The following is a 144,179-nucleotide window of genomic DNA, read 5'->3' on the forward strand; positions in this document are numbered from 1 at the left end:
GCCTCTCCCCAGTGTGACTGCATCAATGAATTTCCAGCTGGGATGGGTAATTGAATTCCCTCCCACAGTCCCCACAGTTCCATGGTCTCTCCATGGTGCAGGTGTCCTTGTGTCTCTCCAGGTTGGACAATGAGTTGCGGCCTCGTCCACACACAGAACAAATCCACCCCTTCTAATATTCTGTAAAACGAGTTTACAAAAGTCATCACTGTCAGTACAGAATAGAAATTCAGAACAGATAATTCAAGTTTCTACGGCACATTCTTTCCCCTCGTTCCCCCAAAGCTGTAAATCCCTTTCCCACACTCTTCCTCCTCCTTGGGCTGAAATCCAAACCCATCGCACCATCTCCAACATTTCTTTCCGCACTGCCAGTTTTCTCCCTATGCCTCTGGCTCTGTTCAGTTCTATATTTGCAGGTTCCTGTCCAGGCAAGATGAGGTCAGTGAGTCTGGGAAATGATAGTTTGATGTTCAGTCATGGGATTGTGGGCCAAGGAAGGCAGAAAGACTTTGCTCGTCCTTTAATTTCTCTACTTTCTCCCATCATGCCTCCTTTTGTCTTTTGCTATAATAACTTGTCATTTACCAACCTCCTGCTCTCCACACAACCACTCAATCTTTCCCTTTCCTGGTGTATGTTATCTGTATCTCTCCCTCTTTTGCTCTTGATTCCCTCAATCTATCCCTCTCTCTAAGCTGTTCATCTCTAGCATCTCCTAGTTCTGATGACAGCCTCCACCGGACACTTCATGCTCCCTAACTAGTCCACACTTCTCCCTTTACTGGCTCTCCTTAACCAGTCTCAATTTAACCTCCATTTACAGAATCTCCCTGACCAGTCTCAATTTCTCCTCTATTTACACAAACGTGACTCCAGGATAGTATGTTACCTCCCTGGTGCTCAGGTCAAGGATGTCACGGAGCAGCTGCAGAACATTCTGAAGGGGGAGGGTGAACAGTCAGAGGTCGTGGTTCACATTGGGACCGACACAGGTAGAAAGAGGGATGAGGTCCTGCGACAAGGATTTAGGGAGCTAGGCAGCAGATTAAACAGCAGGACCTCAAAGGTTGTAATCTCTGGATTACTCCCAGTGCTACTTGCTAGTGAGTATAGGAATAGAAGGATAGAGCAGATGAATGTGTGGCTGAAGAGATAGTGCAGGAGGGGGGGCTTTAGTTTCCTGGATTACTGGGTCTGTTTCTGGCAAAGGTGGGACCTGTACAAGTTGGACGGGTTGCATCTGAACTGAATCGGGACCAACATCCTTGCTAGGAGGTTTGCTAGTGCTGTTGGGGGGTGGGGTTAAACTAATTTGGCAGGGGGATGGGATACAGAGTGGAGGTACAGTAGGGGGTGATGCACAGTCAAATATAGAAGAGAAACTGAGTCAGTCTGGAAGGCAGAGCAAATATAGACCTGTTAAGGCACAAACAAACATTGTAAGGCTGAATTGCATCTATTTTAACCCAAGGCAGATGAATTGAGGGCATTGATTAGCACATGGGATTATGATATTATTGCTATCACAGAGTCATGGTTGAGGGAAGGGCAGGACTGGCAACTCAATATTCCAGGGTATAGAATCTTCAGGCATGACGGAGAGGGGGTAAAAGAAGAGGTGGCATTGCACTGTTGATCAAGGAGTCAATTACTGCAGTAAGGAGGGATGATATCTTGGAAGGTTCCTCAAATGAGGCCATATGGGTAGAACTTAAAAACAAAAAGGGGCAATCACTTGGCTGCGAGTGTACTACAGGCCTCCAAACAGTCAGGGAGAGACAGAGGAACAGATATGTAGGCAAATCTCAGAGAGATGTAAAAATAATAGGGTAATAATAGTAGGGGATTTCAACTTCCCCAATATGAACTGGATTAGTCTTAGTGCAAAAGGCTTAAAGGGGGCGGAATTCTTAAAGTGCATACAGGAGAGCTTTTTGAGCAAGCACATAGAAAGTCCTACAAGAGAAGGAGCAGTACTGGACCTAATCCTAGGGACTGAAGCCGGACAAGTGGTAAAAGGGTCAGTGGGGGAGCATTTTGGGGATAGTGACCATAACTCTAAGATTTAAGGTAGTTATGGAAAAGGACAAAGATGGACCGGAAATAAAGGTATTGAATTGGGGGAAGGTCGATTTCAATTTGATAAAACAGGATCTGGCCAAAGTGGACTGGGAGCAGCTACTTGTAGGAAAGTCTACAGCAGACCAGTGAAAGTCATTCAAAAAAGAGTGTGTGTTCAGGGCCAACAAGTTCCCGTAAAAGGTGAAGATTAGGACCAACAAGTCCAGGGAACCCTGGATGTCATGGGATTTAGAGGAATGGATAAGGAAAAAAAAAGGAGGCTTATGGCAGATTCAAAGCGCTGAACACAGCGGAGGCCCTAGAGAAGTATAGAAAGTGCAGGGGGGTACTTAAAAAAGTAATTAGGAGAGCAAAGAGGGGATATGAAAAAGCAGAGGCGGGCAAGATAAAGGAAAATCCCAAGGTGTTTTATAAGTATATTAAGGGCAAGAGGATAACCAAGGAAAGAGTAGGGTCCATTAGGGACCAAAGTGGCAATCTGTGTGTGGAGCCGGAGGACATAGGTAAGGGTTTAAATGATTACTTTTCATCTATGTTCACTATGGAGAAGGACGATGTAGGTGTACAGATCAGGGAGGGGGATTGTGATATACTTGAACAAATTAGCATTGAAACGGAGGAAGTATTAGCTGTTTTAGCGGGCTTAAAAGTGGATAAATCCCCAGACCCAGATGAGATGTATCCCAGGATGTTATGTGAGGCAAGGGAGGGGATAGCAGGGGCTCTGACACAAATTTTCAGATCCTCTCTGGCCACAAGAGAGGTACCAGAGAACTGGAGGACAGCGAATGTGGTACCATTATTTAAGAAGGGTAGCCAGGATAAACCAGGTAATTACAGGCCATTGAGTCTAACAACAGTGGTCGGGAAACTATTGGAAAAGATTCTGAGGGACAGGATTAATCTCCACTTGGAGAGGCAGGGATTAATCAAGGATAGTCAGCATGGCTTTGTCAGGGGGAGATCATGTCCAAGAGATTTGATTGAATTTTTCGAGGCAGTGACGAGATGTGGAGATGAGGGTAAAGCAGTTGATGTAGTCTACATGGACTTTAGTAGGGCTTTTGATAAGGTCCCGCATAGGAGATTGGTTAAGAAGGTAAGAGCCCATGGGATCCAGGGTAATTTGGCAAATTGGATCCAAAATTAACTGACTGGCAGGAGGCAGAGGGTGATGGTTGAGGGTTGTTTTTGCGAGTGGAAGCCTGTGACCAATGGTGTACCGCAGGGATTGGTGCTGGGACCCTTGCTGTTTGTAGTGTACATTAATGATTTAGACATGAATATAGGAGGTATGATCAGTAAGTTTGCAGATGACACAAAAATTGGTGGTGTTGTAAATAGTGAGGAGGAAAGCCTTCGATTACAGGACGATACAGATGGGCTGGTAAGACAGGCGGAGCAGTGACAAATGGAATTTAATCCTGAGAAGTGTGAGGTGATGCATTTTTGGAGGACTAACAAGGCAAGGGAACATACAATGGATAGTAGGACCCTAGGAAGTACAGAGGGTCAGAGGGACTTTGGGGTGCTTGTCCATAGATCACTGAAGGCAGCAGCACAGGTAGATAAGGTGGTTAGGAAGGCATCTGGGATACTTGCCTTTAAAGAACATAGAACATAGAACAGTACAGTACAGGCCCTTCGGCCCACGATGTTGTGCCGAACCTTTACCCCTACTCTGAGATCAAACTAACTACCTACCCTTCATTCTACTATCATCTATGTACCTATCCAAGAGTCGCTTAAATGCCCCTAATGAATCTGCTTCTACTACCACTGCTGGCAGCGCATTCCACGCACCCACCACTCTCTGTGTAAAGAACCTACCTGTGACATCTCCCTGAAATCTTCCTCCAATCACCTTAAAATTATGCCCCCTGGTGATAGCCCTTTCCACCCTGGGAAAAAGTCTCTGGCTATCCACTTTATTTATGCCTCTCATCATCTTGTACCCCTCTATCAAGTCACCTCTCATCCTTCTTCGCTCCAATGAGAAAAGCCCTAGCTCCCTCAATCTTCCTTCGTAGGACATGCCCTCCAGTCCAGGCAGCATCCTGGTAAATCTCCTCTGCACCCTCTCTAAAGCTTCCACATCCTTCCTATAATGAGGTGACCAGAACTGAACACAATATTCCAAGTGTGGTCGAACCAGGGCCTTACAGAGCTGCAGCATAACCTCGCGGCTCTTAAACTCAATCCCCCTGTTAATGAAAGCCAACACACCATACGCCTTCTTAACAACCCTATCAACTTGGGTGGCAACTTTGAGCGATCTATGGACGTGGACCCAGATCCCTCTGTTCCTCCACACTACCAAGAATCCTGTTTTTAAGCCTGTATTCTGCATTCAAATTCGACCTTCCAAAATGAATCACTTCACACTTTTCCAGGTTGAACTCCATCTGCCACTTCTCAGCCCAGCTCTGCATCCTGTCAATGTCCCGTTGCAACCTACAACAGCCTTCCACACTATCCACAACTCCAGCAACCTTTGTGTCATCGGCAAACTTGCTAACCCAGCCTTCCACTTCCTCATCCAAGTCATATATAAAAATCACAAAGAGCAGAGGTCCCAGAACAGATCCTTGTGGAAATATACTGGTCACCGAGCTCCATGCTGAATACTTTCCATCTACTACCACCCTCTGACTTCTATGGGCCAGCCAATTTTGTATCCAGACAGGCAACTTTCCCTGAATCCCATGCCTCCTTACTTTCTGAATGAGCCTACCATGGGGAACCTTATCAAACGCCTTGCTAAAATCCATATACACCACATCCACTGCTCTTCCTTCATCAATGTGTTTTGTCACATCTTCAAAGAATTCAATAAGGCTTGTGAGGCATGACCTGCTCCTTACAAAGCTATGCTGACTGTCTCTAATCAAACCAAGCTTTTCCAAATAATCATAAATCCTGTCTCTCAGAATCCTCTCCAATAATTTGCCCACTACCGACGTAAGACTGACTGGTCTATAATTCCCAGGGTTATCCCTATTCCCTTTCTTGAACAAGGGAACAACATTTGCCACCCTCCAATCATCCGGCACTACTCCAGTGGACAGTGAAGACGCAAAGATCATCGCCAAAAACGCAGCAATCTCTTCCCTTGCTTCCCATAATATCCTTGGGTATATCCCGTCTGGCCCCGGGGACTTATCTGTCCTCATATCATTCAAAATTTCCAGCATATCCTCCCTCTTAACCTTAACCTGTTCAAGCATATCAGCCTGTTCCAAGCTGTCCTCACAAACGACCAGGTCCCTCTCACTAGTGAATACTGAAGCAAAGTATTCATTTAGGACCTCCCCTACCTCCTCCGACTCCAGGCACAAGTTCCCTCCACTATCTCTGATCGGCCCTACCCTCACTCTGGCCATCCTCTTGTTCCTCACATAAGTGTAGAACGCCTTGGGATTTTCCTTAATCCTCCCCGCCAAGACTTTTTCATGTCCCCTTCTAGCTCCACTAAGTCCATTCTTCAGTTCCTTCCTGGCTACCTTGTAACCCTCTAGAGCCCTGTCTGATCCTTGCTTCCTCAACCTTAAGTAAGCTTCCTTCTTCCTCTTGACTAGCTGTTCCACATCTCTTGCCACAGCCATCTATTAAGCCAGACCCAAAAATACCAATACCTGCTTTTGACAAACCGTTTAGTAGGGCTCTTGTGGATTGTGTGGGACCCTTATCCACAACCAAGTCAGGTCACAAGTTTCTCCTATCATGGATTTGTCCACTCAGTTTCCAGAGGCAATACCCTTGAAAAAGATCACAGCGAAATTATCTTTATTAGTCAAGGCATAGAATATAAGAGCAGGGAGGTTATGAGGAGCTGTATAAAATGCTAGTTATGCCACAGCTGGAGTACTATGTACAGTTCTGGGCACCACACTATGGGAAGGATGTGATTGCACTGGAGAGGATGCAGGGGAAATTCAGCAGGATGTTGCCTGGGCTGGAGCATTTCAGCTATGAAGAGAGACTGGATAGGCGAGGGTTGTTTTCCTTAAGCAGAGAAGGCTGAGGGGGGGACCTCATTGAGGTGTACAAAATTATGAGGGGCATAGATCGGAAACTTTTCCCCTTATCGGAGGTGTCAATAACCAGGGGTCATAGATTTAAGGTAAGGGGCAGAACGTTTCAAGGGGATTTGAGGAAAAAGTTTTTCACCCAAAGGGTGGTTGGAATCTGGAACGCAATGCCTGAAGAGGTGGTAGAGGCAGGAACCCTCACAACATTTAAGAAGTATTTAGATGAGCACTTGAAACACCATAGCATACAAGGCTATGGGCCAAGTGTTGGAAAATGGGTGCTTGATGGCTGACACTGACACAATGGGCCAAAGGGCTTGTTTCTGTGCTGTGTAACTCTATGACTCCCCATTTCTCCTCCATTTACAGACTCTCCCTAAGAATTCCCAGCTCTTGCTGTTTTCCCCAGAGTTTCCCGATTACATTGCATTTCCGGCCAGGGTGAACCCAGGAAATGCTCCCAGTTTATATCTCCAGTAACTTTAAAATAGAGAGCGTGGAGAACTGTGAAGAGGAATGTAAGTGACTCAATGTGAATATACAGGGTGGTAAATGGGGCAGGTAGATACCTATCACATCGAAATGTGAAACAATAGATATTGGGAAGAAAAATGGAGGCAATACGATAGCGACATTTAAGAGACATCTTGACAAATACATGAATAGGTAGGGAATAGAGGGATATGGGCCCCGGAAGTGCAGAAGGTGTTAGTCTAGGCAGGCATCGTAATCGGCGCAGGCTTGGAAGGCCGAATGGCCTGTTCCTGTGCTGTACTGTCATTAAATAGCTAAAGTTTAAAAGGAGTAGAGGAGAACAGTAAAGATTCTAGGTAACAGCTTATCAAATTAATCTGCAGCTTTGAAATATCATTCACAGCAACTTTAATTCCTTATTAAGCTGTGCAGGTTCTCTGTCCTCTACCGTATCTTATATTGATCCAATCAAAGTAAATATGCAATTCCCCCCGTCCAGGCACTTACACGAGGTCAGCCCGCTGGATGGAATGTCGGGTGCCCTGACCTTGATCTGTGTCTCCAGTCCCGACTGCCCCCTTCCATCAGTATCCCCTCACTTTTATACCCTGTAGTGATCCAGCTCTGGCTCCTGACTCTGTTTTCTCTGCTGGGTTTTGGCAGGAAGTGAGGAAAAGACAGCTGGAACTTCTCTAATCTGTGATTTACAAGGCTACCCACTGAGCCACAGCTGTCAACAGCACTGAGTACACATCAAAAGAATTTCATTAGCTGTAAAACACTAGAAGATATCCTGAAGTCACGAAAGGCGCTATACAAATACAAGTCATCCATTAACAAAGGAGAAAAGATGCAAAAATGAAAAAAAAATGAAACAATCAGTAACAGGATATCAGTCTCCTCTTGTGTTAGGGAAATCAAGGACTCGAACACTGTGTTTGATGCAAAGCTAATTTATTTCACATATATCCAGAATATTAAACTCCAGTCCAGTTACAGGGATTATCAACTGAAATAAACCACAACTGTCAGAATGAACTTGGTTCAGTCCTGGATGTGATTAACAGCAGCAGAATCCAACCCCTGTAGTCACTTGTGAACTCGCTGGTGTGTCAGCAGGTCAGATGACTGAGCGAATCCCTTCCCACACACTGAGCAAGTGAACGGCCTCTCCCCAGTGTGAGTGCGCTGGTGTCTCACCAGGTCAGATGACTGAGCGAATCCCTTCCCACACTCACAGCAGGTGAACGGTCTCTCCCCAGTGTGAATGCACTGGTGTGTCAGCAGGTTGGATGACTGAACGAACCCCTTGCCACACATGAAACAGGTGAACGGTCTCTCCCCAGTGTGAATACGCTGGTGTGTCAGCAGGTTGGATGACTGAGTGAATCTTTTCCCACACACAGAGCAGGTGAACGGCCTCTCCCCTGTGTGAAATCGCTGGTGCGTCAGCAGGACTGATGACTGAGTGAATCCCTTCCCACACTCACAGCAGGTGAACGGTCTCTCCCCAGTGTGAATGCGCTGGTGTGTCAGCAGGTTGGATGACCGAGTGAATCCCTTCCCACACACAGAGCAGATGTGTGGTCTCTCCCCAGTGTGAGTGCGCTGGTGTGTTAGCAGGTTGGTTGACTGAGCGAATCCCTTCCCACACACAGAGCAGATGTACGGTCTCTCCCCAGTGTGAGTGCGCTGGTGTGTTAGCAGATCAGCTTTTCTTTTAAAGCTCTTCTCACATACAGAACATACAAAACATCTCTCATCAGAGTGAATAAGTTGGTGTCTCAGGAGACGGGATGACCGAGTGAACCCCTTCCCACACACAGAGCAGGTGAATGGCCTCTCCCCAGTGTGACTGCGCCGATGAGTTTCCAGCAGGGATGGGTAATTGAATCCCTTCCCACAGTCCCCACATTTCCATGGTTTTTCCATGGTGCAGGTGTCCTTGTGTCTCTCCAGATTGGATGATCAGTGAAGTCTTGTCCACACACAGAACACATGAATGGTGCAATGTCTTTACAATCTGTCTAACTGGTTAAAGCTGTTCCCACAGTCAATGCACTGGAACACTCTCACTCGGATGTGTGTGTCTCGGTGCTTTTCCAGTCACACTGATGTTTGAAAACTTTTCCCACAAACAGAACAGGCAAACATTTCATCTTCCACATTCAAAGGATATTGATATTCAGGTCCTGATGAATCGAGTCAGATCTTGGTGTGATGTTTGGTTTGATTTCCTGTCTGCAAATCCTTCCCTTCTAATACCCTGTAAAAGGAGTTTACAAAAGTCATCACTGTCAGTACAGGATAGAAATTCAGAACAGATCATTCTAATTTCTATAGAACATTCTTTCCTCTCTTCTTCACCCAAACATTTGGTCCATTCAAACTAAAAGAATTCAAAATCAGCAACAGAAATCCAACAGAAGGGAAGGGAACTTCCCAAATAAACTAGAATGTTGTTACCATGTTATAATCCCCATGGAGATCAAGAAACCAAAAGAACCGAATTTACTGAACGACCCCAATAAACAGGATTTCACTTTTATAACATTTACTTTAACAATCAAACCAAAATCAACAGAAATTAAACATGAATTACCAGTATATCACAGTCAGGATATTAAAAATTACACATGCACCATCAGATACAACAAAGATGGACCTCATGGATTTACTGGGAAGTCCATTCAGCACGCATGTCACCAATTAGTCACACAGTTCATCAAAACCCTGAAATTCCTCAGATAGTCTCCAGTTCCTGCCTTCCAAGATGCAACCACAAATCCTAACTGACAGCAGTTTCACTTTAACCCCGAACTCTACAAGTACAGTCTTTACCAAATGAAAAATGGCCTACTTCTCCAGAACCTTCTCAGTTTTCCTCAAAACAGGCTTGATGGCGTGAACTCCCAGTGTTACCTCTATCCGTGTCCTTCAGTGATAACCTTGTACACTGTATGGCCGGGTCTGGTTAATCAGTTCCTCTAAATAACAGAAACTGCTTTGAGATTCATTCCTCACTTTCTTCAACCTGCCAGTAAAAAAAAGTCTTCCAGCCATCTGAGCTTGAAAGGAGCACTGTCTCCCTATCACTATCATAACTCACAGAGACCTCCTTCTCTCTTGCACACCTTCTTTAAACTTTGGACAGAGCATCAGCAATGATGTTGTTTGTTTCCTGCAAAATGCATAATTTTTAGTGTAAACGCAAATTCCAACATATCAGCCGGAGGTTCTTTGTTCTTGACTTTTCTAGAAATACAAGTGGGTTATGGTCTGTATAAACTAGTACTTCCCCCTGACTATTGGTTACAAAATGGGCGGCATAGTGGTTAGCACCGCAGCCTCACAGCTCCAGGGACCCGGGTTCAATTCTGGGTACTGCCTGTGCGGAGTTTGCAAGTTCTCCCTGTGTCTGTGTGGATTTTCTGCCGGGTGCTCCGGTTTCCTCCCACATCCAAAAGACTTGCAGGTGATAGGTAAATTGGCCGTTGTAAATTGCCCCTAGTGTAGGGAGGTGATAGGGAATATGGGATTACTGTAGGGTTAGTATAAATGGGTGGTTGTTGGTCGGCACAGACTCGGTGGGCCGAAGGGCCTGTTTCAGTGCTATATCTCTAAAATAAAAAAAAAATAAAAAATATACCTCAAACTGTTGAAGAGCCAGTATGAGACTCAAAAGGTTCTTTCTTGATGGGCGAGTACTTTCTTTGATGCTTATTAAGCTTCTTAGAGAAGTAGCTAACAGGCTGTTCCATACAATCATCATCATCTTGGAGCAGCACTGCTTCTACCCCTACATCACTGGCACCAACAGCCACCGTGAATGGCTTATTAAAATCTGGGGCTGCGAGAACTGGCTCCTTTATCAAAATGGCCTTGAACTTCTCAAATGCTATTTGGCACGACTCTGATCACACAAACTTCACATTTTTTCTTCAACAAGTTTCTCAATGAGGTGACTACTGTGCTGAAATTAAGGACAAATTTCCTGTAGAACCAACACATACCCAGAAATTGTAACACTTCGTTCTTTGTTTCAGGTCTCTGACCTTTCATCAGAACTGCAGAAAGGTCACAAAGGTGAAACATTAACTCTGTTTCTCTCTCCACAGATGCTGCCTGACCTGCTGAGTACTTCCAGCACTGTTTTTATTTCAGATTTCCAGCATTTACAGTATTTTGCTTTTATTTCTTTCTTTGTCTTGGACACAGGAAAATCTATTATCTATGAACCTTGCTCTCTCACGGTAACACTTGGCCTTGTCTCACCATATGTATTAAGTAACTTTGGCCTTGGCATAACTCATTCTTTGCCAGGTTTATCATAAGGTTAACTTTGACCAGCCTGTCCAACAGAGATCTCAAATGTGTTCCGACCAAGGTAGGAATAATGCAGTGTTAATTCAATCCCACTACTCCACAGGTCACAGCATATTCGTAAAATATACCACCTACCGGAAAATTAGCCAAATTAAACAAGTATTTATTCTCCAGAATAAAGCACACCAAATCAGATTTCTTCAAACAACAAATTAATATTTATTAATATACCCATTTTAAACGAAAATTAGATAAACCTATTCTTCTGAACAGATTTTATAACTTCGTATTCTTCCTAACCATCATGCATGCACATACATTCCAAACCCAACGGTTAACCAGTTTTACAATAATGTTTTAAATTAGAACTATTTCTTCGGAATAAAATAACTGGGTTGTACATCCTGGTAGGTTATTTCTGGTTCAGTGAGGTGTCCCAGAGTCAAATAGTCAGGTGCCACTCAAAGTCTCCAGCTCAAATTAATGAACAGTCTGTGGTCGATAGGCGTTCAAGGCAATTCGTCTGCAGCAGGTGTCACACAAATCTCCCAGCAAAAGGTTGCTGCAACAGGTCTACTTGGATTTCTAAGTTGCAGTCCAACTGCAGAAATTTTCCTGAGGTTTCAGGATCTTTCAAACACACAAAAAAGGCAACAGGAGTCATTTTTGAGGCAGAGAGTTTCCAGAGACTAGAGACAACAGGAATCTTTCAATCCTTAATAATGCAAGGCTTCCTATCAGCAAAGGAGCCTTTTTCCAAAATAGTAATTCTCATTCTCTGGGTCTTCTCCCCTCTCCAGGTAGGTCAAACCATACCTTAAATGTAAAATTCCCTTTTGTTTTTACACAAAAGAGACAAGCATTCCAGTCAGGGTCAGTTATTTTCCTGGTCCGCAAACCCCAGGTTTCCAGCAGCAACTGATCTTTTACTTTCTTTCTCTGGTTTCTAAAAACAGGTTCCAGCCCAAACTGTTTTTTTCTTGCAAAAGAGAAACTAAAAACTCCCCAACAGCCAGTCATGTGACAGTCATTTCTCTCTGCTGAGTGGCTTGGAAAAACAGATTGCCTTGCAATTGCCCCGCCTAGTTCAGTAGTCACTGTTCAAAGAAATCTGTTTTCTCAGTCTTAAAGGCACACAGACAACGCTTATGACAAATGTCTGACGTGATCAATGGAACTGCCGCTGTACACCGAAAGGTCATCGATGTAAAAAACACAATTACTCAACCTGGCAATCACTTGATTGGTTAATGTGTGTCAGGCAAACCCCCCACCTGCCAAGACTGAGGCACACATTATTTCGCCACATAAACAAAAACTTAAAATTGCAAGCCCTGAACAGAAGGACATTTGCACAATACCAGACAATGTTGAAACCATGGGAACCCAGTTGTTGCTTCCCCAATACACAGAAGTGGTCAGACCAGTTTTAGTCACATGACTAACTGGCAGTTGCAGAGTTTTCAACTGAGAGTTTTAAAATTGGATTTGAACGGAGACAAAGCCGCGTGCTCATGGAGTAAAGATCTCTGAGGTTGGCATGAGAGCATGCCATTTCAACACTCCCCCCTGCTCTCATCTCTGTCCTGGGATTGCTGCAGTGTTCCAGTGAACATCAACGCAAGCTCGAGGAACAGCATCTCATCTACCGATTAGGCACACTTCAGCCTGCCGGACTGAACATTGAGTTCAATAATTTCAGAGCATGACAGCCCCCCATTTTACTTTCATTTTTAGTTATTTTTTCTTTTTTACATTTTTTACAATCTTTTTTTTTTGCATTTATTTCATTTCATCTTAGTTTGTTCAGTTTGCTTACCCACTGTTTTTTTTTTCAGGTTTGCACTTGCTGCTGTTCAATATTCAGTCTGTTAACACCTAATCTGTACTAATGCTTTGTCTTTCAACACACCATTAACATATTGTTTGCCTTTGCTCCATGACCTTTTGGTCAGCTATGTGGCCTTGTCCAATCTACACCTTCTCCTTTGTTATCTCTTGCCCCACCCCCACCTCACTTGCTTATAACCTGTGACTTTTCTAATATTTGTCAGCTCCGAAGAAGGGTCATTAACCCGAAACGTTAACTCTGCTTCTCTTTTCACAGATGCTGCCAGACCTGCTGAGTGGTTCCAGCATTTCTTGTATTTGTATCTGTCCCAATCTGCATGTGTGTATCACGTGTGCATGCTAGCGTGGGCATGTTGTATATCCATTGGCGTTAACCATATCAGAGTTTAAGGTTTAATAAATTTCATCTATCTTCTTTAAATCAAAGAAAGCCTGTTTGTGCTCCGTTCTTTGCCTTATAATTGGGAAGTTGTGAACAAGGATTCACAAAGGGGGAGCTCAAAACACTGTGTTTAAAAAATTAAAGCCTGTTACAATAAGACCAGGTGAAGATAGTAACAGACCCCTCGACACCTTTCTCACCTGGTCATACCATGTGAAATGTAGCTGGTGCATTTTTCACACCAAATAGCCTGACTTTACACTGGAACAGACCATCTAGTGTCACAAAGCAGAAATTTCTTTGGCTTGATCAGTCAAGCGGAGTAGTTAATGTCCCTCAAGTAAAACCAATCTTGCGAACAAAGGCTGAGCTCCCAACACTATCAATACAATCCTTTAGCCTTAGAATCTAATGCCATAATAGTTATGGCATTAACCTTTCGGTAATCTATGCAAAAACAGTGATGACAGTCAGGTTTGGTACCAACTACTTTGATTGTGTTTACTATTTGACATGCATTCAATCCCCTCCCTGACTTTGACCATTTTATTGGGATTGAGTCCATAGGGATTTTGTTTAATGTGTTTAGCTCCCGCTACATCAATCTCATGAATGGCCAGAGAAATACAATCGGGCTTATCTTATTGAAATATATAAAATCCTGAGAGGGCTTTGACAGGGTGGATGCCAAGAGGATCTACGTCTTTCCTTTGTTGTTCAGGTACATGGTGTAGCATCTCATCCAGACCCTCTAACACCTCTGTGTTCACCAACTTCACTGCAGGAAGCTCAATCTGAGCCTCAAATTCAAGATCTGGTTCATGACGTGCACCAGTATCACCATCGACATTCTCTACCACCTGTGCTACACCTACTTGCTGACTATACTCACGGTCATAGTCCTGTTTCAGTATATGCATGACACACCCTTTAACTCATTCATCGGTCTGGGGTACTAACTACACCGTTCACATCACTGATACGGTACGGTCTGCTAAACCGAGCTTTCACTGGTTCCCCAGACCAAGGCAACAAAACTCACACCTTATCCCTGGTTGAAAACTACGAGCTTTAGCTGTTTTATCTGCTTGTGCTTTCATCACCTGCTGAGAAGCCTCAAGATGTTCCCAGGCACTGCACAAGCTTTCAAGAGTGTTTCTTAGACATTTGAAATAATCTAGGAGGATAATTTCCTCCTCCTGCACCAACAATTTCTCCTTAATGAGTTTAAGGGGGCCCCTAACCTCATGCAGAGAGAAAGGACTGAAGGGACTGAAACCAGTAAACCCATTTGGTGTACCCTGATCGCGAATAACAAAAATGATATCCCTGGATCCCAATCCTGGGGATACTCAAAACAATAAACCCGAATCATACTCTCTAGAGTTTGGTGATACTTCTCCAAAGTACCTTGTGACTGTGGATGATAAGCAGATGATTTGAGCTGTTTCACTCCCAAATTATACATGACCTCCTGAAATACACCTGCCATGAAATTTGACCCCTGGTCAGACTGAATTTGTTTTGGAAACCCAAACCTAGTGAAAATCACAACTCTCACGGTGATCTTCAATGGTGCTGCCACTGGAAATCAAGTGGACAAATCCATGATGGTCAGGAGATACCTATGACCTGACTTAGTGCTAGGCAAGGATCCAACACAATCCACAAGGACCCTGCTAACTGGTTCATCAAATGCAAGTATCAGTATTAATGAGGCTGGTTTCATTGAAGGCTGTGGTTTCCCAACCATCTGACATGTGTGACATGTTTTACAGATGTCAGCCACATCCTTAGACAGCTTCGGCCAATAAAAATGTATCATTACCATAGCCTGAGTCTTCCAAATATCCAAATGACCTGCAACTGGAATCTCATGGGAAATGCTCAAAATTTCACTGTGGTGGAACGGAGGGAGAACAATGTGATGAACTACAGCACAATCCTCATCAGTGGGCCTCTGGGGAGGTCTCCACTTCCTCATTCAGGGACCTTTTCAGCTTCTGCCTCAGAACAAACCGTCTGAGACAAGATCCTCAGATCAGGGTCTCCCCGTTGTGCCTCAACCAAGGAAGATCTGCTCAACAATTCCCCATTGTTAGCCTTGGAGCCTTTAACTTAATCAACATCCCCATCCAAATACTTGAAAAAGGTTTCAGCCAACCAAACATCCGAACATTCCTCCACAACAACTGAATCCATCTCCTCTTGTTTAACCCTATGAACCTGGGACTCAGTCACAACACAATCCGGGAATAGACTGGGAAATACTTCCTGCAAACCCTCAGTTTCAGCAGCTTCAGCTGGCTTCTCTAAAACCACTCATCCCCAGCCAAGTCATTTCCTAGCAAAAAATCCACCCCTTCAATGAGCAAACCAGGAACAACACCAACAGTAACAGGACAAGTGACCAAGTCACATTGTAAATCAACCCTGTATAAGGGAATGGGTAAATAATTTCCATCAAGAGCCTGAATTTACACCTTCACATTCAGCAAATGACTCGGGGGGGTGAAATTCATGTCATCAGCCAATATCAGTGACTGTGCTGTCCCTGTATCTCTGAGGATAACAATTGACTTGCCTGCCTTACCAGATGAAAGTGGGATACTTCATCCTTAAACTCAAAACCTCTATACTTTTCTGCATCCTGATTCACTCCATCAGTGAATGGGGAAGAAATGACCTGCTTGTTCTGAATGTTACCTGCTGGGACAGTATTTCCCAAGGGAACCCTATCTGACTGTACAAATGCAATGGGTTGTGTTTCAATTTCTAACACTCAGCCTTCACATGCTTTTTTATTAAATTACAAAACAAGCATATCAGTTCCCTTGAACCAAACTTGTCCTCTGGACTTTTCCTTTTATGAACCCGAGTGTCTGTGTCTTTACCTTTCTATCTTTCTCAATAGAACCAGATCTCTTTTCATTATCAGACTTCGTATCTCTCCAATTTCTCTGAAAGATTCCAAACTTAGACCCATGACTACTGCTTTTGTGAATCAATTCGTAATCATCTGCCCTTACCACAGCATCCCTTATTTTACCAACTTTATCTTCTTCCAGGTGGGACCGTATTCCCAAAGGGACATTATGTTTGAATTCTTCCATCAGAATGACATCCCCAAGGCTCTCAAAGTCTTGTGAAACCTTCATCAATCTATACTACCCATGAAACATCATTTCGTTCTCCCGAGCAAATTTCACATAGATCTGACCCTGTTTCTTTTTCTAAATTTCAGTCTGTAGGTCTCTGATACCAACTCATAGACATTGAGAAAGCAGCCTGTACTTAGTCATAGTCTTGTGAGTGATCATCTGGAAGAGATGAATACACCTCCAATACTTTCCCTATGAAAACACTCTGCAGGAACATTGTCCTGGATTCATTTAGACCAATCCAGATTCATGATAATTTACTTGAATGACAAAGTACATTTTTTACTTCCTCTTCACTAAGTTTATGTACCAAATATATTCTTTGCTAAATCAAAACTACGAGGAGTTTGCTCTGAGTCACCCTCATCTTTCATCTCCAATTCACATTCACCGATTATGAGTCTTTCCCTTTTCAATTCCAGGTCTATTTCAAGTTTTGCATTTCTTGTTCTCCTCCTTTGTCTCTTTTTCCCCTTTCTAATTTCATCTTCTCTATTTCAAATTGTCTTTCTGTTTCACTTTCTCTATTTCTCACTCAATTTTGGCTCGTTCTACTTGAACACGAGCAAAAACATCCTTTTCTTGCTCAAGCTTCATGTGAGGAGCCAATTCCGCAATGATCTCTGCCTTCCCAGCTCCTGATTTGAAACTGACCCCGAGGTTCCCTGCTACAGATTTCAAATTATTTGTTGTCAACTGTTTCAAGGCACTAAGAGACAAATCCTCTTCCTCCACAAAGGCCTGAGCATCTAAGGTACTCATGTTGATTTCCCACTGAATACAGTAAAAGGAAAATGTGAAATCTCATTGTTGAAACTCTGGAAAATTCCAGTGAACCCATTTCACAGCCTAATTTAAATCAGATCCTGGATAAGCCACCAGCGTTTTTATGATCCCCATGGAAACCAAAACAAAACATTTAATTAATGACCCCAATAACAAAAAAGAACCCAATGAACAAGATGTCACTTTTATAACTTTCACTTTATCAAACCAAAATCAACAAACAATTACCAGTATATCACGGTCAGGATGTTACAAATTACACATTCACCATCAGATACAACAAAGAGGGATCTTATGGATTGACTGGGAAGTCCATTCAGCATGTATGTCACCAAATTACGTCACAGTTCTTCAAAACCCTGAAACTCCTCAGATAGTCTCCAGATCCCGTCTTCCAAGATGCAACCAGAAATCCTGACTGACAGCAGTTTCACTTTAATCCCAAACTCTACAGGTACAGTCTTTACTAAATGAAAAATGGCCTACTTCTCCAGAACCTTCTCAGTTCTCCTTACAACAGACTTGATGGCGTGTTACCACTATCCATGCCTTGACAACCTTGTACACTGTATGGCCGGGTCTGGTTAATCAGTTCCTCTAAATAACAGAAACTGCTCCGAGATGCAATCTTCACTTTCTTTAACCTGCCTGTGAAAAAATTCTTCCGGCTATCTGAGCTTGAACAGCACTGTCTGCCTCTTTTATCGGGTTCCAACCAGTTATAGTTAACACAGCAACCTGAAATATTTTGTTTTCAATTTCCGTTAGGACATTCTGTTCCAAAGAAACAATCTTTGCAACCAGAGTCAGTGCACCTGCAACAGCATTCCACAAGCCATCTCTTCAGATAACTGTTCACGTGTTTCCCCATGGATTCTGCAGACCACACAAACCATCACAGGACCCTGGGTGGATTAATGTTCAAGTTTACAAGACAGAAAGATGGATTAATGTTCTGGTGTACTGGACCAGGAGTGGCTTAATGTTTACCTATAAAAGGACCCATGGGTGGATTTATGTTTAGGTTTACAGCACCTGGGGTGGATTAATGCTCAGCTTTAACAGGGCCTGGGGTGGATTAATGCTCAGGTTTACAAGACACAGAGCTGGATTAATGCTCTGGTGTACTGGACCAAGAGTGGATTACTGCTCGAGTTTATAGGACCCAGGGGTGGTTTAATGCTCAGGTTGACTGGAACGATGGGTGGAGTAATGCTCAATAGCAACAGACTAAAGCAAAGAGTAAAAATATACAAGCGTAGATTGGGGCTGTGAGAATTTTCTTCAGTGAGACTGTTTAAAGATTAAGACTGGAATGTTGGTGTTTATTGCAAGAGGGCTGGAGTACAAGAGTAAGGACATCTTACTACAATTGGACGTGGGCTTTGGTAAGATCAAGCCTGGCGTACTGGGTACAGTTTTAGTCTCCGTACCTAAGAAAGGATGTTCTTGCCTTAGAGTGGGTACAACAAAGGTTCACTAGATTGATTCCTGGGATTAGAGAATTGTCCTTTGAGGAGAGATTGAGTAGAATGGGCCTATAACTCTTTGGAGTTTTAAAGAATGGAAGGTGATCTCACTGAAACATTTAAGATTCTAAGCGGGTTTGACAGGTTCGGTGGTGAGTCTTGAGCTCAGGGGCAGAGTCTCAGGATAGAAGGACGATCATTTTGGTCTGAGATGAGGAGATATTTCTTCACTCAGACAGCTGTGAATCTTTGGAATTCTCCACCCCAGAGGGCTGTGGATATTCATTCATCAATATAATACAATATACTATAAAATGTATTGCATTTATAGTAGACAAGAGAGAATACCAATGCAATTTAGTGAAAAGTAAGTGTAGAATAGGTAGATTCACTGACAAGGTGATAAAGATTTTCCATCTATTCCACTGAAGAGGAAGGGCACTGCCTAAGATCACCACCTTTAAACTACATGTGGGCAGAAACTGGAGTTGGCCTTGAATTCTTTACCCGAGAAATCGAACCAGGTTTTCACCATTGAACTGTGACTGTGATATAACAATTCTCCTCTGGCACCATCCAAATCCAAGGAAGACCGGAAGATTATGGCCAGTGCCTCCACAATTTCCACACTCACTTCCCTCACTTCCTTGGATACATCTCATCTAGTCCTAGTGCCTTTTCAGCTTTAAGTACAGATAGCATATCCACTACCTCCTCCTTGTCAATTTTAAACCCCTCAAGTATCTGAATTACCTCTTATTTCACTGTGACCTGCACAGCATTTTCCTCTTTGGTCAAGACAGATGCAAATATTCATTTAATATACCTCAGCTATGTCCTCACCTCCATGTGTAAATCCCCTTTCTGGTCTCCAATCAGCCTCATTTTACCACACTTTTACTATTTATATGGCAACAGAGGACATCTGGATTTCTTTTTAGTGAACTGCCAATCTCTTTTCATACTCTCTCTTTGCTTCTCTTATTTGCTCTTTCATTTCCCCTCTGAATCTTCTATACTCAGCCTGGTTCTCGGTTGTATTATCCACTTGACATCGGCCATAAGCATACATTTTCTTCTTCATCTTAATCTCTATCTCTTTCCTCATCTAGGGGACTCTAGATTTGTTTTCCTTACCTTTCTGGATAATAATCTCTGGATTATTACCCAAGCCATGTGCAAATTGGAGTAGGCAATAAGATTAGAGAATCAAAGATGTATGAATCAAAGACTGGTGTCTTTGACATTTCCCTTCCTCGACTTCTCTGTCTCCATCTCTGGGGATAGGTTGTCTACTAATATCCATTATAAGCCCACCGACTCCCACAGCTACCTCGACTACACTTCTTCACACCCTACCTCCTGTAAGGACTCCATTCCATTCTCCCAGTTTCTCCGTCTCCGACGCATCTGCTCTGATGATGCTACCTTCCATGACGGTGCTTCTGATATGACCTCCGTTTTCCTCAACCGAGGATTTCCCCCCACTGTGGTTGACAGGGCCCTCAACCGTGTCCGACCCATTCCCCGCACCTCTACCCTCACCCCTTCCCCTCCCTCCCAGAACCGTGACAGGGTTCCCCTTGTCCTCACTTTTCACCCCATCAGCCTCCATATCCAAAGGATCATCCTCCACCATTTCCGCCACCTCCAGCGTGATGCCACTACCAGTCGCATCTTCCCCTCCCTTCCCCTGTAAGAATTCCGAAGGGATCGTTCCCTCCGCGACATCCTGGTCCACTCCTCCATTACCCCCACCACCTCGTCCCCGTCCCATGGCACCTTCCCCTGCAATTACAGGAGGTGTAATACCTGCCCATTTACCTCCTCTCTCCTCACTATCCCAGGCCCCAAACACTCCTTTCAGGTGAAACAGCGATTTACTTGTACCTCTTTCAATGTAGTATACTGTATTCGCTGCTCACAGTGTGGTCTCCTCTACATTGGGGAGACCAAGCGCAGACTGGGTGACCGCTTTGCGGAACATCTCCGCTCAGTCCGCAAGCAGGACCCTGAGCTTCTGGTTGCTTGCCATTTCAACACTCCCCCCTGGTGAAGCAGATTAAGGGATAGGTCAATAGAGATGCAGTGGCAGATATTGAAGGGGACATTTCAGAATACACAGAATAGATACATTCCAATGAGAAAGAAAAATTCCAAGGAGAGGACTGACCATCAGTGGTTAATTAAAAAAGTTAAAGATAGTAGCAAACCTAAAGAAAAAGCATATCATTGCACAAAATGGGAGGCAGGTCAGAAGATTGGCCAGAATATAAAAAAGCAGTAAAGAATGACTTAAAGATTAATAAGGACAGAAAAATTAGAGTATGAGAGAAAGCTGGCTAGAAAAATCAAAACAGATAGTCAGTGTCTATAGATATTTAAAAAAGAAAAGAGTTAACAAAGTGAGTGTTGGTCCTATAGAAAGTGAGTCTGGGAATTAATAAGGGAAAACAAGAAGATGGCAGATGAATTGAACAGGTATTTTACATCGGTCTTCACCATAGAGGATCCAAGTAACATGCCAGAAATGGCTGCAAATCAGGAGATGGAAGGGAGGGAGGAACTCAAGAAAATTACAATCAGGGAAGTGGTACTGAGCAAATTGTTGGAGCTGCAGGCTGACCAGTTCCCACATCCTGATGGACTTCATCCTAGGGTTTTAAAATAAGAGGCTAATGAGATAGCTGATGCGTCGGTTTTAACTTTCCAAAATTCCCTGGATTCAGGGAAGGTTCCATTAGATTGGAAAATAGCCAATGTAACTCCTTTATTCAAAGGGGAGACAGAAAGCAGGAAACTACAAGCCAATTAGCTTAACATATGTCATAGGGAAAATGTTAGAAGCTATTAAAGATGTTATAGCAGGGCACTTAGAAAAAAATCAAGGTAATCAGGCAGAATCAACATGGTTTTCTGAAAGGGAAATCATGTTTAACCAATTTATTGGAGTTCTTTGAAGTAGTAACGTGTGCTGTGGATAAAGGGGAACTGGTGGATGTACTGTACTTAGATTTCCAGAAGGTATTTGATAAGGTGCCACATATTGCAGAAAATAAAAGCTCATGGTGCAGGGGGAGATATTTTGGCATGGATAGAAGATTGGCTCGCTAACAGGAAACAGAGAGTAGGCGTAAATGGGTCATTTTCTGGTTGGCAAGACGTAATGAGTGAGGCGCCACAAGGATCAGTGCTGTGGTGTCAACTTTTTACAATTTTATATAAATGATTTCAATGAAGGAACTGAAGGTACGGTTGCTAAATTTGATGATGACATAAAGATAGGTAGGAACATAAATTGTGAAGAGGACAGAAGGAGGCTAAAAAGAGATATGGAAAGGTTAAGTGAGTGGGCAAAGATCTGGCAAATCGAGAATTATGTGGGAAAATGTGAAATTGTCCATTTTGGCAGGAAGAATAAAAAAGCACATTATCTAAATGGTGAGAGATTGCAGTCCTTTGAGATTCAAAGGGATCTGTGTGCCCTACTGCATGAATCACAAAAGGTTAGTAATGCAGATACAGCAAGTAATTAGGAAAGCTAATAGAATGTTACCATTTATTGAATACAAAAGTAGGCAGGTTATGCTTCAGTTATACAGGGGAGACCACATCTGGAATACAGTGTACAGTACTGGTCTCCTTATTTAAGGAAAGATATAAATGTGTTGGAAGCAGTTCAGAGAAGGTTGACTAGACTAATACCTGGAATGGGCGGGCTGTTTTATGAGGAAACTTGGACTGGCTGGGCTTGTATCTGCTGGAGTTTAGAAAAATAGGAGGCGACTTGATTGAAACAGACAAGACCCTGAGGGGGCTTGACAGGGTGGATGTGGAAAGGATGTTTCCTCTTGTGGGAGAATCTAGAACTTGGAGTCACTGTTTAAAAATTGGAGTGCCCATTTAAGACATAGATGAGGAGAATTTTTTTCTCTCAGAGGGTTGTGACTCTTTGCAATTCTCTTCCTCAAAAGGCGGTAGAAGCACAGTGTTTGAATATTTTTAAGGCAGAGATAGATAGATTCTTGATAAGCAAGGGAATGAAAGATTATTGGGGGGAGACAGGAATGTGGAGTTGAGGTTACAATCAGATCAGCCATGATCTTATTGAATGGCAGAGCAGGCTCGAGGGGCCGAATGGCCTACTCCTGCTCCTAATTCATATGTTCATATTGAATGTCATGGGGAGATGGTTAGATTATCTCGTTTGAGATAGTCATTGCCTGGCATTTGTGTGGCATGAATGTTACTTGCCATTTGTCAGCCCAAGCCTAGATATTGTCCAGATCTTGCTGCATTTCTACATGGACTGCTTCAGTATCTGAGAAGTCACGAATGGTGCTGAACATTGTGCAATCGTCAGTGAACATCCCCACTTATGACTGAATGTACGTCATTGATGAAGCAGCTGAAGATGGTTGCGCCTAGCACACTACCCTGAGGAACTCCTGCAGTGATGTTCTGGAGTGGAGATGACTGACCTCCAACAACCACAACTATCTTCCTTTGCACCAGCTACGACTCCAACCAGCGGAGTGTTTTCTGATTCCCATTGACTCTAGTTTTCCTATACTCTTTCAAATGCTGCCTTGATGTTCAGGGCACTCTCACCTCACGAGTTCAACCCTTTTGTCCATGTTTGAATCAAGGCTGCAACAAAGTCATGAGCTGAGTGGCCCTGGCAGAACCCAAACAGCATCATGGAGTAGGTTATTGCTAAACAAGTGCCACTTGATAGTGCTGTTGACGACACCTTCCATCACTTTACTGATGATCAAGAGTAGACTGATGGGGTGGTAATTGGCTGGGTTGGACTTGTCCTGCTTTTTGTGTACAGGACACCTCTGGGCAATTTTCCACATTGCTGGGTAGATGCCAGTGTTACAGCTGTACTGGAACAGTTTGACTAGGGGCGTGGCAAGTTCTGGAGCACAGGTCTTCAGTACTATTGCCGGAATGTTGTCAGGACCCATGGTCTTTGCAGTATCCAGTGCCTTCAGCTGCTTCTTGATATCACTTGGAGTGAATCGAATTGGCTGAAGTCTGGCATCTGTGATGCTGGGGACTTCAGGAGTCAGCCAAGGTGAATTATCCACTCAGTACTTCTGGCTGAAGATTGTTACAAATGCTTCAGCCTTATCTTTTGCACTGATGTTCTGGGCTCCCCCATCATTGAGGATGGGGATATTTGTGGAGCCACCTCCTCCAGTTAGTTGTTTAATTGCCCACAACCATTCATGACTGGATATGGCAGGACTGCAGAGCTCAGATCTGATCCATTGGTTATGGGATCGCTTAGCTCTGTCTATCGCATGCTGTTTACGCTGTTTGGCATGCAAGTAGTCTTGTGTTGTAGCTTCATTGGATTGACACCTCATTTTGAGGTGTGCCTGGTGCTGCTCCTGGCATGCCCTCCCGTGCTCTTCATTGAACCAGGGTTGATCTCCCAGCTTGATGGTAATGGTAAAGTGGTGTATATGCCAGGCCATAAGGTTACAGATTGTTGTTGAGTACAATTCTGATGTTGTTGATGGTCCACAGCACCTCATGGATAGCCAGTTTTGTGTTATCCCATTTAGCACAGTGGTAGTACCACACAACACGATGGAGAATATATTCAATGTGAAGACAGGACTTTGTCTCCACAAGGACTGTGCGGTGGTCACTCTGACCAATACTGTCATGGACAGATACATCTGTTTTTCCCTCTTGTTGGTTCCCTTCGCACGTGGCATAGAACGTGTACTCTAGAGGCCACAACAACTCTGCCATTCCTCCATCCATTAGATAATATAACTTGGTATTACAAATAAACTTACTAATACTAATAAAGCTCACTACTTAAAAATAAAACGGAAGACACACCAGCTACTCAATCCCCTTCTGTTGGCCTCACTTAAATATGGGGAAAGGACCCCTTATTCTGACGAAAACTGGAATGTTTAATTTCCAGCTCCTTGGACTAACTTCCTAACTCTGGAGAAAGGAAAACAAAGCTACAATACTTACCAGCCAATCAACTCACAGCTTCCTGACTCGGTAGGAACGGGGAATCGGCGGCTCGGATGTGGAAGGCGCTGCATCATCGCTTTATTGGTGCCCTCGCCGCACGTCCCCCAGGCCCGGCGGCTCTAATTCAGGGCCTCAGAGACTCGATGTTACTGAGGCCGCGCTCAGTTTCCTGGAGCCGCACCGCGCATGCTCCACGCAGATGGACGGAGCCTTCCCGCGCCTGCGCATTGGACCGTCTGACATCGGACATATTCACCCATGCGGAGCATTCTGGGTAGGATCGTCCACCATTTTTGGGTTAAAAACTGGAGAAAAAGTTCATGTATTACAATCATACAAAAATGGAATGGTATGTAAAATTAAAACGCATGGAATTGGGGGTAGTGTATTGCAATGGATAGAAAATTGGTCGGCGGACAGGAAACAAAGAGTAGGGTCTTTTTCTGAATAGCAGGCAGTGACTAGTGGGGTACCGCAGGGATCGGTGCTCGGACCCCAGCTATTCACAACATACATTAATGATTTAGATGAGGGAACTAAATGTAATATCTCCAAATTAGCTGATGACACAAAACTGGGTGGGAGGGTGAGTTGTGAGGAGGATGCAGAGAGGCTTCAGGGTGATTTGGACAAGTTGAGTGAGTGGGCTAATGCTTGGCAGATGTAGTATAATGTGGATAAATGTGAGGTTGTCCACTTTGGTAGCAAAAACAGGAAGGCAGATTATCTGAATGGCTATAAACTGAGAGAGGGGAATATGCAGCGAGACCTGGGTGTTCTCGTACACAAGTCGCTGAAGGTAAGCATGCAGGTGCAACAGGCGGTAAAAAAGGCAAATGGTATGTTGGCCTTCATAGCAAGAGGATTTGAGTACAGGGGCAGGAATGTCTTGCTGCAATTATACAGGGCCTTGGTGAGGCCACACCTGGAATATGGCGTGCAGTTTTGGTCTCCTTATCTGAGGAAGGAAGTTCTTGCTGTGGAGGCAGTGCAGCGAAGGTTTACCTGGGATGGTGGTGTGAGAAACGTAGCCCACTTAATAATAATTTACACCAAGTCAAACTCTGAAGAAGTAAGTTTATTTAACGTTCTTGCAAGATCGGGTGTCCTACAAGCAGGCACACCCATCAACATATTCAGTTCATGTTTATACAATACAAATCCATTTGTCCACGCCTTTATTTTACATTATTGGTTATAACGTATTATGACACTAACCTATCCTATGGTTGCTACAGTCTCCTCCTCTGTTTACTTCTCCCCCTACTCTAACTTTCTCGCCCCTGACTCTTGTTTTTGTTTTACCTTATTTGGCTCTCCATTCTTTTGCAAGCCTCCTGTGTGTGTGTTAACTTGCAGCTGTCAGCCTTTATCTTAGTGGGGCAGTTTCTCATTCACTACATCCTTTGTTCTAACTCTTGCTGTTTTTCTTTTCTCTGCATAAGCACAATTTTTAACTGCCGTACTGTCTCAAGGTCTTTACTCACATACCCTTATCAGTTCCCTTGTTCAGTGATTTCATTATGTTGTGTAGAAATGACTTCTTGGTAATTTTCCACAAGCTGTAGAAACAACATTTCAATAATTCTTATTCTCACAATTCCCCCTTTTCTTTTACTTAATCCTTGTTGTTTTCTACATACTGAGGAGGGATCTCATATGTCCTCTCAAATCCTCTGAGCATTATTTCAGCCGCCTTCTCAATGTCTGTACTCCCGTTGATACTATCCATTCTGTCATTTGGTTTCGGGCCTTGAATTTATCAGGTACCCCTCTTGGGACCCCTATGGAATCCAAGTACACCTGGTCGTCAAAAGGGTTCGCTATCGCTTCCCTTTTACCCCTTTCCCTCGTTATTATCTTTTGTTTCTCAAATGCCAAAGTGAATGGTATTGCCAATTGAACAATTGCGCACGTCCCCTTCCACTGGGAGGGTAGGGTCTGTCTCAGGATTTTTCCTCCGCAATACCACCATAAATCCACTCTGGGGACATTCAATGATGAGTAGTTCCCTCCCCTGACTCTTCCAGTTACGCCCTCAGTCTCGATGCATGACTTCAACTCTCCCATATTTCTGGTTAGCTCCGCACCGTGTCGACTTACGCATGATGTGTGATTCACACTGGTGGCTAAAAATGAAGGGGGAGTCCTTGAATCTTTTTTCTCTAGGGGAGGGAACATTAATGACAAGGATATGCAAGTTTGAATACCCCAAGCCGTCTTATCCTGATATAGGGCTAACATGCATTCCATGCCTTTTCGGTCACGCTCCCACCCCAGCTGGAAAGGTAATACTTGAGCTATCGGTCTACCAGATGCACAAGCATAGCAATTGTTTTTGTTCAAACTTTTTACAGTATATTTTATCCATTCTACCCAGGCATTTGTGTCCCCGTAACCGGTTTCTATCTCAATTGTCTTTCTCAAGTCTTTTACCTCTATTATTTTTACTATGTTAGGATCGTTATGAGAGGTCCCTTTTAGTTTGTTAGATGGTTTACCAGTCTTATCTTTTGTTACCTGAAAACAACATTTTAATTCACCTTTCTTTTTCCCTTCTCTAACTGTTACTCCAAACACCTTGTTGTCTAATTGGAAGTGGGTATTTTTGACTTGTCGTTCTTCTGTTATTGAGCCATTCAGATGGCGTTGGATGGATATTCCACCAGTCGTTTCTGTCCACTCGGTTCTTTTTATTGTCAAATATATATAGGGTTGCATTCCTTATCTGGACAACCTGGGCCTGGTTTTATGGGGCTCTGGTGAATGGATATAATCGGTGGGAGTGGGTCTCCTGTTAGTAGTCCATCCCCATAATAATGGAGGGACTCCACATGATAATTTCTTTGGTTATGTATGCCCCCACATGGGATTAGGAAACATAAGTCTACTTCTACCACCTGAGGGTCCTGGCTCTTGGGGATTTCTGTGTACCGTTGTCCCCGTCAGTTCCGTCCCACATTGTTATTTTTCCCATTACTGGGATGACTACTACTGCATACAAAAACATCCAACCCATTTTAATCTGGTTCTGATTTCCTGGCTACTTTTGAAAAGAAAGAAAGAGAGAGAGAGAGAAAGAGAAAAGACACACAATACTACACGCAGTATTTGCACTCTCGCGCCGCTATATAAAAAGAGTTTGTTACTCAAAGTCTTTTTAGCTTTAGTTTCAATGGTTCTTCTGTTAATTCGGTTGTCCAAGTTCCTTCCTCGGCCGGGGGGTTGTACCGGCCCCTTGATTCTTGTGTAGTGGGTCCAACCTCTTTCTGCCGTTCTTATGGCTGTTTCAGTGGTCAGGAGAGTCTGGTATGGTCTTTCCCAGTTCGGTTGTAGTTTAGTCTCTTTCCACGATTTCACCAGAACCCAATCTCCTGGTTGGATCTTGTGTACTGCAAATTCGAGAGGTGGGGTCTGTGCTAACAGGCCTTGCTTCCTGAAGAATGACAATGAGGAAGACAACGCCAGTATATAGTTCTTTAGAAACGAATCTTTAGTTTCTAAGGTTGGCATCTCGCCCCTGGTTCCCATATAGGGTAATCCGAATAGCATTTCATAGGGGGACAGTCCCACATCTTTTCTAGGGGCTGTCCGAATTCTGAGTATCGCTATAGGTAAACATTTTGTCCAGGGTAACCTTGTTTCAAGTACCAGTTTGGACAGGTGTTTCTTTAAGGTCTGATTCATTCTTTCCACCCGCCCCGAAGAGGGAGGGTGCCAAGGGGTATGGAAGTCCCATTGGATTCCCAATCCCCTAACTATTTCTTGTAATAGCTTCGAGGTAAAATGACTTCCTTGGTCTGAATCTATGTTTTCTACAATTCCGTATCGGGGAATTATTTGTTCCAATATTACTTTAGAAGCTCCTCCGGATGTAGCTGCAGTCATGGGATAAGCTTCCACCCACCCTGTCAAATGGTCTACTAAAACTAGAATGTATTTCAGTTTCCCTACTGGGGTTAATTCGGTAAAATCTACCTGTATACTTTGGAATGGTCTCAGACTCGGTTGTCTCCCTCCCAACACTCTTTTTCTCAAAGACTGTTTGTTTATCTTTTTGCAAATTAAACATCCTTCGCAAACCTGTTTGGCAATAGTATAAATCCCTTTACATCCATATTTTCTTAAAACCAAATCGCACATTGCTTGGGTTCCCCAATGACTTCCTTGGTGCAGATTAGTCATTATTTCCCTCATGATGGGTTTATTCACTACTTCCCTACCATCAGGTAGGATCCATTTCCCGCTAGGTATCTCGTTGACCCCCCACTTCACTAATTCCTCTTTCTGAGCTTCTGTAAAAATAGGGTTTACTGAGGGTCCGATTAAAGCTGGGGTTAGGATGTTTATTGGTATTGGCTGAGGGTTCAAAGCCGCTTCCTTTGCTATTTCATCTGCCAATCGGTTCCCTTTTGCTTCAAATGTTTCATTTTTCTGGTGCCCATTTATATGGACCACTGCAATTTCTTTTGGCAATAATAAGTTACTCAAGACTTGTTCTACCAGCTCCTCATGGGCCAATTCTTTTCCTCTACTGTTTATCAGACCCCTTTCCTGCCAGATTTTTCCAAACGTATGTACCACTCCAAACGCATATTTGGAATCAGTATATATCGTTCCTTCTCTCCTTTCCAGATTTTTAAGAGCCTGATTTAGAGCATATAGTTCACAAGTTTGGGCAGACCAGGTATTGGGCAATCTGTCTGCTTCAATTACGCTATTTTCTTTCCCGTCGATTATAGCGTACCCATTATGTTTCTGTCCGTGTATTACTCGGGAGGATCTGTCTATGAACAAACGATATCCTGCATGGAGGGGAATGTCTCTCAAGTCCTCTCTAACCTTTGTCTGGTATTCTATAATATCTAAACATTGATGCTCAATGTCTTGGCATCCCCCTTCTTCTCTCCATAAGAAGGTGGCTGGATTTAGACAGGAGTCTGTTACAATTGTCAAGTCATCTTTTTCCAACAGGATTGCCTCGTATTTTAGGATCCTTGAGTCGGTCAGCCAACGTCCCGCTTTCTGACTCAGTATCGTTCTCACCTGGTGAGGAGTACTCACTACCAGGGCTCCTCCAAAGGTCAATTTTCTACTTTCTTCGACCAACAGTGCTGTGGCTGCCACAGCTTGCACACACTCTGGCCATCCCTTTTAACTATTTCATTGTGGTTTCTGCCACTTAAAATCAAAGCTCAGCAAAGCTACTATTCCTAACTTGGCTATATTTCCCATTAAGCATAGTGCCATGCCTTTCTGCTCACTTCCACATTCCCCCCTTTTATCATTCTATGATAACCTTCTCTCTACTGATCAACTTATATATGATTATATATATTCGCTAGGATTATGTGGATCTATTTACCCAAATAACATTTAAACAGTATAATATAAAAGCAAATATAAAAAACTCAGCAACTGCTGAATCAGAAGGGTAGGCTGAGCCACCCTCTAACAAGGGGGCGTGTATTAGCCTGGTCGGTATGTTTTTCATTCTAACTTTTCCCTAGGATTGTCATGTCTGGGTGATAAGAAGAGTGCTGTTGAAGTACAATGTCTCTCTCTCTCTCTCTCTCTCGCTGTACCAGCTGCAAGGCCAAGTTGCCTCTGCAGCCCTGAAGTTATGAAGTCATTTCTGATAAGCTGTCCCTCCCTACAGCACTGAAGCTAGCTTGTTAGCAATACATGACTGAATAATTGTTTCATCTTAAATGTTCCCATGTAATTCTGTTTTTAAAAATTCTAAAATCTAAATTCTGTTCTCACAGTCCCCCCTTTGATTCTTCAAAACATTTTAAAAAATCAATCCCTTGATCCCACCTAGGTGCCTTTAATGGTCTCTATTTGTCTAGAAACAGCCTTCAACACCCAGACGGGTCGCACTCAATACATCGCCTGCTTGTGCCATAAGAGGGGCCTGCGGTAACTCTGTAAAGGCATAAGTTTTGCAGGGGCTTCAACTACTTGTTTACAACTTGTTTACACTTGTACAATTACCATCTCATTTAAGCTTCACTGTTTTTCTCTGGCTTCATCTCTATTAACGAAAACTTTCTGCGCTTCTCTGAGCAGTTCGTCCAATTGTTTTTCACTCCATCCATCTATCTTTTGAATTTTCTTTTGGATGTCTGGCCATGATTTTGTTACAAAATGGACTCGAAGGAGACCTTGGGCAACCGGGTCTTCTGGATCCAAACCTGAATATTTCCTCATTGTGTCCCGTAATCTCTGTAAGAAATTTGAGGGAGTCTCATCCTTTTCCTGTCTTACTTCGAAGGCCTTATTCAAATTTTGTGATTTCGGGACAGATTCCCTAATGCCTTTTACTATCAGATTTCTAAAGTCTTTCATCTGGCCCCTATGGCCGACGTTATTGTTCTGCCACTGCGGGTTTTGATTAGGGTATTTTTGTTCGGCTGGTTCGTTTCCCTCTACCCCGGGAGGGTTTTCTCTTTCCCAAATTTTCATTGCAGACCGTCTAATCATTCCCCTTTCTTCACTCGTAAATAATATGTTCATAATAGACATTAATTCCGTCCAAGTATATATACTTGGACCGAGAAATTGATCTACTTGGTCTGCCAATCCTAAGGGGTCTTCTACGAGGACTTTCATTTCCTTTTTAAACACTCTTACCTCTCCTGACGTTAATGGTGCACTAACAAATCCAATTTCATTATTTCCTATTGGTACCTCTCTCAAGGGCATCATTGTCTTAGGAGACTCTCTGTCTCTATCGTCGTCATTATCGTCGGGTTTAGGGGTGGTCCTTCTTGCTGTCCTTAGATCATATTTGGGTCTTTTTCTCCTTGGTTTTTGACTCTAAATCCCAATACTCCAACATCCGTCCCAATGGACTTTCTGGAGGGATGTTGCCGGCAGACTTTCCTTGTCTCCCATCATCTTCCTTTTTAGACGATTTATTTCCCATGGTTAACTGAAGGGTCTTGTACCCTACGGTATTCACCTCCTAGCTGAAGGGTCTTATACCTTACGGTACTCACCTCCTAGTTGAAGGGTCTTATACCCCACAGTATTCACCTCCTAGCTGAAGGGTCTTATACCTTACGGTACTCACCTCCTAGTTGAAGGGTCTTATACCCCACAGTATTCACCTCCTAACTGAAGGGTCTTATACCTTACGGTACTCACCTCCTAGTTGAAGGGTCTTATACCCCACAGTATTCACCTCCTAACTGAAGGGTCTTATACCTTACGGTACTCACCTCCTAGTTGAAGGGTCTTATACCCCACAGTATTCACCTCCTAACTGAAGGGTCTTATACCTTACGGTACTCACCTCCTAACTGAAGGGTCTTATACCATACAGTACTCACCTCCTAGCTGAAGGGTCTTATACTGCAGGACTGTAAAATTCACTCCTCAAGGACTTTACAATTAGTACTTAGAAGGTCTTATCCTACAGTTAACCATAAGTCACCAAGATAATACTTAAAAGTCGTTTTTCTTACCTTGGTCCGTGCACGGAGTTGCCTGACTTCACGTGTGTACCTGCTGCACTAAATACTCATTCAGAGTGACTTCCCTAGGATCGTTTTCAGTCGATTACTCTGGTCCGCGACCGACGAGAGAAACGAGACCGTTTTTAAATTAACGGGACGCGTCTTCTCGTCTGTCGTCGGCCGCGGTCCCGGCAATGATGAAGAGATCCCGGACGAGCCCCCAATTGTGAGAAACGTAGCCCACTTAATAATAATTTACACCAAGTCAAACTCTGAAGAAGTAAGTTTATTTAACGTTCTTGCAAGATCGGGTGTCCTACAAGCAGGCACACCCATCAACATATTCAGTTCATGTTTATACAATACAAATCCATTTGTCCACGCCTTTATTTTACATTATTGGTTATAACGTATTATGACACTAACCTATCCTATGGTTGCTACAGTCTCCTCCTCTGTTTACTTCTCCCCCTACTCTAACTTTCTCGCCCCTGACTCTTGTTTTTGTTTTACCTTATTTGGCTCTCCATTCTTTTGCAAGCCTCCTGTGTGTGTGTTAACTTGCAGCTGTCAGCCTTTATCTTAGTGGGGCAGTTTCTCATTCACTACATCCTTTGTTCTAACTCTTGCTGTTTTTCTTTTCTCTGCATAAGCACAATTTTTAACTGCCGTACTGTCTCAAGGTCTTTACTCACATACCCTTATCAGTTCCCTTGTTCAGTGATTTCATTATGTTGTGTAGAAATGACTTCTTGGTAATTTTCCACAAGCTGTAGAAACAACATTTCAGTATTTTTTATTCTCACAGTGGGACTGATGTATGAGGAGGGATTGAGTCAGTTAGGATTATATTCGCTGGAGTTCAGAAGAGTGAGGGGGGAATCTCATAGAAACCTATAAAATTCTAACAGGACTTGACAAGGTAGATGCAGGAAGGATGTTCCCGATGGTGGGGGAGTCCAGAACCAGGGGTAAACCTTTCAGGACTGAGATGAGGAGAACTTTCTTCACCCAGAAAGTGGTGAGCCTGTGGAATTTGCTACCACAGAAAGCAGTTGAGCTCAAAACATTGTATGTTTTTAAGAAGGAGTTAGATATAGCTCTTGGGTCTAAAGGGATCAAAGAGTACTGGGCGAAAGCGGGAACAGGCTAATGAGTTGGATGATCAGCCATGGTCATAATGAATGGCGGAGCAGGCTCGAAGGTCTGAATGGCCTACTCCTGTTCCTATTTTCTATGTTTCTATGTATACAAGAGTGAAATTTATCCATTCCAACTCCCTTCCAGGGTCGCACAAAATGATTATATTAATTGCAACAGGTCATTTGACTTGATTTCCAATACTTTCATTTATAACTTGAATCATGTTGTCTAATTGTCTTTCATGACTCACATTAGTGGCCTCATTGTTTTCTTTCTCTGAGCCCTGACTTCATCTGGCAGTGAAATGTTGGTGAGTGGTGATTGATCATCCTGGGAACCAACAGGAAGAGAGCTCAGAGGCCAGACGACGAAGGCGACAGCGTGTTCTACAACCAGTCGAGGTACTTGAGTGGTGGAACCCGAGTTGGCCAGTCAATTGAGCAAGTATGAACCCCCTTTAACAATTTATCTATTAACACTTAAATTGATATTACTTTTATCAACTGTTATGAAAGTGCTTCTATATTTTTATTAAGTACATATTTTGAGGGCTTATACTAAAATTGTGGAGATAGATTCATTAAAAGGCTAACGATTTCATAGAAGCTGGACTTTGCTTTGTTGTTGACCGTTCATGAAAAGAACATTTTTTAAAAAACAATCTTGCTGGAGGTCATGTGCTTTAAGCAATAAACAACAGAAACCTTGGCAACCTGGGAAAGATTTTTCCAGAAGAGTGACAGGTCAAGATTTATAGGGGTCAGAAGGCTTGATATTGTTTTTGGTTTCGCTTTGGACCGTGTGTTGGGGCATGAACTGTTTTGAAGACAGTTGGAGAAAACCAGCCATGAGAGCAACCAACATCAGCTCACCCTCTTCCATCCTTTTGAGAACTTCCTGAGAATCAAGTGTAAGAAATAGAGAAACTGATGCTGCATTTCTCCTGAAAAATCTGTCAAACTGACCCAGAAAGATCCCAGTGACAGCCGTCTATGCGTATTTGGGACACCAGACCAAAAAGGGACAACTGACATCTTTCCATATCTTTATTTCTTCAAGAATTTGCAAGTATTTGGCCAAAGTACTTTTTGTCTTTTTTTTTGTAACAGACCTCTGCAGAAAGAATATCTGTATTGTTTTCAGTGTGTGTGAGAGTTGGTGTGTGGAACTTAAAAAGGGGAACTTTCATATTTCAATCTTTCTGTTACTGCTTTGCTTTGTTACTGGCTAAGTCTCGTTTTATAATAAACTGATAATTTTGTTGTTTATTAAAGAATTATGAAATAATTCAATGGAGAGAAGTGTGAGGTAATGCACTTAGGGAGGGCAAATAAAGCGAGGGAATACACAGTACACGGGAGGATATTGAGAGGGGTAGAAGAAGTGAGAGATCTTGGAGTGCATGTCCACAGGTCCCTAAAGGTGGCAGGACAGGTAGATAAAGTGGTGAATAAGGCATATGGCCCTTATTGGCCGAGGTATAGAATACAAAAGCAGGGATGTAATGCTGGAATGGTACAAAACGCCAGTTAGGCCACAGCTGGAGTATTGCTTGCAGTTCTGGTCACCACATTACAGAAAGGACATAATTGCTCTGGAGAGAGTACAGAGGAGATTTACAAGAATGTTGCCAGGGCTTGAAAGCTGCAGCTATGAGGAAAGCTTGGGTAGGCTAGCGTTGTTTTCCTTAGAACAGAGGAGGCTGAGAGGTGACTTGATTGAGGTGTACAAAATTATGAGGAGCCTAGATAGAGTAGACAGGAAGGACCTGTTTCCCGGAGCGGAGAGGTCAATTACTAGGGGGCACAGATTTAAGGTGATTGGTAGAAGGATTAGAGGGGACATGAGGAAAAACTTTTTCACCCAGAGGGTGGTGGGTGTCTGGAATTCACTGCCAGGAATGGTGGTGGAGGCAGAAACCCTCAATTCTTTGAAAAGGTACCTGGACATGCACCTGAAGTGCTGTAAACAGCAAGGCTATGGACCAGGTAATGGATGGTGGAATTAGATTGGGCGGCTAGTTTTTTCAGCCAACACGGACATGATAGGCTGAATGGCCCCCTTCTGTGCTGTAATTTTAATATGGTTCTAAACCTGTTTGGTGTATTTTATTCTGGGATAAAGGGTAGAGTATATGATTGACTGCTTCGGTAACTGGGTATACATTCAGAAAAATATATGTTGTGACCTGTGGAGAAGTGGAACTAGAAAAGACAGTGCACTCCCCCTGCTTCAGTCGTAATACAACAAAACTGTTTAACGTTTGTCAGTATTTTGTTCTCCTGGAGTTCCTTTTCTGAGTTTCAGTCACTTCAGTGTGAAGTTGATCAGGTCATTCATTTCGCTATATCCATGGTGCTGTTAGTTAAAGATACAGAGATTGTTTGCCCCCTCATTATGTATCACCTTTCTACATATTTATCAGTGAGAAAAACATTGTTTCTGTTAGTAGTGAGTTGCATTCTGTACTGGGGAAGATGTCTGGTGGCATCAGCCTTTAAAATATTGGTCCTATTGTTTCAATTTCCTCCATCTCCCTATCTCTGTGATCTCTCCCAGGCAGACAGCCCTCTTGCTAAAGAGAAACTATTTCCAGTGTTAGAAGGGTCGGGAAGCAGACGGCGCAGATTTAGATTAATTGGCAAAAGAACCTGGGCGACATGGGGAAAGACATTATGCAGTGAGTTGTTCTGATCTGGAACACACTGCCTGAAAGGGTGGCGGAAGCAGATTCAATAGTAAGTTTCAAAAGGATGAACACTTGAATTGAAAAATTTGTAGGACTACAGGTAAACGGTAGGAGAGTGGGGCTAAGTTGCACAGCACTTTCAAAGGGCTGGTGCGGGCACAAGGGGCTGAATGGCCTCCCACTGTGCTGTGTCTTTCTATGATTTTATGAACTCTGTGTTCTTCCAATTCTGGCCTCTGACTCACCAACACACTTTTCACCACTGCTCAGTTTGGGTTCTACCAGCATACTTGGTTGCAGATCTCATTACAGCCATAGGTCAAACATGGACAAAAGATCTGAATTCCAGAGGGGAAGTAAGAATAGGAACATAAGAAATAGGAGCAGGAGTAGGTCATCCAGCTCCAGCTCAAGTCTGCTCCGCCATTTAACCATATCATGGCTGATCTTCTATTTCAACGCCATTTTCCCGTGCTATCCCCATATCCCTTGATATCTTTAATATCTAGAAATCTCTATTTTGAACATACTCAATGACTGAGTCTCCACAGTCCTCTGGGGTCTGATCAAGGTAACCATTGTGAAGGGAGGTGTGCAGTAGACCGTGGTAGAGAACCCCTTACACATATTAATGGGCTCCATCCTCCACTCACCTTTGAAATGGAGCAGTCAAATGAGCTCCCTTTCCTTTACATACTAATTGAGAAATCTGCTAAGGGGTTCTCTACCAAAGTTTGCCACAAACGTATCTTCACTGGTCAGTACACGCGTTGGGATTCTTACAGTTCCACACGCTGTAAGATTGGCCTTATCGGCAACTCGTAAATAGGGCCCAAGCCACTTGCTCACCATGCGAGCTTGATGCTGAAGTAGGGTGAATCAAAGGCATCCTGCGTTATGATGGTTACCTTGATCAGATCATTCCTCGCTGTATATCGCGCAAACTTATGAATAAGCCGAAGGCCATCTTTTTTGGCCCTGAAAAGTGCCCAGTCTACCTCAAATTACCATGGAAAGGTAATGTATCCCAAAAATTTGACCGACAGGTAAAGCTAGCGGTTTCACGCTGCTACTATGCAGTAGCAACACGTGTAGTGTTCACCACTAACAGGATGCTGCCGTCAAGCCAAAAAGACGTTCTGCTTATCACACAAATGAGTAATGTGATATATGAATTTCAATGCCAGTGTGATGCTAGGTATATAGGCCGTACGTCCCAGTGACTGGCGGATCGTATCAAACAATATGTCCCTTCTGCTGTTCGCAACGGGCAAGGTACAGGCCGTACTCAACCATCCCGTGCTTGCAAAACTCAAAACACATTGTCCAACATTAGATGTGATTACTCAATCAGAAAACAGTTACTAAATAATCTTCAGTGTGCTAAGCATTACGCTGACAACCAATTTAAGATTGTCAGTGGGGCTTCACAGTGAGGCGCATTTGTGCGTACTGGAAGCTACATATATTAATACACAGAGCCCTGTTCTTTGCAGACAGAAAGAATATGTACAAACATTGCACCTGTTTCAGCTGAACAAAATAAGTGACAGCTGGTTTATTCCTCAGGGCAATGCCTTGACCTATCAGAGTCAAGCTGCCTGGTTTAAATTTAAAACAAAGCTTGACAGTTAACTGTCAGTTACCGTAAACTGGTGCATTCACCATGGCAATGCCTCATCCAATCAGAGGTCACTTGCCAACCAATCAGCACTCTCTTCTCATGCAACATAAGTTGTTGTTTTCCTTTACATTGGTTATTCTTGCGGATTGTCCTGATGAGAGCAAGATGAAAAGCTTTGGCACCATGTCTGTTTTTTCAGCAATACTCTCCACTTGCCTGGATGAGTGCCACACCAACAACACTCATCAGGAAGGTTGACTCCATCTAAGACAAAGAAGACTACTTGATTGGCACCTCATCCATCACCTTAAACATTTTCTACCTCCACCACTAATACACAGTGACAGCAGTCTGTACCATCTACAAGATACACTGCAGCACCTCACCACGCCTCCTTCGAAAGCATCTTCCAAACCTGTGATCTCTTCCACCGAGAGGAACAAGTGCAGGAAGTGCATGTGCTCATCACCATCTGCAAGTTCCCAACCACACTGACTTGGAAATATAGGAGCATACGAATTAGGAGCAGGAGGAGTCCACTCGGCCCCTTGAGCCTGCTCCGTCATTCAACAAGATAATGGCTGATCTGATTGTAACCTCAACTCCACATTCCCGCCTACCACAACAACCTTTCACCCTCTTGCTTATCAAGACTCTATCTACCTCTGCCTTAAAAATATTTAAAGACTGCTTCCACTGCCTTTTGAGGAAGAGAGTTCCAAAGACGCACGACCCTTGGAGAGATATAATTTCTCCTCATCTCTGTCTTAAATGGGTGACCCCTTATTTTTAAACAGTGACCCCTAGTTCTAGATTCTCCAACAAGGGGAAGCATCCTTTCCACATCCACCCTGTCAAAACCCCTCAGAATCTTACCTGGAATGGGTGCGTTGATTTTTAGATTAGATTAGATTAGATTAGAGATACAGCACTGAAACAGGCCCTTCGGCCCACCGAGTCTGTGCCGACCATCAACCACCCATTTCTACTAATCCTACACTAATCCCATATTCCTACCAAACATCCCCACCTGTCTCTATATTTCCCTACCACCTACCTATACTAGTGACAATTTATAATGGCCAATTTACCTACCAAACTGCAAGTCTTTTGGCTTGTGGGAGGAAACCGGAGCACCCGGAGAAAACCCACGCAGACACAGGGAGAACTTGCAAACTCCACACAGGCAGTACCCAGAATCGAACCCGGGTCCCTGCAGCTGTGAGGCTGCAGTGCTAACCACTGCGCCGCCCTTGAAACATGTATTTGTCTAGTACTGAACTGCTTCCAGTGCATTGATATCCTTCCTTAAATAAGGAGACTAGTACTGTACACAGTACTCCAGATGTGGTCTCACCAATGCCCTATATAACTGTATAACTGCATATATATCACCACTGTTCCTTCACTGTCACTGGAGCAAAATTCTGGAACTCCGTTGCTAACAGCACTGTGGTTGTGCATGCACCAGAGAGACTGCAGTAGATCAAGAAGGCAGCTCACCAGCACCTTCTCGAGCAATTAGGAATTGGCAACAAATGCTGGCTTAGCCAATGATGCTCACATCCCATGAAAGAATTTTTAAAAAACAGCAACTTGCTCACACTGGTAAGAGATCTTTTAAATATTCTGACTGTGAGAAGAGCTTTAAGAGCAGAAGTGATCTGATGAAACACCAACACACTCACTCTGGGGAGAGGCCATTCACCTGCTCTGTGTATGGGAAGGGATTCATCCAGTCATTCAATCTGTTGAGACACCAGCAAGTTCACAAGTGACTGCAGGAGTTTGTCCTATATCTATCACCCCTCAACTTAAAGCTATGTCCCCTCGTGTTTGCCATCACCATCCGAGGAAAAAGACTCTCACTATCCACCCTATCTAACCCTCTGATTATCTTATATGTCTCTATTAAGTCACCTCTCCTCCTCCTTCTCTCCCACAAAAACAACCTGAAGACCCTCAGCCTTTCCCCGTAAGACCTTCCCTCCATACCAGGCAACATCCTAGTAAATCTCCTCTGCACCCTTTCCAAAGCTTCCACATCCTTCCTATAATGTGGTGACCAGAACTGCACGCAATACTCCAGGTGCGGTCTCACCAGAGTTTTGTACAGCTGCAGCATGACCTCGTGGCTCCGAAACTCGATCCCCCTACTAATAAAAGCTAACACACCATATGCCTTCTTAACAGTCCTATTAACCTGGGTAGCAACTTTCAGGGATTTATGTACCTGGACACCAAGATCTCTCTGTTCATCTACACTACCAAGAATCTTCCCATGAGCCCAGTACTCTGCATTCCTGTTACTCCTTCCAAAGTGAATCACCTCGCACTTTTCCGCATTAAACTCCATTTGCCATCTCTCAGCCCAGCTCTGCAGCCTATCTATGTCCCTCTCTACCCTACAACATCCTTCGGCACTATCCACAACTCCACCGACCTTCGTGTCATCCGCAAATTTACGAACCCACCCTTCTACACCCTCTTCCAGGTCATTTATAAAAATGACAAACAGCAGTGGCCCCAAAACAGATCCTTGTGGTACACCACTAGTAACTAAACTCCAGGATGAACATTTGCCATCAACCACCACCCTCTGTCTTCTTTCAGCTTGCCAATTTCTGATCCAAAGCTCTAAATCACCTTCAACCCCATACTTCCGTATTTTCTGCAATAGCCTACCGTGGGGAACCTTATCAAACGCCTTACTGAAATCCATATACACCACATCCACTGCTTTACCCTCATCCACCTGTTTGGTCACCTTCTCGAAAAACTCAATAAGGTTTGTGAGGCACGACCTACCCTTCACAAAACCGTGCTGACTATCGCTAATGAACTTATTCTTTTCAAGATGATTATAAATCCTATCTCTTAAAACATTTTCCAACATTTTACCCACAACTGAAGTAAGGCTCACAGGTCTATAATTACCAGGGCTGTCTCCACTCCCTTTCTTGAACAAGGGGACAACATTTGCTATCCTCCAGTCTTCTGGCACTATTCCTGTCGACAATGACGACATAAAGATCAAGGACAAAGGCTCTGCAATCTCCTCCCTGGCTTCCCAGAGAATCCTAGGTTAAATCCCATCTGGCCCAGGGGACTTATCTATTTTCACACTTTCCAAAATTGCTAACACCTCGCCCTTGTGAACCTCAATCCCATCTAGCCTAGTAGTCTGAATCTCAGTATTCTCCTCGACAACCTTTTCTTTCTCTACTGTAAATACTGACGCAAAATATTCATTTAACGCTTCCCCGATCTCCTCTGATTCCACACACAACTTCCCACTACTATCCTTTATTGGCCCTAATCTAACTCTAGTCATTCTTTTATTCCTGATTTCCCTATAGAAAGCCTTAGGGTTTTCCCTGATCCTATCCGCCAATGACTTCTCGTGTCCTCTCCTTGCTCTTCTTAGCTCTCCCTTTAGATCCTTCCTGGCTAGCTTGTAACTCTCAAGCGCCTTAACTGAGCCTTCACGTCTCATCCTAACATAAGCCTTCTTCTTCCTCTTGACAAGCGCTTCAACTTCTTTAGTAAACCACGGCTCCCTCGCTCGACAACTTCCTCCCTGCCTGACAGGTACATACTTATCAAGGACACGCAGTAGCTGCTCCTTGAATAAGCTCCACATCTCGATTGTTCCCATCCCCTGCAGTTTCCTTCCCCATCCTACGCATCCTAAATCTTGCCTAATCACATCATAATTTCCTTTCCCCCAGCTATAATTCTTGCCCTGCGGTATATACCTGTCCCTGCCCATCGCTAAGGTAAACCTAACCGAATTGTGATCACTATCACCAAAGTGCTCACCTACATCTAAATCTAACACCTGGCCGGGTTCATTACCCAGTACCAAATCCAATGTGGCATCGCCCCTGGTTGGCCTGTCTACATACTGTGTCAGAAAACCCTCCTGCACACACTGGACAAAAACAGACCCATCTAAAGTACTCGAACTATAGTATTTCCAGTCAATATTTGGAAAGTTAAAGTCCCCCATAACAACTACCCTGTTACTCTCGCCCCTGTCGAGAATCATCTTCACTATCCTTTCCTCCACATCTCTGGAACTATTCGGAGGTCTATAAAAGACTCCCAACAGGGTGACCTCACCTCTCCTGTTTCTAACTTCGGCCCATACTACCTCAGTAGACGAGTCCTCAAACGTCCTTTCTGTCGCCGTAATACTCTCCTTGATTAACAATGCCACCCCACGCCCCCCCCCCCCCTCCCCTCTTTTACCATCTTCTCTGTTCTTACTGAAACATCTAAATACCGGAACCTGCAACATCCATTCCTGTCCCTGCTCTACCCATGTCTCCGAAATGGCCACAACATCGAGATCCCAGGTACCAACCCATGCTGCAAGCTCACCCACCTTATTCCGGATGCTCTTGGCGTTGAAGTAGACACACTTTAAACCAGGTTCTTGCTTGCCAGTGCCCTCTTGCGTCCTTGTAACCTTATCCCTGACCTCACTACTCTCAACATCCTGTACACTGGAACTACAATTTAGGTTCCCATCCCCCTGCTGAATTAGTTTAAAACCCCCCCGAAGAACACTAGCAAATCTCCCCCCCAGGATATTGGTACCCCTCTGGTTCAAGTGAAGATCATCCTGTTTGTAGAGGTCCCACCTACCCCAGAAACAGCCCCAATTATCCAGGAAACCAAAACCCTCCCTCCTGCACCATCCCTGCAGCCACGTGTTCAACTCCTCTCTCTCCCTATTCCTCGCTTCGCTAGCACATGGCACGGGCAACAACCCAGAGATAACAACTCTGTTTGTTCTCGCTCTAAGCTTCCACCCTAGCTCCCTGAATTTCTGCCTTAAATCCCCATCTTTCTTCCTACCTATGTCGTTGGTGCCTATGTGGACCACGACTTGGGGCTGCTCCCCCTCCCCCTTAAGGATCCCAAAAACACTATCCGAGACATCACGAACCCTGGCACCTGGGAGGCAACACACCAACCGTGAGTCTCTCTCGTTCCCACAGAACCTCCTATCTGTTCCCCTAACTATGGAGTCCCCAATGACTAATGCTCTGCTCCTCTTCCCCCTTCCCTTCTGAGCAACAGGGACAGACTCTGTGCCAGAGACCTGTACCCCATTGCTTACCCCTGGTAAGTCGTCCCCCCCAACAGTATCCAAAACGGCATACCTGTTGTTGAGGGAAATGGTCACAGGGGATCCCTGCACTGCCTGCTGGTTCCCTCTCCTTCCCCTGACGGTAACCCATCTACCTACTTCTTTTACCTGAGGTGTTACTACCTCCCTATAACTCCTCTCAATAACCCCCTCCGCCTCCCGAATGATCCGAAGTTCATCCAGCTCCCTCACGCGGTTCTCGAGGAGCTGGAGTTGGGTGCACTTCCCGCAGATGCAGTCAGCAGGGACACTCTTGGCGACCCTTACCTCCCACATTCTGCAGGAGGAACATTCAACTGCCTTAACCTCCATTCCCAACAAATCTACTGAAAAGGAATCTTCTGTTCCGTGCCCAGGAGCTCTGAACCATGGAAGAGAGCGGCTGGGATACATTTCTTACAGGCCTCCGGATTAACCCACACAGGGACTTTGCTGTCGGTGAAGAGAGATGAGAAAGACCAAAGTGCTGTTTGTTCCTCTCCGTGTGACTCTGAAGGGCTGTGTCCAGGCTGAAGTTCTGTTCCTGCCATACGAGCCTCCCCCAGATTGTCATTTCTGAGCTCCAGCCAGGCGATGCTAAACACTCAGGTGGGAAAGACAAAAATCTACAATAATGTGTTTAAAACAAAGCTGATTTATTTGACATATATTTGGAATATTAAACTGCAGCCCAGTTATTGGGATTAGCAAGATCAACTGAAATAAACTCCAAATGTCAGAATGAACATGGTTCAGTCCTGGATGTGATTAGCCGCAGCATCCAACCCCTGCAGTCACTTGTGAACTCGCTGATGTCTCTGCAGCTTGGATGACTGAGTGAATCCCTTCCCACACACAGAGCAGGTGCACAGCCTCTCCTCAGTGTGAACTCACTGGTGTCTCTGCAGCTTGGGTTACTGATTAAATCTCTTCCCACACACAGAGCAGCTGCACAGCCTCTCCCCAGTGTGAGTACACTGGTGTACATTGAATTCAGATGATTGCCTGAACTCAGTCCTGCAGTAAAACACTTGAAAGATCTCTCGTCATTGTGAACTCATTGGTGTTTCAAAAGGATGAATAACTTAGTGAATCCTTTGCACACACGGAGCAGGTGAATGGTATCTCCCCAGTGTGAGCTCCCTGGTGTATCTGCAGGTTGAACGGGTGAATCCTTTTATACACTCAGTGCAGGTGAACAGCCTCTCCCCTGTGTGAACGCACAGGTGTGTCACCATTTCACGTCTACTTTTAGAGATCCTTTAAAGGAACATTTAAAAGGTCTCATAACTGAGAATGTCTTTGTGTGTCAGCAGGGTAGATGAACAAGTGAATCCCTTCCCAAACTCGGAGCTGGTGTTTGGCTTCTCCCCAGTGTGAGTGCATTGATGAGTTTCCAGCTGGGATGGGTAATTGAATCTCTTCCCACAGTCCCCACATTTTCACGGTTTTTCTGTGGTGTAGGTGTCCTTGTCTCGCTCCAGGATAGACATCAGTTGAATTCTCGTCCACACACAGAACCCATTCATGGTTTCTCCCAGCTGTGAATACTGTGATGATTTTTCAGGCTGTGTAATTGGTTAGAGCTCTTTCCACAGTCAGTGTACTGGAACACTGTCACTCGGGTGTGTGTGTCTCAGTGCTTTTCCAGTCACTGATGTTTGAAATCTTTCCCCACTGGCAGAACAGACAAATATTTGTCCTTTCACATTCAAAGACGGATAATATTCAGATCCTGATGAATCGAGTGACTCTGTTAGATCTTGATGTAATGTTTAGAGTTATAGAGTCATAGAGTCATACAGCATAGAAACAGGCCCTTCGGCCCACCATGTCCATGCCGACCATAATGCCTATCTATACTAATCCCACCTGCCTGCATTAATTCCATATCCCTCTATGCCTTGCCCATTCAAGTACCTCTCCAGATGCCTCTTAAATGTTGCTACTGTTCCTGCCTCCACCACCTCCTCAGGCAGCTCATTCCAGATACCCACTATTCTTTGTGTGAAAAATTTACCCCTTTGATCCCCTTTAAACCTCCTCCCTCTCACCTTAAATCTATGCCCTCTAGTTTTAGTCACCCCTGCCATGGGAAACATGTTTTAGTTTGAGTTCCCCATCTGCAAATCCTTTCCTTCTAATACCGTGTAAAAGGAGATGACAAAGGTCATCAATGTCAGTCCAGGATAGAAATTCAGAACAGACAATTCTAGTTTCTACGCAACATTTTTTTCCTCCCTTGTTCCCCCCAAACATGTGATCCATTCAAACTAAAAGAAGCCGTAATAAGCAACAGAGCCCGAACAAAAGCAAAGGGAACAAAAGAAAAATACTGCAGATGCAGGAAAAAAATTTTAAAATCTTTCATGGGATTTGGGCGTCGCAGGCCAGGCCAGCATTTATTGCCCATCCCTAATTGCCCTTGAACTGAGTGGCTTGCTCGGCCATTTCAGAGGGCATGCAAGAGTCAACCACATTGCGCTGGATCTGTAGTCACATGTAGGCCAGACCAGGTAAGGACAGCAGATTTCCTTCCCTTAAGGACATTAGTGAACCAGATGGGTCTTAACAACAATTGACAATGGTTTCATAGCCATCATTAGACTAGCTTTCAATTCTAGATTTTTATTAATTGAATTCAAATTCCACCTTCTGCTGTGGTGGGATTCGAACCCATGTCCCCAGAGCAATACCTGGGTCTCTGGGTTACTAGTCCAGTGACAATACCAGTACGGTACTGCCTCCCCTAATCTGAGATAAGAACAGAAAATGCAGGAAATATTCAGCATCTATGCAGACAGAAACAGAGTTAATGCTTTTGGTCGATGACCTTTCATCAGAACTGGCAAAGGTTAGAAATGTAATAGGTTTTGAGAAAATTAAAGTGCGGGGGGAAGAAGAACAAAAGGGAAGGTCTGTGATAGGGCAGAGGGTGGGAGAGATTAAATGACAAAGATGTCATGGATTAAAAGGCAAAGGGAGAGCTAATAGTTGTAAAAGACAAAGCATTTGTCCAGAGAGAGTGTTAATGGCAGAGTAATCAACAGTGCTGTCCAAAAGCAAAAACATGAAAAATAAGTGGCATATGGTTAAAAAAACAATCAAAATGGGTTTTCATGGTCTGAAATTGTTGAACTCAATGTTGAATCCAGAAGTCTGTAAAGTACCTAAAGGAAAGGGAATCTTCTCAATAAAACCATTATGTTGTTACCAGTGTCTATAAGACACTCTGTACCTTGAGGTGCAGAAGGTATCGAGCAGGTTCCCTCTCCAGGGCTACCCGCACACAGACAAGACCATGGAAGAGAGGCAGCCAGAGTGACACTCCAATCCCCAACATGGTCGGCACAGTGGTTAGCACCGCAGCCTCACAGCTCCAGCGACCCGGGTTTGGTTCTGGGTCCTGCCTGTGCACAGTTTGCAAGTTCTACCTGTGACTGTGTGGGTTTCCACCGGGTGCTCCGGTTTCCTCCCACAGCCAAAGACTTGCAGGTTAATAGGTAAATTGGCCATTGTAAACCTAGTGTAGGTAGGTGGTAGAATTGAGAGAAGGTGGGGATGTGGTAGGGAATATGGGATTAATGTAGGATTAGTATAAATGGGTGGTTGTTGGTTGGCACAGACTCGGTGGGTCGAAGGGCCTGTTTCAGTGCTGCATCACTCTATCTATGGTCCCCGGACTTAACCAGGTCCAGGAGAAGATCCTCCGACTTACCCACCCCCCTCCACACCGAGTGACCGAAGATTAGGAATGTGGGTTAAACTGTAACTAAGATTTAAGGAGCGGCACCTTCAGGTAACTATACAGGGACTGTAACCTCTCACACTGAATATTAACATGGCCCATAGACTCTTCCAGGCTGATAACATCACATGCCGCCTGGGAGTGGGTGAAGCTGCTTAAAACCCTGCTGTCAGGATGCTCCATCTCCCGGATACTGGGTCCCAGTTGGGAACAGAGACCCTCAGCCCCACCCATTCCCTGTGCTCTCAACAAGAGGGCCACGCATGCGCCCTGACTCCACCCTTTCCAAGATGGCGACCAGCGCCCGGCTCCCCCGAGCCTGTCACCGCAGAGTAAACACGGGGCCGGGGGATTCTTCTTCGGGGCCTCAGGCAATTTATGAAGCTTCCCAGCCCACCCATGGCTCCAATTCCTCCACTGCACCCACCATCTCCTGTCACCTCTCACCCACTGCAAAAACGTCTCCAGCACCCGCACGGCTCTGATGACTGTGACACTGCGCATGCGCCAGATACAAACGCTCTGAACTTGCAAGCTGGGCTCCTGTAGAGTGAATAGGATATAGTCACTGCTGCTGGGTAATAGCCCCGCCATTGGGCGCCCCAATTAGTGATGGAAAGTGATAGTTTGTTGGATTGTGATCAAAAGATTGAGATTGAAGATGCTTTAGTGCTTTGGATCAGAAATTGGCTCGCTGAAAGACGACAGAGGGTGGTGGTTGACGGCAAATGTTCATCCTGGAGTTTAGTTACTAGTGGTGTACCGCAAGGATCTGTTTTGGGGCCACTGCTGTTTGTCATTTTTATAAATGACCTGGATGAGGGTGTAGAAGGGTGGGATAGTAAATTTGCGCATGACACGAAGGTCGGTGGAGTTGTGGATAGTGCCGAAGGATGTTGTAGGTTACAGAGGGACATAGATAGGCTGCAGAGCTGGGCTGAGAGATGGCAAATGGAGTTTAATGCGGAAAAGTGTGAGGTGATTCACTTTGGAAGGAGTAACAGGAATGCAGAGTACTGGGCTAATGGGAAGATTCTTGGTAGTGTAGATGAGCAGAGAGATCTTGGTGTCCAGGTACATAAATCCCTGAAAGTTGCCACCCAGGTTAATAGGGCTAAGAAGGCATATGGTGTGTTAGCTTTTATTAGTAGGGGGATCGAGTTTCGGAGCCACGAGGTCATGCTGCAGCTGTACAGAGCTCTGGTGCGGCCACACCTGGAGTATTGCGTGCAGTTCTGGTCACCGCATTATAGGAAGGATGTGGAAGCTTTGGAAAGGGTGCAGAGGAGATTTACTAGGATGTTGCCTGGTATGGAGGGAAGGTCTTACGAGGAAAGGCTGAGGGACTTGAGGTTGTTTTCGTTAGAGAGGAGGAGGAGGAGAGGTGACTTAATAGAGACATATAAGATAATCAGAGGGTTAGATAGGGTGGATAGTTAGAGTCTTTTTCCTCGGATGGTGATGGCAAACACGAGGGGACATAGCTTTAAGTTGAGGGGTGATAGATATAGGACAGATGTCAGAGGTAGTTTCTTTACTCAGAGTAGTAGGGGCGTGGAACGCCCTGCCTGCAACAGTAGTAGACTCGCCAACTTTAAGGGCATTTGAGTGGTCATTGGATAGACATATGGATGAAAATGGAATAGTGTAGGTCAGATGGTTTCACAGGTCGGCGCAACATCGAGGGCCAAAGGGCCTGTACTGCGCTGTAATGTTCTATGTTCTATCTGGATTTGATTAATAACACTAGTCTGAGAGGGAGTGCAATGAAGGCACCCGAGATTAATTCCATGATTGTCCGATGAAATGAGATTAAGCAGAAGATTCTTTCCAGTTTGATGAATTTGAGTGATCGATTTAAGCAGATAAACTCCTTAAGGGACTTGACAGAATCGATGCTGGGAATATGTTTCCCCTGGCTCATGAGTCTAGAACTGAACGTCACACACTCACAGTAAGATTTCAGCCTTTTATGACTTTAATTTTCTTCTTTAGTGGGATGTGAGGGTCTTTGGCAAGGCCAGCATTTGTTACCTATCCTTAATTGCTCTCGAGAAGGTGGTTCTGAGGCGATATGATGAAAATTATTTTCAATGAAAGGATTAAAATTCCCCACCTCCAAGGTCCGTGGATGCTCAGTTATTGAGTATAGTCAAGACAGAAATTGATAGATTCTTGGATACTAAGTGAAGGAACATGGGGATAGTGCAGGAAGGTGGTGTTGAGATAGAAGATCAGCCATGATCTCAGAGTGGTGGAGCAGACTCCAAGGGGCATGTAGCCTACTTCTGTTCCTGTCCTAAAGATGCTGACTCTGGCTGAGATACAGAGTAACGCTCCCTCTGCACTGTCCCTGTAAACACTCACTGGGAAGGTACAACATTGGTTAGATAAGGAGTGAAGCTCCATCTACAGAGATGAGGAGAAATTACTTCTCTCAAAAGGTCATGAGCCTGTGAAATTCACTACCCCAGAGTGCAGTGGATGCCGGAACATTGAGTAAATTTGAGGAGATAAATTTTTAATTAGTAATGGTTGAAGGGTTATGGAGAAAGGGCAGGAAAGTGGAGTTGAGGCCAAGATGAGATGAGCCATGATCGTATTGAAAGACAGAGCAGGCTCGAGGGGATGAGCTGCCTACTCCTGCTCCTAGTTCTTATGTACATTGTCCCGTCAAACACACAGGGCAGATACAGCAAACATACCCAGCAGGGGCACATTAATCTGATAGCAGATCACTTACACACGAGCAGCCAGCGGTGTGGAACCTCTCCCTTTACACCCAGTATTTACAGGAGCTGGGACACAAAAAAGAGGCTCAGTAAAATCAGGGATATATTTGTTCACACAAACCAACCTCCCAAAAATACTGAGTTACTGCTCCTTCAGTTCGACAGTCTGACTGCCCGGATGATTGACAGGAGCTCCAACTAATAGGAAGAGTGGGACAGGCCTGGAGGACCAAGTTGGCAGTTGGGCCTCCAACTAATCAGAGCAAGTGAGGGGCGGGGCCTGTGGCACCAAATGGGCGGGGCTGAAACTCTGCATCATTTTGAAAGCTGATTTCTCTCAAACTCGAGCAGCACACTGGCCCTTTCTGTTGTGGCTTTAAATAGATGAAACCCCGTGGGTGTGGAGCAAACATTTCAACATTTGTTAGTAAAATGGATTCATTCAGGACAGACAGCAGGGATTATGTGAGAGAATAACACAGTGTAGTGAGTAAGGAAATGCAGTGAATGTTGTGTAGATGGATTGTCAAAAGGTGTTTGATAAGGTGCTGGACAGGAGGCTTGTTGATAAAATCTTATATTGACCAATCAGAATAAACATGCAAGTGCAGCGTGTCCACACTAGCTTACACAAGGTCAGGCCTCTGTCTGGAACCTCGGGTGCCCTAAGCTTGATCTCGGTGTCTCCAGTTCTGACTGCCCCCCTACATCAGTATCCCCTCACTTTTATACCCTGTAATGATCCAGTTCTGGCACCTGACTCTTTGTTTTCTCTGCTGGGTTTTGGCAGGAAGTGAGGAAAAGACAACTGGATCTTCTCTAATCTGTGATTTACAAGGACACATTCCCTGGTTCCCAGCAGTTACTTTTCTTCAGTAATTTTCTCATTATCCCTAAACTACCCTGCCTACTGTTAATTCTGTTATTTCTTATAGTTTCACAAATATAGGTATAAACATCACACATTATAATCTAATCTATTCTATCACTCTGGTTTCCAGTTTATATTCTGGTTAATAACAGAGATACCCTGTCCTTTTCCCTAATCTGATTAGTTTCCAATAAGCAGTGTTACCATGGTGACCCGTCTGTAGTGAAGCGCCTGTTTGAGTTTCTAACTCAGACTAAACATTTCCTTCCCATAATACACATTAGATCAGAGATTTGATGTCAATACATTTTAGCCATATGTTAATATCTCAAAAACCTACAAGAGATCCAGAGACACAAAGCTTTAAAAGTGAGACGACAAGTTGATAAAGTGGTTAAAAAGCACATGGGATCCTATGTTTTATAACTCAGGGTGTGGAGTACAAAAGGCGGAGGTATTGTAAACCTGTACAAATTATTAGTTTAGTTGCAGTTAGAATATTAGGTCAAATTTTGGGGATTTACACCAGGAAAGACGTCAAGGCCACAGAAAGGGTGCAGAAGAGATTCACTGAGATGATACCAGGGAAGAGAGGACTTAGTTATTAGGAGAAATTGGAGAAACTGGGGCTCTTTTCATTAGAATAAAGGAAAATGAAAACTATTTCTACTAGTCAATGAGTTGATAACCAGAGGGCATCAAATTCAAATCACCAAAAGACTCAAACTCAGGGATGAAATATCAAGCAGACGGTACAAAAATGTCCGAGACACTCACAGTCCCTCTGCATCCGTGTCCGGGGAGAAACTGATGTGTTTCTCTTACATCTGTGTTAAATGTTGTTTTCAGCAATGTAATGGACGTCAGTTTCGGGCAGTGAGGCATTCTGAGCATCTGCTTGAAGCTCTCTCCTGTCAGATACAACATGGTTTAGATACTGAGTAAAGCTCCCTCTACGCTGTCTCCTCCTATCTTAGAGAAATCAAGGACTCGAGCATTGTGTTTGAAGCAAAGCTGATATATTTGCCATATATCCGGAATATTAACCCCCATAACTGGGCTGGAGTTTATCAACTGAAATAAACCAAAACTGTTAGAATGAACATGGTTCCATCTTAAATGTGATTAACAGCAGCAATAACAACAGAATCCAACCCCTGCAGTCACCTGTGAACTCACTAGTGTGTCAGCAGATTGGATGACAGTGAAACCCTCCCCACACTTGGAGCAGGTGAATGGCCTCTCCCGAGAGTGAACTCACTGGTGTCTCAGCAGATAATTACTGCTTTTAAAGCTCTTCTCAGTCAGAACATTTAAAAAATCACTTATCAGTGTGAAGAAGTTGGTGTTCAGTGAGGTGAGATTAATCAGTGAATCCCTTCCCACAGTCGGAGCAGGTTAATGGCCTCTCCCCAGTGTGAACTCGCTGGTGTGTCAGTAGGTTGGATGACTGAGCAAATCCCTTCCCACACACACAGCAAGTGAATGGCCTCTCCCCAGTGTGAATGCGCTGGTGTGTCAGCAGGTTGGATGACTGAGCAAATCCCTTCCCACACACTGAGCAGATGAATGGCCTCGCCCCAGTGTGAATGCGTTGGTGTCTCAGCAGGTCGGATGGCTGAGTGAATCTTTTCCCACACATGGAGCAGCTAAACAGCCTCTCCCCCGCGTGAAATCGCTGGTGCGTCAACAGGAGTGATGACCGAGTGAATCCCTTTCCACACTCAGAGCAGGTGAACGGTGTCTCCCCAGTGTGAATGCGCTGGTGTGTCAGCAGGTTGGATGACTGTGCGAATCCCTTGCCACACACAGAGCAGGTGAATGGCCTCTCCCCAGTGTGAATGCGTTGGTGTGTTAGCAGATCACTTTTGCTTTTAAAGCTTTTCTCACATTCAGAACATACAAAACATCTCTTATCAGAGTGAACAAGTTGGTGTCTCAGGAGATGGGACGACCGAATGAATCCCTTGCCACACACAGAGCAGGTGAATGGCCTCTCCCCAGTGTGAGTGCGTTGGTGTGTTAGCAGATCACTTTTGCTTTTAAAGCTTTTCTCACATTCAGAACATACAAAACCTCTCTCATCAGAGTGAACAAGTTGGTGTCTCAGCAGACAGTATGACCGAGTGAATCTCTTCCCACACACAGAGCAAGTGAACAGCCTCTCACCAGTGTGAATTCGCTGGTGTGTCCGCAGGTGTGATGAACAAGTGAATCCCTGCTCACACACAGAGCAAGTGAATGGCCTCTCCCCAGTGTGACTGCGCCGATGAGTTTCCAGCAGGGATGGGCAATTGAATCCCTTCCCACATTCCACACATTTCCATGGTTTCTCCATGGTGCGGGCGTCCTTGTGTTTCTCCAGGTTGGATGATCAGTTGATGTCTCGTCCACACACACAATGTGAGTGATGTGATGTGTTTTCAATCTGTGTAACTGGTTAAATCTCCCTCCACAGTCATTGCGATGGAACACACTCACTCGGGTGTGTGGGTCCTTGTGCTTTTCCAGTCACACTGATGTTTGAAATCTTTCCCCACAGATAGGAGAGACAAACATTTTACCTTCTATATTCAAAGGATATTGATATTCAGGTCCTGATGAATCGAGTCAGATCTTGGTGTGATGTTTGGTTTGATTTCCTGTCTGCAAATCCTTCCCTTCTAATACCCTGTAAAAGGAGTTTACAAAAGTCATCACTGTCAGTACAGGATAGAAATTCAGAACAGATCATTCTAGTTTCTATAGAACATTCTTTCCTCTCTTCTTCATCCAAACATTTAGTCCATTCAAACTAAAAGAAACCAAAATCAGTAACAGAATTCCAACAGAAGGAAAGGGAACTTCCCAAATAAACTAGAATGTTGTTACCAGTGTGTTATTGTTATAATCCCCATGGAGATCAAGAAACCAAAAGAACCGAATTTACTGAACGACCCCAATAAACAGGATTTCACTTTTATAACATTTACTTTAACAATCAAACCAAAATCAACAGAAATTAAACATGAATTACCAGTATATCACAGTCAGGATATTAAAAATTACACATGCACCATCAGATACAACAAAGATGGACCTCATGGATTTACTGGGAAGTCCATTCAGCACGCATGTCACCAATTAGTCACACAGTTCATCAAAACCCTGAAATTCCTCAGATAGTCTCCAGTTCCTGTCTTCCAAGATGCAACCACAAATCCTGACTGACAGCAGTTTCACTTTAACCCCGAACTCTACAAGTACAGTCTTTACCAAATGAAAAATGGCCTACTTCTCCAGAACCTTCTCAGTTTTCCCCAAAACAGGCTTGATGGCGTGAACTCCCAGTGTTACCTCTATCCGTGCCCTTCAGTGACAACCTTGTACACTGTATGGCCGGGTCTGGTTAATCAGTTCCTCTAAATAACAGAAACTGCTTTGAGATTCATTCCTCACTTTCTTCAACCTGCCAGTAAAAAAAAGTCTTCCAGCCATCTGAGCTTGAAAGGAGCACTGTCTCCCTATCATTATCATAACTCACAGAGACCTCCTTCTCTCTTGCACACCTTCTTTAAACTTTGGACAGAGCATCAGCAATGATGTTGTTTGTTTCCCGCAAAATGCATAATTTTTAGTGTAAACTCAAACTCCAACATATCAGCCGGAGGTTCTTTGTTCTTTACTTTTCTAGAAACACAAGTGGGTTATGGTCTGTATAAACCAGTACTTCCCCCTGACTATTGGTTACATATACCTCAAAATGTTGAAGAACCAGTATGAGACTCAAAGGCTCTTTCTTGATGGTCTTTTTTGATGTTTATTAAGCTTCCTGGAGAAGTAGCTAACAGGCTGTTCCATACAATCATCATCTTGGAGGAGCACTGCTTCTACCCCTACATCTTTTGGGCCTCCTTATCTCGAGAGACAATGGATACGCGCCTGGAGGTGGTCAGTGGTTTGTGAAGCAGCGCCTGGAGTGGCTATAAAGGCCAATTCTGGAGTGACAGGCTCTTCCACAGGTGCTGCAGAGAAATTTGTTTGTTGGGGCTGTTGCACAGTTGGCTCTCCCCTTGCGCCTCTGTCTTTTTTCCTGCCAGCTACTAAGTCTCTTCGACTCGCCACAATTTAGCCCTGTCTTTATGGCTGCCCGCCAGCTCTGGCGAATGCTGGCAACTGACTCCCACGACTTGTGATCAATGTCACACGATTTCATGTCGCGTTTGCAGACGTCTTTATAACGGAGACATGGACGGCCGGTGGGTCTGATACCAGTGGCGAGCTCGCTGTACAATGTGTCTTTGGGGATCCTGCCATCTTCCATGCGGCTCACATGGCCAAGCCATCTCAAGCGCCGCTGACTCAGTAGTGTGTATAAGCTGGGGGTGTTGGCCGCTTCAAGGACTTCTGTGTTGGAGATATAGTCCTGCCACCTGATGCCAAGTATTCTCCGAAGGCAGCGAAGATGGAATGAATTGAGACGTCGCTCTTGGCTGGCATACGTTGTCCAGGCCTCGCTGCCGTAGAGCAAGGTACTGAGGACACAGGCCTGATACACTCGGACTTTTGTGTTCCGTGTCAGTGCGCCATTTTCCCACACTCTCTTGGCCAGTCTGGACATAGCAGTGGAAGCCTTACCCATGCGCTTGTTGATTTCTGCATCTAGAGACAGGTTACTGGTGATAGTTGAGCCTAGGTAGGTGAACTCTTGAACCACTTCCAGAGCGTGGTCGCCAATATTGATGGATGGAGCATTTCTGACATCCTGCCCCATGATGTTCGTTTTCTTGAGGCTGATGGTTAGGCCAAATTCATTGCAGGCAGACGCAAACCTGTCGATGAGACTCTGCAGGCATTCTTCAGTGTGAGATGTTAAAGCAGCATCGTCAGCAAAGAGGAGTTCTCTGATGAGGACTTTCCGTACTTTGGACTTCGCTCTTAGACGGGCAAGGTTGAACAACCTGCCCCCTGATCTTGTGTGGAGGAAAATTCCTTCTTCAGAGGATTTGAACGCATGTGAAAGCAGCAGGGAGAAGAAAATCCCAAAAAGTGTGGGTGCGAGAACACAGCCCTGTTTCACACCACTCAGGATAGGAAAGGGCTCTGATGAGGAGCCACCATGTTGAATTGTGCCTTTCATATTGTCATGGAATGAGGTGATGATACTTAGTAGCTTTGGTGGACATCCGATCTTTTCTAGTAGTCTGAAGAGACCACGTCTGCTGACGAGGTCAAAGGCTTTGGTGAGATCAATGAAAGCAATGTAGAGGGGCATCTGTTGTTCACGGCATTTCTCCTGTATCTGACGAAGGGAGAACAGCATGTCAATAGTCGATCTCTCTGCACGAAAGCCACACTGTGCCTCAGGGTAGACGCGCTCGGCCAGCTTCTGGAGCCTGTTCAGAGCGACTCGAGCAAAGACTTTCCCCACTATGCTGAGCAGGGAGATTCCACGGTAGTTGTTGCAGTCACCGCGGTCACCTTTGTTTTTATAGAGGGTGATGATGTTGGCATCGCGCATGTCCTGGGGTACTGCTCCCTCGTCCCAGCACAGGCATAGCAGTTCACGTAGTGCTGAGAGTACAGCAGGCTTGGCACTCTTGATTATTTCAGGGGTAATGCTGTCCTTCCCAGGGGCTTTTCCGCTGGCTAGGGAATCAATGGCATCACTGAGTTCCGATTTGGTTGGCTGTATGTCCAGCTCATCCATGACTGGTAGAGGCTGGGCTGCATTGAGGGCAGTCTCAGTGACAGCATTCTCCCTGGAGTACAGTTCTAGGTAGTGCTCAACCCAGCGGTCCATCTGTTTGCGTTGGTCAGTGATTATGTCCCCCGATTTAGATTTGAGGGGGATGATCTTCTTGATGGTTGGCCCAAGAGCTCTCTTCATGCCATCATACATTCCTCTGATGTTTCCGGTGTCTGAGGCCAGCTGAATATGACTGCATAGGTGTTGCCAGTAGTCGTTTGCGCAACGCCTAGCTGTTCTTTGTGCAGTACTTCTGGCTGCTTTAAGTGCTGCGGATGTTAAATCGCTGGGGGCTTTCTTGTAGTTCAAAAGTGCAATGCGCTTAGCGGCTATGACAGGTTCCAGCTCTTCATTATGAGATTGAAACCAGTCTGCATTTCTCTTCGCACTTTTGCCGTAGGTGGTCAAAGCTGACTCATAGATGGCGTCTCTGATGTGGGCCCACTTGGTCTCAGCATCCCCTGTGGGAGTGTTTTGAAGGGCTGTTACAAGTGAATTTAGAAATTTTTGTAACAGCTGTGGGTGAGAAATTCTGCTCGTGTTGATGCGCGGGTGGCCCTTCTGCTTGGAATGATGCAACTTCTTTGGTCTGAGTCTAACCTTGCTGCACACCAGGGAGTGGTCGGTGTCGCAGTCCGCACTGTGGAAGCTGCGTGTGATTTGAACACTGTTTAAGGCGGCTCGCCTTGTGACAATGAGGTCTAGCTGGTGCCAACGACGTGATCTTGGGTGCCTCCATGAAACCTGGTGACAGGGTTTAGTGTGAAAGAACGAGTTGGTGATGCAGAGGTTATGATAGGTACACAACTCAAGCAGTCTCTGCCCGTTCTCATTCATCCTTCCAACGCCATAGCGCCCAAGGCAGGAGGGCCATGAGTCATGGTCGGCCCCAACCCCTACATCACTGGCACCAATAGCCACCGTGAATGGCTTATTAAAATCTGGGGCTGCGAGAACTGGCTCCTTTATCAAAATGGCCTTGAACTTCTCAAATGATATTTGGCACGACTCTGATCACACAAACTTCACATTTTTTCTTCAACATGTTTCTCAATGAGGTGACTACTGTGCTGAAATTAAGGACAAATTTCCTGTAGAACCAACACATACCCAGAAATTGTAACACTTCTTTCTATGTTTCAGGTCTCTGACCTTTCATCAAAACTGCAGAAAGGTCACAAAGGTGAAACATTAACTCTGTTTCTCTCTCCACAGATGCTGCCTGACCTGCTGAGTACTTCCAGCATTGTTTTTATTTCAGATTTCCAGCATTTACAGTATTTTGCTTTTATTTCTTTGTCTTGGACACAAGAAAATCTATTATCGCATGAACCTTGCTCTCTCAAGGTAACACTTGGCCTTGTCTCACCATATGTATTAAGTAACTTTGGCCTTGGCAAACTCATTCTTTGCCAGGTTTATAACAAGGTTAACTTTGACCAGTCAATCCAACAGAGATCTCAAATGTGTTACGACCAAGGTAGGAATAATGCAGTGTTAATTCAGTCCCACTACTCCACAGGTCACAGCATATTCGTAAAATATACCACCTACCGGAAAATTAGCCAAATTAAACACCGTATTTATTCCCAAGAACAAACCAGGTTTCTTTGAACAACAAATTGATTATTAATAAACTAATTTTAAACGAGGAGATAAACTTATCTGTCTGAACAGATTTTAGAACTTGTTATGCTTCCTAACCGTCATGCACATACATTCCAAACCCAACAGTCAACCGGTTTTAAAATAAAGTTTTAAATTAGAACAAAGAAAAAGAACAAAGAACAGTACAGCACAATGAACAGGCCATCCGGCCCTCCAAGCCTGCGCCAATTTTGATGCCTGTCTAAACTAAAACCTTCTGTACTTCCGGGATCCGTAAGCCTCTATTCTCATCCTATTCATGTATTTGTCAAGATGCCTCTGAAACGTCGCTATCATACCTTCTTTCACCACTTCCCCCAGCTGCAAGTTCCAGGCGCTCACCACCCTCTGTGGAAAAAACTTGCCTCGCACATCCCTTCTAAACTTTGCCCCTCGCACCTTAAACCAATGTCCCCAAGTAACTGACTCTTCCACCCTGGGAAAAAGCTTCTGACTATCCACTCTGTCCATGCCGCTCATAACTTTGTAAACCTCTATCATGTCGCCCCTCCACCTCCGTCGTTCCAGTGAAAACAATCCGAGTTTATCCAACCTCTCCTCATAGCTAATACCCTCCAGACCAGACAACATCCTGGTAAACCTCTTCTGTACCCTCTCCAAAGCCTCCACATCCTTCTGGTAGTGTGGCGACCAGAATTGCACGCAATATTCTAAGTGTGGCCGAACGAAGGTTCTGTACAGCTACAGCATGACTTGCCAATTTTTATACTCGATGCCCCGACCGATGAAGGCAAGCATGCCGTATGCCTTCTTGACTACCTTATCCACCTGCGTTGCCACTTTCAGTGATCTGCGGACCTGTACGCCCAGATCTCCCTGCCCGTCAATGCTCCTAAAGGTTCTGCCATTTACTGTATACTTCCCACCTGTATTAGATCGTCCAAAATGCATTACCTCACATTTGTCCGGATTAAACTCCATCTGCCATTTCTCCGCCCAAGTCTCCAACCGATCTATATCCTGCTGTATCCTCTGACAATCCTCATCACTATCCGCAACTCCACCAACCTTTGTGTCGTCCGCAAACTTACTAATCAGACCAGCTACATTTTCCTCCAAATCATTTATATATTCTACAAACAGCAAAGGTCCCAGCACTGATCCCTGCAGAGCACCACTAGTCACATCCCTCCATTCAGAAAAGCACCCTTCCACTGCTACCCTCTGTCTTCTATGACAGAGCCAGTTCTGTATCCATCTTGCCAGCTCACCTCTGATCCCGTGTGACTTCACCTTTTGTACCAGTCTGCCATGAGGGACCTTGTCAAAGGCTTTACTGAAGTCCATATAGACAACATCCACTGCCTTTCCTTCATCAATCATCTTCGTTACTTCCTCAAAAATTTCGATCAAATTAGTGAGACATGACCTCCCTTCACAAAACCATGCTGCCTCTCGCTAATAAGTTCATTTGTTTCCAAATGGGAGTAAATCCTGTCCGAAGAATCCTCTCCAATAATTTTCCTACCACTGACGTAAGGCTCACCGGCCTATAATTTCCTGGATTATCCTTGCTACCCTTCTTAAACAAAGGAACGACATACTGTTTCTTAGGAATAATAAAATAACTGGGTTGTACAGTTCGGTCAGGTGTCCCAGCGTCGAATAGTCAGATGCCACTCAAAGTCTCCAGCTGAAATTAATGAACAGCCTGTGGTGGGTAGGCGTTCAAGGCAGGCGTTACACAGATCTCCCAGCAAAAAGTTGCTGCAACAGGTCTACTTGCTATGTCGCAGTCCAACAGCAGAAACTTTCCTGAGGTTTCAGGATCTTTCAAACACACAGAAAAAGGCAACAGGACTCACTTTTGAGGCAGAGTGTTTCCAGAGACTGGAGACAACAGGAATCTTCCCACCCTTAACAATGCAAGGCTTCCAATCAGCAAAGGAGCCTTTCTCCAAAATAGTGATTCTCTTTCTCTTCAGGCAGATCAAAACCACACCTTAAAGCTAAGATTCCTTTTTTTTTTTAAACACAAAAGAGACAAGCATTCCACTCAGGGAGAGCTCTTTTCCCGGTCTGCAAACCCCAGGTTTCCAGCTGCAACTGGTCTTTTAATATCTTTCAGAAAGAGGTCTCTTTCTCTGGTTTCTAAAAACAGGTTCCAGCCCAAACTGTTTTTTTCTTGAAAAAGAGAAAGTAAAATCTCCCCAGAAGCCAGTCATGTGACAATCATTTCTCTCTGCTGAGTGGCTTGGAAAAACAGATTGCCTTGCAATTGCCCCGCCTAGTTTAGCATTCACTATTCAAAGAAATCGGTTTTCTCAGTTTTAAAGGCACACAGACAACGTTTGTAACAAATGTCTGACGTGATCACTGGAAGTGCCACTGTACACCGAAAGGTCATCGATGTACACAACACAATTACTCAAACCGGCAATCACTTGATTGGTTACTGTTTTAAATGTGGCCAGTGCATTTTCCATACCAAATGGCCTGACTTTACACTGGAACAGACCATCAGGTGTCACAAAACAGAAATTTCTTTGGCTTGGTCGGTCAAAGGGACTTGCAGATATCCGTCATGTAAAATCAATTTTGCTAACAAAGGCCGAGTTATTTTTAAAGAGATACAGCACTGAAACAGGCCCTTCGGCCCACCGAGTCTATGCTGACCATTAACCACCCATTTATACTAATCCTACACTAATTCTATATTCCTACCACATCCCCACCTGTCCCTATATTTCCCTACCACCTACCTATACTAGGGGCAATTTATAATGGCCAATTTACCTATCAACCTGCAAGTCTTTGGCATGTGGGAGGAAACCGGAGAACCCGGAGGAAACCCACGCAGACACAGGGAGAACTTGCAAACTCCACACAGGCAGTATCCAGAATTGAACTTGGGTCGCTGGAGCTGTGAGGCTGCGGTGCTAACCACTGCGCCACTGTGCTGCCCACTCTATCAATACCATCCTTTATCTGGGAATTGGATCGGAGTCCGTCTTAGTTACTGCATTAACCTTGCAGTAATCTATTCAGAAACTTTGATGACCATCTGATTTTGGTACCAGAACTACTTTGATTGGGTTCAATTATATTATTATTTGACATGCATTGAACCTCTTCCCTTACTTTGACCATTTTGTTGGGATTGAATCCACTGGGATTCTGTTTAGCTCCCTTTACATCAATCTCATGAATGGCCAGAGAAATACGACCTGGCTTATCTTATTGAAATTTATAAAATCCTGAGGGGCTTTGACAGGGTGGATGCCAAGAGGATGTTTCCCCTTATGGGAGAGACTAGAACGAGAGGACACTGTTTAAAAATAAGGGGTCTCCCAGTTAAGATGGAGATGAGGGGATTGCTTTTTTTGCCCTCAGAGTTGTCAGGCTACAGAATTCTCTTCCCCACACATAACCAGGGGGCATAGATTTAAGCTAAGGGGAAGGAGGTTTTGAGGAAAAAAAATTTCACCCCGAAGGTGGTTGAAATATGGAACGCACTGCCTGAAGGGATGGTAGAAGCAGGAACCCTCACAACATTTAAGTATTTAGATGAGCACTCGAAATGCCATAGCATACAAGGCTACGGGCCAAGTGCTGGAAAATGGGAGTAGAATAGTTAGGTGCTTGATGGCGTGCACAGAATCGATGAGCTGAGGGCCTGTTTCTGTGCTGTATAACTCTATGATACAGCAGTGAGGCAGGGTCATTGAATATTTTAAGGCTGAGTTAGATAGCTTCTTGATTGACAGGGTGTCAAAGGGTATAGGGATATACAAGAAAGTAGAGTTGAGGCCACAATCAGATCAGCCATGATCTTATCAAATGGCAGAGCAGGTTCAAGGGATTGAATGGCCTACTCCTGCTCCCAATTCACACGTTCATATATATGTTTGTACGCGTACAGGCTGGCATTCCCTCAATAGGTCAGCTACGTCTTTCCTTTGTTGTTCAGGTACATGGTGTAGCATCTCATCCAGACCCTCTAACACCTCTGTGTTTACCAGCTTCACTGCAGGAAGCTCAATCTGAGCCTCAAACTCAAGATCTGGTTCATCACATGCACCAGTATCACCATCAGCATTCTCTACCAGCTGTGCTACACCTACTGGCTGACTATACTCACGGTCATAGTACTGCTTCAGTATATGCATGACACACCCTTTAACTCTTTCATCGGTCAGGGGTACTAACTACACAGTTTACATCACTGGTACGGTCTGCTAAACCGAGCTTTCAATGGTTCCCCAGACAAAGGAAACAAAACTCACACCTTATCCCCGGTAGAAAACTACGAGCTTTAGCTGTTTTATCTGCTTGTGCTTTCATCACCTGCTGAGAAGCCTCGAGATGTTCCCAGGCACTGCACAAGCTTTCAAGAGTGTTTCTTGGACGTTTGACACACAATCTAGGAGGATTGTTTCTTCCTCGTACTCATGTGCCAACAATCTCTCCTTAATGAGTTTAAGGGGGCCCCTAACATCATGCAGAGAGAAAGGACTGAAGGGACTGAAACCAGTAAACCCATTTGGTGTACCCTGATCGTGAATAACAAAAATGATATCCCTGGATCCCAATCCTGGGGATACTCAAAACAATAAACCCGAATCATACTCTCTAGAGTTTGGTGATACTTCTCCAAAGTACCTTGTGACTGTGGATGATAAGCAGATGATTTGAGCTGTTTCACTCCCAAATTACACATGACCTCCTGAAATACACCTGCCATGAAATTTGACCCCTGGTCAGACTGAATTTGTTTTGGAAACCCAAACCTAGTGAAAATCACAACTCTCACGGTGATCTTCAATGGTGCTGCCACTGGAAATCAAGTGGACAAATCCATGATGGTCAGGAGATACCTATAATCCGACTCAGTGCTAGGCAAGGATCCAACACAATCCACAAGAACCCTGCTAACTGGTTCATCAAATGCAAGTATCAGTATTAATGAGGCTGGTTTCAATGAAGGCTGTGGTTTCTCAACCTTCAGACGTGTGACATGTTTTACAGATGTCAGCCACATCCTTATACAGCTTCGGCCAATAAAAATGCCTCATTACCATAGCCTGAGACTTCCAAATATCCAAATGACCTGCAACTGGAATCTCATGGGAAATGCTCAAAATTTCACTGTGGTAGAACGGAGGGAGAACAATGTGATGAACTACAGCACAATCCTCATCAGTGGGCCTCTGGGGAGGTCTCCACTTCCTCATTAAAATATCATTCTTAATGTAACGACGCTCAGGGACCTTTTCAGCTTCTGCCTCAGAACAAACCGTCTAAGACAAGATCCTCAGATCAGGGTCTTCCTGTTGTACCTCAACCAAGGAAGATCTGCTCAACAATTCCCCATTGTTAGCCTTGGAGCCTTTATCAACATCCGCATCCAAATACTTGAAAAAGGTTTCAGCCAACCAAACATCCGAATATTCCTCCACAACAACTGAATCCATCACCTCTTGTTTAACCCTATGAACCTGGGACTCAGTCACAACACAATCCGGGAATAGACTGGGAAATGCTTCCTGCAAAACCTCCGTTTCAGTAGCTTCAGCTGGCTTCTCTTAAACCACTCATCCCCAGCCAAGTCATTTCCTAGCAAAAAATCCACCCCTTCAATGGGCAAACCAGGAACGACACCAACAGTAACAGGACAAGTGACCAAGTCACATTGTAAATCAACCCTGTATAAGGGAATGGGTAAATAATTTCCATCAAGAGCCTGAATTTACACCTTCACATTCAGCAAATGACTGGGGGGGGGGGGTGAAATTCATGTCATCAGCCAATATCAGTGACTGTGCTGTCCCTGTATCTCTGAGGATAACAATTGACTTGCCTGCCTTACCAGATGAAAGTGGGATACTTCACCCTTAAACTGAAAACCTCTATACTTTTCTGCAACCTGATTCACTCCATCAGTGAATGGGGAAGAAATTACCTGCTTGTTCTGAATGTTACCTGCTGGGACAGTATTTCCCAAGGGAACCCAATTTGACTGTACAAATTCAATAGGTTTGTTTTTCAATTTATAACACTCAGCCTTCACATGCTCTTTTTAATGACAAAATTTGCACATCAGTTCCCTCGAACCAAACTTGTCCTCTGGACTTTTACGAGCCTGAGCATCTGTGTCTTTACCTTCGTCATCTTTCTCAATAAAACCAGATCTCTTTTTATCAAACTTCGTATCTCTCCAATTTCTCTGCAAGTTTCCAAACTGAGGCCCATGACTACCGCTTTTGTGAATCAATTCGTAATCATCTCCCCTTACCGCAGCATCCCTTATTTCACCAACTTTATCTTCTTTCAGGTGGGACCTTATTCCCAAAGGGACATTCTGTTTAAATTCTTCCATTAGCACTACAACCCTAAGACTCTCAAAGACTTGTGAAACCTTCATCGATCTATACTACCCATGAAACATCATTTCGTTCTCCTGAGCAAATTTCACATAGATCTGACCCTGTTTCTTTTTCTAAATTTCTGTCTGTAGGTCTCTGATACCAACTCATAGTGTAGGCTGCTTTCTCAATGTCTTAGTCATAGTCTTGTGAGTGATCATCTGGAAGAGATGAATACACCTCCAATACTTTCCCTATGAAAACACTCTGCAGGAACATTGTCCAGGATTCATTTAGACCAATCCAGATTCATGATAATTTACTTGAATGACAAAGTACATTTTTTACTTCCTCTTCACTAAATTTATGCACCAACATATATTCTTTGCTAAATCAAATCTACGAGGAGTTTGCTCTGAGTCACCCTCATCTTTCATCTCCAATTCACATTCACCGATTATGAGTCTTTCCCTTTTCAATTCCAGGTCTATTTCAAGTTTTGCATTTCTTGTTCTCCTCCTTTGTCTCTTTTTCCCCTTTCTAATTTCATCTTCTCTATTTCAAATTGTCTTTCTGTTTCACTTTCTCTATTTCTCTATTTCTCACTCAATTTTGGCTGATTCTACTTGAACACGAGCACAGTGGTGCAGTGGTTAGCACCGCAGCCTCACAGCTCCAGCGACCCGGGTTCAATTCTGGGTACTGCCTGTGTGGAGTTTGCAAGTTCTCCCTGTGTCTGTGTGGGTTTCCTCCGGGTGCTCCGGTTTCCTCCCACAGCCAGAAGACTTGCAGGTTGATAGGTAAATTGGCCATTATAAATTGCTCCTAGTATAGGTAGGTGGTAGGGAAATATAGGGACAGGTGGGGATGTGTGGTCGGAATATGGGATTAGTGTAGGATTAGTATAAATGGGTGATTAATGGTCGGCACAGACTCGGTGGGCTGAAGGGCCTGTTTCAGTGCTGTACCTCCAAATCTAAAAGTCTAAAAAAACATTCTTTTCTTGCTCAAGCTTCATGTGAGGAGCCAATTCCGCAATGATCTTTGCCTTCCCAGCTCCTGATTTGAAACTGACCCCGAGGTTCCCTGCTACAGCTTTCAAATTATTTGTTGTCAACTGTTTCAAGGCACTAAGAGACAAATCCTCTTTCTCCACAAAGGCCTGAGCATCTAAGGTACTCATGTTGATTTCCCACTAAATACAGCAAAAGGAAAATGTGAAATCGCATTGTTTAAACTCTGGAAAATTCCAGTGAACCCATTTGACAGCCTAATTTAAATCAGATCCTGGGTAAGCCACCAGCGTTTTAATTATGATCCCCATGGAAACCAAAACAAAACGACAGATAATGAATGACCCCAATAACAAAAAAAAACAAGATTTCACTTTTATAACTTTCACTTTAACAATCAAACCAAAATCAACATAAATTAAACAACTACCAGTATATCACGATCAGGATGTTACAAATTACACATTCACTATCAGATACAACAAGGATGGATCTCATGGATTTACTGGGAAGTCCATTCAGCATGTATGTCACCAAATTACAGTCACAGACTTCTTCAAGACCCTGAAACTCCTCAGATAGTCTCCAGATCCTGTCTTCCAAGATGCAATCACAAATCCTGACTGACAGCAGTTTCACTTTAATCCCAAACACTACAGGTACAGTCTTTACCAAATGAAAAATGGCCTACTTCTCCAGAACCTTCTCAGTTCTCCTCACAACAGCCTTGATGGCGTGGACTCCCAGTGTCGACAGGAATAGTGCCGGAAGACTGGAGGATTGCAAATGTTGTCCCCTTGTTCAAGAAGGGGAGTAGAGACAGCCCTGGTAATTATAGACCTGTGAGCCTTACTTCGGTTGTGGGTAAAATGTTGGAAAAGGTTATAAGAGACAGGATTTATAATCATCTTGAAAAGAATAAGTACATTAGAGATAGTCAGCACGGTTTTGTGACGGGTAGGTCGTGCCTCACAAACCTTATTGAGTTTTTCGAGAAGGTGACCAAACAGGTGGATGAGGGTAAAGCAGTGGATGTGGTGTATATGGATTTCAGTAAGGCGTTTGATAAGGTTCCCCACGGTAGGCTATTGCAGAAAATACGGAAGTATGGGGTTGAAGGCGATTTAGAGCTTTGGATCAGAAATTGGCTAGCTGATGGCAAATGATGGCAAATGTTCATCCTGGAGTTTAGTTACTAGTGGTGTACCGCAAGGATCTGTTTTGGGGCCACTGCTGTTTGTCATTTTTATAAATGACCTGGAAGAGGGTGTAGAAGGGTGGGTTAGTAAATTTGCAGATGACACTAAGGTCGGTGGAGTTGTGGATAGTGCCGAAGGATGTTGTAGGGTACAGAGAGACATAGATAGGCTGCAGAGCTGGGCTGAGAGATGGCAAATGGAGTTTAATGCGGAAAAGTGTGAGGTGATTCACTTTGGAAGGAGTAACAGGAATGCAGAGTACTGGGCTAATGGGAAGATTCTTGGTAGTGTAGATGAACAGAGAGATCTTGGTGTCCAGGTGCATAAATCCCTGAAGGTTGCTAACCAGGTTAATAGGGCTGTTAAGAAGGCATATGGTGTGTTAGCTTTTATTAGTAGGGGGGTCGAGTTTCGGAGCCACGAGGTCATGCTGCAGCTGTACAAAACTCTGGTGAGACCGCACCTGGAGTATTGCGTGCAGTTCTGGTCACCGCATTATAGGAAGGATGTGGAAGCTATGGAAAGGGTGCAGAGGAGATTTACTAGGATGTTGCCTGGTATGGAGGGAAGGTCTTACGAGGAAAGGCTGAGGGACTTGAGGTTGTTTTCGTTGGAGAGAAGGAGGAGGAGAGGTGACTTAATAGAGACATATAAGATAATCAGAGGGTTAGATAGGGTGGATAGTGAGCGTCTTTTTCCTCGGATGGTGATGGCAAACACGAGGGGACATAGCTTCAAGTTGAGGGGTGATAGATATAGGACAGATGTGAGAGGTAGTTTCTTTACTCAGAGAGTAGTAAGGACGTGGAGTGCCCTGCCTGCAGCAGTAGTAGATTCGCCAACTTTAAGGGCATTTAAGTGGACATTGGATAGACATATGGATGAAAATGGAATAGTGTAGGTCAGATGGTTTCACAGGTCGGCGCAACATCGAGGGCCGAAGGGCCTGTACTGCGCTGTAATGTTCTAAATTCTAAACTTTATCCGTGCCCTTCAGTGACAACCTTGTACACTGTATGGCCGGGTCTGGTTAATCAGTTCCTCTAAACAACAGAAACTGCTCCAAGATTGAGTTTTCACTTCCTTCAACCTGCCTGGAAAATATCTTCCAGCTGTCTGAGCTTGAACAGCACTGTCTGCCTCTTTTATCTGGTTCTAACCAGTTTTCGTTACCACAGCAACCTGAACTATTTTTTTTAAATTTCAGTTAGGATATTCTGTTCCAAAGAAAAGAAACAATCTCTACAACCAGAGTCAGTGCACCTGCCACAGCATTCCACAAGCATCTGTTCATGTTTCCCCATGGATCCTGCAGAATGCAAAATCCATCACAGGACCCTGCGTGGATTAATGCTCAGGTTTACAAGGCCCAGGGGTGGATTAATGTTCCGATTTACAAGATACAGTTGGATTAATGCTCTGGTGTACTGGACCAGGAGCGGATTAATGTTTGCATATACAGGACCCATGGGTGGATTAACGTTCAGGTTTACAGGGACCAGAGGTGGATTACTTCTTGCGTTTACAAGACATGGAGGTGGATTGCTCTGGTGCAATGAACCAGGAGCAGATTAATGCTTTGGTTTACAGGGCCCAGGGGTGGATAATGCTAGGGTTTATTGGATCCAGGGTTCAATTAATGTTCGGATTTATAGGGTCCAGGTGGATTGATGGTCGGGGTTACAAGACACAGAGCTGGATTAATGCTCTGGTGTACTGGACCAAGAGTGGATTAATGCTCGGGTTTACAGGACCCAGGGATGGTTTAATGTTCAGGTTTACAGGACCGATTTTATACTTTTAAGATTGGTTAAATCAGGTGGATTAATGCTCAATAGCAGCAGAGAAAACCAAAGAGTAAAAACATCCAAGCGACGATTGTTTGTGAGAATCTTCTCAGTGGAGACTGTTTAAGGATTAATAACTGGAATGTTGGTGTTTATTGCAGGAGGGCTGGAGCACAAGAGTAAGGACATCTTACTACAATTGGACGTGGGCTTTGGTAAGATCAAGCCTGGCGTACTGGGTACAGTTTTAGTCTCCGTACCTAAGAAAGGATGTTCTTGCCTTAGAGTGGGTACAACAAAGGTTCACTAGATTGATTCCTGGGATTAGAGAATTGTCCTTTGAGGAGAGATTGAGTAGAATGGGCCTATAACTCTTTGGAGTTTTAAAGAATGGAAGGTGATCTCATTGAAACATTTAAGATTCTAAGCGGGTTTGACAGGTTCGGTGGTGAGTCTTGAGCTCAGGGGCAGAGTCTCAGGATAGAAGGACGATCATTTTGGTCTGAGATGAGGAGATATTTCTTCACTCAGACAGCTGTGAATCTTTGGAATTTTCCACCCCAGAGGGCTGTGGATATTCATTCATCAATATAATACAATATACTATAAAATGTAATACATTTATCGTAGACAAGAGAGAATACCAATGCAATTTCACGAAAAGTAAGTGTAGAATAGGTAGATTCACTGACAAGGTGATAAAGATTTTCCATCTATTCCACTGAAGAGGAAGGGCACTGCCTAAGATCACCACCTTTAAACTACATGTGGGCAGAGACTGGAGTTGGCCTTGAATTCTTTACCCGAGAAATCGAACCAGGCTTTCACCATTGAACTGTGACTGATATAACAGAGTCAGAGTCGTACAGCATAGAAACAGGCCCTTCAGCCCACCGTGTCCATGCCAACCATAATGCCTATCTATACTAATCCCACCTGCCTGCATTAATTCCATATCCCTCTATGCCTTGCTCATTCAAGTACCTGTCCAGATGCCTCTTAAATGTTGCTACTTTTCCTGCCTCCACCACTTCCTTAATTCACTCCAGAGATAACAGACCCAGCCTATTCAATCTCTCTTTATAACTCAAGCCCTCCAAACCAGGCAACATCCTTGTGAATCTTTTCTGCACCCTCTCTCGTTTAATCACATCTTTCCTGTAGTGCGGCGACCAGAACTGCACACAGTACTCCAAATGCGGCCTAACCAACGTTATGTACAACAATTCTCCACCGGCACCATCCAAATCCAAGACTGGAAAATTATGGCCAGTGCCTCCACAATTTCCACACTCACTTCCCTCAGTATCCTTGGATACATCTCATCTAGTCCTAGTGCCTTTTCAGCTTTAAGTACAGATAGCATATCCACTACCTCCTCCTTGTCAATTTTAAACCCCTCAAGTATCTGAATTACCTCTTATTTCACTGTGACCTGCACAGCATTTTCCTCCTTGGTCAAGACAGATGCAAATATTCATTTAATATACCTCAGCTATGCCCCCACCTCCATGTGTATATCCCTTTTCTGGTCTCCAATCAGCTACATACCTCACTTTACCACGCTTTTACTATTTATATGGCTACAGAAGACTTCTGGATTTCTTTTTATGTGAGCTGCCAATCACTTTTCATACCCTCTCTTTTATTCCCTTATTTGCTTTTTCACTTCCCCTCAGAATCTTCTATATTCAGCCTGGTTCTCGGTTGTATTATCCACCTGACATCGGTCATCAGCATACTTTTTCTTCATCTTAATCTCGATCTCTTTTATCATCCAAGAGACTCTGGATTTGTTTTCCTTACCTTTCTGGATAATAATCTCTAGATTATCACCCGAGCCACATGCGAATTGGAGTAGGCAAATAAGATTAGAAAAATGAATGCATGGCTCAAAGACGGTGTGGTACAAGTGGGGCACTGGCACTAGTACTGGGGAAAGTAGGGACTATACTGTCAGGATGGTCTACACCTGAAGTCTGCTGGGACCAGTGTTCTAGTGAGCTGCATAACTATGGATATTTTTGATTTGATTTAGAGATACAGCACTGAAACAGGCCCTTCGGCCCACCGAGTCTGTGCCGACCATTCACCACCCATTTATACTAATCCTACACTAATCCCATATTCCTACCACATCCTCACCTGTCCCTATATTCCCCTACCACCTACCTATACTAGGGGCAATTGCTAATGGCCAATTTACCTATCAACCTGCAAGTCTTTGGCATGTGGGAGGAAACCGGAGCACCCGCAGGAAGCCCACGCAGACACAGGGAGAACTTGCAAACTCCACACAGGCAGTACCTAGAATTGAACCCGGGTCGCTGGAGCTGTGAGGCTGTGGTGCTAACCACAGATATAGAGAGGATTTTAAATGAAATAGTGGAGGAAAGGGATCAAATTTGGGAAGATGTGGTAAATCAAAAAGTAGAGAAAAGGCAAGAAAGAAAGGTATGAATGTGGGAAAAGATAAACAGACTTTGACAGGAAGGGACAGTGAAGACAAATCTAAGAATAAATCAGCAAACAAGGCCAGAGGTTACAAAAATAATGAAAAAGACAAAACTAAAGGCTCTGTATCTGAATCCACAATCGAAACAAAACAGATGAACGGAAAGCTCAAATAGAAATAAAGAAGTACAATCTGATAGCCATTACAGAGACATGGCTGCAAGATGACATAGATTGGGACCTGAATATTGAAGCGCACATGATTTTTAGAAAGGACAGGAAGTTAGGAAAAGGTGGCTCTGTTAATTAATGATGGTATTAGCACAATAGAGAGCGATGACCTAAGTTTAGGAAACCAGGATGTAGAAGCTGTTTGGGTCAGGATGAGAAATGTTAAAGACAAGAAGCCACTTGTGGAAGTGGTGTTCAGGCCCCCTAACAGTAACCACATGGTAGGATGGGGTATTAAGGAAGAAATAATGGGAACTTGTCAGAAAGCATATACTGGAAAGATCACATTGGCAAACATAGAAACATAGAAAATAGGAGTAGGCCATTCAGCCCTTCGAGCCTGCTCCACCATTCATTATGATTATGGCTGATCATCCAACTCAGTAACCTGTCCCCACTTTCCCCCCCCATATCCTTTGATCCCTTTCGCCCCTTCTTGAAAACATACAATGTTTTGGCCTCAACTGCTTTCTGTGGTAGCGAATTCCACAGGCTCACCACTCACTGGGTGAAGAAATTTCTCCTGATCTCAGTCCTGAAAGGTTTACCCCCTATCCTTAGACTATGACCCCTGGTTCTGGACTCCCCACCATCGGGAACATCCTTCCTGCATCTACCCTGTCAAGTCCTGTTAGAATTTTATAGATTTCTATGAGATCCCCCCTCACTCTTCTGAACTCCAGCGAATATAATCCTAACCAACACAATCTCGCCTCATACATCAGTCCCGCCATCCCAGGGACCAGTCTGGTAAACCTTCACTGCACTCCCTCTAAAGCAAGAACATCCTTCCTCAGATAAGGAGACCAAAACTGCACACAATATTCCAGGTGCGGCCTCACCAAGGCCCTGTATAATTGCAGCAAGACATCCCTGCTCCTGTACTCGAATCCTCTCGCTATGAAGGCCAACATACCATTTGCCTTTTGTACCGCCTTTTGCACCTGCATGCTTACCTTCAGCAACTTGTGTACGTGAACACCCAGGTCTCATTGCATACTCCCCACTTTCAGTTTATAGCCAGATAATAATCTGCCTTCCCGTTTTTGCTACCAAAGTGGATAACCTCACATTTATTCACATTATACTACATCTGCCATGCATTTGCCCACTGACTCAACTTGTCCAAATCACTCTGAAGCCTCTCTGCATCCTCCTCGCAACTCACCCTCCCACCCAGTTTTGTGTCATCTGCAAATCTGAAGATATTACATTTAGTTCCCTCATCTAAATCATTAATGTATATTGCGAATAGCTGGGGTCCTAGCACCGATCCCTGCGGTACCCCACTAGTCACTGCCTGCCATTTGATAAAATACCCGTTTATTCCTACTCTTTCTTTCCTGTCTACCAACCAATTTTCTATCCATCGCAATACACTACCCCCAATCCCATGCACTTTAGTTTTACACGCTAATCTCATATGTGGGACTTTGTCGAAAGCCTTCTGGAAGTCCAAATAAACCACATCCACTGGCTCCCCCTCATCAACTCTACTAGTTACATTCTCGAAGAATTCTACTAGATTTGTCAAGCATGATTTCCCGATCGTAAATCCATGCTGACCCTGTCCGATTCTACCACTGTTCTCCAAGTGTTCAGCTATAAAATCTTTGATAATGGACTCTAGAATTTTCCCCACTACTGACGTCAGGCTGACTGGTCGAAAATTCCCTGCTTTCTCTCTACCTCCCTTTTTAAACAGTAGGATTACATTAGCTACCCTCCAATCTATGGGAATGGTTCCAGAGTCTATAGAATCTTGGAAGATGACCACCATTTCTAGGGCCACTTCCTTAAGTACTCTGGGATGTAGATTATCAGGCCCTGGGGATTTATCGGCCTTCAATCCCATCAATTTCCCCAACACCATTTCTCTGCTGATACTGATTTCCTTCAGTTCCTCCCTCTCACTAAACCCTGTGTTCCCCAACATTTCTGGTATGATATTTGTGTCCTCCTTTGTGAAGACAGAACCAAAGTATGCATTTAGTTGGTCAGCCATTTCTTTGTTCCCCATAATAAATTCCCCTGTTTCTGACTGTAAATTGTCTTCATCAATCTTCTTCTCTTCACATACCTATGGAAACTTTTACAGTCAGTTTTTATGTTCCCCGCAAACTTACTCTCATACTCTATTTTCCCCCTTCTTAATCAATCCCTTGGTCCTCCTTTGCTGAATTATAAACTGCTCCCCATCCTCAGGTCTGTTGTTTCTTCTGGCAAATTTATATGCCTCTTCCTTGGATCTAATGCTATCTCTAATTTCACTTGTGAGCCATGGTTTGGCTACCTTTTGCATTTTACTTTTGCGCAAGACAGGAATAAACAATTGTTGCAGTTCATCCATGCGCTCTTTGAATGTTTGCCATTGCCTATCCCTTGAAGTAACGTTTCCCAATCCATCATAGCTAACTCGCGCCTCATACCTTCGTAGTTTCCTTTATTAAGATTTAGGACCTTAGTCTCAGAATCAACTACATCACTCTCCATCTTGATGAAGAATTCTATCATATTATGGTCGCTCATCTCCAAGGGGTCTCACACAACTAGATTGTCAATGATTCCTCTCTCATTACACAATTCCCAGTCTAGGATGGCCTGTTGTCTAGTTGGTTCCTCAACGTATTGGTCCAGAAAACCATCCCGTATACACTCTATGAATCCCTCCTCTACGGTATTGTAACTAATGTGATTTGCCCAATCCATATGCAGATTGAAGTCACCCATAATTACAGATGTTCCTTTATCGCCTGCGTCTGTAATTTCCTGTTTGCCATCCCCGACATCACCACTATAGTTTAGGTGTCTATATACAACCTCACTAATGTTTTTTTGCCCTCTAGTGTTTCTCAGCTCGACCCATACAGATTCCACATCGTCAGAGCTAATATCCTTCCTCATTATTGCGTTAATTTCCTCTTTAACCAGCAATGCAACTCCACCGCCTTTTACATTTTGTCTGTCCATCCTAAATACTGAATACCCCGGGATGTTCATTTCCCATCCCTGGTCACCCTGCAGCCATGTCTCCATAATCCCGACAATATCATGCCCGTTTATATCTATTTACGCGATTAATTCATCTACTATAATTGCGAATGCTCCGTGCTTTAAGGCACAAAGCCTTCAGGCTCGTCTTAACATTACTTGTCCACTTCCCACTATGGCCCTGTTTGATTCTGGCCCTTGATTTCTCTGCCTGTCACTTTTCTTATTCCCCTGTCTTTTGTTCTTGTCTTTGATTCCCCCTCCTCTGGCTCCTTGCAAAGGTTCCCATCCCCCTGCCCTTTTAGTTTAAACCCTCCCCAACCACTCGAGCAAATACTCCCCCGAGATCAGTCCTGGTCCTGCCCAGGTGTAACCTGTCCAGTTGGTACTGGTCCCACCTTCCCCAGAACCAGTCCCAATGTCCCAGAAATCCAAAATCCTCCCCCTCACACCATCTCTTCAGCCACATATTCATCTGATATATCCTGCTATTTCTACTCTGACTAGCACGTGGCACTGATAGTAATCCTGAGATCACTACATTTGAGGTCCTACTTTTCAACTTACTTCCTAACTCCCTATATTCTGCTTTTAGGACCTCATCCTTTTTTTTTAAAAACCTATGTCATTTGTACCAATGTGTACCATGACCACTGGCTGTTCACCCTCCCCCTTCAGAATGTCCTGTAAGCACTCAGACATCCTTGACCCGAGCACCAGGGAGGCAATGTACCATCCTGGAGTCTTGTTTACGGCCACAGAAACACCTATCTATTCCCCTTACAATTGAATCCCCTATAACTATTGCATTCCCACACTTTTTACTCTTGCCCTATGCAGCAGAGCCAACCGTGGTGCAACGAATTGGGCTGTTGCTGCTTTCCCCTGAGAGGCCACTCCCCCCAACAGTATCCAAAGCAGTATATCTGTTTTACAGGGGAATAGCCACAGGAGATTCCTGCACTGCCTGCCTAGTCCTCTTGCTCTGCCTGGTGGTCACCCATTCCCTTCCTGCCTGTGGAGTCTGAGTCTGCGGTGTGACCACCTCTCTCTACATGCTATCCATGATACTCTCCGCCTCGCGGATGCACCACAGTGTCCCCAGCCACCACTCCAGCTCCGAAACCCAGGCTTCCATGACCTGCAGCTGTGGACACTTCCTGCACACATGCTGATCCCGGGCACTGGAATTATTCCCGGTTTCCCACAAAGAGCACGAGGAGCACACCACGGCTTTGAGCTCTCCTGTCATGACTTAACCCTTTAAATTAAACCTTTTGGAAGATGCTCAATATCAAATAATATCCATTACTCGAGGGCCCTTCTTCCCTGGTTCCTCATTATTACAGAACTCCCTAAAAAACACTACTTACTACATATGAAAATAAACTGTAGACCTTTCTTACCTTAGTTACTAAGCCAGCTATTTAGAGCTATTCCCTAACAGCAGTTACTCACCAACCAATCACCTTGCAGCTTTCCTGTGATGTCACTGTTGACTTTTTTCCAAAACTCCGCGCGCCTGGACTGCTCTCACACAGGTCCGACTGCTCCCCGCTACCTGTGCTGGTCCCACTCAGTCTCACTCCTTCCCGCTGCACTTTTAAACTGTGCTAGTCTCACTCAGTACCCTAGATGAGTTCACAGAATGTTTTAGGGATAGTTTCAAAGAACAGCACGTTCTGGAGCCAGCCAGAGTACAAGCAATACTAGACCTGGTACTGTGCAACCAGATAGGATTACTTCATGACCTCATAGTGAATGCAACCCTAGGCAGTGATCATAATATGACTGAATTTTATATTCGGTTTGAGGGAGAGAAGAGTGGGTCGAAGACTAGTATTTTAAATTTAAATGGGGGCAATTATGAGAGCATGAAAGCAGAGCTGGCAAAAGTGAACTGGTGAAGTAGGTTAAGGGAACGGTCAATAGAGATGCGGTGGCAGATATTTAAGGGGATATTTCAGAATATACAAAATAGATACATTCCAATGAGAAAGAAAAATTCCAAGGGGAGGACCCACCACCCATGGTTCACTAAAAAAGTTAAAGATAGTAGCAAACTTAAAGAAAAAGCAAATTACTGTACCAAGATTGGAGGCAGGTCAGAAGATTGGCCAGAATATAAAAAAGCAGCAAAGAATGACTTGAAGATTAAGAAGGAGGGAAAAATTAGAGTATGAGAGCATTGGTCCTATAGAAAATGAGTCTGGGAATTAATAAGGGAAAACAAGGAGAGGGCAGATGAATTGAACAGGTATTTTGTATCGGTCTTCACCATAAGAGGATACAAGTAACATGCCAAAAATAGCTGTAAATCAGGAAATGGACGGGAGGGAGGAACTCAAGAAAATTACAATCATCAGGGAAGTGGGACAGAGCAAATTGTTGGAGCTGTGGGCTGACCAGTCCCCACGTCCTGATGGACTTCATTCTAGGGTTTTAAAATAAGAGGTTAGTGAGATAGTTGATGCGTTAGTTTTAATTTTCCAAAATTCCCTAGATTCCATTAGATTGGAAAATTGCCAATGTAACTCCTTTATTCAAAAAGGGAGACAGAAAGCAGGAAACTACCAGCCAATTCGCTTAGCATATGTCATCAGGAAAATGTTAGAAGCTATTTAAGATGTTATCGCAGGGCACTTAGAAAAATTCAAGGTAATCAGGCAGAGTCAGCATGGTTTTGTGAAAGGGAAATCATGTTTAACCAAGTTACTGAAGTTCTTTGAAGAAGTAACATGTGCTGAGGATAAAGGGGAACCAGTGGATGTACTGTACTTAGATTTCCAGAAGGCATTTGATAAGGTACCACATATTGCAGAAAATAAAAGCTCATGGTGTTGGGGTGATATTTTGGCATAGATAGAAGATTGGCTAATTAACAGGAAACAATGAGTAGGCATAAATGGGTCAGTTCCTGCTTGGCATGACGCAACGAGTGGTGTGCCGCATGAATCAGTGCTGGAGCCTCATACTCTTACAATTTATATAAATTACTTGGACGAAGGGACCGAATGCATGGTTGCAAAATTTGTTGATGACACAAAGATAGGTAGGAAAGTAAGTTGTGAAGAGGACATAAGGAGGCTACAAAGGGATATAGAAAGTTAAAGTGAATAAGCAAAGATCTGGTAAATGGAGTATAATGTGGGAAAATGTGAAATTTTCAATTTTGGCAGGAAGAATAAAAAAGCGTATTATCTAAATGGTGAGAGATTGCAGTACTTTGAGATGCAGAGGAATCTGGGTGGCCTACTGCATGAATCACAAAAGGTTTATATGCAGATACAGCAAGTAATTAGGAAAGCTAATAGAGTGTTATCATTTATTGTGAGGGGAATTGAATACAAAATTAGGGAGGTTATGCTTCAGTTATACAGGGCAATGGTGAGACCACATCTGCAGTACCATGTACAGTATTGATCTCCTTATTTAAGGAAGGATATAAAAGCATTGGAAGCAGTTCAGAGAAGGTTTACTAGACTAATACCTGGAATGGGCAGGTTGTTTTATGAAATAACACTAAGATTTAAGGTAGTTATGGAAAAGGACAAAAATGGAGTGGAAATAAAGATACTGAATTGGAGGAAGGCCGATTTCAGTATGATAAAACAGGATCTGGCCAAAGTGGATTGGGAGCAGCTACTGATAGGAAAGTCTACATCAGGCCAATGGGAGTCATTCAAAAAGAAAGAGTGAGAGTTCAGGGCCAACATGTTCCCGTAAAGGTAGGACCAATAAGTCCAGGGAACCCTGGATATCAAGGGATATAGAGGATTGGATAAGGAAAAAAAAGAAGGCGTATGGCAGATTCAGAGGGCTGAAAACAGCGGAGGCACTAGAGGAGAACAGAAAGTGTAGGGGGGGTACTTAAAAAAAGTAATTCGGAGAGCGAAGAGGGGTTGTGAAAAAACACTGGCGGGCAAGATAAAGGAAAATTCTACGGCGCATTAAGGACCAAAGTGGCAATCTGTGTGTGGAGCCGGAGGACATAGGTGAGGTTTTAAATGATTACTTTTTATCTGTGTTCACTATGGAGAACGACGATGTAGGTGTAGTGTTCAGGGAGGGGGATTGTGATATACTTGAACAAATTAGCATTGAAAGGGAGGAGGTATTAACAGTTTTAGCGGGCTTAAAAGTGGATAAATCCCCAGGCCCAGATGAGATGTATCCCAGGCTGCTATGTGAGGCAAGGGAGGAGATTGCAGGAGCTCTGACACAAATTTTCAAATCCTCTCTGGCCGCAGGAGAAGTGCCAGAGGACTGGAGGATAGCGAATGTGGTACCATTATTCAAGAAGGGTAGCCAGGATAAACCAGGTAATTACAGGCCGGTGAGTCTAACATCAGTAGTATTATTGGAAAAAATTCTGAGGGACAGGATTAATCTCGACTTGGAGAGGCAGGGATTAATCAAGGATACTCAGCATGGCTTTGTCAGGGGGAGATCATATCTAACAAATGTGATTGAATTTTTCGAGGTGGTGACTAGGTCAGTGGATGAGGGTAAAGCAGTTGATGTAGTCTACATGGACTTCAGTAAGGCTTTTGATAAGGTCCCACATGGGAGATTGGTCAAGAAGGCAAGACCCCATGGGATCCAGGGCAATTTGGCAAATTGGTTCCAAAATTGGCCTAGTGGCAGGAGGCAGAGGGTGATGGTCGAGGGTTGTTTTTGCAACTGGAAGCCTGTGACCAGTGGTGTACCGCAGGGATTGGTGCTGGGACCCTTGCCGTTTGTAGTATACATTAATGAGTTAGACGTGAATATAGGAGGTACGATCAGTAAGTTTGTTGATGACACGAAAATCGGTGGTGTCGTAAATAGTGAGGAGGATCGCCTTAGGTTACAGGACGATGTAGATGGGCTGGTAAGATGGGCAGAGCAATGGCAAATGGAATTTAATCCTGAGAAGTGTGAGGTGATGCATTTTGGGAGGACGAACAAGGCAATGGAATATACAATGGATAGTAGGACCCTAGGAAGTACAGAGGGACCTTGGTGTACTTGTCCATAGATCACTGAAGGCAGCAGCACAGGTAGATAAGGTGGTTAGGAAGGCATATGGGATACTTGCCTTTATTAGCCAAGACATAGAATATAAGAGCAGGAAGGTTATGATGGAACTGTATAAAATACTAGTTAGGCCACAGGTCGAGTAATGTGTACAGTTCTGGTCGGCACACTATAGGAAGGATGTGATTGCACTGGAGAGGGTGCAGAGGAGATTCACCAGGATGTTGCCTTGGCTGGAGCATTTCAGCTATGAAGAGAGACTGGATAGGCTGTGGTTGTTTTTCTTCAAACAGAGAAGGCTGAGGGGGGACCTGATTGAGGTATACAAAATGATGAGGGGCATTGATAGGGTAGATAGGAAGAAACTTTTTCCCTTAATGGAGGTATCAATAACCAGGGGGCATAGATTTAAGGTAAGGAGCAGAAGGTTTAGAGGGGATTTGGGGAAAAAGATTTTCACCCAGATGATGGCGGGAATCTGGAACACACTGCCTGAAGAGGTAGAGGTAGGAACTGTCACAACATTTAAGAAGTCTTTAGATGAGCACTTGAAAAGCCAGAGCATACAAGGCTATGGGCTACGAACTGGAAAATGGGATTAGAATAGATAGTATGATGGCCAGCATGGACGCAGTGGGCCGAAGGGCCTTTTTCTGTGCTCTATGACTCTATGAAAGGTTGGACAGGCTAGGCTTATATCCGCTGGAGTTTAGAAGAGTAAGAGGCGACTTGATTGAAACATACAAGATTCTGAGGGGTCTTGACAGGGTGGCTGTTGAAAGGATGTTTCCTCTTGTGGGAGAATCGAGAACTATCGGGTCACTGTTTAAAAATAAGGGGTTGCCCATTTAAGGACGAGGAGAAATTTTTTCTTTGAGGGTCGTGAATCTTTGGAACTCTCTTCCTCAAAAGGTGGTAGAAGTAGAGTCTTTAAATATTTTTAAAGCAGAGGTCGATAGATTCTTGATAAGCAAGGAGATGAAAGGCTATTGGGGGTAGACGGGAATGTGGTTGAGGTTACAATCAGATCAGTCATGCTCTTGTTGAATGTTGGGGCAGGCTTGAGGGGCCGAATGGCCTACTCCGACTCCTAATTCGTAAGTTTACATTGAATGTCAAGGAGAGATAGTTAGATTCTCTCTTATTGGAGATGATCATTGCCTAGCACTTGTGTGGTGTGAATGTTACTTACCACTTATCAGCCCAAGCCTGGATATTGTCCAGGTCTTGCTGCATTTCTACACGGACTGCTTCAGTATCTGAGGAGTTGCGAATGATGCTGAACATTGTGCAATCATCAGCGAATATCCCTACTTCTGATCTTACGATTGAAGGAAGGTCATTGATGAAGCAGCTGAAGATGGTTGGGCCTTGGACACTACCCTGCGGAACTCCTGCAGTGATGTCCTAGAGCTCAGATGATTGACCTCCAACAACCACAATCATCTTTTGCATTAGGTACGACTCCAACCAGCGGAGAGTTTTCCCCCTGATTCCAGTTTTGCTGGGGCTCCTTGATGCCATACTCGGTCAAATTCTGCCTTGATGTCAAGGGCAGTCACTCCCCCTATTGAGGTAAGCTCTTCTGTCCATGTTTGAACCAAGGCTGTAAACAGGTCACGAGCTGAGTGGCCCTGGCGGAACCGAGCATCACCGAATAGGTTATTGCTAAACAAGTGCCGCTTGATAGTGCTGTCGACAACACCTTTCATCACATTACTGATGATTGAGAGTAGACTGATGGGGCGGTATCTGGCCGGGTTGGATTTGTCCTGCTTTGTGTGTACAGGACATATCTGGGCAATTTTCCACATTGCTGGGTAGATGACAGTGTTGTAACTGTACTGGAACAGCTTGGCTAGGGGCGCGGCAAGTTCTAGAGTGCAGGTCTTTATAGTACTATTACCGGAATATTGTCAGAGCTCATAGCCTTTGCAGTATCCGGTCTCTTCAATTGCTTCTTGATATCATGTGGAGTGAATCGAATTGGCTGAAGACTGGCATCTGTGATGATGGGGACTTCAGAAGGAGCCCAAGATGGATCATCAACTTGGCACTCCTGGCTAAAGATTGTTGTAAATGCTTCAGCCTTATCTTTTGCACTAATGTGCTGGGCTCCACCATCATTGAGGATGGGGATATTTGTGCAGCCACCTCCTCCAGTTAGTTGTTTAATTGTCCACCACCATTCATGACTGGATGTGGCAAGACTGCAGAGCTCAGATCTGATCCATTGGTTATGGGATCGCTTAGCTCTGACTATCACATGCTGCTTACGCTGTTTGGCATGCAAGTAGTCCTGGGTTGTAGCTTCACAGGATTGACGCCTCATTTTGAGGTGTGCCTGGTGCTGCTTCTGGCATGTCCTCCAGTGCTTTTCATTTAACCAGGGTTAACCGCACCCCCCGGCTTGATGGTAATGGTAAAGTGGTCTATATGCCGGGCCATGAGGTTACAGATTGCAGTTGAGTACAATTCTACTGTTGTTGATGGTCCACAACAGCTAATGGATGCCCAGTTTTGCATTGCTAGATCTGTTTGAAATCTATCCCATTTAGCACAGTGGTAGTGCCACACAACATAAGGGAGGACTTTGTCTCCACAAGGACTGTGCTGTGGTCACTCCAACCAACACTGTCATGGACAGATGCATCTGCGGCAGGCAAATTGGCGAGGACAAGGTCAAAGTATGTTTTTCCCTCTTGTTGGTTCCTTTCTCATATGGCACAGAATGTGCACTATAGAGGCCACAACAACTCTGCCATTCCTCCATCCATTAGATGATGTACCTTGATATTACAAATAAACTTACTAATACTAATAAAACTCACTACTTAAAAATAAAACCAGCTACTCAATTCTCTTCTATAAAAGCAAAATACTGCGGATGCTGGAAATCTAAAATAAAAACAAGAAATGCTGGAACCACTCAGCAGGTCTGGCAGCATCTGTGGAAAGAGAAGCAGAATTAACGTTTCATCGATGCAGGGTCACTGACCCGAAACGTTAACTCTGCTGCTCTTTCCACAGATGCTGCCAGACCTGCTGAGTGGTTCCAGCATTTCTTGTTTTTATTTAACTCAATCCCCTTCTGTTGGCCTCACTTAAATATGGGGAAAGGACCCCTTATTCTGAAGAAAACTGGAATGTTTAATTTCCAGCTCCTTGGACTAACTTCCTAACTCTGGAGAAAGGAAAACAAAGCTACAATACTTACCAGCCAATCAACTCACAGCTTCCTGACTCGGTGGGAACGGGGAATCGGAGGCTCGGATGGGGAAGGCGCTGCATCATCGCTTTAATGGTGCCCGCTCCCGGGGCCTTCGCCGCACGTCCCCCAAGCCCAGCGGCTCTGATTCAGGGCCTGAGAGCCGCAGACACTCGACATACAGAAGCTGCACTCGGCCGCGCTCAGCTTCCTGGAACCGCACAGCACATGCTCCGCGCAGACAGGCAGGATCCAGGGCGGGGCCTTCCCGCGCCTGCGCGTTGCGGCCCTTCTGATGGAAGTAGACCGTATTCGCCCTGGCGGAGCATTCTGGGTTGGATCGTCCACCATGTTGTATAAAATAACTGGGAGGGAAAGTTCATGTACCATAATCCTACAAAAATGGAATGGGATAAAACAGTGAACATTATCCACTCCAACTCCCTACTAGGCTCACGCAAAATGATTATATTTGGGGCGGCACAGTGGCGCAGTGGTTAGCACTGCAGCCTCACAGCTCCAGCGACCCGGGTTCAATTCTGGGTACTGCCTGTGTGGAGTTTGCAAGTTCTCCCTGTGTCTGCGTGGGTTTCCTCCGGGTGCTCCGGTTTCCTCCCACATGCCAAAGACTTGCAGGTTGATAGGTTAATTGGCCATTATAAATTGCCCCTAGTATAGGTAGGTGGCAGGGGAAATATAGGGACAGGTGGGAATGTGGTAGGAATATGGGATTAGTGTAGGATTAGTATAAATGGGTGGTTGATGGTCGGCACAGACTCGGTGGGCCGAAGGGCCTGTTTCAGTGCTGTATCTCTAAACTAAACTATATTAATTGCAACAATTCATTTGACTTGATTTCCAATACTTGCATTTATAAGTTGAATCTTTCCCAACTCACATTAGTGGCCTCATTGTTTTCTTCCTCTGATCCCCAGAACTTCATCTGGCAGTGTAATGTTGCTGTCAATTGATTGTCCTGGGAACCAACAGGAAGAGAGCTCAGAGGCCAGACAAAGAAGGCATATTCTACAACCCATCGCAGTGCTCGAGGGGTGGAATCTGAGTTGGCCAGTCAGTTAAGTAAGTATGAACCCCCCTTTAACAATTTATGTATTAACAGTTAAATTGATATTACTTTTATCAACAGTTACGAAAGTGCCTCTGTATTTTTGTTAAATATATGTTTTGAGGACTTGTATTAAAATTGTGGGGGGTTTTTTTCAGGTTTGCACTTGCTGTTGTTCAATATTCAGTGCATTAACACTTAATTTGTACTAATGCTTTGTCTTTCAACACACCATTAACATATTGTTTGCCTTTGCTCCGTGACCTTTTGGTCAGCTATGTGGCCTGGTCCAATCTACACCTCCTTTGTTATCTCTTGCCCCACCCCCACCTCACTTGCTTATAACCTGTGACTTTTCTAATATTTGTTAGTTCCAAAGAAGGGTCACTGACCCGAAACATTAACTCTGCTTCTCCTTTCACAGATGCTGCCAGACCTGCTGAGTGGTTCCAGCATTTCTTGTTTTTATTATATTAAAATTGTGGGGATGGATTCATTGGAGGGCTGAAGAGTTCATAGAAACTGGACTTTGCTTTGTGGTTGACAGTTCATTAAAAGGATACTGAGATATTGTTTAAAAACAACCTTGCTGGAGGTCATGTGCTTTCAGCAATAAACAACAGAAACCTTGGTGACCTGGGCAAGAATTTTCCAGAGAAGTGACAGATTAAGATTTATAGGGGTCAGAAGGCTTGACTCTTGAGATATTCTTTTTGGTTTCACTTTGGACAGTGTGTTGGGGTGTGAATTGTTTTGAAGACATTTGGAGAAAATCAGCCAAGAGAGCAACCCAACAGCTCACCCTCATCCATCCTTTTGAGAACGTCCTGAGAATCAAGTTTAAGAAATAGAGAAACGAATTTGATTGAGTTTTTCGAGGAGGTGACCAAGAGGATTGACGAGGGCAGGGCGATGGACGTTGTCTACATGGACTTTAGCAAGGCCTTTGACATGGTCCCGCATGGTAGGCTGGTCCAGAAGGTTCGAACACATGGGATCCATGGTGAGCTAACCAATTGGATACAAAATTGGCTTGGTGATAGGAGGCAGAGGATGGTAGTGGAGGGTTGTTTTTCAGATTGGAGGCCGGTGACCAGTGGTGTGCCACAGGGATCAGTGCTGGGCCTTCTGTTGTTTGTCATATATATTAACGACTTGGATGTGAATGTAAGGGGCATGATTAGTAAGTTTGCAGATGACACCAAAATTGGTGGTATAGTGGACAGCGAAGAAGGTTGTCTAAGGTTACAACAGGATGTAGATCAACTGGGAAGGTGGGCAAGGGATTCGCAAATGGAATTTAACATAGACAAGTGTGAAGTGATGCATTTTGGGAAGTTAAACCAGGGCAGGACATAAACAGTGCATGGCAAGGCCCTGGGGAGTGTTGTTGAGCAGAGAGACCTTGGGGTGCAAGTACATAGTTCCTGAAAGTGGCAACACAGGTAGACAGGGTGGTGAAGAAGGCATATGGCATGCTTGCCTTCATTGGCCGAGGCATTGAGTACAAGAGTTAGGACGTCATGTTACAGTTGTACATGACGTTGGTTAGGCCGCATTTGGAATACTGTGTGCAGTTCTGGTCGCCGCACTACAGGAAAGATGTGATTAAGCTAGAGAGGGTGCAGAAAAGATTCACAAGGATGTTGCCTGGTTTGGAGGGCTTGAGTTATAAAAAGAGATTGGATAGGTTGGGTCTGTTTTCCCTGGAGCAAAGGAGGCTGAGAGGGGACATGATAGAGGTATATAAAACAATGAGAGGCATAGATAGTATGTTTAGTTTTAGAGATACAGCACTGAAACAGGCCCTTCGGCCCACCGAGTCTGTGCCGACCATCAACCACCCATTTATACTAATCCTACATAATTCCATATTCCTACCACATCCCCACCTGTCCCTATATTTCCCTACCTATACTAGGGGCAACTTATAATGGCCAATTAACCTATCAACCTGCAAGTCTTTGGCATGTGGGAGGAAACCGGAGCACCCGGAGAAAACCCATGCAGACACAGGGAGAACTTGCAAACTCCACACAGGCAGTACCCAGTATAGATAGCCAGAGTCTGTTTCCCATGGTAGGGGTTACTAAAACTAGAGGGCATAGATTTACGGTGAGAGGGAGGAGGTTTAAAGGGGATCAAAGGGGTACATTTTTCACACAAAGAATAGTGGGTATCTGGAATGAACTGCCTGAGGAGGTGGTGGAGGCAGGAACAGTAGCAACATTTAAGAGGCATCTGGACAGGTACTTGAATGAGCAAGGCATAGAGGGATATGGAATTAAGGCAGGCAGATGGGATTAGTATAGATAGGCATTATGGTCAGCATGGATGCGGTGGGCTGAAGGGCCTGTTTCGATGCTGTATGACTCTATGAATCTGCATTTCTCCTAAAAAGTCTGTAAAACTGATCCTCAATGTTACCTGAGAACAACTGCTCTAGAAAATCCAGTGACAGCTGTCTATGCGTATTTGGTACACCAGACTAAAAAGGGACAACTGACATTTTTTGTCCAGTGTGTGCAGGAGGGTTTTCTGACACAGTATGTGGACAGGCCAACCAGGGGCGATGCCACATTGGATTTGGTACTGGGTAATGAACCCGGCCAGGTGTTCGATTTAGATGTAGGTGAGCACTTTGGCGATAGTGATCACAATTCGGTTAGGTTTACCTTAGCGATGGGCAGGGACAGGTATATACCGCAGGGCAAGAATTATAGCTGGGGGAAAGGAAATTATGACGCGATTAGGCAAGATTTAGGATGTGTAGGATGGGGAAGGAAACTGCAGGGGATGGGCACAAACGAAATGTGGAGCTTATTCAAGGAGCAGCTAATGCGTGTCCTTGATAAGTATGTACCTGTCAGGCAGGGAGGAAGTTGTCGAGCGAGGGAGCCGTGGTTTACTCAAGAAGTTGAAGCGCTTGTCAAGAGGAAGAGGGCGGCTTATGTTAGGATGAGACGTGAAGGCTCAGTTAGGGCGCTTGAGAGTTACAAGCTAGCCAGGAAGGATCTAAAGGGAGGGCTAAGAAGAGCAAGGAGAGGACACGAGAAGTCATTGGCAGATAGGATCAAAGAAAACCCTAAGGCTTTCTATAGGTATATCAGGAATAAACGAATGATAAGAGTTAGAACAGGGCCAATCAAGGATAGTAGTGGGAAGTTGTGTGCGGAATCAGAGGAGATAGGGGAAGCGTTAAATGAATATTTTTCGTCAGTATTTACAATAGAGAAAGAAAATGTTGCCGAGGAGATTACTGAGATACAGCCTACTAGGCTAGATGGGATTGAGATTCACAAGGAGGAGGTGTTAGCAATTTTGGAAAGAGTGAAAATAGATAAGTCCCCTGGGCCAGATGGGATTTATCCTAGGATTCTCTGGGAAGCCAGGGAGGAGATTGCAGAGCCGTTGTTGTTGATCTTTAAGTCGTCATTGTCGACAGGAGTAGTGCCGGAGGACTGGAGGATAGCAAATGTTGTCCCCTTGTTCAAGAAGGGGAGTAGAGACAGCCCTGGTAATTATAGACCTGTGAGCCTTACTTCGGTTGTGGGTAAAATGTTGGAAAAGGTTATAAGAGACAGGATTTATAATCATCTTGAAAAGAATAAGTTCATTTGTGATAGTCAGCACGGTTTTGTGAAAGGTAGGTCGTGCCTCACAAACCTTATTGAGTTTTTCGAGAAGGTGACCAAACAGGTGGATGAGGGTAAAGCCGTGGATGTGGTGTATATGGATTTCAGTAAGGCGTTTGATAAGGTTCCCCACGGTAGGCTATTGCAGAAAATACGGAAGTATGGGGTTGAAGGTGATTTAGAGCTTTGGATCAGAAATTGGCTAGCTGAAAGAAGACAGAGGGTGGTGGTTGATGGCAAATGTTCATCCTGGAGTTTAGTTACTAGTGGTGTACCGCAAGGTTCTGTTTTGGGGCCACTGCTGTTTGTCATTTTTTATAAACGACCTGGATGAGGGTGTAGAAGGGTGGGTTAGTAAATTTGCGGATGACACGAAGGTCGGTGGAGTTGTGGATAGTGTCGAAGGGTGTTGTAGGGTACAGAGGGACATAGATAGGCTGCAGAGCTGGGCTGAGAGATGGCAAATGGAGTTTAATGCGGAGAAGTGTGAGGTGATTCACTTTGGAAGGAGTAACAGCAATGCAGAGTACTGGGCTAATGGGAAGATTCTTGGTAGTGTAGATGAGCAGAGAGATCTTGGTATCCAGGTACATAAATCCCTGAAAGTTGCTACCCAGGTTAATAGGGCTGTTAAGAAGGCATATGGTGTGTTAGCCTTTATTAGTAGGGGGATCGAGTTTCGGAGCCACGGGGTCATGATGCAGCTGTACAAAACTCTGGTGAGGCCGCACCTGGAGTATTGCGTGCAGTTCTGGTCACCGCATTATAGGAAGGATGTCGAAGCTTTGGAAAGGGTGCAGAGGAGATTTACTAGGATGTTGCCTGGTATGGAAGGAAGGTCTTACGAGGAAAGGGAGGGACTTGGGGTTGTTTTCGTTAGAGAGAAGGAGGAGGAGAGGTGACTTAATAGAGACATACAAGATAATCAGAGGGTTAGATAGGGTGGATAGTGAGAGTCTTTTTCCTCGGATGAGGATGGCAAACACGAGGGGACATAGCTTTAAGTTGAGGGGTGAAAGATATAGGACAGATGTCAGAGGTAGTTTCTTTACGCAGAGAGTAGTAGGGGCGTGGAACGCCCTGCCTGCAACAGTAGTAGACTCGCCAACTTTAAGGGCATTTAAGTGGTCATTGGATAGACATATGGATGTAAATGGAATAGTGTAGGTCAGATGATCGGCGCAACATCGAGGGCCGAAGGGCCTGTACTGCGCTGTAATATTCTAATTCTAATTTTTCCATGTCTTCACTTTTTTTCTTCAAGAATTCACAAATATTTGGCCAAAGTATTTTTTTTGTTTTTTTTTTGCAGATCAAATATTTGTAATTTTTTCACTGTGTGTGTATGAGTTTGTGTGTGTGGAATTTAAAAAGGGAAACTTTCATATTCATCTATCTGTGTGTTAGATTAGATTAGAGATACAGCACTGAAACAGGCCCTTCGGCCCACCGAGTCTGTGCCGAACATCAACCACCCATTTATACTAATCCTACACTAATCCCATATTCCTACCATATCCCCACCTGTTCCTATATTTCCCTACCACCTACCTATACTAGTGACAATTTATAATGGCCAATTTACCTATCAACCTGCAAGTCTTTTGGCTTGTGGGAGGAAACCGGAGCACCCGGAGAAAACCTACGCAGACACAGGGAGAACTTGCAAACTCCACACAGGCAGTACCAGGAATCGAACCCGGGTCCCTGGAGCTGTGAGGCTGCGGTGCTAACCACTGCGCCACTGTGCCGCCTAGGGCAAAGCCCTAATGCTTTGCTTTGTTACTGGTTAAGTCTTTTTTTTATGATAAACTGATAATTTTGTTGTTTATTAAAGAAATCTGGTTGATGTATTTTATTCTGGGATAAAGAGTATGTGATTGACTGCATTGGTAACTGGGTAAATATTTCTAAAAAATGTATATATATGTTGTGACCTCTGGAGAAAGTGGAACTAGAAAAGACAGTGCACTCCTCCTGCTTCGGTCGTAACACAACAAAACTGTTTAACGTTTGTCAGTATTTTGTTCTCCTGGAGTTCCTTTGCTGAGTTTCAGTCACTTCAGTGTGAAGTTGATCAGGTCATTCATTTCGCTATATCCATGGTGCTGTTAGTTAAAGATACAGAGATTGTTTGCCCCCTCATTATGTATCACCTTTCTACATATTTATCAGTAAGAAAAACATTGTTTCTGTTAGTAGTGAGTTGCATTCTGTACTGGGGAAGATGTCTGGTGGCATCAGCCTTTAAAATATTGGTCCTTTTGTTCAATTTCCTCCATGGCCTCGCATCTCCCTATCTCTGTGATCTCTCCCAGCCAGACAGCCCTCTTGCTAAAGAGAAACTATTTCCAGTGTCAGAAGGGTCGGTAAGCAAACGGCACAGATTTAAATTAATTGGCAAAAGAACCCAGGCAACTTGGGGGAAGACATTATGCAGTGAGTTGTTGTGATCTGGAATACACTGCCTGAAAGGGTGGCGGAAGCAGATTCAATAGTAAGTTTCAAAAGGATGAATAGTTGAATTGGAAAAACTTGTAGGGACCATAGATAGGAGAGTGGGGATAAATTGCACAGCACTTTCAAAGGGCTGGCGCGGGCACAATGGGCTGAATGGCCTCTCACTGTGCTGTGTCTTTCTATGATTTTATGAACTCTGTGTTCTTCCAATTCTGGCCTCTGACTCACCAATAACCTTTTCACCACTGCTAAGTTTGGGTTCTGCCAGCATACTTGGCTGCAGATCTCATTACAACCTTGGCTCAAACATGGACAAAAGATCTGAATTCCAGAGGGGAAGTAAGAATAGGAACATAAGAAATAGGAGCAGGAGTAGGTCATCCAGCTCCTCAAGTCTGCTCCGCCATTTAACCATTTCATGTCTGATCTTCTATTTCAACGTAATTTTCCCGTGCTATCCCCATATCCCTTGATATCTTTAATATCTAGACATCTATCGATCTCTATTTTGAACATACTCAATGACTGAGCCTCTGGGGTAGAGAATTCAAAAGAGTTGAGAGTGACTGCCCTTAACATCAAGGTAGCATTTCACCAAGGGTGGCATCAAGGAGCCCGAACAAAATTGAAACCAGTGGGAATTGGGGTGGGGAGGGGGGGAGGTGCATGGGTGGGGGGAATTGCCACTGGTTACAATCACACCTAGCACAAAAGAAGATGGTTGTAGTTGTTGGAGGCCAATCACCTCGGCCCCACATGATTTCCTCAGGGCAGTGTCCAAGGGCCAACCATCTTCAGCTGCTTCATTAATGACCTTCCTTTCATCATAAGGTCAAAAGTGGGGAGGTTCACTGCTGATGCACAAGGTTTTTCCCTGGGTGGAAGAGTCAGTTACTAGGGGACATAGGTTTAAGGTGCGAGGGGCAAAGTTTAGACGGGATGTGTGAGGCAAGTTTTTTACACAGAGGGTGGTGAGTGCCTGGAACTTGCTGCCGGGGGAGGTGGTGGAAGCAGGTACGATAGCGACGTTTAAGAGGCATCTTGACAAATACATGAATAGGATGGGAATAGAGGGATACGGACCCCGGAAGTGCAGAAGGTTTTAATTTAGACAGGCATCACAATCGGCGCAGGCTTGTAGGGCCGAATGGCCTGTTCCTGTGCTGTTCTGTTCTTTGTTCTTTTGTTCAGTATGATGTGAAACTCCTCAGATATTGAAGCAGTCCATGCCTGCAGGCAGAATGCCCTGGACAACATTCAGGCTTGGGCTGATAAATGGCAAGTATCATTTGCACCATACAAGTCCAGGCAATTACTATCTCTAATAAGAGAGAAACTTACCATCTCACCTTGATGTTCAACAGCATTACTATCACTGAAACCCCCACCAACAACATCCTTGAGGTTATCATTGACCTGAAACATAACTAACCAGCCACTTAAGCACTGTGGCTACAAGAGCAGGTTAGAGGCTGGGAATTCTGTGGTGAGTAACTCACCTCCTGACTTCCCAAAGCCTATCCACCATCTGCAAGGCAGTGTGATGGAATACTCCCCACTTACCTGGATGAGTGCAGCTCCAACAAGCAGCTCGACATCAACCAGGACAAACAGCTGGTTTGATCAACACCCCATCCACCACCTTAAACATTCACTCCCTCCATCACTGGTGCACAATGTTAACACTTCAAGATGAAGTGTCGCAATTCATCAATGATCCTTCAACAGCACCTTCCAAATCCACGACCTCCGCCACCTAGAAGAACAAGGGCAGCAGACACTTGGGAACGCCACCACCTCCAAGTCACACACCGTCCTGACTTGGAAATATATTAGTATTGCTTCATCATCATTGGATCCAAGTCTTAGAACTCCCTCTCCAACAGCTCTATGGGAGTACCTACACCACATGGTTTGGAAGGCAGCTCACCATCACCTTCTCAAGGCTAATTAGAGATGGACAACAAACATTGGCTTTTCCAGTGATGGCCACATTCCATGAATGAATTATAAAAAGAAAACTAGAATTGTTTGCTCTGAATTTCTATCATGGACTAACTGCTGAAAACTCCTTTTACAGGATATTACAATGGGAGAATTTGTAGACGGGAAACTCAAACGAAACATCACATCAAAATCTGACAGATTCACTCAATACATCAGGAGCTGAATATCATTGGCCTTTTAATATAGAATGAGAAATGTTTTAACCAGTTACACAGCCTGAAGAAACAACACACCATTCACAGTGTGCAGTAAGTGTACACGTGTTCTGTGTATGGACTGATCATCCAACCTGGAGAGGCACAAGGACACCCAGCCCACAGAGAAACTGTGGAAATGTGGGAAGGGATTCAATTACCCATCCAAGCTGGAAATTCACCAGCGCACTGACATTGGGGAGAGGCCGTTCACTTGCTCCATGTGTGGAAAGGGATTCAATCAATCATCCAACCTTGAGAGACACCAGCAAATTCCCACTGGGGAGTTTTCAGTCACCTCTTTGTGTGGGAAGGGATCAGTCATTCATCGAACCTTCTGAGACAACAGTGCATTCACACTAGGGAGAGGTTGTTCACATGTTCGGAGTGTGGAAAGGATTCACTCATTCATCCCACCTCACTGAAAACCAACATGTTCACACTGATAAGAGACCATTTAAATGTTCTAACTGTGAGAAGAGCTTTAAAAGCAGAAATTATCTGATGAAACACCAACACACTCTGGGGAGAGGCTATTCACATGCTCCGCGTGTGGAAAGGGATTCACTCAGTTATCCCACCATCTGACCAATATAACCATCTCCCCTTGACATTCAAAAGCGTTACCATCATTAAATCCCCCACTATCAACATCCTGGGGGTTACCATGGAATATAGGCATAGAATATAAGAGCAGGGAGGTTGTGCTGGATCTGTATAAAATGCTAGTTAGGCCACAGCTGGAGTACTGTGTACAGTTCTGGGCATCACACTATAGGAAGGATGTGATTGCACTGGAGAGGGTGCAGAGGAGATTCACCAGGATGTTGCCTGGGCTGGAGCATTTCAGCTATGATGAGAGACTGAAAAGGCGAGGGTTGTTTTCCTTAGAACAGAGAAGAATGACATGATTGAGTATACAAAATTATGAGGGGCATTGATAGGTTAGACAGGAAGAGACTTTTTCCCTTGTCGGAGGTGTCAATAACCAGGGGGCATAGATTTAAGGTAAGGAGCAGGAGGTTTAGAGGGCACTTGAGGAAAAATATTTTCACCCAGAGGGTGGTTAGAATCTGGAATACATTGCCTGAAGGGGTGGTAGAGGCAAGAACCCTCACAACATGTAAAAAGTATTTAGATGAGCACTTGAAACGCCATAGCATACAAGCCTATGGACCAAGTGCTGGAAAATGGGACTAGAATAGTCAGGTGCTTGATGGCTGGCACAGACACAATGGGCCGAAGGGCCTGTTTCTGTGCTGTATAACTCTATGACCATTGGCCAGAAACTGAACTGGAGCAGCCAGATAAATACTGTGGCTACAAGAGCAGGTCAGAAGCTGGGAATTCTGTGGTGAGTAACTCACCCTCCTGACTCCCTAAAGTTTGTCCACCATCTACAATGCACAAGTTAGGAGTGTGATAGAATAATCTCCTCTTGTAGTTATTTATTAATACAGAAGTTGAATATTGCTGAAAGTAGACACATGTTATTGAAGCTTTTCATCTTGCACTCATCAGGACAATCATAAGAATAACCAATGTAAGCGAAAACAACAACTTCTACTGCAGGAGAAGAGAGTGCTGATTGATTGGCAAGTGAACTCTGATTGGATGAGGCGTTGCCATGGAGAATGCACCAGTTTACGGTGACTGACAGTTAATTCCCAAGCTTTGTTTGAAATTTAAACCAGGCAGCTTGACTCTGATTGCTCAAGGCATTGCCCTGAGAAATGATCTAGCTTTCACTTATTTTGTTTAGCTGAAACAGGTGCAATGTTTGTACATATTCTTTCTGTCTGCAAAGAACAGGGCCCTGTATATTAATATATGTAGCTTCCAGTGCTCACAAATGCGCCATACTGTGAGCCCTACTAACAATCTTAAATTGGTTGTCAGCGTAATTCTTAGCACACTGTGGATTATTTAGCAAATATTGTCCAATCACAGAATCTCATCGAATGTTGGACACTGTGTTTTGAGCTTTGCAAGCACGGGCTCGTTGGGTACTGCCCATACCTTGCCCGTTGCCAACAGCAGAAGGGACATGTTATTTGATACGATCCGCCAGTCACTGGGACGTATGGCCTATATACCTAGCATCACACTGGCATTGAAATTCATATATCACATTACTCATTTGTTGCTACAGGCAGACCAGCTTTTTGGCTTGACGGCAGCATCCTGTTAGTGACCAACACCACATGTGTTGCTACTGCACAGAATGAGCGTGAAACAGCTAGCTTTAACTGTTGCTCAAACTTTTGGGATACATTATCCTTCCAGGGTAATTTGAGGTAGACTGGGCACTTTTCAGTGCCGAAAAAGATGGCCTTAGGCTCATTCATAAGTTTGCGCGATTATATAGCGAGAAATGATCTGATCAGGGTAGTCATTGTCACACAGGATGTCCTATTTCAGCATCAAGCTTGTATGGTGAAAATTGGCTCAGGCCCTATTTACCAGTTAGCTGATAAGACCAATCTTATAGCACGTGGAACTGTAAGAATCCCAACACGTGTATAGACCAGTGAAGGTAGGTTTGCAGTAGAATGTGATAGAGAACCTTTGAAATGGAGGAGTCAAATGATGTATGAGTTGAGAAATCTGTTAAGGGCATTTGCTCATACTGGAAGCTACATATATCAATATACAGGGTCCTGTTCTGTGCAGACAGAAAGAATGTGTCCAGACATTGCGCCTGTTTTAGCTGAACAAAATAAGTGACAGCCATTCGCTGGTTCATTCCTCAGGGCAATGCCTTGACCAATCAGAGTCAAGCTGCCTGGTTTAAATTTCAAACAAAGCTTGGCAGTTAACTGTCAGTCACCATAAACTGGTGCATTCACCATGGCAATGCCGCATCCAATCAGAGTTCACTTGCCAACCAATCAGCACTCTCTTCTCATGCAACATAAGTTGTTGTTTTCCCTTACATTGGTTATTCTTGCAGATTGTCCTAATGAGTGCAAGACAAAAAGCTTCGATAACATGTGTCTATTTTCAGCAACACTCTCCACTTGCCTGGATGAGTGCTGCTCCAACAACACTCATCAGAAAGCTCAACACCATCTAAGACAAAGAAGACCACATGATCGGCACCTCATCCACCATCTTAAACAGTTTCTGCCTCCGCCACTGACGCACAGTGACAGCAGTGTGTACCAATCTACAAGATACACTGCAGGCCTCCTTCGACAGCACCTTCCAAACCCACAATCTCTTCCACGTAGAAGACAAGGGGAGCAAACGCATGTGATCATCACCATCTGCAAGTTCCCAACCACACTGACTTGGAAATATAGGAAAATACGAATTAGGAGCAGGAGGAGGCCACTCAGCCCCTTGAGCCTGCTCCGTCATTCAACAAGATAATGGCTGATCTGATTGTAACCTCAACTCCACATTCCCGCCTACCACAATAACATTTCACCCCCTTGCTGATCAAGACACTATCTACCTCTGCCTTAAAAATATTTAAAGACTGCTTCCACTGCCTTTTGAGGATGTGAGTTCCAAAGACTCAGGGCCCTCGGAGAGAAATAATTTCTCCTCATAAATGGGCAACCCCTTATTTTTAAACAGTGACCCCTAGTTCAAGATTCTCCAACAAGGGGAAGCATCCTTTCCACATCCACCCTGTCAAGAACCCTCAGAATCTTACATATTTCAATCAACGCACCCATTCCAGGTATTTGTCTAGTAAACCTTCTCTGAACAGCTTCCAGTGCATTGATATCCTTCCTTAAATAAGGAGACTAGTACTGTACACAGTACTCCAGATGTGGTCTCACCAATGCCCTGTATAACTGTATAACTGCATATATATCACCACTGTTCCTTCACTGTCACTGGAGCAAAATTCTGGAACTCCGTTGCTAACAGCACTGTGGTTGTGCATGCACCAGAGAGACTGCAGTAGATCAAGAAGGCAGCTCACCAGCACCTTCTCGAGCAATTAGGAATTGGCAACAAATGCTGGCTTAGCCAGTAATGCTCACATCCCATGAAAGAATTTTTAAAAAACGGCAACTTGCTCACACTGATAAGAGATTTATTTTGTTTAGAGATACAGCACTGAAACAGGCCCTTCAGCCCACCGAGTCTGTGCCGACCAACAACCACCCATTTATACTAACCCTGCAGTAATCCCATATACCCTATCACCTACCTACACTAGGGGCAATTTACAATGGCCAATTTACCTATCAGCAAGTCTTTGGCTGTGCGAGGAAACCGGAGCACCCAGCAAAAACCTACACGGTCACAGGGAGAACTTGCAAACTCCGCACAGGCAGTACCCTGAATTGAACCCGGGTCCCTGGAGCTGTGAGGCTGCAGTGCTAACCACTGCATCACTGTGCCGCCCAAATATTTGATCTTTTAAATATTCTGACTGTGAGAAGAGCTTTAAGAGCAGAAGTGATCTGATGAAACACCAACACACTTACTCTGGGGAGAGGCCATTCACCTGCTCTGTGTATGGGAAGGGATTCACTCAGTCATTCACTCAGTCACTCAGTCAAGTTCACAAGTGACTGCAGGAGTTGGATTCTGCTGAACCATGTTCATTGTAACAGTTGGGATTTATTTCAGTTGATGTTAATAATCCCTGTAACTGGATAGGAATTCCAAAAGGCATTTGATACAGAGCCGCACAACAGACTTGTGAGCAAAGTTCTTCTTCTTCTTTGGCCTCCTTGTCTCGAGAGACAATGGGTAAGCGCCTGGAGGTGGTCAGTGGTTTGTGAAGCAGCGCCTGGAGTGGCTAGAAAGGCCAATTCTAGAGTGACAGACTCTTCCACAGGTGCTGCAGATAAAATTGGTTGTCGGGGCTGTTACACAGTTGGCTCTCCCCTTGCGCTTTGTCTTTTTTCCTGCCAACTGCTAAGTCTCTTTGACTCGCCACACTTTAGCCCCGCCTTTATGACTGCCCGCCAGCTCTGGCGATCGCTGGCACTGACTCCCACGACTTGTGATCAATGTCACAGGACTTCATGTCACGTTTGCAGACGTCTTTAAAGCGGAGACATGGACGGCCGGTGAGTCTGAAACCAGTGACGATCTCGCTGTTCAGTGTGTCCTTGGGGATCCCGCCATCTTCCATGCAGCTCACATGGCCAAGCCATCTCAAGCGCCACTGGTTCAGTAGGGTGTATATGCTGGGCACGTTGGCTGCCTCGAGGACTTCTGTGTTGGAGATACGGCCCTGCCACCTAATGCCAAAGATTCTCCAGAGGCAGCGAAGATGGAATGAATTGAGACGTCGCTCTTGGCTGACATACGTTGTCCAGGCCTCGCTGCCGTAGAGCAAGGTACTGAGGACACAGGCTTGATACACTCAGACTTTTGTGTTGTGTCAGTGTGCCATTTTCCCACACCCTCTTGGCCAGTCTGGACATAGCAGTGGAAGCCTTTCCCATGCGCTTTATTTCTGCATCGAGAGACAGGTTACTGGTGATAGTTGAGCCTAGGTAGTTGAACTCTTGAACCACTTGCAGAGCGTGGTCGCCAATATTGATGAATGGAGCATTTCTGACGTCCTGTCCCATGATGTTCGTTTTCTTGAGGCTGATGGTTAGGCCAAATTTGTTGCAGGCAGCTGCAATCCTGTCGATGAGTCTCTGCAGACACTCTTCAGTGTGAGATTTTAATGCAGCATCGTCAGCAAAGAGGAGTTCCCTGATGACGACTTTCCGTACTTTGGTCTTCTCTTAGACGGGCAAGTTATACCTCATCAAATAAATGGGACAGTAACAATATGGATATGGAATTGACTGAGTGACAGGAAACAAAGAGCAGTGGTTAATGGATGTTTTTCGGGCTGGAGGACGGTTTGTAGTGGAGTTCCCCAGGGATCAGTGCCGGGACCCTTGCTTTTCTTGACAAGTATTAATGACCTAGACTTTGGTGTACAAGGCACAATTTCAAAATTTGCAGATGATACGAAACTTGAAAGCATTGTGAACTGTGAGGAGGATTGTGTAGAACTTCAAAAGGACATTGACAAGTTGGTGGAATAGGCAGACAGGTGGCAGATGAAGTTCAATGCAGAGAAATGTGAAGTGATTAATTTTGGTAGGAAGTACATGGAGAGACATTATAGAACAAAGGATACCATTCTCAAGGGAGTGCAGGAGCAGTGGGACCTGTTTGTATATGTGCATAAGTCATTGAAGTGGCAGGACAGGTTGAGAGCGTGGTTATTAAAGCATACAGTGTCCTGGGCTTTATTAATCGGGGCATAGAGTACAAGATCAAGAAAGTTCTGTTGAACTTGTATAAGACACTAGTTCAGCCTCAGTTAGAGTATTGCATCTAGTTCTGGGCACTGCTTTTGGAAGGATATGAAGGTGTTAGGGTGAGGCCAGAAAAGATTCATGAGAATGATTCCGGGGATGAGGAACTTCAGTTATGAAGATAGATTGGAGAAGTTGGGACTGTTTTCCTTGGAGAAGAGAAGGCTGAGAGGAGATTTGATAGAGGGATTAAAATCATGAGGGGTCTGGACAGACTAGATATGGAGAACCTGTTCCCACTTGTGAAAGGATCAAGAATGAGAGGGCACAGATTGGAAGTAATGGGTAAAAGAAGCAAAAGTGACATGAGGGAAAACATTTTCATGCAGAAAGTGGTTAAGATCTGGAATGCACTGTCTGAGAGTGTAGTGGAGGCAGGTTCAATAGATGCATTCAAAAGGGAATTAGACCATTAGGAAGGAAAAGGAAGAATGTGCAGGGTTACTGGGAGAAGGCAGATGAGTGACACTCGGTGAAACGCTCATTGGAGAGCCGGTGCAGACATAATGGGCTAAACGTCCTCCTTCTGCGCGGTAACAATTCTGTGAATTTGTGATTAATATTTATTTATTTATTTAGAGATACAGCACTGAAACAGGCCCTTCGGCCCACCAAGTCTGTGCCGACCATCAACCACCCATTTATACTAATCCTACATTAATCCCATAAACCTACCACATCCCCACCTTCCCTCAATTCCCCTACCGATACTAAGGACAATTTACAATGGCCAATTTACCTATCAACCTGAAAGTCTTTGGCTGTGGGAGGAAACAGGAGCACCCAGCGAAAACCCACACGGTCACAGGGAGAACTTGCAAACTCCGCACAGGTAGTACCCAGAATTGAACCCGGGTTACTGGAGTTGTGAGGCTGCTGTGCTAACCACTGCGCCACTTTGCCGCCCAATATTCCAGATATATGTCAAATAGATCAGCTTTGCCTCCTTGATTTCTTGAAGATAGCAGAAAACTGATATCCTGTTACCAACTGTTACATTTTTGCACCTTTTCTCCTTTGTTAGTGGATGACTTGCATTTACTTGCTTAAAATCTTTTACATTTCTAATATCTGCCATTTCTGATGAAGGGTCACTGACCTGAAACGTTAACTCTGCTTCTCTCTGCACAGATGCTGCCAGACCTACTGAGTATTTCCAGCATTTCTTGTTTTTACATCAAAGAAAAATCAAGGCTGACACTCCGGTGCAGTACTGAGGGAGTGCTGCACGGTCAAAGGTGTCGTCTTTCACATGAAACATTAAAATAACACCCTGTCTTACCTCTTGGGTGGATGTAAAAGATCCTGTGGCACTACTTTAAAGAAGAGCAAGGCAGTTATCCCCAGTGTCCTGGCCAATATTTATCCCTTCATCAACATCAATAAAACAGATGATCTGGTCTATTACATACTGTGCAGGTAACATCACTGTCATCAACAGCCACCGTGAATGGCTTATTAAAATCTGGGGCTGCAAGAACTGGCTCCTTTATCAAAATGGCCTTGAACTTCTCAAATGCTATTTGGCACGACTCTGATCACACAAACTTCACATTTTTTCTTTAGCAAGTTTCTCAATGAGGTGACTACTGTGCTGAAATTAAGGACAAATTTCCTGTAGAACCAACACATACCCAGAAATTGTAACACTTCTTTCTTCGTCTTGGACACTGGAAAGTCTATTATCGCCTGAACCTTGGTGACACTTGACCTTGACCCACCATCTATCATTAAGAAGTAACTTTGGCCTTGGAAAACTCAATCGTTGCCAGGTTTATGAGAAGAGTAAATTTGGCCAGCCTGTCAAATAGAGATATCAAATGTCTGACCTGATCATTCCAGATGTTGCCGTTCACCGAAAGGTCATTGATGTACTCAACAGAATTACTCAACCCGGCTCTGTTGTGATATTTAAAATAACTGATCAGTTTACTGCCCTTCCCCCACCACTGCTCTGATTCAGAAAATTCAGCCTCTTGCTGAGCCAAATTTCCAAACTATACTTTATTCATAAAAATCTGTAAAAATTACATTGCCAGTTTCAAACAGCACCATAAAATACAAACATTGCAAGGGAGATCAGTTTCCTTCAATACAATCATGAGTTGCCTCACAACTTCCATTTCATTTGTCATGCCATTAACATTTTTACATTTTACAGCAAATGAAAATTTTCCGATATAGTTCGAGGGGTTTCCCATGGATCCAGCCCCTCCGTTTAGCTTGGTGGGGGGACCTTACACTGTGGTCTTTCCCCATTGAGCCTTTGCTGCGGCTGCCCCAAGCTTTAGTGCGTCCCTCAGCACGTAGTCCTGGACCTTGGAATGTCCCAGTCTGCAACATTCGGTCGTGGACAACTCTTTGCGCTGGAAGACGAGCAAGTTTTGGGCAGACCAAAGGGCGTCTTTCACCGAATTGATAGTCCTCCAGCAGCAGTTAATGTTTGTCTCGGTGTGTGTCCCTGGGAACAGCCCGGAGAGCACAGACTCCTGTGTTAAAGAGCTGCTTGGGATGAACCTCGTCAAAAACCACTGCATCTCTTTCCACACCTGCTTTGCAAAGACACATTCCAGGAGGAGGTGGGCAACCGTCTCTTCCTCACCACAGCCACCGCGGGGGAATTGCGCGGAGGGGGCGAGACTTCGGGCGTGCAGGAAGGATCTGACGGGGAGGGCCCTTCTCACCACCAACCAAGCTACATCTTGGTGCTTGTTTGAAAGTTCTGGTGATGAGGCATTCCGCCAATTGACTTTGGCGGTCTGCTCGGGGAACCATCTGACAGGATCCCCCGTCTCCTTTTCCCATAGGGCCTTGAGGACATTCCGTGCAGACCACTGCCTGATGGATCGTTGGTCAAAGGTGTTTTCCCGCAGAAACTGCTCCACGAAAGATAGGTGGTACGGCACGGTCCAACTGCATGGAGCGTTCCGCGGCAATGTGACCAGACCCATCCTTCGCAACACCGGGGACAGATAGAACCTCAGCACGTAGTGACACTTGGAGTTTGCGTACTGGAGGTCTACACACAGCTTGATGCAGCCGCACACAAAGGTGGTCATCAGGATGAGGGCCACGTTGGGTACATTTTTCCCGCCCTTATCCAGAGATTTGAACATCGTGTCCCTCCGGACTGGTCCATTTTAGATCCCCAGATGAAGCGGAAAATGGCTCGGGTGACCGCCACAGTGCAGGAGGGGGTATGGGCCAGACCTGCGCCACGTACAGCAACACCATGAGCGCCTCGCACCTGATGACCAGGTTCTTACCCACAATGGAGAGAGATCGCTGCCCCCACATGCTCAACTTTTGTTGTACCTTGGCTACTCGTTCCTCCCAGGTTTTGGTGCACGCCCCGGCCCTTCCGAACCATATCCCCAGCACCTTCAGATAGTCTGACCTGACGGTGAAGGGGACAAAGGGTCGGTCAGCCCACTTCCCAACGAACATGGCCTTGCTCTTGCCGTGGTTAACTTTGGCTCCCGAGGCCAGTTATACTGGTTTTTCTGCTTCAGTCTAAACCTGCCAATTGCATGAAGGGTCCCGGGGAAGCCTTGTCACAGCAGACCTTGGAGCAGGCTTTCAGCTACCCCTTCAAGAACAACTTAACGCAGATGCACATGGCCTGCATTCAGGCTCGCCAGCTGGACATGCTGGACATGTATTTCTGGGGCCACTTCCTTAAGTAGTCTGGGATGTAGATTATAGGGTCCTGGGGATTTATCGGCCTTCAATCCCATCAATTTCCCCAACACCATTTCCCTACTAATACTTATTTCATACAGTTCCTCCCTCTCACTAGACCCTATGTTCCCCAACATTTCTGGGAGGTAATTTGTGTCCTCCTTTGTGAAGACAGAACCAAAGTATGTATTTAATCGGTCTGGCATTTCTTTGTTCCCCATGATATATTCCCCCATTTCTGACTGTAAAGGACCCACATTTGTCTTCACTAATCTTTTTCTCTTCACATATCTATAGAAGCTTTTACAGTCAGTTTTTATGTTCTCTGAAAGTTTACTCTCATATTCTATTTTCCCCTTCTTAATCAATTATTTTCACTGGAACGATGGAGGTGGAGGGGTGACATGATAGAGGTTTACAAAGTTATGAGCAGCATGGACAGAGTGGATAGTCATAGCTTTTTCCCAGGGTGGAACAGTCAGTTACTAGGGGACATAGGTTTAAGGTGCGAGGGGCAAAGTTTAGAGGGGATGTGCGAGGCAAGTTTTTTACACAGAGGGTGGTGAGTGCCTGGAACTTGCTGCCGGGGGAGGTGTTGGAAGCAGATACGATAGCGATGTTTAAGAGACATCTTGACAAATACATGAATAGGAAGGGAATAGAGGGATACGGGCCCCGGATGTGCAGAAGGTGTTAGTTTAGGCAGGCATCAAGATCTGCGCAGGCTTGGAGGGCCTCATGGCCTGTTCCTGTGCTGTACTGTTCTTTGTTCTTTGTTCTTTCATCCCTTTGTCCTCCTTTGCTGAATTCTAAACTGCTCCCAATCCTCAGGTTTGCAGCTTGTTCTGGCCATTTTATCTTTCTGCTCCTTGGATCTAATACTATCCCTAATTTCTTTTGTCAGCCACGGTTGAGCCACCCTTCCTGTTTTATTTTTGCACCAGACAGGAATGAAGAATTGTTGTAATTCATCCATGCACTCTTTAAATGCTCGCCTCTCCACTGTCAACCCTTTAAGTAACGTTCCCCAATCTATTATAGCCAACTCGCGCCTCATACCTTCATGGTTTCCTTTACTTAGATTCAGGACCCTAGTCTCGGAATCCACTCTCTCACTCTCCATCTTAATGAAGAATTCTACCATGTTATGGTCACTCTTCCCCAAGGGACCCCATACAACAAGATTGTTAACTTTCTCATTACATAATACCCAGTCTAGGATAGCCTGTTCTCTGGTTGGTTCCTCAACATATTGGTCCAAAAAACCATCACATATATACTCCAGGAATTCCTCCTCTACAGTATTATTGCTAATTTGGTTTGCCCAATCTATGTGTAGATTAAAGACACCCATAATTACAGTTGCACCTTATTGCATGTGTCTCTAATTTCCTGTTTAATGCCATCCTCAACATCACCACTGCTGTTTGGGGGTCTATATACAACCTCCACCAATGTTTTCTGCCCCTTGATGTTTCTTAGCTCCACCCCTACAGATTCCACATCAGGATTCTCTGAGCTAATATCCTTCCTCACTATTGTATTGATTTCCTCTTTTCTTTTGGGCCTCCTTATCTCGAGAGACAATGGATACGCGCCTGGAGGTGGTCAGTGGTTTGTGAAGCAGCGCCTGGAGTGGCTATAAAGGCCAATTCTGGAGTGACAGGCTCTTCCACAGGTGCTGCAGAGAAATTTGTTTGTTGGGGCTGTTGCACAGTTGGCTCTCCCCTTGCGCCTCTGTCTTTTTTCCTGCCAACTACTAAGTCTCTTCGACTCGCCACAATTTAGCCCTGTCTTTATGGCTGCCCGCCAGCTCTGGCGAATGCTGGCAACTGACTCCCACGACTTGTGATCAATGTCACACGATTTCATGTCGCGTTTGCAGACGTCTTTATAACGGAGACATGGACGGCCGGTGGGTCTGATACCAGTGGCGAGCTCGCTGTACAATGTGTCTTTGGGGATCCTGCCATCTTCCATGCGGCTCACATGGCCAAGCCATCTCAAGCGCCGCTGACTCAGTAGTGTGTATAAGCTGGGGATGTTGGCCGCTTCAAGGACTTCTGTGTTGGAGATATAGTCCTGCCACCTGATGCCAAGTATTCTCCGAAGGCAGCGAAGATGGAATGAATTGAGACGTCGCTCTTGGCTGGCATACGTTGTCCAGGCCTCGCTGCCGTAGAGCAAGGTACTGAGGACACAGGCCTGATACACTCGGACTTTTGTGTTCCGTGTCAGTGCGCCATTTTCCCACACTCTCTTGGCCAGTCTGAACATAGCAGTGGAAGCCTTACCCATGCGCTTGTTGATTTCTGCATCTAGAGACAGGTTACTGGTGATAGTTGAGCCTAGGTAGGTGAACTCTTGAACCACTTCCAGAGCGTGGTCGCCAATATTGATGGATGGAGCATTTCTGACATCCTGCCCCATGATGTTCGTTTTCTTGAGGCTGATGGTTAGGCCAAATTCATTGCAGGCAGACGCAAACCTGTCGATGAGACTCTGCAGGCATTCTTCAGTGTGAGATGTTAAAGCAGCATCGTCAGCAAAGAGGAGTTCTCTGATGAGGACTTTCCGTACTTTGGACTTCGCTCTTAGAATATTGCGTGCAATTCTGGTCGCCACACTACCAGAAGGACGTGGAAGCTTTGGAGAGGGTACAGAAGAGGTTTACCATGAAGTTGCCTGGTCTGGAGGGCATTAGCTATGATGAGAGGTTGGATAAACTCGGATTGTTTTCACTGGAACGTCGGAGGTGGAGGGGCGACATGATAGAGGTTTACAAAGTTATGAGTGGCATGGACAGAGTGGATAGTCAGAAGCTTTTTCCCAGGGTGGAAGAGTCAGTTACTAGGGGACATAGGTTTAAGGTGCGAGGGGCAAAGTTTAGAGGGGATGTGCGAGGCAAGTTCTTTACCCAGAGGGTGGTGAGTGCCTGGAACTTGCTGCCGGGGGAGGTGGTGGAAGCAGGTACGATAGCGACGTTTAAGAGGCATCTTGACAAATACATGAATAGGATGGGAATAGAGGGATACGGTCCCCAGAAGTGCAGAAGATTTTAGTTTAGGCAGGCTTGGAGGGCCGAATGGCCTGGTCCTGTGCTGTACTGTTCTTTGTTCTTTTTGTTCTTTGAGGAAACAAGGATAGAAACGAAAGACAGGAAACAAAAAGGCAAAAGTGCAAGGCATAGAAATCAAGGGCAAGAAACAAATAGGGCCATAGTGCAAAATAATGCTCAGATGACTAAGAATGTTAAAAAGACAAGCCTAAAGGCATTGTGTCTCAATGCGTGGAGTATTCACAAAGAGGTAGGTGAATTAACCGTGCAAATAGATGTAAATGGACACGATATAGTTGTGATTACGGAGACATGGCTGCAGGGTGACCAAGGATTGGAACTGAACATCCAAGGGTATTCAATATTTAGGAAGGACAGACAAAAAGGGAAAGGTGGAGTAGCGTTGTGAGTAAAAGCGGAGCGGAACCCCGTAGGCGGTCATGTGTCACCTTTGGCATGTTTCCGGCAGTTCCTGCAGCCATACTGGTGCCAGACGTCGTGTCCTGCACTCCTTTGGACCCCACCAGAAAGGCCGAGAGGGGGGTTTTGACGACTGGGCAACTCTCAACCTCCATAAATTTGCCCAGGCATGCGCCATGGAGAGGTCACTCCATAGTTGCCTCACAGCGACTGAAACAACACGGAAGGCAGCAGTTACGGGTTATAAGTCCAGATAAATTGGCGTAGAAACTGGGCGCCACGGGTTGCCTTTGTCGGTGGGAGAGGTCATTGCACCTCACTGGACAGCTACCGCCCGCCTCAAACCGGGCAGCCCCCGGTCAATAAGGTTCTGTCCCGCCACAGTCTGCCTGCTTCAATGGGTGCTTGGAGCTCAGGGTCATTGCCCGAAAGGTGGACTGATACACCACACCAAACAACATGAAAAAAGGAAAGAAGGTACCAGCCCTTCGCTTTGCAAGCTGGAACGTCAGAACTATGTGTCCTGGCCTGTCGGAAGACCTTACACAAATCAACGATTCTCGGAAGACCGCCATCATTAACAACGAGCTCAGTAGGCTCAATGTGGACATTGCAGCACTTCAGGAGACTCGCCTCCCCGCGAGTGGCTCTCTAGCAGAGCAAGACTACACCTTCTTCTGGCAGGGCAGGGATCCTGAAGAACCAAGACAGCATGGAGTGGGCTTCGCCATCAGAAACTCCTTGCTCAGCATGATAGAGCCTCCCTCAAATGGCTCGGAACGCATACTGTCCATCCGACTGCTCACCACCTCTGGTCCAGTACACCTACTCAGCATCTATGCTCCAACACTCTGTTCCGCACCTGAAGCTAAAGACCAGTTCTATGAACAACTCCATAACATCATTAGCAGCATCCCCAACACCGAACACCTATTCCTGCTGGGGGACTTTAATGCCAGGGTTGGGGCCGACCATGACTCATGGCCCTCCTGCCTTGGGCGCTATGGCGTTGGAAGGATGAATGAGAACGGGCAGAGACTGCTTGAGTTGTGTACCTATCATAACCTCTGCATCACCAACTCGTTCTTTCACACTAAACCCTGTCACCAGGTTTCATGGAGGCACCCAAGATCACGTCGTTGGCACCAGCTAGACCTCATTGTCACAAGGCGAGCCGCCTTAAACAGTGTTCAAATCACACGCAGCTTCCACAGTGCGGACTGCGACACCGACCACTCCCTGGTGTGCAGCAAGGTTAGACTCAGACCAAAGAAGTTGCATCATTCCAAGCAGAAGGGCCACCCGCGCATCAACACGAGCAGAATTTCTCACCCACAGCTGTTACAAAAATTTCTAAATTCACTTGTAACAGCCCTTCAAAACACTCCCACAGGGGATGCTGAGACCAAGTGGGCCCACATCAGAGACGCCATCTATGAGTCAGCTTTGACCACCTACGGCAAAAGTGCGAAGAGAAATGCAGACTGGTTTCAATCTCATAATGAAGAGCTGGAACCTGTCATAGCCGCTAAGCGCATTGCACTTTTGAACTACAAGAAAGCCCCCAGCGATTTAACATCCGCAGCACTTAAAGCAGCCAGAAGTACTGCACAAAGAACAGCTAGGCGTTGCGCAAACGACTACTGGCAACACCTATGCAGTCATATTCAGCTGGCCTCAGACACCGGAAACATCAGAGGAATGTATGATGGCATGAAGAGAGCTCTTGGGCCAACCATCAAGAAGATCACCCCCCTCAAATCTAAATCGGGGGACATAATCACTGACCAACGCAAACAGATGGACCGCTGGGTTGAGCACTACCTAGAACTGTACTCCAGGGAGAATGCTGTCACTGAGACTGCCCTCAATGCAGCCCAGCCTCTACCAGTCATGGATGAGCTGGACATACAGCCAACCAAATCGGAACTCAGTGATGCCATTGATTCCCTAGCCAGCGGAAAAGCCCCTGGGAAGGACAGCATTACCCCTGAAATAATCAAGAGTGCCAAGCCTGCTATACTCTCAGCACTACATGAACTGCTATGCCTGTGCTGGGACGAGGGAGCAGTACCCCAGGACATACGCGATGCCAACATCATCACCCTCTATAAAAACAAAGGTGACCGCGGTGACTGCAACAACTACCGTGGAATCTCCCTGCTCAGCATAGTGGGGAAAGTCTTTGCTCGAGTCGCTCTGAACAGGCTCCAGAAGCTGGCCGAGCGCGTCTACCCTGAGGCACAGTGTGGCTTTCGTGCAGAGAGATCGACTATTGACATGCTGTTCTCCCTTCGTCAGATACAGGAGAAATGCCGTGAACAACAGATGCCCCTCTACATTGCTTTCATTGATCTCACCAAAGCCTTTGACCTCGTCAGCAGACGTGGTCTCTTCAGACTATTAGAAAAGATCGGATGTCCACCAAAGCTACTAAGTATCATCACCTCATTCCATGACAATATGAAAGGCACAATTCAACATGGTGGCTCCTCATCAGAGCCCTTTCCTATCCTGAGTGGTGTGAAACAGGGCTGTGTTCTCGCACCCACACTTTTTGGGATTTTCTTCTCCCTGCTGCTTTCACATGCGTTCAAATCCTCTGAAGAAGGAATTTTCCTCCACACAAGATCAGGGGGCAGGTTGTTCAACCTTGCCCGTCTAAGAGCGAAGTCCAAAGTACGGAAAGTCCTCATCAGAGAACTCCTCTTTGCTGACGATGCTGCTTTAACATCTCACACTGAAGAATGCCTGCAGAGTCTCATCGACAGGTTTGCGTCTGCCTGCAATGAATTTGGCCTTACCATCAGCCTCAAGAAAACGAACATCATGGGGCAGGATGTCAGAAATGCTCCATCCATCAATATTGGCGACCACGCTCTGGAAGTGGTTCAAGAGTTCACCTACCTAGGCTCAACTATCACCAGTAACCTGTCTCTAGATGCAGAAATCAACAAGCGCATGGGTAAGGCTTCCACTGCTATGTTCAGACTGGCCAAGAGAGTGTGGGAAAATGGCGCACTGACACGGAACACAAAAGTCCGAGTGTATCAGGCCTGTGTCCTCAGTACCTTGCTCTACGGCAGCGAGGCCTGGACAACGTATGCCAGCCAAGAGCGACGTCTCAATTCATTCCATCTTCGCTGCCTTCGGAGAATACTTGGCATCAGGTGGCAGGACTATATCTCCAACACAGAAGTCCTTGAAGCGGCCAACATCCCCAGCTTATACACACTACTGAGTCAGCGGCGCTTGAGATGGCTTGGCCATGTGAGCCGCATGGAAGATGGCAGGATCCCCAAAGACACATTGTACAGTGAGCTCGCCACTGGTATCAGACCCACCGGCCGTCCATGTCTCCGTTATAAAGACGTCTGCAAACGCGACATGAAATCGTGTGACATTGATCACAAGTCGTGGGAGTCAGTTGCCAGCATTCGCCAGAGCTGGCGGGCAGCCATAAAGACAGGGCTAAATTGTGGCGAGTCGAAGAGACTTAGTAGTTGGCAGGAAAAAAGACAGAGGCGCAAGGGGAGAGCCAACTGTGCAACAGCCCCAACAAACAAATTTCTCTGCAGCACCTGTGGAAGAGCCTGTCACTCCAGAATTGGCCTTTATAGCCACTCCAGGCGCTGCTTCACAAACCACTGACCACCTCCAGGCGCGTATCCATTGTCTCTCGAGATAAGGAGGCCCAAAAGAATTCTAAGTGTGGCCTAACTAAAGTTCTGTACAGCTGCAACATGACTTGCCAGTTTTTATACTCTATGCCCCGACCAATGAAGGCAAGCTTGCCGTATGCCTTCTTGACTACCTTATCCACCTGCATTGCCACTTTCAGTGACCTGTGGACCTGTACGCCCAGATCTCTCTGCCTGTCAATACTCCTAAGGGTTCTGCCATTTACTGTATACCTCCCACCTGCATTAGACCTTCCAAAATGCATTACCTCACATTTGTCCGGATCAAACTCCATCTGCCATTTCTCACCCAAGTCTCCAACCGATCTATATCCTGCTGTATCTTCAGACAATCCTCATCACTATCTGCAACTCCACCAACCTTTGTGTCCTCCTCCTCAGTCTCCCTGCTCAGGTTCCCATCCCCCTGCCATTCTAGTTTAAATCCTCCCTAACAGCACTTGCAAACGCCCCTGCGAGGACATCAGTTCCGGTCCTGCCTGGATGTAACCTGTTCTGCTTGTCCAGGTCCCACCTTCCTCAGAACTGGTCCCGATGTCCCAGGAATCTAAATCCCTCCCTCCTGCACCATTTCTCCAGCCACACATTCATCTGGTCTATTCTCCTGTTCCTATACTCACTAACATGTGGCACAGGAAGTAATCCTGAGATTACTACCTTTGAGGTCCTGCTTTTTAATTTAGCTCCTAACTCCTTAAATTCACCTTGCAAGACCTTATCCCTTTTTCTACCTATGTCATTGGTACTGACAAGTACCACGACCACTGGCTGTTCACCCTCCCCCTTCAGAATGTCCTGCAACCGCTCCGAGGCATCCTTGACCCTAGCACCAGGGAGGCAACATACCATCCTGGAGTCTCATTTGCGGCCACAGAAACGCCTGTCTGTTCCCCTTACAATGCTATCACTATGGCTCTCCCAGTCTTTTTCATCCCCTGCTGTGCAACAGAGCCCTCCGTGGTGCCATGAACTTGGCTGTTGCTGCTTTCCCCTAGGCGGCCATCCCCCCCAACAGTATCTAAAGCGGTATATCTGTTAGAGAGGGGGTTGGCCACAGCAGACACCTGCACTACCTACCTATGCCTACTGCTCTGCCTGGTGGTCACCCATCCCTTTTCTGCCTGTGCAGCCATTACCTGCGGTGTGACCACCTCACTAAACATGCTATCCACGACATCCTCAGCATCGCAGATGCTCCACAGTGAATCCACCCGCAACTCCAGCTCCATAATGCATGTAGCCAGTAGCTGTGGATGGACACACCTCCTGCACACATGGTTGTCAGGGACACTGGAAGCGTCCCTGATTTCCCACATAGCGCAATAGGAGCATATCACGGGGCTGAGCTCTCCTGTCATGATTTACCTTTAGATTACATAGTTACTCCCTTTAATTAAAAAATACTAATTACGCTATGGGCCTTGTTCTACTCCAAACACTACCCACTACAATCTAAAGTCCTTAATAAATTACACTAATTAAAAAAAACACACTTTATAGTACTAACCTTATCACTTATACGGTAGGTTTAAAAAAAGAACCTACTTGAGATGGAGCCTGTAGCCATTCAAATAATGTCTCACTGTCAATATGGGAGGAGGCTATAATAATACAATGAGCTCCCTGTGAGTTGTGTCAGAGCAATGGCCCAGCTGCAATTTATTCAAGTTATGATATCATCTGCTTGTCAACAGATTACAGCATGAGCTGATACAATAGCAACACAGCTGCCTCTCTTTTCAGATGACTCCTTAAACCAAGGTCCACCCCTATCTGCCCTCTCAGGAGGATGTGAAAGATCCCATGGCACTATTTCTAGGAAGAGCAGGGGAGTTCTCCCCCGTGTCCTAGACAGTATCTATCCTTCAACCAACATCTCTGAAAAACAGATTATCTGGTCATTATCTCATTGTTGTTTGTGGGAGCTTGCGATGTGCTACATTACAACAGTTAGTACAGTTCAAAAGGACTTCATTGACTGTAAAAAAGAACTTTCCCCTGATTTTTTAAAAGCTATTTCCAGGCACTAACAGCTGCTACTCACCAACCAATCACCTTGCAGCTTTCCTGTGATGTCACTTGACTTTTTTTCAAACTCCAGCGCGCCTGGACTGCTCTCACACAGGTCCGCTCCTCTCCACTCCGGTCCTGGAAGGTAAGTTTTGTTTACATCTGGCAATTAATTGAAATTCCTGTTTCAGTTACGAGGTAAATTCGGTTTCTTGCAGTTTTAAACTAACACTCTGAGAGTAGCTGAAGCTAGTTAATTAGATAGCTAGCTTAAACTGGTTTCTGAGCTTTAGCAGAGCTCTAGCAGAGCTGACACAGTATTGTTTTCAGCGTATAAATTCAGCGGACTCTCAGTATTGCTGGAAGGCGCAGAGTGTGAAGAAGGGAGTTTGGTAATTGAGGGAGTTCAGTAAGGAGGGGAACTATAAATTAAGAAGAAAATAAATTTGAGTGCACAGAGTGTAAAGTGTGAATTTGGTTTGTGAGGGAAGGGCTCCTTTCCTTCTTTCTTCTACCTTTTTTCAGCCTCCAGTAGCTGCCTCTCTCTTCGGTATAGGGGAAGAAGTTGATTGGTGAGTTATATGTATGTTATTTTACTTCTCACTGTAATAAAAGGTTTTTAAAGTTATGTTATGGCAAGTCAGCTCAGCCAAGTGGAATGTACGTCCTGCGGTATGTGGAAAGTCATGGACGCACCATGTGTCCTAGATGAACAAGTCTGCAGGAAGTGTCACCAGCTGCAGAAGCTTGAGCTCTGGGTTTCAGAACTCGAGCAGCAGCTGGAGTTACTGTTGTGCATCTACGACGCAGAGATCTATGTGGATGGCATGTTTAGGGAGGTGGTCACACTGCAGGTTAGGAGCATGCAAGCAGAGAGGGAATGGGTGACGGACAGGCAGTCTAAGAGAACCAGGCAGTCAGTGCAGGGGTCCCCTGAGTCTATCTTGCTTGCTAATTGGTTTTCCATTTTGGATACTGGTGAGAGTGATGGTTCTTCGGGGGAATTCAGCCAGAGCAAAGTGGCTCAGCTGCACAGGAGGGAAGGAAGAAGAGTGAAAATGCAATAGTGATAGGGGATTTGATAGTCAGGGGATCAGACAGGCATTTCTGCGGCTGTAAATGTGACTCCAGGATGGTGTGTTGCCTCCCTGGTGCGAAGGTCAAACATAGAAGCATAGAAAATAGGAGCAGGAGTAGGCCATTCAGCCCTTCGGGCCTGCTCCGCCATTCAAAAAAGATCATGGCTGATCGTCTAATTCAGTACCCTGTTCCCGCTTTTTCCCCATATCCCATGATTCCTTTGGCATTAAGAAATATATCTATCTCCTTCTTGAATATATTGATATGGCCTCCACTGCCTTCTGTGGTAGAGAATTCCACAGGTTTACCACCCTCTGAATGAAGAAATTTCTCCTCATCTCGGTTCTAAATAGCATTCCCTATATCCTGAGACTGTGACTCCTGGTTCTGGACTCCTTAGCCATCGGGAACATCCTCCCTGCATCTAGCCTGTCTAGTCCTGTTCGAATTTTATATGTTTCTATGAGATCCCCTCTCATTCTTCTAAACTCTAGTGAATAGAGACTTAGTCGACCCAATCTCTCCTCATACATCAATCCTGCGATCCCAGGAATCAGCCTAGTAAATCTTCTTTACACTCCCTCCATAGCATCCTTCTTCAGATAAGGAGACCAAAACTGTACACAATACTCCAGATGTGGTCTCACCAAGGCCCTGTATAACTGCAGTCAGACATCCTTGCTCCTTACTCAAATCCTCTTACAATAAAGGCCAACATACCATTCGCCTTCTGAATTGCTTGTTGCAACTGAATGCTTGCTTTCAGCGACTGGTGTACAAGGACACCCAGGTCTCATTGCACCTCCCCCTTTCCCAATCTATCATCATTCAGATAATAATCTGCCTTTCTGTTGTTACAACCAAAGGGGGTAACCTCACATTTATCCACGTTATACTGCATCTGCCATGCATTTGCCCACTCACCCAACTTGTCCAAATCACATTGGAGCCTCTTTGCATCCTCCTCACAGCTCACTTTCCCCCCCCCAGCTTTGTGCCGTCTGCAAACTTGGAAATGTTACATTTAGTTCCCTCACCCAAGTCATTAATATATATTGTGAATAACTGGGACCCAAGCACTGATCCCTGCGGTACCCCACTAGTCACTGCCTGCCACCCGGAAAAAGACCCGTTTATTCCTACTCTCTGTTTCCTGTCTGTCAACCAATTCTCAATCCATGCCAGTATATTACCCCCAATCCCATGTGCTTTAATTATGCACACTGACCTCTTATGTGGGACTTCATCAAAAGCTTTCTGAAAATCTAAAAACGCCACATCCACTGGTTCACCCTTATCTATTCTACTAGTTACATCCTCAAAAAACTCCAGTAGATTTGTTAAGCATGATTTCCCTTTCGTAAACCCATGCTGACTTTGCCCAATCCCGTTTATGCTTCCCAGGTGTTCTGCTATCACATCCTTTATAATAGACTCTCGCATTTTCCCCACTACTGATGTAAGGCTAACTGGTCTGTAATTCCCTGTTTTTTCTCTCCCTCCTTTTTTAAATAATGGGGTTATATTTGCCAGCCTCCAATCTGTAGGAACTGCACCAGAGTCTATCGAATTTTGGAAAATGACCAGCAATGCATCCACTATTTCCAGGGCCTCTTCCTTTAGTACACTGGGATGTAGATTATCAGGCCCTGGGGATTTGTCAGCCTTTAACCCCATTAATTTCCCTAGCACAATTTTTTTACTAATACTGATTTCCTTCAGTTCCTCCCTCTCATTAGACCCTTGATTCCTTAACATTTTTGGGAGGTTATTTGTGTCCTCCTTTGTGAAGACAGAACCAAAGTATGTGTTTAATTGTTCTGCCATTTCTTTGTTCCCCTTTATAATTCCCCCCATTTCTGACTGTAAGGGATCTACATTTGTCTTCACTAATCTGTTTCTCCACATATTTTTTGAAGCTTTTACAGTCAGTTTTTATGTTCCCCCTACTCTATTTTCCCCTGCTTAATCAACCTCTTTGTCCTCCTTTACTGAATTCTAAACTGCTCCCAATCCTCAGACTTGATGCTTTTTCTGGCAATTTTATATGTCTCATCTTTGGATCTAATACTATCCCCAATGTCTTTTGTAAGCCACAGTTGAGCTACCTTTCTGGTTTTATCTTTGTGCCAAGACAGGAATGAATAATTGTTGTAACTCGTGCACACATTCATTAAATATCGTCCATTGCCTATCCACCGTCAACACTTTTAGTAAAGTTCCCCAATCTACCATAGCCAACTCGTGCCTCATACCTTCATAGTTTCCTTTATTTAGATTCAGGACCCTAGTTTCGGAATCAACTACTTCACTCTCCATCTTAATGGAGAATTCTATCATGATGTCATGGAGCAGCTGCAGGACATCCTTCTGGGGGAGGATGAACATCCAGAGGTTGTGGTCCACATTGGTACCAATGACATAGGTTGGAATATCGATGAGGTCCTGAAAACAGATTTTAGGGAGTTATGAAGGAAAATAAAAAGCAGGACCTCCAAAGCAGTAATCTCAGGATTACTCCCAGTGCCACATTCTAGTTGGAAGGAGTCCTCCCCCCCACCAGCAGACCCATTCACCCGCTTCCAGCATTTCCCCTCCACATGGACCCCTCCCTCTAGCCTCTTATCCACTCTTGATCTTTTCATTGAAAACTGTCGGCGAGACATCGGCCGTCTCAATTTCTCTGCCCGCCCCCCCCCCCTCACTCACTCTAACCTGTCTCCCTCTGAACCTGCTCCACTCCGTTCTCTCAGGTCTAACTCAGACATTGTCATCCAACCTGCTGACAAGGGTGGTGCTGTTCATATCTGGCGTACCGACCTCTTCCTTGCAGAGGCTGAGCGCCAACTCTCAGACACTTCTTCCTACCTCCTCCTGGACCCCACCACGGAACATCAAGCTACTGTCCACAGAACTGTCACTGACCTCAACTCCTCCGGAGATCTTCCCTCTACAGCTTCCAACCTCATAGTCCCGCAACCCTGGAGAGCCCGCTTTTACCTCCTTCCCAAAATCCACAAACAGGGCTGTCCCAGCAGACCCATTGTGTCAGCCTGTTCCTGCCCCACTGAACTTATTTCTTCCTCTCCTGACTCTAACTTTTCTCCCCTGGTCCAGTCTCTTCCCACCTACATCCATAACTCTTTTGACGCTCTATGTCATTTTGACAATTTCCAGTTTCCTGGCCCTAACCGCCTCCTCTTCACTATGGACGTCCAATCTCTCTACACCTCCATCCCCCACCAGGACAGTTTGAGGGTTCTCCGCTTCTTCCTTGAACAGAGGCCCAACCATTCCCCATCCACCGCCACCCTCCTCCACCTGGCTGAACTTGTTCTCACATTGAACAACTTCTCCTTCAACTCCACTCATTTCCTTCAAGTAAAAGGTGTTGCTATGGGTACCCGTATGGGTCCTAGTTATGCCTGTTTTATTGTGGGATATGTCGAACATTCCTTGTTCCAATCCTACTCAGGCCCCCTCCCCCAACTCTTTTTCCGGTACATTGATGACTGTATCGGTGCCATTTCCTGTTCCCACCCCGAACTGGAAAACTTTATGAACTTTGCTTCCAATTTCCACCCTTCTCTCACCTTTACATGGTCCATCTTTGACACTTCCCTTCCCTTCCCCGACCTCTCTGACTCCATCTCTGGGGTTAGGCTGACTACTAATATTCATTATAAGCCCACCCACTCCCTCGGCTACTTCGACTACACTTCTTCACACCCTGCCTCCCATAAGGACTCCATTCTATTCTCCCAGTTTCTCCGTCTCCAACAGATCTGCTCTGATGATGCAACCTTCCACGACAGCGCTTTTGATATGTCTTCCTGTTTCCTCAACCGAGGATTCCCCCCCACTGTTGTTGACAGGGCCCTCAACCGTGTCTGGCCCATTTCCCACACCTCTACCCTCACCCCTTCCCCTCCCTCCCAGAACCGCAACAGGGTCCCCCTTGTTCTCACTTTCCACCCCACCAGTCTCCATATCCAAAGGATCATCCTCCGCCATTTCCACCACATCCAGCGTGATGCCATTACCAAACGCATCATCCACTCCCCTCCCCTGTCAGCATTCCGAAGGGATCGTTCCCTCTGCGACATCCTGGTCCACTCCTCCATTATCCCTGACACCACGTCATCCCCTGCCCACAGCACCTTCCCAAGCAATCACAGGAGGTGTATTACCTGCCCTTTTAGCTCCTCCCTCCTCATTATCCAAGGCCCCAAACACTCCTTTCAGGTGAAGCAGTGATTTACTTGTACTTCTTTCAATGTAGTATACTGCATTCGCTGCTCACAATGTGGTCTCCTCTACACTGCTGAGACCAAATGTAGATTGGGTGATTGCTTTACGGAACATCTCCGCTCAGTCTGAAAGCATGACCCTGAGCTTCCGGTTGCTGGCCATTTCAACACCCACCCCTGCTCTCATGCTCACATCTCTGCCCTGGGATTGCTGCAGTGTTCCAGTAAACATTAACGCAAGCTCGAGGAACAGCATCTCATTTACCGATTAGGCACACTACAGCCTGCCGGACTGAACATTGAGTTCAATAATTTCAGAGCATGACGGGGCCCCCTTTTTATTTTTAGTTTTACTTTGTATTTTTTATTTTTATTTCATTTTATTTTAGTTTGTTTCATCATTCAATTTTTTTTGTCTTTCAACACACCATTAACACACTGTTGTCTTTGCCCCATGACCTCTTTGTCAGTTATTATCTGTGACCCTCTGTCCTATCACCACCTTCCCTTTTGTTCTCATTTGTCCCACCTGCACTTTACTTGCTTAAAACCTTTTACATTTCTAACCTTTGCCAGTTCTGATGAAAGGTCACTGACTTGAAACGTTAACTTTGCTGCTCTCTCCACAGATGCTGCCAGACCTACTGAGTATTTCCAGCACTTTTTGGCTTTATTTCAGATTTCCAGCGTCTGTGGTATTTTGCTTTTATAAACATTGGTAGGAGTTATTTATAGGCCAACAAACAGTAGTGGTAGTGTGGGGCATGGCATTAATCAGGAGATTAGTGAAGTAAGTGGAAAGCACGTTTCAGGAGGTGGTCACCCCGAGCCTTAAGAGAGCACAGGCAGAGAGGGACTGGGTAGCTGCCAGACAGACAAGAAGGTCAAGGCTGGTAGTGCAGGAGTTTTAGGAGAACATCCCAGTTTCAGTTCTCAGTACCGATGGGAGAGAGGGTTCCTCTGGAGAGTGCAGTCAGAGTCATGACCAGAGCACCATGGGTGGCTCAGCTGTAAGGGAGGGAGGAGAAAGGACAAGAGGGCAATAGTGAAAGGGGATTCTATAGTTATGGGAACAGAAAGGTTTTTCTGTGGTCGCAGACGTGATTCCAGGATGGTATGTTGCCTCCTTGGTGCAGGGGTCATGGATATCACCGAGTGGCTACAGGGCATTCTGGAGGGTGAGGGTGTACAGCCAGAGGTTGTGGTCCACCTTGGTACCAATGATATAGGAAGAAAGAGGGATGAGGTCCTGCAGGCTGAGTTTAGGGAGTTAGGAAAGAGATTAGCAAGCAGGACCTCAAGGGCAGTAATCTCCGGATTACTCCCAAGGCCACATGCTCATGAGTATAGAAATAGGAGAATACACCAGATGAATGCATGGCTGGAGAGATGGTGCAGGAGGGAGGGCTTCAGACTTCTGGGACATTGGGACCGGTTCTGGAGAAGGTGGGACCTGAACAAGCCAGGTCTATACCTGAACAGGACTGGGATAAATATCCTTGCAGGAAGGTTTGCTAGTGCTGTTGGAGATGGTTTAAACTAGTTTGGCAGGGGGATGTGAACCTTAGGGCAGTTTCAGATAGGACAATTTCAGGCCTGGGAACGGAAAGCAGAAAATTAGGGAGCAACTTGGAAAGACAGAAGAAGCAAAGCTTAGAAAGTGTGCAGCACAGGAATTTGGCAGTGTTAAAAGGTATTTATTTAAATGCAAGGAGTATAGTAAATAAAGCAGATGAGCTGAGGGCACAGACAGACACATGGCAACACAATATTGTTGCTGTAACAGAAACTTGGCTTAAAGTGGGGAAAGAATGGCAGCTCAACATCCCTGGATATAGAGTTTTTAGGCGGGACAGAGAGGGAGATAAAAAAGGAGGGGGTGTAGCATTATTAGTTAAGGAATCAATAACAGCTTTGAGGAGGGATGATATGCTAAATGAATCATCAAATGAGGTCATATGGGTGGAGATCAGAAATAAAAAAGGGGCAGCCATACTACTAGGAGTGTACTATAGACCCCCAAATAGTGAGAGGGAGATAGAGGAACAGATATGTAGGCAAATTTCTGACGCAATAATAGTTGGGGATTTCAACTACCCCAATATCAACTTGGAGACAATCAGTGTGAAGGGCACAGAGGGCACAAAATTCTTGAACTGCATTCAAGAGAACTTTTTTAGCCAGCACGTAATCAGCCCAATGAGAGGGGGAACAATTCTAGATTTAAACTTCGGTAATGAAGCTGGGGAAGTGGATGAAGTAGCCATTTTGGAGATAGCAAACATAATACAGTTAGTTTTAGCATAATCATGGAAAAGGACAAAGATAAAACAGGAGTTCAAGTTCTAAATTAGGGGAAAGCAAATTTTATGAAACTGAGAGGTGACCTGGCAAACGTGCACTGGATACAGCTACTTGAAGGAACATCAGTGGCAAACCAGTGGGAGGCATTCAAAAGTGAGATTCTAAAGGTACAGTGTAGGCATGTCCCCACAAAGATAAAGGGTGGTAGAGCCAAATCTAGAGGCCCCTGGTTATCTAGAGGCTTACAGGTTTTGTTGAAGCAGAAAAAGAAAGCTTATGACGATCACAAAATACTTAATACTTTAGAAAGTCTAGAGGAGTATAGAAAGTGCAGGGGTGAAGTAAAAAAGGAAATTAGAAAAGCAAAGAGAGGACATGAAAAACTATTGGCAGGTAAAATCAAAGAAAACCCAAAGATGGAGAGGGTACAGAAGAGGTTTATCAGGATGTTGCCTGGTCTGGAGGGCATTAGCTATGAGGAGAGGTTGGATAAATTCGGATTGTTTTCACTGGAACGACGGAGGTGGAGGGGCGACATGATAGAGGTTTACAAAGTTATCAGTGGCATGGACAGAGTGGATAGTCAGAAGCTTTCTCCCAGGGTGGAAGAGTCAGTTACTAGGGCACATAGGTTTAAGGTGCGAGGGGCAAAGTTTAGAGGGGATGTATGAGGCATGTGTTTTACACAGAGGGTGGTGAGTGCCTGGAACTTGCTGCCGGGGGAGGTGGTGGAAGCAGGTACGATAGCAATGTTTAAGAGGCATCTTGACAAATACATGAATAGGATGGGAATAGAGGGATATGGACCCCGGAAGTGCAGAAGGTTTTAGTTTAGACAGGTATCATGATCGGCGCAGGCTTGGAGGGCTGAAAGGCCTGTTCCTGTGCTGTACTGTTCTTTGTTCTTTGATAACTAAGGAAAGGGCAGGGCCTATCAGAGATATACAAGGGAAATTACATGTGGATGCAGATGATGTGGGCAGGGTTCTTAATGAGTTTTTTGCCTCTATCGTCACAAAAGAGAGGGATGTTGCAAACATTGTAGTAAAAGAGGAGAAATGTGAAATATTAGTTACGATCAGTAAAATGAGAGAGGAAGTACTAGAGGGTCTGGCATGCTTGAAAGTGGATAAACCACCAGGGCCAGATGGATTGCATCCCAGGTTGTTAAAGGAAGCCAGGGAGGAATGGGGAGGGTGATGAAGCAGAGGTCTTGGTACATGTTGGTACCAATGACATAGGTAGAAAGAGGGATGAGGTCCTGCATCAAGAATTCAGGGAGTTAGGCAGTAGACTAAAAAGCAGGACCTCTCGGGTTGTAATCTCTGGATTACTCCCAGTGCCACATGCTAGCGAGTATAGAAATAGGTGAATAGAACAGATGAATATGTGGCTTAAGAGTTGGTGTAGGAGGGAGGGTTTTAGATTCCTGGACCACTGGGACCGTTTCTGGGGAAGGTGGGACCTGTACAAGCGGGACGGTCTACATCTGAACCAGAGGGGGACTAACATCCTTGCTGGTGGGTTTGCTAGTGCTGTTGGGAAGAGTTTAAACTAATTTGGCAGGGGGAGGGGTTGCAGACTCCTAGCAGAATAGGGACACAGCCAAACGCAGGAAAGCGAACAAGTCAGAGGGAATACAGCGGAAGTAAGTTTCAAAGGAGTAAGACCAGGATGGAAGGCCTCTACTTTAATGCCAGGAGTATTGCAGGTAAAACGGATGAGTTAAGTGCAAGGATTGACACGTGGAATTGTGATATAGTAGCCATCACGGAGACATGGTTGAGGGAGGGGCAGGATTGGCAGCTCAATATCCCGGGATATAGAATCTTCAGGCGGGACAGAGGAGGGGGTAAAAGAGGAGGGGCATTGCAATATTAGTTAAGGAGTCAGTTACTGCAGTAAGGAGAGATGATATCTTGGAGGGGGCATCCAATGAAGCTTTATGGGTAGAGTTTAGGAATAAAAAAGGGACAGCCACATTGCTAGGTGTTTATTATAGACCTCCAGATAGTCAGCGGGAAATTGAGGAGCAAATATGTGCGCAATTTACAGAGGTGTGTAAAAATAATAGGGTAATTATATTTGGTGATTTCAACTTTCCCAACATTAATTGGGATAGTCATTGTGTTAAGGGCTTAGATGGAGTGTAGTTCTTAAAATGTATACAGGAGAACTTTTTAGCTCAATATGTAGAGGATCCAACAAGGGAGAGTGCAGTGCTGGACCTAATTCTGGGGAATGAAGCCAGACAGGTGGTTGATGTGTTGGTGGGGGAGCATTTTGGTGATAGCGACCACAACATGGTACAATTTAAGCTTGTTATGGAGAAAGAAATAGACAAGTTGCAAAAAAAGGTTTTGGATTGGGGGAGAGCGAATTTCAGTAAAATAAGGCAGGATCTGGCCAAGGTAGACTGGAAAGAGTTACTTGTAGGGAAATCTACAGAAGAGCAGTTAGGGGCATTCAAAAAGGAAATGGGGAGGGTACAGGCCCAACATGTTCCCTCTCGGGTAATAGGTAGGAGCAACAAGCCCAGAGAACCATGGATGACCAGAAACATTTAGGGTACGATGAGAAGGAAAAGAGAGGCTCTTAGCAAATACAAGGAGAGCAAAGCAACGGAAGCATCAGTGGAGTACAGAAAGTGTAGGATGGAGCTGAAGAAAGAAATTAGGAGAGCAAAGAGGGGATATGAGAAAGCTTTGGCTGGTAAAAGTAAGGAAAATCCCAAGATATTCTCTAGTATATCAATGGGAAGAGGATAACCAGGGAAAGAGAAGGACCCATTAGGGACCAAGGGGGAAATTTGTGGGTGGAGCCAGAGGACATTGGTAGGGTGTTCAACGAATACTTCACATCTGTCTTCACCCAAGAGAATGAGGATGCCAATATAGAACTTAGAGAGAGAGACTGTGAGGTTCTTGAGCAAATTGTCATAGGGAGTGACAAGGTATTGGAGGTTTTGGAAGGCTTAAAAGTGGACAAATCTCCAGGTCTGGATGATTTGTGTCCCAGGATGCTGTGGGAGGCGAGGGTGGCGATTGCAGGGGCTCTGACCCTAATTTTTAATTCCTCTCTGGCCACGGGGGAGGTGCCAGAGGACTGGAGAACAGCTAATGTGGTCCCACTATTTAAGAAAGGTTGTAGAGATAAGCCAGGGAACTACAGACCAGTGAGTCTCACGTCAGTGGTAGGGAAACTATTGGAGAAAATTCTGAAGGAGAGAATCTATCTCCACTTGGAGAGGCAAAATTTGATTAGGAATAGTCAGCATGACTTTGTCAGAGGGAGGTCATGCCTAACAAATTTGATTGAACTTTTTGAGCATGTGACCAGGTGTGTAGATAAGGGTAGTGCAGTTGATGTAGTTTACATGGATTTCAGCAAAGCCTTTGACAAGGTCCCACATGGGAGACTTATCAAGAAAGCAAATGCACACGGGATACAGGATAACTTGATAAGGTGGATTCAAAATTGGCTTAGCTGTAGGAGACAGAGAGTGATGACAGACTGATGACATTTAGTGACTGGAAGCCAGTGTCCAGTGGCATACCACAGGGATCTGTGCTGGGTCCCCTATTGTTTGTCATTTATATAAACGACATAGATGACTATGTGGGGGGTAGGATCAGTAAGTTCGCGGATGACACAAAGATTGGCCGAGTGGTTAACAGTGAGGTTGAGTGTCTTGGGTTACAGGAAGATATAGACGGGATGGTCAAATGGGCAGAAAAGTGGCAGAATTTAACGCTGAAAAGTGTGAGGTGATACACTTTGGAAGGAGGAATGTGACACGGAAGTATTCAATGAATGGCCTGACACTGGGAAGTTCCGAGGAACAAAGGGACCTTGGCGTGTTTGTCCATAGATCCCTGAAGGCAGAAGGGCAGGTTAATAGGGTGCTGAAAAAGGCATATGGGACACTTGCCTTTATCAATCGAGGCATAGATTATAAAAGCAGGGAGGTCATGTTGGAGTTGTACAGAACTTTGGTATGACCACAGCTGGACTGCTGTGTGCAATTCTGGTCGCCACATTATAGGAAGGATGTGATTGCATTGCAGAGGCGATTCACCAGGATGTTGCCTGGGATGGAACATTTAAGCTATGAAGAGAGGTTGGATAGGCTTGTGTTGTTTTCGTTGGAGCAGAGAAGACTGAGGGGTGACCTGATCGAGGTGTACAAGATTATGAGGGGCATGGACAGGGTGGATAGGGAGCAGCTGTTCCCCTTAGTTGAAGGGTCAGTTATGAGGGGTCACAAGTTTAAGGTGAGGGGCGGGAGGTTTAAGGTGGATTTGAGGAAGAACTTTTTTACCCAGAGGGTGGTGACGGTCTGGAATGCCCTGCCTGGGAGGGTGGTAGAGGCAGGTTGCCTCACATCCTTTAAAAAGTACCTGGATGAGCACTTGGCCCGTCATAACATTCAAGGTTATGGGCCAAGTGCTGGCAAATGGGATTAGGTAGACAGGTCAGGTGTCTTTAATGCATCAGTGCAGACACGATGGGCCGAAGGGCTTCTTCTGCACTGTATTATTCTGTGATTCTGTGAGGAAATAGCGGATGCACTGAGGATCATCTTCAAATCCTCACTAGATACGGGAAAGGTGCCAGAGGATTGGAGGTCTGTGAGTGCTGTACCATTGTTCAAAAAGGGTGTGAGGGATAGGCCAAATAATTATAGGCCCGTCAGGCTGACCTCGGTGGTGAGCAAATTATTTGAATCATTTCTGAGGGACAGGATAAACTGCCACTTAGAAAGGCATGGACTAATCAGGGATAGTCAGCATGGATTTGTTAAGGGATGGTCATGTCTTACTAACTTAATTGAATTCTTTGAGGAAGTAACAAGGAGGATGGACGAGGGATGTGGTCTGCATGGATTTTAGTAAGGCATTTGACAAGGTCCCACATGGCAGACTGGTCAGTAAAATGAAAGCCCATGGGATACAGGGGAGTGTGGCAGGTTGGATTCAAAATTGGCTCAGTGACAGGAAGCAGAGGGTAGTAGTCGACGGATGTTTTTATGAATGGAAAGCTGTTTCCAGTGGCGTTCCACAGGGCTCAGAGTTGGGTCCCTTGCTGTTTATAGTATATATGAATGATTTGGACTTAAATGTGGGAGGCTGATGACACAAAAATTGGTTGTGTAGTTGATAGTGAAGAGGATAGCTGTAGACTCCAGAATGATATCAATGGTTTGGTTGAGTGGGCGGAAAAGTGGCAAATGGAATTCAATCCTGAGAAGTGTGAGGTTATGCACTTGGGGAGGACAAATAAAGTAAGGGAATACACAATAAACGGGAGGATATTGAGAGGAGCAGAAGAAGTGAGAGACCTTGGAGTGCATGTCCACAGGTCCCTAAAGGTGGCAGGACAAGTAAATAAGGTGGTGAAGAAGGCATATGGAATGCTTTCCTTTATTGGCCGAGGTACAGAATACAAAAGCAGGGATGTAATTGTGGAACAGTATACAATGCTGGTTCGGCCACAGTTGGAGTATTGCATACAGTTCTGGTCACCACATTACAGGAAGGACATAATTGCTCTGGAGAGAGTGTAGAGGAGATTTACAAGAATGTTGCCAGAGCTTGAAAGTTGCAGCTATAAGGAAAGATTGGATCGGCTAGGGTTGTTTTCCTTAGAACAAAGGAGGCTGAGAGGTGACTTAATTGAGGTGTACAAAATTATGAGGGGCCTAGATAGAGTAGACAGGAAGGACCTGTTTCCCTTAGCAGAGAGGTCAATTACTGGGGGCTCAGATTTAAGGTGATTGGTAGAAGGATTAGAGGGGACATGAGGAAAATCTTTTTCACCCAGAGGGTGGTGGGTGTCTGGAATTCACAGGTGGAGGCAGAAACCCTCAATTCTTGCACTTAAAGTGCTGTAACCTCCAAGGCTATTGACTAGTTGCTGGGAGGTGGAATTAGATTGGGCAGCTAGTTTTTCAGCCGGCATGGACATGATGGGCTGAATGGCCTCCTTTTTCTATGGTTCTATGATTCTTCATGTCGCATGGGTAATCATGGGTGACTTAAATCTGCATATAGACTGGGTAAACCTAATGAGCACTAATGCTGTGGAGGTCAAGTTTCTGGAGTGTGTTAGGGATGGTTTTCTGGAGCAGTATGTTGAGAAACCGACTAGAGAACTGGCTATTTTAGATCTAATATTATGTAATGAGAAAGGGTTAATAATCTTGTTGTAAAAGAACCTTTAGGGATGAGTGACCATAATATGATATGTGTGAGGCTGATTGGGACCGGCACAGTTCAAAAGAGCAGCGGCAGCAGGAAGGAGCGATACTGAGTGAGACCAGCAAAGGGCCTTAGTAACTAAGGTAAGAAAGGTCTACAGTTTATTTTCATATATAGTAGGAGGTGTTCTTTAGGGAGTTCTGTAGTAACGAGGACCAGGGACGAAGGGCCCGAGAGTAATTGATATTATTTGATATTAAGCATCTTCCAAAAGGTTTAATTTAAAGGGTTAAGTCATGGCAGAAGAGCTCAAAGCCGCGGTGTCCTCATGCTCTATGTGGTAAGCCAGGAACAATTCCAGTGCCTGGGACCAGCACGTGTGCAAGAAGTGTCTCCAGTTGCAGCTCCTGGAAGCCCGGGTTTCGGAGCTGGAGTGGCGGCTGGGGACACTGTGGAGCATCTGCAAGGTGGAGAGTATCGTGGATAGCACGTATAGAGAGGTGGTCACCCACAGGCTCAGACTCCACAGGCTGGAAGGGAATGGGTGACCACCAGGCAGAGCAAGAGGACTATGCAGGCAGTGCAGGAATCTCCTGTGGCTAGTCTCCTGTAAAACAGATATACTGCTATACTGCTTTGGATACTGTTGGGTGAATGGCCTCTCAGGGGAAAGCAGCAACAGCCCAATTTTTTGCACCACGGTTGGCTCTGCTGCACAGGGGAGGAGTAAAAAGTGTTGGAATGCAATAGTTATAGGGAATTCAATTGTAAGGGGAATAGATAGGCGTTTCCGCGGCCGCATAAGAGACTCCAGGATAGTATGTTGCCTCCCTGGTGCTAGAGTCAAGGATGTCTCAGAGCTGTTGCAGGACATTCTGAAGGGGGAGGTAGTACACATTGGTACAAACGACGTAGGTATAAAAAAGGATGAGGTCCTAAAAGCAGAATATAGGGAGTTAGGAAGTAAGTTGAAAAGTAGGACCTCAAAGGTAGTGATCTCAGGATTACTACCAGTGCCACATGCTAGTCAGAATAGAAATAGCAGAAAAAGCAGGTTTCTTTTTGCAGCGGCGACAGGGGGAGCGAGGTGGCAGCTGGGTAAGTGAGTTTTTTTTTAGAATTAGAACATTACAGCGCAGTACAGGCCCTTCGGCCCTCGATGTTGCGCCGACCTGTGAAACCATCTGACCTACACTATTCCATTTTCATCCATATGTCTATCCAATGACCACTTAAATGCCCTTAAAGTTGGCGAGTCTACTACTGTTGCAGGCAGGGCGTTCCACGCCCCTACTACTCTCTGAGTAAAGAAACTACCTCGAACATCTGTCCTATATCTATCACCCCTCAACTTAAAGCTATGTCCCCTCGTGTTTGCCATCACCATCCGAGGAAAAAGACGCTCACTATCCACCCTATCTAACCCTCTGATTATCTTATATGTCTCTATTAAGTCACCTCTCCTCCTCCTTCTTTCTAACGAAAACAACCTCAAGCCCCTCAGCCTTTCCTCGTAAGACCTTCCCTCCATACCAGGCAACATCCTAGTAAATCTCCTCTGCACCCTTTCCAAAGCTTCCACATCCTTCCTATAATGCGGTGACCAGAACTGCACGCAATACTCCAGGTGCAGTCTCACCAGTGTTTTGTACAGCTGCAGCATGACCTCGTGGCTCCGAAACTCGATCCCCCTACGAATAAAAGCTAACACACCAAATGCCTTCTTAACAGCCCTATTAACCTGGGTGGCAACTTTCAGGGATTTATGTACCTGGACACCAAGATCTCTCTGCTCATCTACACTACCAAGAATCTTCCCATTAGCCCAGTATTCTGCAATCCCGTTACTCCTTCCGAAGTGAATCACCTCACACTTTTCCGCATTAAACTCCATTTGCCATCTGCAGCCTATCTATGTCCCTCTGTAACCTACAACATCCTTCGGCACTATCCACAACTCCACCGACCTTAGTGTCATCTGCAAATTTACTAACCCACCCTTCTACACCCTCTTCCAGGTCATTTATAAAAATGACAAACAGCAGTGGCCCCAAAACAGATCCTTGCGGTACACCACTAGTAACTAAACTCCAGGATGAACATTTGCCATCAACCACCACCCTCAGTCTTCTTTCAGCTAGCCAATTTCTGATCCAAAGCTCTAAATCACCTTCAACCCCATACTTCCGTATTTTCTGCAATAGCCTACGTGGGGAACCTTATCAAACGCCTTAATGAAATCCATATACACCACATCCACTGCTTTACCCTCATCCACCTGTTTGGTCACCTTCTCAAAAAACTCAATAAGGTTTGTGAGGCACGACCTACCCTTCACAAAACCGTGCTGACTATCGCTAATGAACTTATTCTTTTCAAGATGATTATAAATCCTGTCTCTTATAACCTTTTCCAACATTTTACCCACAACCGAAGTAAGGCTCACAGGTCTATAATTACCAGGGCTGTCTCTACTCCCCTTCTTGAACAATGGGACAACATTTGCTATCCTCCAGTCTTCCGGCACTATTCCTGTCGACAATGACGACATAAAGATCAAGGACAAAGGCTCTGCAATCTCCTCCCCAGCTTCCCAGAGAATCCTAGGATAAATCCCTTCTGGCCCAGGGGACTTATCTATTTTCACACTTTCCAAAATTGCTAACACCTCCTCCTTGTGAACCTCAATCCCATCTAGCCCAGTAGTCTGAATCTCAGTATTCTCCTCGACAACATTTTCTTTCTCTACTGTAAATACTGACGAAAAATATTCATTTAACGCTTCCCCTATCTCCTCTGATTCCACACACAACTTCCCACTACTATCCTTGATTGGCCCTAATCTAACTCTAGTCATTCGTTTATTCCTGATATACCTATAGAAAGCCTTAGGGTTTTCCCTGATCCTATTCGCCAATGACTTCTCGTGTCCTCTCCTTGCTCTTCTTAGCTCTCCCTTTAGATCCTTCCTGGCTAGCTTGTAACTCTCAAGCGCCCTAACTGAGCCTTCACGTCTCATCCTAACATAAGCCTTCTTCTTCCTCTTGACAAGCGCTTCAACTTCTTTAGTAAACCACGGCTCCCTCGCTCGACAACTTCCTCCCTGCCTGACAGGTACATATTTATCAAGGACACGCAGTAGCTGCTCCTTGAATAAGCTCCACATTTCGATTGTTCCCATCCCCTGCAGTTTCCTTCCCCATCCTATGCATCCTAATTCTTGCCTAATCGCATCATAATTTCCTTTTCCCCAGCTATAATTCTTGCCCTGCGGTATATACCTGTCCCTGCCCATCGCTAATTTAAACCTAACCGAATTGTGATCACTATCACCAAAGTGCTCACCTACATCTAAATCTAACACCTGGCCGGGTTCATTTCCCAGTACCAAATCCAATGTGGCATCGCCCCTGGTTGGCCTGTCTACATACTGTGTCAGAAAACCCTCCTGCACACACTGGACAAAAACTGACCCATCTAATGTACTCAAACTATAGTTTTCCAGTCAATATTTGGAAAGTTAAAGTCCCCCATAACAACTACCCCGTCACTCTCGCTCCTGTCAAGAATCATCTTCGCTATCCTTTCCTCTACATCTCTGGAACTATTTGGAGGTCTATAGAAAACTCCCAACAGGGTGACCTCTCCTCTCCTGTTTCTAACCTCGGCCCATACTACCTCAGTAGACGAGTCCTCAAACGTCCTTTCTGTCGTTGTAATACTTTCCTTGATTAACAATGCCACACCCCCCCCTCTTTTACCATCTTCTCTGTTCTTAGTGAAACATCTAAATCCCGGAACCCGCAACATCCATTCCTGTCCCTGCTCTACGCATGTCTCTGAAATGGCCACAACATCGAGATCCCAGGTACCAACCCATGCTGCAAACTCACCCACCTTATTCCGGATGCTCCTGGCGTTGAAGTAGACACATTTTAAACCAAGCTCTTGCTTGCCAGTGCCCTCTTGTGTCCTTCTAACCTTATCCCTGACCTCACTACTCTCAACATCCTGCACACTGGAACTACAATTTCGGTTCCCATCCCCCTGCTGAATTAGTTTAAACCCCCCCGAAGAGCACTAGCAAATCTCCCCCCCAGGATATTGGTACCCCTCTGGTTCAGGTGAAGACCATCCTGTTTGTAGAGGTCCCACCTACCCCAGAACAAGCCCCAATTATCCAGGAAACCAAAACCCTCCCTCCTACACCATCCCTGCAGCCACGTGTTCAACTCCTCTCTCTCCCTATTCCTCACTTCGCTAGCACGTGGCACGGGCAACAACCCAGAGATAACAACTCTGTTCGTTCTCGCTCTAAGCTTCCACCCTAGCTCCCTGCATTTCTGCCTTAAATCCCCATCTGTCTTCCTACCTATGTCGTTGGTGCTTATGTGTACCACGACTTGGGGCTGCTCCCCCTCCCCCTTGAGGATCCCAAAAACACGATCCGAGACATCACGTACCCTGGCACCTGGGAGGCAACACACCAACCGTGAGTCTCTCTCGTTCCCACAAAACCTCCTATCTGTTCCCCTAACTATGGAGTCCCCAATGACTAATGCTCTGCTCCTCTTACCCCTTCCCTTCTGAGCAACAGGGACAGACTCTGCGCCAGAGACCTGTATCCCATTGCCTACCCCTGGTAAGTCGTCTCCCCCAAAAGTATCCAAATCGGTATACCTGTTGTTGAGGTAAACGGCCACAGGGGATCCATGCACTGCCTGCTGGTTCCCTCTCCTTCCCCTGATGGTAACCCATCTACCTACTTCTTTTACCTGAGGTGTGACTGCCTCCCGATAACTCCTCTCAATAATCCCCTCCGCCTCCCGAATGATCCGAAGTTCCTCCAGCTCCAGTTCCCTAACGCGGTCCTCGAGGAGCTGGAGCTGGGTGCACTTCCCGCAGATGCAGTCAGCAGGGACACCCTTGGCGACCCTTACCTCCCACATTCTGCAGGAGGAACATTCAACTGCCTTAACCTCCATTCCCACTATTCTAAATTCCCAAGTTTTTAACCAATCACACGATAAAACAAGAAGAGAAATAGAAAAAGCCTTACCTTACCTACACACAACCGAGTCCTTTTTTTTTGGTAAGAGGAGGAGGGCGGGTGGGAGACACTACAAGAGTAGTGTCTCTGGTTCAGAAACAGCCCAAATATATAGGTTTCTACTTACCCAGCAGTCCCTGCTCCACCGAAACTCCCGATGAAATTGACTTCCCAGCTGTTCACTCCTCGCTCGCAACGCCTGTGCTCCTGGAAACGCTGCACAACGAAAAGCCACTTGCGGGGTCCATTGGGGAGGAGTGACCATAACATGATCGAATTCTCCATTAAGATGGAGAGTGAAGTAGTTGAATCCGAAACTAGGATTCTGAATCTAAATAAAGGAAACTATGAAGGTATGAGGCGTGAGTTGGCCATGGGGAACTTTACTAAAAGGGTTGACGGTGGATCGGCAATGGATAATATTTAAAGAACGTGTGCATGAATTGCAACAATTATTCATTCCTGTCTGGCACAAAAATAAAACCGGAAAAGTGGCTGACAAAAGAAATTAGGGATAGTATTAGATCCAAAGAGGAGGCATATAAAATTGACAGAAAAAGCAGCAGGTCTGAGGACTGGGAGCAGTTTAGAATTCAGCAATGGAGGACAAAGAAGTTGATTAAGTGGATGAAAATAGAGTATGAGAGTAAACTTGCGGGGAACATAAAAACTGACTGTAAAAGCTTCTATAAATATGTGAAGAGAAAAAGATTAGTGAAGACAAATGTAGGTCCCTTACAGTCAGAAACAGGGGAAATTGGAATGGGGAACAAAGAAATGGCAGAACAATTTAACACATACATTGGTTCTGTCTTCACAAAGGAGGACACAAATAACAAAGAACAGTACAGCACAGGAACAGGCCATTCGGCCCTCCAAGCCTGCTCCAATCTTGATGCCTGCCTAAACTAAAACCTTCTGCACTTCCGGGGACCGTATCCCTCTATTCCCATCCTATTCATGTATTTGTCAAGATGCCTCTTAAACGTCATTATCGTACCTGCTTCCACCATCTCCCCCGGCAGCAAGTTCCAGGCACTCACCACCCTCTGTGTAAAGGACTTGCCTCGCACATCCCCTCTAAACTTTGCCCCTCTCACCTTAAACCTATGTCCCCCAGTAACTGACTCTTCCAGCCTGGGAAAAAGCTTCTGACTATCCACTCTGTCCATGCCGCTCATAACTTTGTAAACCTCTATCATGTCACCCCTCCACCTCCGTCGTTCCAGTGAAAACAATCCGACTTTATCCAACCTCTCCTCATAGCTAATGCCCTCCAGAACAGGCAACATCCTGGTAAACCTCTTCTGTACCATCTCCAAAGCCTCCATGTCCTTCTGGTAGTGTGGCAACCCGAATTGCATGCAATATTCTAAGTGTGGCCTAACTAAGGTTCTGTACAGCTGCAGCATGACTTGCCAATTTTTATACTCTATGCCCCGACCGATGAAGGCAAGCATGCCGTATGCCTTCTTGACTACCTTATCCACCTGCGTTGCCAATTTCAGTGACCTGTGGACCTGTACGCCCAGATCTCTCTGCCTGTCAATACTCCTAAGGGTTCTACCATTTACTGTATACTTCCCACCTGCATTAGATCTTCCAAAATGCATTACCTCACATTTGTCCGGATTAAACTCCATCTGCCATTTCTCCGCCCAAGTCTCCAACCGATCTATATCCTGCTGTATCCTCTGACAATCCTCATCACTATCTGCAACTCCACCAACCTTTGTGTCGTCCGCAAACTTACGAATCAGACCAGCTACATTTTCCTCAATCATTTATATATACTACAAACAGCAAAGGTCCCAGCACTGATCCCTGCGGAACACCACTAGTCACATCCCTCCATTCAGAAAAGCACCCTTCCACTGCTACCCTCTGTCTTCTATGAAAGAGCCAGTTCTGTATCCATCTTGCCAGCTCACCTCTGATCCCGTGTGACTTCACCTTTTGTACCAGTCTGCCATGAGGGACCTTGTCAAAGGCTTCACTGAAGTCCATGTAGATAACATCCACTGTCCTTCCTTCATCAATCATCTTTGTCACTTCCTCAAAAAACTCAATCAAATTAGTGAGACACGACTTCCCCTTCTCAATACCATGCTGCCTCTCGCTAATAAGTTTGTTTGTTTCCAAATGGGAGTAAATCCTGTCCCGAAGAATCCTCTCTAGTAATTTCCCTACCACTGATGTAAGGCTCACCTGCCTATAATTTCCTGGATTATCCTTGCTACCCTTCTTAAACAAAGGAACAACATTGGCTATTCTCCAGTCCTCTGGGACCTCACCCGTACCCAATGAGGATGCAAAGATTTCTGTCAAGGCCCCAGCAATTTCTTCCCTTGCCTCCCTTATTATTCTGGGGTAGATTCCATCAGGCCCTGGGGACTTATCTACCTTAATGCTTTGCAAGACACCCAACACCTCCTCCTTTTTGATAATGAGATGACTGAGACTATCTACACTCCCTTCCCGAGGCTCATCATCCACCAAGTCCTTCTCTTTGGTGAATACTGATGCAAAGTACTCATTTAGTACCTCGCCCATTTCCTCTGGCTCCACACATAGATTCCCTTCTCTGTCCTTGAGTGGGCCAGCCCTTTCCATAGTTACCCTCTTGCTCTTTATATATGTATAAAAAGCCTTGGAATTATCCTTAATCCTGTTTGCCAATGACTTTTCATGACCCATTCTAGCCCTCCTGACTCCTTGCTTAAGTTCCTTTCAACTGTCTTTATATTCCTCAAGGGATTCGTCTGTTCCTAGCCTTCCAGCCCTTTTGAATGCTTCCTTTTTCTTTTTGACTGGACTCACAATATCCCTCATTATCCAAGCTTCCCGAAACTTGCCAAACTTATCCTTCTTCCTCACAGGAACATGCTGGTCCTGGATTCTAATCAACTGACGTTTGAAAGACTCCCACATGTCAGATGTTGATTTACCCTCAAACAGCCGCCCCCAATCTAAATTCTTCAGTTCCTGACTAATATTGTTATAATTAGCCTTCCCCCAATTTAGCACCTTCACCCGAGGACTACTCTTATCCTTTTCCACCTAAAACATATGGAATTATGTTCACTGTTCCCGAAATGCTCCCCTACTGAAACGTCGACCACCTGGCCGGGCTCATTCCCCAATACCAGGTCCAGTACGGCCCCATCCCTAGTTGGACTATCTACATATTGTTTCAAGAAGCCCTCCTGGATGCTCCTTACAAATTCTGTCCCATCTCAGCCCCGAGCATTAAGTGAGTCCCAGGCAATATAGGGGAAGTTAAAATCACCCACCACTACAACCCTGTTACCTTTACATCTTTCCAAAATCTGTCTACATATCTGCTCCTCTACCTCCCGCTGGCTGTTGGGAGGCCTGTAGAAAACCCCCAACATCGTGACTGCACCCTTCCTATTCCTGAGCTCCACCTATATTGCCTCACTGCACGACCCCTCCTAGGTGTGCTCCCGCAGTACAGCTGTGATATTCTCCTTAACAAGTAATGCAACTCCCCCATCCCTTTTACATCCCCCTCTATCCCGCCTGAAGCTTCTAAATCCTGGAACATTTAGCTGCCAATCCTGTCCTTCCCTCAACCAAGTCTCTGTAATAGCAACAACATCATAGTTCCAAGTACTAATTCAAGTTCTAAGTTCATCTGCCTTACCTGTTATACTTCTCGCATTGAAACAAATGCACTTCAGACCACCAGTCCCGCCGTGCTCCGCAACATCTCCCTGCCTGCTCTTCCTCTTAGTCTTACTGGCCTTATTTACTAGTTCCCCCTCATTTATTTCACTTGCTGTCCTGCTGTTGTGGATCCCACCCCCCTGCCACGCTAGTTTAAACCCTCCCGAGTGACGCGAGCAAACCTCGCAGCCAAGATATTTGTGCCCCTCCAGTTTAGATGCAACCCGTCCTTCTTGTACAGGTCCCATCTGTCCCTGAAGAGATCCCAATGGTCCAGATATCTGAAACCCTCCCTTCTACACCAGTTGTTCAGCCACGTGTTTAGCTGCACTATCTTCCTATTTCTAGCCTCTAACCTCCCAAAAATGTTAGAGAACCAAGGGTCTAATGAGATGGAGTAACTGAAGGAAATCATTATTAGTGAAGAAATAGTGGTAGGGAAATTAATGGGGTTAAAGGCTGACAAATCCCCAGGGCCTGATAATCTATATCCCAGAGTACTAAAGGAAGTGGCCCTGGAAATAGTGGGTGCATTGGTGGTCATCTTCCAAAATTCTATAGACACTGAAGCAGTTCCTACAGATTGGAGGGTGGCCCCACTATTTAAAAGAGGAGGGAGGGAAAGAAAAAACAGGGAACTACAGACCTGTTAGCCTTACATCAGTCGTGGGGAAAATGCTGGAGTCTATTAAAAAGGATGTAATAGCAGAACACCTGGAAAGCATAAACGGGATTGGACAAACTCAGCATGAGTTTACGAAAGGGGAATCATGCTTAACAAATCTACTGGAGTTTTTTGAGGATGTAACTAGTAGAATAGATAAAGGAGAACCATCGGATAAGGTGTATTTGGATTTTCAGGAGACTTTTGATAAGGTCTCACATAAGAGTTTAGTGTACAAAATTAAAGCACATGGGATTGGGGGTAATATACTGGCGTGGATTGAGAATTGGTTGACAGACAGGAAACAGAGAGTAGGAATAAACGGGTCTTTTTCCAGGTGGCAGGCAGTGACTAGTGGGGTACTGGAGGGAGCCTCTCATGCTCACGTCTCGTTCCTGGGCTTGCTGCAGTGTTCCAGTGAACATCAACGCAAGCTCGAGGAACAGCATCTCATTGACCGATTAGGCACACTGCAGCCTGCCAGACTGAACATTGAGTTCAATAAGTTCAGAGCATGAACATTATTTTTAGTTATTTTTTCTTTTTAACATTTTTTTTTGTATGTTTAGTTCATTTCATCTTAGTTTGTTCAGTTTGCTTACCCACTGTTTTTTTTTCATGTTTGTACTTGCTGCTGTTCAATCTTCAGTCTGTTAACACCCTATCTGTACTAATGCTTTGTCTTTCAACACACCATTAACATATTGTTTGCCTTTGCTCCATGACCTTTTGGTCAGTTATGTGGCCTTGTCCAATCTACACCTTCTCCTTTGTTATCTCTTGCCCCACCCCTGCCTCACTTGCTTATAACCTTTGACATTTCTAATATTTGCCAGTTCTGAAGAATGGTCACTGACCCGAAACGTTAATTCTGCTTCTCTTTCCACAGATGCTGCCAGACCTGCTGAGTGGTTCCAGCATTTCTTGTTTTTATTTCAGATTTCCAGCATCCGCAGTATTTTGCTTTTATTAAGGTGAATGGTATAGTGACCTTCATTGCAAGAGAATTTGAGTACAGGAGCAAGGAAATCTTACTGAAGTTATACAGGGCCTTGGTGAGACCACAGCTGGAGTATTGTGTGCAGTTTTGGTCTCCTTATTTGAGGAAAGATGTTCTTGCCATGGAGGGAGTGCAAAGATTTACTAGGCTGCTTCCTGGGATGGCAGGATTGACGTATGAGGAGAGAGTGGGTCGACTAAGTCTCTATTCACTAGAGTTTAGAAGAATGAGAGGGGATCTCATAAAAACCTATAAAATTCTAACAGGACTAGACAGGCTAGATGCAGGGAGGATGTTCCTGATGGCTGGGAAGTCCAGAACCAGGGGTCACAGTCTCAGGTTTCGGGATATGCCATTTAGAATGGAGATGAGGAGAAATTTCTTCACAGAGGGTGGTGAACCTGTGGAATTTTCTACCGCATAAGGCAGTGGAGGCCAAATTATTAAATATATTCAAGAAGGTGATAGATATACTTCTTAATGCCAAAGGGATCAAGGAATATGGGGAGAAAGTGGGACCATGGTACTGAATTAGATGATTAGCCATTTTCTTTTTTGAATGGTGGAGCAGGCCCGAAGGGCCAAACTGCCTACTCCTGCTCCTATTTTCTATGTTTCTATGTGAACTTGCTGGTGTCTTAGCAGGTTGAATGACTGAGTGAATCCTTTCCCACACAGCAGGTGAATGGCCTCTCCCCAGAGTGAGTGTGTTGGTGTTTCATCAGATCACTTCTGCTCTTCAAGCTCTTCTCAGTCAGAAATTTTAAAAGATCTCTTACTAGTGTGAACAAGTTTAAAATTCTTTCCTGAGATGTGAGCATCGCTGCCTAGGCCAGCATTTGTTGCTCTTCCTTAATTGCCCTTGAGAAGGTGCTGGTGCGCCACCTTCTTGAACCACTGCAGTTCATTTGGTGCAGGTACACCCACAGTACTGTTAGTGAGGGAACTCCAGAATTTTGATCCAGTTACAATAAAGGAATGACAGTATATACATGCAGGGTATTGGTGAGACCACATCTGGAGTACTATGTACAGTATTGGTCTCCTTTTTTAAGGAAGGATGTAAATGCCTTGGAAACAGTTCGAAGGTTTACTAGACTAATACGTGGGATGGGTGGGTTGTCTTTATGAGGAAAGGTTGGACAGGCTAGGCTTGTATCCGCTGGAGTTTAGAAGAGTTAGAGCCGACTTGATTGAAACACAAGATCCTGAGTTCAGAGAAGGTTTACTCGACTGATACCTGGAATGGGTGCGTTGATTGAAACATAAGATCCTGAGGGGTCTTCACAGGGTGAATGTGGAAAGGATGTTTCCTCTTGTGGGAGAATCTAGAACTAGGGGTCACTGTTTAAAAATAAGGGGTTGCCCATTTAAGGCAGATGAGAATTTTTTTCAGAGGGTCATGGGTCTTTTGAATTATCTCTCAAAAGGCAGTGGAAGCAGAGTCTTTAAATATTTTTAAGGCAGTGCTAGATAGATTCTGGATAAGCAAGAGGGTGAAAGGTTATCAGGAGTAGGTGGGAATGTGGAGTTGAAGTTACAATCATTAGTCGTGATCTTATTGAATGGCGGAGTAGGCTGTAGGGGCCGAGTGACCTACTCCTGCTCCTAATTAATATGTTCGTATATTTACAAATCAGACTTGTGTGTGGCTTGGACGGGAATATGCAGATGTTCACATGTTTGCCGCCCTTGTTCTTCTCAGTACACACATCTGCCACTGTATTCGTGGTGGAGGCAGAGAATGTTTAAGGTTGTGGATGGGGTACCAAGCCTGCTTTGTTCTAGATGGGGTTGAGCTTCCTGATGTGTTGTTGGAGTGGCACTCATCCAGGCAAATGGACAATATTCCATCACACTCCTATCTTGTGCCTTGTAGATGGTGGACAGGCTTTGAGGAGTCAGGTGAGTTACTCACTAGAATTCCCAACGTCTGACCTGCTCTTGTATTTATGTGGCTGGTCCAGTCAGTTTCTGGTCAATGGTAACCCCCAGAATGTTGATAGTGGGGGATTCAGTGATGATAACACCATTGAATGACAAGGGGAGATGGGAAGATTGAGTGAATCCCTTTCCACACATGCAGCATGTGAATAGCCTATACTCAGTGTGAGTGTGGTGGTGTTTCATCAGCATTTTTGCTTTTAAAGCTCTTCACAGTCAGAACATTTAAATGGTCTCTTATCAGTGTGAACATGTTGGTGTTCAGTGAGGTGGGATGAATGGGTGAATCCCTTTCTATACTCCGAACAGGTGAATGACCTCTCTCTAGTGTGAATGCACTGTTGTCTCAGAAATTCTATGAATGACTGATCCCTTCCCACAAACAGGTGACTGAAACTCTCCAGTGGAAATTTACTGGTGCCCACAAGGTTAGATGACTGATTGGAGCAAGTGAACAGCCTCTCTCCAGTGTCAGTGCGCTGATGAATTTCTAGCTTGGATGGTCATTGGATCCCTTCCCACATTTCCAAGGTTTCTCTGGTGTGGGTGTCCTTGTGTCTCTCCAGGTTGGATGATCAGTTGAGGCCTTATCTACACACAGAACATGTGTACAGTTTCTCCTCACTGTGAATGCTGTGATGTTTCTTCAGGCTGTGTAGCTCATCAAAACATTTCTCATTCTATATTAAAAGGCCAATGATAGTCAGCTCCTAATGTATTGAGTGAATCTGTCAGATTTTGACATGAAGTTTGGTTTGAGTTTCCCGTCTGCAAACTCTCCCATTCTAATATTCTAATAAAAAAGGAGTTTTCAGCAGTTAGTCCATGATAGAAATTGAGTGCAGACACTCTAGTTTTTATTTTTATAATTCATTCACGGGATGTGGGCATCACTGGAAAAGCCAATATTGTTGTCCATCCCTAATTATCCTTCAGAAGGTGATGGTGAGCTGCCTTCCTGAACCATGTGGTGTAGGTAATCCCATAGAGCTGTTGGGGAGAGAGTTGCAGGATTTGGACCCAGTGATGATGAAGCAATACTGCTATATTTCCAAGTCAGGATGTCAAATTCCAGAAAGCTTGTTATGGAAGGATAAAGATGGAGCCTATATTTACTCAATTTCACATTTATTGTGCAGAATAAAAGGATTGCAAACATGTAGCTGCTCACTCAAACCCTCCACCAGTCTCTGAGTGTTTGCTTCGAAGGGCTCAACTAAAACCCCAATTTACACCCTTCACCTGCCTATAATCAAACCATTGACATACAAATAACAAATTAACAGATTCCCTTCTTTCTTTTTACAATACAACTTGGATGAAACATGCTCAAACATTTCAAAATAAATTCTATATTTAGCACAAACTATTAACATGCTCAAAGAATATTTCAAAATAAATTCCATATTGGGTACTAATTATTACATTATAAGACACCCCCCTCTCACACCTCCAAGTTTTTTTGTTTCACAAAGAGAAAGAGAAAAATGTGAGTACAATCGGATAGCTGACCCATTTAAGTTTGGAGATTTCCTTCCTCTCCAGTATTTGTTTCAATCCAGCAATACGTAGTCTTTTCTCACTCACACTTTTTGTAGAGTGAACATTGTCTCACAAAGAATGATTATTCACATAAGATTCAATGGGTATCCGATCTTCAGAATGTCACTTGTTCAGAATTTCACCCAAAATATTTGGAAATAGAATCCCATATCCACTGCCTCCACAAGACCCAGTGTTTCAGCAGCTAACGTGCTTTTAACAACCTGATTTATTTTCTTAGCCTCCCAAGCTAAAGGACAACCTTTCCCATTTTCACCCATCAGGAATATTATGAAGCCAGCTGCACTCGAATACCCATCATCAAGATTAGCTTGTGAAGCATCATTAAAAATTATTAGCTTCATGTTCTTGGGGTCACCTAAAGATGGGAACTTCAGTACACATTTCTACAGATTTAGCTTTTTCAACTTTTTATTTGCCCTTATAACATTCTCAACTTTTGGATGCTTCATCATTGTACTTAACTCCAGCACATCAAAATTAGCATCAGGCCTAGTCTGAGAGCACAGCCAGTTTAATTGACCAACCAAGCTTCACAATTGCTCAGTCTTTGCTTTAGATAGATCATTATCTTTCTGTGATGATCGAACACTATTAACCGGGATGGGAGTAACACTCCCTAAATAGGATTGTTGATTCAAATTTATTCCAGACTTAGTCGGTTTAAAATCTAAACCAATATATTTAAAGGCCCCACAAGCCTGACTCCCAATTTTAAATTCTGCCTTAATCTTCTTAACATTTCTCAAAATCCGCAGTACCACCCTATAAGAAATCAATGTGCATCATGAAGGTGCCTGAAAGTTTCCCTTTATGATACCATAAAATATTGCAGGATCTGCTTTTAGTTGAATACAAAGAATTTTTGAACTTTTGGTGAACCCTGGGACAGTGACAGTGCTATCTTTATACTTCTGGGAGTTGAGTTCAAGTCATTATAGGAAGGATGTGGAAGCTTTGGAAAGGGTGCAGAGGAGATTTACTAGGATGTTGCCTGGTATGGAGGGAAGGTCTTACGAGGAAAGGCTGAGGGACTTGAGGTTGTTTTCGTTGGGGAGAAGGAGGAGGAGAGGTGACTTAATAGAGACATATAAGATAATCAGAGGGTTAGATAGGGTGGATAGTGAGTCTTTTTCCTCGGATGGTGATGGCAAACACGAGGGGACATAGCTTTAAGTTGAGGGGTGATAGATATAGGACAGATGTTAGAGGTAGTTTCTTTACTCAGAGTAGTAGGGGCGTGGAACGCCCTGCCTGCAACAGTAGTAGACTCGCCAACTTTAAGGGCATTTAAGTGGTCATTGGATAGACATATGGATGAAAATGGAATAGTGTAGGTCAGATGGTTTCACAGGGCGGTGCAACATCGAGGGCCGAAGGGCCTGTACTGCGCTGTAATGTTCTAATTCTAATTCTAATTTTCAACAAAACAGATCTCACCGAGTCATACCACACCCTGGAAACATCATTAAGGCCATGGATGCATTTGTTCAGTTTCCACAATTTTCCTTCTGTATCTGCTGCCTCTTTAGGCGGTTTCAGGTACATTCTCTCTGAAAAGTATCACCTTGCAGAAATGCAGCTTTTATGTCAATGGATCTACAGTCCCATGAATATGTGGCCAAAAGAGCCAAAAAGATTTTCAAGATTACTTTTCCAGCTGTGGGAGAGTCCACTCGAACATTGGTATCCCCCAATCGCTCTTCAAAACCCCTCGCAACTAACCTAGTTTTAGCCTTATAAGTTCCATCGGGAAGGACTTTCTCAGTACAATTCCACCTATGTAATAAGGCTGGCTGTCCCCTATCTGATACCTCAGAATAGACTCCAAATTCTCTCCAACTCTAATTCCTTATGTTTTGCTTCTCTTATTAGTTTATCCTTAAGTTTATTGGCAGCCACTAAAACTTCACAATCACGAGGACTTCTGCTTCTAGTTCTATTCCGAGACTGCCCTCTAGCCTTTGTTTCATTGTGGAATCTGTTCATATTACGGCCTCTATTAGCAATTTGATGTCTTTCGGAACTACTGCTAGTAAATCTCCCTCGCGCTTTATCAGAGGTTCTTTCTCTCGTACGGGATTGCTTACTTATGCAAGAGTCACTTCCTGACCCACTATCCAACCATGCACTGTGCTTTCTTAGCCTCCACTCTTTCCTCCTGTTCTGCCAGTCCATGGCTCTGGCTTCTTGGCCATCATTCTTGAACATTAACCAATATTTAAACTTGCCTGTAGATTTTCCTGCACGTCTCACAATTGTTGTATCTCCATTTATCAGAGCCCTCTGGAATATATGTCACCCCGAGTACCTACTCGGGGCAGCTGGCCTTTGAATGCGATAGCTCTTTCCTGAGCATCATGATCGGTTACATTAGTATCCAACTCTTGACTACCTGTGCCTCAGAGCCTTCATCACAAAACACAGGAGTATTTGAGATACAAGGTGCTTCTTTTCCCTCTATTAGCTGCTCAGATTCTGAGAGTTTGTAATCGACCCCAATTAATCATGAAGAATGAACCTGAACAGTTTGATTTCCATGCTTGTAAACTACTGTCTTACTATCATGACCGATTACCTTACCAGGGCCCTTCCATTCCCTAAGACCCTCTTTTATAATACACCAAATCTGCTGAACTAAATTCTGCCTCAGATAGCCTTATACGTTGCCTCAGAGCTCTGCAAATTTTCTCAGACCTCAGCCTTGATGAAAGCCCATCTCCCTGTATGTGAAGCATTCAAATGCATAGAAAAAAAAACTGAACTAATTGTAGTCATACAGCTCAGAAACGGGCCCTTCGGCCCACCATGCCAGCCATTAAGCACCTATCTATTCTAATCCCACTTTTCAGCACTTGGCCCGAAGCCTTGTATGCTATGGCATTTCAAGTGCTCATCTAAATACTTCTTAAATGTTGTCAGGGTTCCTGCTTCTACCACCTCTTCAGGCAGTGTGTTCCAGATTCCCACCACCCTCTGGGTGAAAAATTATTTCCTCAAATTTTATAAAAATTCATTCATGGGATGTGGGCGACGCTGGCCAGGCCAGCATTTATTGCCCATCCCTAATTGCCCTTGAGAAGGTGGTGATGAGCTGCCTTCCTGAACCGCTGCAGTCCATTTGGGGTAGGTATACCCACAGTGCTGTTTGGAAGGGAGTTCCAGGTTTTTGACCCAGTGACAGTGAAGGAAGGGCGATATAGTTCCAAGTCAGGATGGTGTGTGACTTGGAGGGGAACTTGCAGGTGGTGGTGTTCCCATGCATTTGCTGCCCTTGTCCTTCTATTTGGTAGAGGTCGCGGGTTTGGAAGGTGCTGTCGAAGGAGCCTTGGTGCATTGCTGCAGTGCATCTTGTAGATGGTACACACTGCTGCCACTATGTGTCCGTGGTGGAGGGAGTGAATGTTTGTAGATGGGGTGCCAATCAAGCGGGCTGCTTTGTCCTGGATGGTGTTGAGCTTCGAGTGTTGTTGGAGCTGCACCCACCCAGGCAAGTGGAGAGTATTTCATCACGCTCCTGACTTGAGCCTTGTAGATGGTGGACAGGCTTTGGGGAGTCAGGAGGTGAGTTACTCGCCTCAGGATTCCTAGCCTCTGACCTGCTCTTGTAGCCATGGTATTTATATGGCTACTCCAGTTCAGTTTCTGGTCAATGGTAGCCCCTAGGATGTTGATAGTGGGAGATTCAGCGATGGTAATGCCATTGAATGTCAAGGGGAGATGGTTAGATTCCCTCCTCTATATTATACCTATATTCCATCATATTCTGATATCCAAACCCAGTGCATCATCTCCAACATTTTTCCTTTGTCAGCTTTTCTCCCTCTCCTGAAGGTGCTGACTCAGACTGCGTTCATTTCTACACTCACTGGGTCCTCTCCCTCTCCTCCCCCGAAGGTGCTGACTCTCTCTGTGTCTACTTGTTCACTCCCCCTCCTTCAACACTCAGGCCCTCCCTGTCCATTGTAACATCTCCCAGTTCTGGTGATGGGCTCCTGCCAGCCACTTTCCATTTCTCCTTCTTATCCAGTCACAAACATCTTAAAATAAAGCCAATTACGTAGGTATGAGGGAAGAACTGGCTAAGGTTGTTTAGGTAAACATACTAAAAGGTATGGCAGTAAATAATCAGTGGAAAAGATTTAAACATAACAGGAGCAAATAAAATGTTCAACAAAAATATATTCCATTGAAAAACAAAACTTCAGCAAAAAAGGCCTGTCATGGCTCACTCAGGAAGTTAAAGATAATATTAGATTAAAAGAAGAGGCTTACAATGTTGAACAAAATACTGCAGTACAGAGGGATCTGGGTGTTCTTGTGCATGAAACACAAAAGGTTAGCATGCAGGTGCAGCAAGTAATTAGGAAGGCAAATAGAATTTTGGCCTTCATTGCTAGGGGGTTAGAGTTTAAAAATAGGGAAGTCCTGTTCCAACTGTACAGGGTGTTGTTAAGGCCACACCTGGAGTACTGCGTACAGTTTTGGTCTCCATATTTAAAGGAGGATATACTAGCATTGGAGGCAGTTCAGAAAAGGTTCACTCGGCTGATTCCTGGGATGAAGAGGTTGTCTTATTAGGAACGGCTAAACAGGTTAGGCCTCGAGAGTCATAGAGTCATACAGCACAGAAACAGGCCCTTCGGCCCACCGCGTCCATGCCGACCATAATGCCTATCTATACTAATCCCACCTGCCTGCATTAATTCCATATCCCTCTATGCCTTGCTCATTCAAGTACCTGTCCAGATGCCTCTTAAATGTCGCTACTGTTCCTGCCTCCATCACCTCCTCAGGCAGCTCATTCCAGATACCCACTATTCTTTGTGTGAAAAATTTACCCCTTTGATGCCCTTTAAACCTCCTCCCTCTCACCTTAAATCTATGCCCTCTAGTTTTAGTCACCCCACCATGGGAAACAGACTCTGGCTATCTACCCTATCTATGCCTCTCATAATTTTATATACCTGTATCCCCTATACCCCGCTCAGCCTCCTTCGCTCCAGGGAAAACAGACCCAGCCTATTCAATCTCTCTTTATAACTCAAGCTCTCCAAACCATTGGAGTTTAGAAGAATGAGAGGTGATCTTATAGAAACATAAGATTTTAAGGGGGCTTGACAGGGTAGATGTTGAGATGATGTTTCCACTAGTGGGGGAATCTCAAACTAGGGGACATAATTACAGAATAAGGGGGCACACGTTTCTTCTCTGAGGGTGGTGAATCTCTGGAATTCTCTGCCTCAGAGTTCTGGAGGCTAGGTCACTAAATGTAATTAAGGAGGAAGTGAATAGATTTTTGAAATCTCGGGGGAGTTGAGGGTTAGGCAGAGCAGGCCCGAAAGAGAAGTTGATGACTGGGACAGATCAGCCATGATCTTATTGAATGGCAGGGCAGGCTTGAGGGGCTGAATGGCCTACTCCTGCTCCTATTTCTTATGTAAGTCTGAGGATTGGGAGTGTTTTATAAACCAGCAGAGGACCACCAAAAAGTTGATAAAAGGGGAAAAATAGAATGTCAGAAAACAAGCCAAAAATATAAAAAAAGATTCCAAGAGCTTTTGTATGTATATAAAAGGGATGAGAGTAGCTAATTTAAACATTGCTCCTTTAGCAGCAGAGACAGGAAAAATTGTCATGGGGAATGAGGAAATGGCAGAGGCATTAAACAACTATTTTGTGTCTGTCTTCACAGGGGGCACAAGTTACATACCAGAAATAGACGGTAACATAGGGGCTAAAAAGTGAGGAAATTCAGGTAATTAATATCAGTAGAGAAAAAGTATTGGAGAAACTTATGGGACTAAAATACGCCAAATCCCCAAGACCTGATGGCCTACATCCTAGGGTTCAAAAAAAAGACAGCTGCAGGGATAGTTGATGCACTAGCTATGATTTTAGAGTTTCTTTGAAGATGTAACTAGTAGGGTAGATAAAGGGGAACCAGTAGATGTAGTCTATCTGTATTTCCAAAAGGAATTTGATAAGGTGCCACACAAAAAGTTAATAGGCAAGATAAGAGCTCATGGAGTTGGGGGTAATTTCTTTTGGGCCTCCTTAAACCGATAGACAATGGATACACGCCTGGAGGTGGTCAGTGGTTTGTGAAGCAGCGCCTGGAGTGGCTATAAAGGCCAATTCTGGAGTGACAGGCTCTTCCACAGGTGCTGCAGAGAAATTTGTTTGTCGGGGCTGTTGCACAGTTGGCTCTCCCCTTGCGCCTCTGTCTTTTTTCCTGCCAACTACTAAGTCTCTTCGACTCGCCACAATTTAGCCCTGTCTTTATGGCTGCCCGCCAGCTCTGGCGAATGCT

The 144,179-nt window shown here is 44.9% G+C and overlaps 3 protein-coding genes across 4 annotated transcripts; all 3 read right to left on the reverse strand.

Moving 5' to 3' along the window:
- Window positions 1–7,527: 7,527 nt before the first annotated feature.
- Window positions 7,528–24,786, reverse strand: LOC137381285 (zinc finger protein 436-like). The gene is made up of 2 exons (XM_068053626.1): window positions 24,575–24,786; window positions 7,528–8,856 (listed from the first exon to the last, which is right to left on the reverse strand). The coding sequence occupies exon 2, from the start codon at window positions 8,520–8,522 to the stop codon at window positions 7,680–7,682; it is 843 nt and encodes a 280-aa protein (XP_067909727.1). The 5' UTR covers window positions 8,523–8,856; window positions 24,575–24,786; the 3' UTR covers window positions 7,528–7,679.
- Window positions 24,787–25,634: 848 nt separating this feature from the next.
- LOC137381283 (uncharacterized) lies at window positions 25,635–32,197 on the reverse strand. The gene is made up of 2 exons (XM_068053624.1): window positions 32,050–32,197; window positions 25,635–28,013 (listed from the first exon to the last, which is right to left on the reverse strand). The coding sequence occupies exon 2, from the start codon at window positions 27,296–27,298 to the stop codon at window positions 26,261–26,263; it is 1,038 nt and encodes a 345-aa protein (XP_067909725.1). The 5' UTR covers window positions 27,299–28,013; window positions 32,050–32,197; the 3' UTR covers window positions 25,635–26,260.
- Window positions 32,198–43,293: 11,096 nt separating this feature from the next.
- LOC137381284 (zinc finger protein 623-like) lies at window positions 43,294–81,804 on the reverse strand. Of its 2 annotated transcripts, XR_010977122.1 has the most exons (3): window positions 81,600–81,804; window positions 50,765–52,658; window positions 43,294–49,182 (listed from the first exon to the last, which is right to left on the reverse strand). XR_010977122.1 is itself a non-coding variant. In XM_068053625.1 (2 exons), exon 2 carries the CDS (start codon window positions 52,323–52,325, stop codon window positions 51,351–51,353), a length of 975 nt encoding a protein of 324 aa, XP_067909726.1. In that variant the 5' UTR covers window positions 52,326–52,658; window positions 81,600–81,804; the 3' UTR covers window positions 43,294–51,350. The 2 variants fall into 2 exon arrangements, 1 of the variants encoding a protein (XP_067909726.1); XM_068053625.1 differs by having other exon boundaries at window positions 43,294–52,658.
- Between the last annotated feature and the right edge of the window lie 62,375 nt (window positions 81,805–144,179).

Source organism: Heterodontus francisci, chromosome 22 (genome assembly GCF_036365525.1).
Source record: "Heterodontus francisci isolate sHetFra1 chromosome 22, sHetFra1.hap1, whole genome shotgun sequence".
NCBI lineage: Eukaryota > Metazoa > Chordata > Chondrichthyes > Heterodontiformes > Heterodontidae > Heterodontus > Heterodontus francisci.

Bases quoted from the DNA above. Each gene is read 5' to 3' on its own strand.
- LOC137381285 (XM_068053626.1), bottom strand. From the start codon at position 8,522: ATGGAAAAACCATGGAAATGTGGGGACTGTGGGAAGGGATTCAATTAC.
- LOC137381283 (XM_068053624.1), bottom strand. From the start codon at position 27,298: ATGCAACCCTATATATATTTGACAATAAAAAGAACCGAGTGGACAGAA.
- LOC137381284 (XM_068053625.1), bottom strand. From the start codon at position 52,325: ATGGAGAAACCATGGAAATGTGTGGAATGTGGGAAGGGATTCAATTGC.